Raw genomic sequence first — 121,896 nt, 5'->3', positions numbered from 1 at the left:
AATTTTTATAAGAATATTGGAATTTTCTTTAGAATAAGAGTGTAAAATGAGAAATTAACCAAAGGAAAAAATAATCAATTAATTAATATTTTTATTCGGTGTGTGCATATGTGTATATATCTTTTATCCCTTTATATATTGTTCTTGCCAATATTTTTGTGCACTGTGCTATTCTACATCGTATGTTGATGTGTGTAATTGTTATACACATCAACATCAACTACTACTACTACTACTACTACTAGTAGTAGTAGTAGTACTACTTCTAGTAGTAGTAGTAGTAGTAGTAGTAGTAGTACTACTACTACTACTACTACTACTACTAGTACTAGTAGTAGTAGTAGTAGTTGTAGTAGTAGTAGTAGTTTCTTTTCTTTTTTTCCATATCTTCACTCATCTGCGCTCTGCGTCGTTTCCTGTTTTCGACATTGCCTTCTTTGTGCCTGTCTTCTCAGGTGTATACATTGTACTCCTGGGGAGCAATAATAACATTAAACGGTTTTTTTTTAATGTAAAATATGAAAACGATAAGAAGTATCTATTTTTAAATTTATGTAAAATTTGATACGCGATTGCGTGCAGTTTAAACAATAAAAGAATTTTTTTTACTACTTTTATTATTTTTATTATACTATTCCCCAAATGTAACTTACTAGTAATAATGATTAATGAGTTAGGTAAAGCATTGACAGCAAAAGGTTTATAATATCATTCACCCATCTTGCTTTGGTAATGTAAACTACAAATCCAATCATTGTTGCCATTTTAGCGCATATGAGAAAGTAACGACACAATCAACAGGCAGTACATTCCAAAGACATTCTGTTCCCATCATCTTCTCTAGTAGAAATCGTCTACTAGAGAAGACGATTTCTACAGAGAGAGCAATAGATATCTGTTCATGCATGCATTTCCAGTCTGACCAGCGGGAACGATTTTTTATCGCTGTCAGTTTTATCTCTTCGCTAACGCCTGCGTCTAGTTCTTAGGGGTTTTTTTCTTTTTCTTCTAGCATATCTGCGTTTTCAAAACAACGCCCATTACCAGACCAAATGCTATGGTGGAACAAATGGGGAGCTTCTGCACACGTTAAAGAGACTCTATTTTGTGAATGACATTTCTAGAACAGTGGAAATGTAAAACCGTGTGAAACAGTAGTTGTAGTGAACTGTAAAACTTTAACTTTGAGACAAATAACTTCCGTAAAATTAATGTATGTAGAGAGAGAGAGAAAAGCGAACCTTCCCAACATTGACTGCGCATGATCAAATCGTAATCTTCGTTTGCGTGATTTTAGTTCGGTCCATTTCGCAAACTGAAAACTAAATAGATGGATAGATAAACGCAAAAAATATAAATTGCACAAAACAGCAGAACAGAAATAAACAAAGCAGAAGAAAGAGGAGGAGAGAGCGAAAAGTAAAAAAAAATGAGGGGATAAAAGAAAGATGGATGAGATATGAAAGGAATTAACAGCGCACCTCAATAACAAAAGGCGAGAGCAACAGCGGTGAGAAAACGATCTTATCTACGCATCTTTGCGATACCGTCCGTGTGCAGATGGTCCCCGCAGTCCGTTTGACCAAGCCAAGTTGACTGACCCCTGACTAGGACCCACGTGGGTGCTCACTCATCCGTTACACCATTTAGTCCTCGTTCGGTCGGCCTTTTGCGGGAAAACCGGATATTATTTCGAGAGGCACGTGATCCGCTGTCCTCAGCAGAACCTCTGCGGTGTCTTTCACCTTAAAAAGTCTTCAAGAGACAATCGACGTTGTCGCCACGGAGCGCTGCTGGGATGCCCGCTCTTCTCTTGAGCATCGAGTAAGAGGACTTCTGCCGAAAAGTGCGTGGAGTGCGCAGGCCCAATGAGTGAACTGACGGAACGAGCTCTCCGTCGCGCGGAGTGACAAATCAAACCGGAACTGTTATTCCTAATCTGCTCACGACCGCGGCTCTGTTAACGCCAATATTTACGCGCGCTCCGTGAGGAGTACAGCTCCTGCTACTAGTGTTCACCTTGCTCTACTAGTTGGCCACGCGCATAGAAACGGTGCCGTGGAAAACTGCGAGACTCACTTTACACTTTACGGTACTTGGGAAGGTTACGACATTCAACCTGAGAGCGATTCGGGGAGATTAGCACGGATAAAGGTAAGTGGATGCATTGATTTATTCTTCGATTTTATACATGGTAAGAATCATGCTAGAACTACGCCTAACGCGTGATGATATGAAGTGGAAGATCGCGATATCGAAACTGATATCACACAGAGGACAGAGAGTGAGGAGAGATGCGCAAGATAGAAGAAGCAAAGAAATCTTTAAAATATCTGATAACTTATTACAATCATCTCTACGACACCTTTTCTGCTTTTTTTCCGTTCGTAATATTCTGGTAAATTTCGTGGTTTATTGTTTCCATTACAATTCGAATGAATATTGCCCTGATAACTACATTGGCAACATTCTGTATTTGCTTATCATCGTTTTATGTTGTTATGACAAACATTTATGTTTGTCATAACAACAGACATTTTCTCGAAATTACCTCGTTTGGATGATATAAAAGCAAGCAATGAGACGTTTCTGAAAAGATATTAAGTAAGTAATAAACACCACAAATTGCTTGTTAAAATGCTCACTAAATGGATTATGAATAGATAGATAAGTTGAGGACTTTTAGACGTGACTCGGTTGTAAATTTTAGGAGAGATGCGAAAGATCCCCACTCTGCTCATCGGAGGTGTTAATATCCCGCTCGTGATGCTATTACTAACTGTATTACAGGTGTTAACAACTTTCACATAAAAAATATATATTTGCATAAAAAATGTTTTAAAAAAATGATAAATGGGTATGAGTTGGTTTTTAGGTACAGCTTCTAGATACATGAGGAGAAATATGTACAGAGAATATGAATTTAATATCAGAAGGATCATATTACAGCCAGTAAATCTACATGTTCATTGGTATTGAGAGACATCAGGACAAAGGGCGATTTCTCGCCCTCTTGTCAAGAATATTCGATAGCATTTGTGACATGATCTCGAAAGGGGGGGGGGGATATTTACTTATTGCTAAATATAGATTTTTTTTATTAAAATAAAAATTCCAAGTTGCATTTGAAGCAGTCATAGACACATAGAAAACAGGACAACAACAACAATGAATGAAGTGTTAAAAAGAAAAATGGTTGCTTTAAGAAATATATAAATCCCTTCCCAGCGGTCACTAGAGGTTAGAGTTGATTGGTAGCATGTCAAGGTTAGGTCGAGCGCATGAAATGATTTAACGAATGAGTGACAGACTCATTGTTTTTGTAATTTAAAGCAAATATTGACATTGCTACTAATTGTATTATTTTGTATCAGCTATAGATCGTGTGTCAGTCAATGCATAAATGAGGTCACAAGTTATGTGTTTAAGATTTTAAGCCATTATTATTGGGAATTTTAATTGCGAAAGGAATGCCAATCCAATGTGAAGTCAAACAAACTAGCATACGTATTAGGTTGACACATCTGGCCTCCGAACCAGGGTATTAATATTTTTTCATGATTTTTGTTGTTGTTTTATTATATTTTCCTCTCTTACTTTTTGTATTTCTTTTTTTATAATTTGATTTTTTTCCTCCAAATGTTTATACAAAAGCAAATAGGAAGAGGGGAAATGCCACTAACTGTTCTGTTATCAAATTAACCTTATCAAATCGCATGTTATCAAATGGTATCGATCAGAAACAAAGCAAAAAAAAACATTCCTTTTGTTACATAATTGCTATTTCTGGTATTATTTGTAGTGTGTGCCAACCCATCCCATTAAAAAGATTGATTGGAGTATGAGAGATTTCTGAAAATCGCACCTCTTACTTTTCGTTGCAAATTATGTTTTTATTTTATTTTATTTATAACTGTGCAGCATATATCTCTAACTTAGGTTTCAGAATTATTGTAATATAATCGCACTTTACTGGATCTAGATTTATTGAAAATCAGATCTAGAATCCTGGAAGCTTATATTAAAAATTCTTTTATGATTCATTTTGCATTCGATTGTTTGAGTTCAAAGCAAAAAAAAAAAAAAGTAACGAATATCCAATAGTAAATCAGTATGGAAGTATATACAGAAGAACAATAGTTTTCTTTCTTTGTTTTGCATCGTTGGTTATAATTCGAATCTTCGCTCTTGAGTTATGTTACGAGGGGGGTGCCGAAAAGTTGTGATAATCACCATGAAGGAATTGAGATAGAACCATGTTCTAGGTGTTTATCAGAACTTATTAATACCCCCCCTCCTCGTATGTTTCAGGGATTGATAAGCAAAATTCATGGTATAATAGACAAAAGATCGTTAAGTTATAATTAAAAAAATTAGGACTCAAAATCCTAAAATTAAAGTACGTTTAATTTAGATTTAATTTTAATTTCAACTGTTAGGTTTAGGTTTCTTTTATAGAGAGAGAGAAAAAGAAATCCTGAATTAATTATTTTGGCAATGCACGAACATAGATGCACACAAGAGAGAGTGAGAGAGAGACAGAGAGAGACTGTAATGAACAAATCCTATGAAGATATTTCAATTTTTTACTTTCCATGATATAAGAAAACTAGACAAAATAGATGTTCCGTATAAAAGGCAATAATATAATAGGAAAATTGCGAATCTCGCAGCTTGTATGGCCGCATCTCCCTTCCCCCTCCCCATCAGGTAGACATACCTTGATCTCCAAGGGTTGGAATCTCCAAACATACCTCAAATGGAATATTTGGAGATCCTCTCCAGAAATGATTTAGAAAGATTATATTTTTTATTAAATAATTCAATAGAAAACATTTTAGTTTATATTTGAAAATATGAGTACATTATATTTACGAACATATTTCTACATTACAGGCAAATAATATTTATTGTATTCAATTACATAAAGTTAGGGTTACAAAAGAATTTTACTTGAACTGTATGTAATGAAAATTGTTTAATCGCAAACCAGTCTTATTTAAAAATTGATTAGTTGACAAATATTCTAAACTTTAAACTCATTAATCGATTACATTAACATTAATTTTAAATTACTTTTTTCCATCAAACGTACTTTAGGTTTTAAATTAATTTTAATATTTTTGATTAAGAGTTACGTTTTGGATTACTTTCGATTGTTTTCCGATTAATTTTTTAGAATTTAAAAAATTTTTAAATTAAAAGAAAATTAAACTTCCAAACGCATAACCCTTTCTGATGTCCAGATTACAAGAATATTTTTCTTTTCCACTTCCTATTATTTCTTTGTTGCTTACATAGATTAGGTTTTCTTTCGTAGTATGTGAAGAGATCTACAATCAAATACCGTCATCGAAACTAAAAGTTGTAATATATCGTTTTCAATATTAATACTGTAAGTAATGGAAACTGGGTGTGTGTGTGTGTGTGTGTGTGTGTGTGTGTGTGTGTGTGTGTGTGTGTGTGTGTGTGTGTGTGTGTGTGTGTGTGTGTGTGTGTGTGCGTGCGTGTGCGTGTGCGTGCGTACGTTACGGTTGAAGCAACTGACTAAAGTTGGCGTATTATGTCTGGTGTTAAATGTGTGTATTCTTTTGCCTGTTTTACAGGATGAAAATTTTCAGCTTCCGGGAGAGAAAAACCCTGCAACCTTCGTATGCGCCTGAGTAACTTCACCATGTGTGGATGTGTTGGTGAACAGTGGTGATCAGCAAGAAACCCTTAAGTTATCATGAATGGCGTGTGCGTGCTTTCGCTTTTTTTTTTTTTTGATAGAAAAAAGTTGAAAGAAAAACCATAATGACTTCGCTCTTAATAACAATGGTAGAAGCTAGAGCTGGTTTGGCTTATGTATTGTAAACCGTTTTTTATGGACATTTGTAGCAATACAGTTTTTTGCCATTCAGCAACATTTGTCTAATTTTTCCTCTGCATACAGATTGGGGAAGTGCAAAAAATGAATCCGATAAATACCCATGCGAAATGTACGTAAAATATAAATTTTCTCCAATGAAAAAATCCTTATCCTTTGTTTAAAAAAAGACAAACAAAATCCGTTATCTGCCGGATTTGAATGATACGAGTATAAATGAATTTGTAAGATTCCTAAATCCACTAAACGATCAGTTGCTTTTTCATTTAGACGTTTTACAATCCTCTCCGATCGTCTTACTCATCATTCCTCCACTCTACTCGTAATATTTTGACAGATGTTTCATACAGTCCTGAAGAATTGCAACAGTGGACTTCCCGTAGCAGCTTACTATCGCAGTCTTCCTTGTTAGTAGCGGCTGCCAGATGGCACTGACTGTCATACCCCAGTGGAATGTTAAAAGGTCGTTACCTTTCCACATTTCCAAGTAAACTGACTGCAATATTATTCCTCCCCGACTGCTTTATAGTGCTCGCCCGATGATCACGAAAAACATGATCACATAATTGCTCATATATTGCCTAAACTAGCACGTGTTTGCATGGGTCCTGATAAAATGACCAATCGGGTGTCTAAACTAGGTGGATAAATGTCAGTGTGTTTTGATTAAATTTTATTGCATTAAATGTATTTGTTGTGAAACCTTCTTCCAGCCTTCCACTATAACAGTGAGGTGCTACCCAGAAAAGCGTCCTTTTTATTTACTTCTTATTTTTGTTAATATAGAAGGTGTGGAATTCTTAATGGGCAGGGCCAGGTTCAAGGTAATCTGTTCGTTCACCCTGCGTTTAAAACACAGTTTTTCCCTGGAGGGATGAACACAGCGGGGAAACATTGACGGGGTCACTTCTGTGAACATCCCACTAATGGACTTGGTTGTCACATAAGAAATCAGATTTAAGGGATTCTCCCCAAAACCTGACGGCCTTTGCGGAAACAGCAAAAGATTGCAGTTCTTCTGGTATATCGTAAATGTCATTCACCAAACAGTTTGGCCCCTCATTGCACTTAATCTTAAATTTCATCGCAGTAAAGTTTCCTTGGTGTTCAGAGAGAGAGAGTGGTAAAACGCCAAGAGGCTTCCCAGTGACAACGACCTGGTTTCTCTCTCTCTCTCTCTCTCTCTCTCTCTCTCTCTCTCTCTCTCTCTCTCTCTCTCTGTCTGTCTGTCTGTCTGTCTTGAATCAGGGAATTTCTACCTAACTGAAGTTAAACGAAAGCAGGTCATTCTAATTATCTCATATAGCTCCTAATTAACGCACTTCCCTGTAAAAGTATTCTGATTTCATCTATAAATAGTATCTTACCACAGTCAATCCAGAGTTTAATCTTATTAACACTTCCATCTCCCCTAAATGAAGTTCTTAAAATTGAGACATCTTCGATGGGTGCCCCATTTTTTTTTTTTTTTACCAGAACATAGTAATCAAATGTTCGCCATCGTCTTTGACGAATGATAATAATCAGGATAAATCTTTAACAGGATTCCTATTTATAAACATGTCGAAGTTGCAGATTTATGAACCATCTATTGATCCCATTAGTAAGTCCAACGTTCTGCCACGCTACATCGGGTTCTTCCGAGAAGTAGCCGAAAAAATATTCATATATTTCTCTTTCATTCATAACTTGAGTCTCGCATCAAACATAAACTAAATTATAGATCTAAAAGTAACAAACGTTTGTTTAAATAATTGAAAAACAAAAACTATCACTGGTTATATTGTTATAATTCATAGATATGCTTTCGAGTTGTTCAAACACAAGCAAAAGATGAGAGCGAGGATAAGAAACAAAAATCCATATTTTCAGTGTAGGACTATTAACCATCTGAGAAATACCCATTTTATAGTGAAAAGGTAAAAATCATAAAACAGTAGTTGTAGTAATATAAATGTTTGACTTTACGTAAATCAAGTCCTAACATGATTTGCTCATAGCTAATTCAATTTGATGCTCTAATTTTAGTGCGTAGTGGCTTAACACCACTGCGGCATACTTCGAAGAGCCTTGCGAATTGTGCATTGATGCCATATAATAAAGTTGAATTGGTCCATATGTTTAAGAGCCTTTTTCGATTGCTGAAAACGTGTGCATGATGTGCTTTGAATATTATGTTTTCTTAATAAAGAGTAAGATGCAGTCTAAAATGCTACGTCAAATATTAAAGTGATGATTGCTTAATTTACACCTCTGGTTTTTAAAAATAAAAAATTAAAAGATTAACACAGGCAGTGTTGAGATTCGTGAAGTGTTGTCTCGTTAGCTCAGAGGTTCTCAAACAAGTGCAGCGATTCATATGTATTCCCTTAACCCCTCGGAGAAATTCAGTGCCAGAGAAATTATCGTAAAATTATACTAAACCCTGCTTTATTATTGAATATTTAAGATTATTATTGTTTTGAGATCATTGATGAAGACATATTTTATATCAACTCCGCATACGAGAGATGTCACAACCTGTAACACAACAGTACGTTGTATTGTAGATAACTTCGTTTGTTTCCCGAAAAGCTAAAGATTGCAGCTTCTTGATAAAATAGCGAAAAGAAGGCTATTCTGAAAACCAGAGATGGGGTGAAATCATGACATTGCCGAGAAGTGTTGGTTCGTTAGGTTTGAGGAGGGGAAAGAATGGCTTCTGACTAGTAGCTGCTCGTGATCACAGGAAAGCGATGGAATAATCGTGGCCAGTCATTGAAATAGCACCCATGAAAATACCTATAAAATAGGCATATGAAAGAAACTGGACACTTATGAGGAAAGTGATTGAAGTGAGTCTGAGAGAGAGAGAGAGAGAGAGAGTCACCTATTTAGTGCTGTCTTATGGATAGGAGTCCCATAGATAAGTTGGTAAAGAAAATGTCCTTTGGTTTGAAATATTCCCAATCAGATCACGTCTAGGATACGAAGAATCTTCATCAATGCTTTTCAACTGAAGGTGTACATCGGTAATGTTTGCTAAGGCTTCAAACATTAACGATAAACTGGAATAGAAGTGTATTTTTGTATGGATTTTGTTTTTATGGTGTATTTTGGACTGAAACTTCTTCAGAGAGAATTTTTCTTATTCACAATGTCACGTTACTTAATGGTGTTCTCATGATGTGCAAAAGTTGAAATGCAGAACAAGATCATGCAGTGTCTCTCACATAAGTTGCATCCACTCTATCTCCATGTGCGGCCTTGTGTCCTCTGTATATATTCGGGCTTCTTTTAGAAAAATAATCTGGCGGAATAAATGAGCATGAATGTTTGCTGGTTGATTGAAAAGCATCGTGATGCATTACGATCAGATTCGTTCCATGCACTATCTGGTTTATTACAGTGTGTGGCATGGTCAGGAAGAATATCATCCGTACTCCATGTAAGAAGAGCAAGAAAAAGAAAAACCTGAGTCCGAGATCAAACAAGTCAACTATCACTTCATGCCTTCAAATATATTTCACCTGCCATGAAAGTGTATACACCACTTATACTATGCTTTACTTGGCATTTCTTCCAACTAGGGTTGCTCTAAAAATGGCAATGTCACCAAGAAAACAGGTTATACAGCGGGAAGCTTGGGGAGAAGCTATATTTGCTATCATCAATCCATTACTGGGCCAAAGATATCTCTAAATATTTCAGTTTTGGTTTATATCGGATCGTTTGAGCAAAATAAATCCTCCATTTTGGTTGGAAAGATTTTAATGAAACTGGTATTCGGGACCTGCTAAATTTACAAAATAAATAAATAAATAATAAATAAAATAATGAAGACTGCATTCATATATATACACATAATAATAAATACATGAACTTTGTCAAGTTCATGTATTCTTCGGCTCGTGTGTCTATTTGTGAGAGAATAACTCTTTCATTTACCTTCTGTTGAAAAGTATTCATAATTGTAAAATTGAGCAAAGGTCTTTTCAACCAAAGAGTAGAATAAGTGGATGGGATCCAAAGTCACACCTCTAAGTCTTCTCTCACTTGTGTCAGTTTAATAAATGCATGTTTCAAAGTGACACGCATACAAAATAACACATCACATAGCTGCTGCGCCTCTGTGCTTTAGTCATTTTCATAATTATAACTCGCAACCTCCAAAATAAAATGTTCAAGAAAACCCATTATGACAATAACAACGTGAGATCACTAATACAGATATGACTCCGGGTATTTTGCCATCCTACTATGCAGTAACCCTGTAGCCTACATCGTCAAAAATCAGAGTAAGGGAACTGAATAACAATGGTAACAAATTAAAAGCCATAATCAGTGACCTGGAAAGAAAGAAAGAAAGAAAAAGCGAAAGAGGGGAGAAAAACTCCACTTTCACAGTTGACCATTCGTGACGTTCGTTAATGTGTGATATGTGATGTAGATCACGACATACCGTAGCATTCACGCTTACAAGACTGCTCCATATATAGAGTTGCTACCTACAGCTGTAGGATCTGTCACAAAAAATTATGAAGATTGGCTAAAATGTCGTGATTACAGACCTGCTAAATACGTAGGCGTCCGCAATATCGGCCCCATTTCGTGCTGTTGATGTCCTTTGCTGCCGGACATAAACAAGAACCTAACTTAAGAAAAATTATAAAGGTCATTAAGAGACATATGATTGTGCAAGAAGTTAAATCCTTTACATTATACACTAATTAAATAAATTAGTATGCTGGATGACTGCAGTGCCCTCTGCACAAGAAATAGATACATTATAGCAACACAGTCCGAAATATTATTGCTTAATTATCACATGTCTAGAATATTAAAAAAGGTTATCTTGGCATTCTAAAAATAGTTGTCGGAGGGGGTTTTAATACAGCAGAAAATAACCCTTCTTGAAATAGAGATACAACACTTAATAGACGAACGGAACATACTAAAATCTCTACTTCCTCCAGTATATCTCCCATTTCTTTTCACGGATGGAGGCACAACAAACAAAAACGGCCCACTGAGTTTCTTAATACGTCTCGTTTCATTGCCCTTTTCAGGGTAAAATTATGGTTCATCACTTTTACCTTCTAAATCTCTAGTGCACATTTTCCAGTCTAGGATTCTATTCCCAAATGTATCAGAAGAGCAGACATATATAAACAAAACTACATTAGCAATGGATGAATATATGTTAATTGAATACCTTTTTTTCTGTTGTTTGTCTTCATGTAGTTCATTAAACTTGAATATAATCGCCCACATCTGAATGTCGTGGCTAATAGGAAATTCCAAATGCAAGGTGATGCATCTGTAAGGAAGCTCCCTGTAGTTTTGAAACTTTTCGGCTGTATACTTTAGTATGTATTTTTAATATCTTTAATTTTAAAAAAACATGAAACGGTGAAAATTTATGTCTGCTTAACATAACGACATCAACGGTGTGTTTTGTTTTCTAACTTAAATTATTTTTTAATCGATTAGAATTAAAAATCTATTAAGATTTTTAATCCTAAATAAGCTATTACGTTTTTGCATGTTTCATTTCGCAAATAAAACTATAAATACATAAAATAAAATAACAAAAAAAGTAATCGTTATAAAATTTAGATTAAACTTGAATTCATAGATTTTTGTGACTACTTTTGACATTTGACGTGTTCATTAAACTGTGTCTATATTATATGTATGTATTAGTAGAAAAATTCCACCATTTTTTAACTCGAAAAGACAAAGACATATATATATATATATATATATATATATATATATATATATATATATATATATATATATATATATATATTAAAACAATGTAGAGTTTACAAATAAATGAGCACTGAAATTAGATAAAATAAGTAGTGAGATAAATAGGAAAAACAAGTCTTAAAAGGAAAGCCGTAGAAAATAAAAGGAAAATCCATTTTTGTTTTCGCTGTTTTTCTAACTAATGTTTTTTTTTTTTTTTTTTTTACTAAAGGGAGGTCATTGGCCACTTAAGGAAATCTACTCGTCCCTCTGGGAAGGTTTACTGTTATTACACAATCTCTGTTAATACATTCCGTCCCATTAAAGCGAAGACTCCATCCGTCTTTCGGTGGCAATAGTCACGTGGTTATGGCATGCCTGTAGTAAGTTCATTAGCGTTTTCTACTTAGCCCGCTTGACAACCGCTGAAATACGGAGTGGCATATTAATGACCTGCAACCTTTCAAAGTTCATCGTCGAGGGAAAGATGGAGAATTCATAGTAGAGTCCTAACCACACGGGATAGACTATAAGATGAGGGAAGAATAGTGGGGGACCATCACTCTGGCTGAAAGTCTAGCGAGATGCATACTTGGATGAAGAGGGGAGATGGGGGAAGTCTGTGTCAGGTTGGAGTCAATGACTGATGATAAGCTTAACGAGAAGGGGGGGGGGGAATAGATGAGATAAGACATTTGAAAGATATAACCAAGGTGAATCACTTGACCTTGGCTTGAATTAAAACGTTGGATTAGCAAATGACAATCTAACAGACTACTTAGTTACTTGCAGAGGAACTTGAACTCCGAATGGTGTATAGAAACTAATCCCTTGCGTTCAGAATATAGAAAGAGACAATGATTGAGGAAGTAGTGGCTAAAGTCTCAAGGAATACTCATAAAAAAGTCATTATTTCACTGTATATCAAAAATGTTTTTCGCATTAATAAGATGCCGGTAGGTGGCAACACAATCACTAATGGTTGACATCGCATCTCTTCGAGCTATTTACAAATTTCTGTTCAAGGTTTTATTTCTCATGTGTATTGACCATTAGCACAGCACCCTATTGACACAGATCGAACAACAACAATAAACTGTTGTAATGGTCGTGGCAACATACCAAGGATAAGATAGGACAAGACAAGGAAACACTGAACAAATAATAAATCATAAAAAACAGGTATTCAAGGATAGGAAAACACCGAATAAATAGCAGCATAAAAGCTACGCATTCGTCACTAAAATAAACACTGGACAAATAGTTATGTATGGAATGCAACTAGACAAGAATATCTCTAGCTGAAGCACAGCCTTTTGACGCTAGTCAAGTAACGTTTAACTCGTTTTTGAAAAAGAAATCCCTGGTTCCCACTAGCAGACAGTTTTCTTATGTTTATCTTTGAAACCCAACAATAACAACAACAAAAATAAGTATAAAGCTGCCCAATATACTGACTGACCATTTTATTATCTGCAGATTCTTATAAGAACTTGAGAAGAAACACATTCTTCAAGTCTTCGTTGAATTCTTGAACTTCCTTTTCGTTTATATAAACACAGCATGGGGTTACAAATTAACAGACATAATTTTTCCATTCCTATATTTTAATATAATGTCCACGTAGTGTTTCACTTAGTATCCATTTATGCATGAAAATTCAGGATATTCATAATGCATGATTTTTAATTAATTGTGAAAAATTTTATGTGCGTTAATCCAAGAGTGAGTACTGTTTGGTAGTCTACAAAGAGAAGATACGACCAGATATCTGGACATATACAGATTGTGTAATTCCATTCATTTCTTCCGAATTCCATTCTAGTTTGATTTGTGAAGATGTGAACTATAATACCGAAAGAAATACTACTTTACCTCTTCATTGTCTCCTTGTTTGATTTCCATGAAGCAGGGCCTGAGATAGAAGATCATCGGAACCATTTAAAATTTGGATCCTGTAAATCCGAGATCCGTAGGGTCCATAATTTATTTTTCTTTGTAAAAATATTTTCGTAGAAAATTATTTAAATGTTTGGAGGCGGCTAAACATTTCTAATAACTTTGGACCGCCTCATTTCTCTCAGGCTTTGGAAAGAAGTATTGATTGAATATTATTTTTTTTATCTCTTGAATTGCTTTGTTATTTATTCATGCAGTGATCCGCCTCGATAGAACCTCCATAGCTTAATCGTATAAAAGCCGCATTTTGGTTGGGAGAATTCTGCTTTCGAATACTTTCTTGGATGTGGGGTTTCTTGAAGGGCTTTTCAACTGAAGGTGAGTTAGTGGTGTCATATGGAAAGAGCAAGGTTTTCCTCCAAGAAAGTGAGATTTCTTTCCGGAAAATATGCTCACTGGTCAGAAGAACAGACGCAATTTACTGACATAATACAATGGTCTCATTACATAACCTTAGTTGCTTCTTCCGTAATCTCGAATAAGAACACTAACATCAGCCCCCCCCCCAGCACACCTTTAAATTCTTAACAAATTTTTCACACTCTGCTTCTTTGCATTCAGTTTATTTTCTTTGCCTTGTCTTAATTTTCAAAATATCTGATTTTTTTCTTATGTTATAGTCTTTAGGGGTGTTTCCAATAACTGTAATTAAATTATCAAATCTTTATACAAATTCAGTTCTATAGAAGAAGAGAAAATAATCACTTTTCTCTGGTTATGATTCCTTTTCCTAGTCTAGCTGACAATTATATCATCGATAGTCTCCGCTAACTAAAGCTGAAGCCTCCGTAGCTGAGTAACAACGATGCCCTTTGGTTAGAAAGGCCTGCATGCCACCTTTTAATAGCGTCACCTTTTATAATGAAAAAGTTCGAATTGCCACCTCATCCCCCCCCCTCGGTCCTTCATAAAATAATCAACTAAAATATGTATCGTAATGCGTACTTTATAGTAGATGGCATGAGAAATGTTTTAAAAAAATCGACACATTTCAATCAATTTCTCCTGTTGTACTGATATGATTTTTCAAGTTAAATTCATCTAACGCATTTTTAGATATTTACTTTTTTTAGTAAATTATTATTTAAAACTTGCTTTTGGCCTCTCTTAAGAAGTTCTCACTCCCCTAAGGGGGAAACACCCCACAGTTGGGGGAAAAAAATAAGCTTTATAAGGGCTTTTTTTAAAAAAAACAACTGAAGATTAGTCAGTCTCGTTGAAAGAAACAGCAGGATTGTCATCTCCCCCCCCCCATACACACACCCAAAAAAAAAAAAAAAAAAAGACAAACCATCCAGGCGAACACTGGCAAGTAACAAACGTAATACATTGCCTTCTAACCTTGATTACTTCTGCCTTAGTTCCAAACCACAATCCAACGGCTTTAAAATACTGCAGGAATAAATTCTTAATGTTTGGAAGATCTTAGTTTTTAGTTCATTTCCCCCTTCTTCATTTGATAACTTGGCGGCGAATCTAAAAGAATTAAACAATTTTTTTTTTTAATTTCGATCACAGAATTTTTGACTTAATTTTCTTTGTGCAACAAATTCAGTGTTATAAGTGTCGTTCTCCAAACCAGAGTCATATGTATATTCTTTAATAAACTTTGTGCGTTTTCATTCTTGTATAAACCCTCTTTCTTGAAAATGCATAGCTCTCATAGAGAAAACCAATTTTAAAATCCCAATTTTAATTAGGAAAACCAATTTTAAAATCCCAATTTTAATTAGGAAAACCAATTTTAAAATACGAATTACAATGAAAATTATTTATTTTTATTTTTATTTATTTGTAAGAATACCAATTTTAAAATACGAAGTACAATAAAAATTAGGGAAAAAAAAAACAGCTCAGTTCTAAAAAATGTGAATATATTTACTATCTGTTTTTCTATCTCTCTCTCTCTCTCTCTCACACACACACACACACACACACACACACACACACACACACTCATGCATGCAGACTGACAGACGCGACTGTTTAATCTTTATCCGGGCGTTCACAATAAGCTAATAGCAGACGACTTTTCCGGATCCGTCCTTTTTGAAGTCACAAGGTGGACATAATAAGACCACTCCCGCGCCTTCAGACTTCCCTGAAGCCGAGGTCGACGTTACAGGCTAAGGGGTGTGGTGGGGAAAGTTATTAGTCACTCCCAGACATCAGGAAAGTGCTGTGATGGGAGAGGCTGAGGGTGGATAACGACCCGATGGACGAACTCTTGACAACAACTCTCTCTCTCTCTCTCTCTCTCTCTCTCTCTCTCTCTCTCTCTCTCTCTCTCTCGAATGCAGGTGTTTCAGGTTACGGCCATTATCTTGGTGGAGGTTAAGAGGCTGGGTTGTGGGAGGGAGAGCCAATGGCATCTGGACCTTGAAAAGGTAACGGAGATAAAATCTGCTCACATAGAACGAGTTCAAATGAATGATTTGGCTTACAGAATATGGCAATCTAGAGCTTCTGTAATAGAGCTGAATTTTTGAACCTCTCTCTCTCTCTCTCTCTCTCTCTTTTCTCTCTCTCCTCTTGCTTTTATTTCTTCTTCTTCCACTTTATCTCCTTCCGTATATCTTACGTGACCAGAGCATATAGTCTTCAGTATTACTTGTGTCCAAATATTATCTAATTATAAATAGTGGCTCGTTCAAAAAGCAATTTGATTGATTAACATCGTTGTCAACCTATAATTTCCCTAAATTATTTTGGTGACACAAATAACTTTGATTATACGTAACAAAACAATCGCCGCTAAAACTTTCGTAAGGCGAAGGCTTGTTAAAAACTTAATCCTTTCCATTGTCGAATGAAATAAATGAAAAAAAAAAGTGCACCTAAGTTAATCTCTGGTTAAAACTTTTTTTTTTTTTTTGTAGCAACAAGACCTGGAACAACATAACACATTATTTGGATAATTAATGAGTATCTGTTGAAGTAGTTACAATAGCGTCAATACCATTAATGACAATGTATATCTGGCTCGAGTAGTTCAGAGAATTTTGCGTGCCACAGTCCAATGGTAATGCGATTACAACAATGGCGCTTATACACTATCTCGTGTAGCTCGAGGAGATCTCTACAAGTTGTCTGGCACTCTGCGTGTAGCAGTTCAGTGTTGATGCTATTACATCATCACGTGCCGTGCTAAGAACGTGTAAGAGGTCTTAGCATGTCAAGTGTTCTGATGATTATTGTTTTTTTGATAAATAAATATAATTAATATGGATGATATTAAAGGACAACAATTAAGCGGGAAAGCCCGAAGCTCTAAACCTGAAGGAACTGATTACAAAAAAAAAAAAACTCAATATTATACCACACACAAGCAAAAGTTCACAAAAAACTTCGCCGACTGGAATAAGTTTTCTTTTTTCGTGAAGGTAAACCTTCAAACTGGTTTCCAAGTGTCATTGAGTCAAGAAAGATTGTCAAGAAGCATTAGGAAAATACATAAGCCGTGACTGTATTTGTATTTGTAATTATAATGTAATTAATAAAAAAAGTAATTAATTTATAATGCCAAATTTTTGGAATCTAAAGAAAGCGTGTCTACACTATGAGAAAAGTAACTGTAGCCTTTAGCCTTATTAATGCTAATAACAAGTTCGACTACCCCTTTACAACCTACAGTTTGTTCACCGCAAGACTTAATGCTGTTTTTAATTATTCTATGCATTGTCAAGATGCTTCAAATGCCAGAAATCTATAAACATATCCCAGATCCCCAAATGGGGAATTTATGTCAGGAGGATCTTGTTTTTAGAAAATTTCTGCCCTCAAACCAATTTAACTAGTAAGAAATGGATTCGGTTTATTAAGTTATATATTTTATTATTTCAGGAATATTTTATTAAATCATGTCATTGATTTCCTTAATTTATATATATTTATAGAAATTGATAATTATAATAATTAAGTTAATTGATTACTAAAGCTACTAAATATTCAGTTTATTAAATATCATTTATTTTATAAAAAACGTAAACAAGAACAAAAGAGGAATAAAGAAGGTACTACAACAGATAGTCGCGATCTCTTTTAGAACATCGGCCGAATTCCCCGTCCACTCATAAGCCATTATTCTTCAAGGCATCATAGAAATGCTCAAGTGAATTATTTTGTGTAGTAAAATAGAATGTTATTGCTAAAATTCTTTACAGTCTAATGCACTTTCCAATGTTTGAATCTGCGAACATATTTGGCAACTGTCTGAGAACAAGTATGATCAAGCATCATCCCAAGGAAGCCAGTTGCGCAAAACACTCCCCACATTATCCTTAACAGGACACAAGGCAGTCAAATTCTCTGCGCGCTAAACCCACTCACAGCCATCGTTACGATACCTGGTGATGCAACTTTCATCAAATAATAGGACCAGTCAATGGCCCGATCACGTCTCTCCATGTGCCAGGATAGACACGGCAATAAATTTGATCAATGATTCGAGTCTTGTTTATCTTACGACGTACTGCTATATAATGATCCTTATATGTTTGACTACTCGTAAGTTTGTATAATTTCTGATTATTGGAATTAGTAAAAATTTCTCGCACTCAAAATAGAATTTTTAAAAGTATCGAAGATCTAAACCAGAGAAATATGGAGGATATATAAATACTTGTTTGACAATGTAGATAGTTACAAGAAAGCACAACTAAATTAATTTTTTTTTCACTTTCTTTATGAAAATTTAATTCAACAAATGCCGTAACTATTGCTGAAACAGTTAGGTAGTGCATTTATGAAACAGGTGTTATGCCATGGCCTGTCATTGTTCGAACTGCATATATTTACATTCCCTAACATTTCTGCCAGCAGCATTTAGAAGAAAAAAAGAAGAAGAAGAAAAAAAAAAACTTGATGAAAGAAAAAAATGCAGATAAGAAACCCTTCGTGTGTGTTTGTGTGTGAACTGCATAAACGAATGGGTTTTGTTCCTGAAGGTCAATAAACTTGTTGTGGGATGAAATTGGGACCTGGCTTATAAGGAGTGGTCCTCTCACCCTGTATTTTACTTACGTGCTATGTCAGATATAAGGGAAGGGTGCTTTGTGCACTTCAGCAAGTAAGAAAAAGAAAAAAAATCTAACTTTGAAAGCGCCATATTCTTTACGGGTGGTATGTCTGCTGCCAACATATTGCCAATGACCTTTTCCAGTTCAAGTTTTAAGAACCAGCACACCATTCAATTCCAAAGTCCCGATATCTATCTGCATATACTACCCTCCAAAAAAGTAGTGGGAATCCTTTAGGGAAAAAAATGCGACTGTCTACTTGACTCTCCATTTTATTAGGATCTGTTCTTCCATTCCATGTATTTTCTTTTTTGCAAATTAAGTTAGCATTTTATGACACAACTAGCGCTATATACAACATTCCGAATGATTGTTGTAGTCTCTGTGAATCTTGCAGTTGGAAAAGCAAATATGAAACACCTGTCAAACAAAGAACAAAAAATACAAAATATATAGTCTAATAGTCACATTTTTTTATTGCTGAAAGGGACGTATGTAAATAAAATCTGTAAGTTCACCTTCATATGCCTCTGGTCACAATCAATTAGCAGTCGCACTATACAAGGGATAGTTATCCAAAAAAAAAAAAAAAAAATTACTCTGCCATCTGGAACATAAAAGTCGGATAATAAGAAAGGTCATATGATTCGAAGCGTGCTACCTCTAGTTTTTTTTTTTTTTTTTGCTATAAATACGATGAGCTGAATTTTGGAGGAAATCAAAGCTATTTAGAAAATCTACCTATTTAGAAAATCCCGAGTTTATGGAGGAAAACGCCACCATCACATTGTAAGCTAACTCACCTTCAATTGAAAAGCCTTCATAATGGTTCTTCATATCCTAGTCGATATTTCAACTTAGGTTTTTCCGACTGCGTCGAAATCGACTGAACTACGAAGACTCATACTGTATAGCAGCGTTTCCCAAATTTTTCCTACGACGGAACACTTCACAAATCCTGAAATTTTAACGGAACACCTTGGTTAGCGTCGAGCATCATCGGCCTCGTATTAAATGTAAAGCTAAGCGCACGCTATCGCTGTGCTATTAAGGCCAGCGGGCGCTGGCCTTAATAGCACAATCCACACGCAAAATGAGGAGCGCCTTATTTTCAAGTATGTTTGAACTTGTCGCAGCATTTAAAACCATTCCAGGCTCATATTAATTTTGATAATTTTTGACGGAACACTTATTCACTTTCCGCGGAACATAATTTGGGAAACCCTGTTGTATAGTATGTCATGCGTAATTTGGAAAACAACCGAAGTGTCCCTAGCATGGAAATGACACGGGAAAAGTACCCAATTACAATAATTGTGCTTTAACAACAATAATAATCATCCAGTTTTTTTTCCCTGTATACACAAACTTAAACAAATCGACTACTTCTGTGAAGACTATAAAGTAAAATAGGTCTCTCTCTCTCTCTCTCTCTCTGCAGTATTAAATGATAAAGCTGATCTTTTGGGAGCAAAGGGATGTCAACTTTATCTGCACTGCAATGACAGCATATGACATATTAACAGCTAAATATCTATGCAACATAGCAGCTATGCTAAAGCATTACTTTGATGCTAACTGTAGTATAACTAGAACCACTGCATTTTGTATTGAATATTTGGAGCGAACATAAAATGTAATAATAATATTTATTATTATTATTATTAATATTATGTGACACCTCCAGGGAGTCTAAAGACTAATCGAGGGAGAGTATGCCAACAGCATCGAACGGTTGATATCCTTCCAACTACTCACCGCGCTCAAACTTGCTTAACTTTTTGCGTGAGCCATTAGTAGCAGAGACTTTACCAATCGACCAACCTTATTATATATATTTGTAAAAATTATATTATACAAAAATTAAATATTTGTAAATACTCTACATATATGATGATGATAATAAACTTTATCATTGGTTAACAATTATTATTATTATTATGAATGCATAATATCACGATATAAGAACACAACTGCGAAAGGCTCTATATTATGATCTTTTTTTGATTATTTCCATACTTGTTTGTTAAAATATTGTAGTTGTCATATCTTATTTGCAAACTCATAAATTTACAGGAATAAAAAAAAATAGTGATGCAACGTCTGAGTGACAGTTCTTTAGACTACCGGCAGGTTAAATTTGCGTACATAGATGACCCTAATGATCTTGTAATGAGTGGGAGGAAAACAAGAAATTAATACTTGTTCTGAATCCCATGCCTTTTCAATTAGGTCATGCAGACACCTTCCCCAACTGTCGTCTTATTTGTATGTTTGTGAAAACTAGTTATTCCACAGGTAGTCTGACTGTCTCCTGCCTACTTCACATGTCAAATTAACGAGGTCTTTTACTATACTAATAGCAAATGTAACGTAGAAGTCATTCACATTGAATAATCTGCAGACACCTTATGCATCTATTTATACTGACACACACACACATATCTCTGTGTGTCAGTATAAATAAAATAAACCTAAATAAAAATGAATATAGTTAAAGAATCAAATAAATGTAATTTTAAAACAAAATATAGAACAGCATAATAAAAGAGAAAAGAAATTTATTTGGATTTGAAGGATTTGGATTCAATGAAATTGTTTAGTATATAATTTTTTTTCGGAGCTTTGGTAGGTCAGTTACTGTTACCTATAGCCTTTGATTTGAGACGTGTTTGAATCCATCTAGGACACGAGGGATATTTATAAGAACCTTTTCAAGAAGGATGGGTTAACTTGCTTTATACAGTACTGGAATGGCTCTTGATCCGCAAAACAGGCAAACAACCAGAAATCTTCTGCAATCCTATCAGACCCATTAATTAGGCACATATAAAACCAAGTTTGTGAAACGCTACTGAGCCTAACGCGTTAAAGTGAAAATCGTCTCATCTTACACTGAAAACCCCAAAAGTGGACAAAATGTTCAAATATATGCCGAAATATGGTTTAGGACAAGGATCTTCAAATAGTGGACGACGGTGTCCACATCCTGACCAGTGAATTCAAATCAAATATAACTTATTCTCTCTATAATGCAAAATCATAAGAGGTACTGTCATAAACCTAAGAAGTATCATCTACTGGTCAGCAGCGAATTATCATCTAATCATTAGCTACTTCTGTTTATATATGAATACAAAAACATAAATCGGCATCTAAATCATCATACATCTTTGCTTGCATGAGTTAAGCTAGGTAGGTGCACGAGTAAGTGGCAGAAAAAAAGAAATCATATAAATAATGATGACCGTGGCCCTACGTTATCATGCTATCACCATATTTCGTTTACTAATAAAACATTAAAATAAATTTGAGACTTTTATATTCTTAGTGAACAAGCAAAAAAAAAAAAAAAATACCGTTAATTATTACTGCTGATGATTTGAGCCTGCGTATGAGACCTGTAGGAGGCATCAGAAGTTTGGTTTGATCCGTCAGAGAGCTTAGCTTTTCAAATATGATGGGTGCAGCGTTTAGGTGAAGACAGTGCGTATTTAACAGTTCAGAATATATTTGCAAAAGTAGTAAGACGCTCGTGAATCAAGACTGATTTCTGTCGAAATCTATTCGGTCCTATCAGAACAGAAAAGCTGAAGAAACGGTGTTGATGTCATTATAACTACCATCATCGTTTAACCAGATTGACAAACTCAGTCAAAAATAAAATCACTGCAAAATAATGAAAATGAATATTGGCATGTATGTGAATATAGTTTATCTTTCAATGTTGCAAAGCTCATTATTGCATCCACATTCAGCACCACCCTCGATCGAAAATAGAGACATTTGTTGGACACTTAAGCTCTTTGGGTCACCTGGCAATACACAAAGCTATAGCAAAATCTTTCGGCAGACCTCTAAAATTTAAGAAATTGGAAAAACTAATGCTAAAATCGGAACTTGTTGTCATGGAAACGCTGTTGCTTCTATCTGGAGCATAAATGTCAGAGTTGCGTTCAACAACGGCTGAAAGGTCATTTTAATATCTCTTAATTACGCGTATTCTCTGACCGATTTGTCTGTTTTGCGAGAGTTAAAACCAAAATTTCCGACAGAAAAACTCTGCCACCACTTATCGTTTTTTTCTAATAGTTTTATAATAGTTGCTCAGGTCTGCTTTCTACTTGTATTCACATTTCCGCATATCGTTAATGTTTACTTTTTTTCTCTGTCGTTTGTTGGTCAATCTTGTCACATGCTTTCATGCTACCGGGACGCATTAGTCTGAATGTGATTTAACTATTCTAGATTAATAAATTCAGGAGATCTGACTGACCAAAGATAAGCAGATCTCGAATAATACAGTTAGGAGTGACGGTTTTCCTTTTATCAAAACTTGTCGAAACATCACAGCGGAGCTCCATTAGGGTGGAAATAAAGCAACACATTCATAAAAGAACATTCTACTCATTCAACCCCTTTTCAAAACAAAGATTTTGTTTTGAAAATTTTTCTTTATTAAAATAAAAAAAAGTTCTAATTTGTTCAGTCAGCTACTCGCCATCTGGCAAAATCTACTCCACGGGCGAGTGGGCGAGCTTATTTTCGAGCCCTGTGTATGTTCCTATTAACTAATTCTTCACAAGTTCACATCATGTTTTACCGGGAAATTCGTTTCAACTCTTTCAGTATGATTTTCGTTAATCATGAATGTTTATTATGAAAATTTTTGCTCCATTTGGAGTAAATATCAATGGACGGTAGATGACTATATGGACAAGAAATTGTTCATATAGTCATCTATATGAACAATTTCTTGTCCATAGACATTCAATATTCTTGAATTCGTTGCTTGCCTTGATAAAAATCATAAATAAAGTGAAGATCGGTGTACTTTTTTCGAAAAGTTAGTCTGCACCTTTACCGACTGATTTTTGTTAAAACAAAATATAAAATCACGCAGTTCAGCATTGTCAACCCATGACATGCAACTGAATACTGCTTACAAACCTCTAAGAATTTTCATAGACTTATTATTCATGACAACATTTAAGTTGCTAGCTGTGCGAATATATATATATATTATACCATTTTATATCATATCATACCATTATATATATATATATATATATATATATATAATTTAACTGACTAGCACCCGAGAAAGTATAACAAAAAACTTTAATAAATCACGACTAGTTTCATCGGTGTTCCGGCTTCTTCATATGAGTAAGAAATAACATAAGACTTATAAAAATAACAAGGTAAAAAACATGGACTTTCCAGCTTAATAAAAAGAAGCAGAATAGTAACAGTCATATTTGAATAGGTGACCGCGTGCTACTGTTGGCATGAGTTGAATATTTGTGACAGCTAATTTTAGAGCGCCAGTATTGGATTACTGCGCTATGGGAATCAGGCAAATTGTAGCTTAGATTGTTGTTCAAGTGTGAAGGGTCCAGAACTATTTCTTTTCATTCTATAATTCGTCTTTCAAATTCATCCTTGCATATATATAAATTGGTTGTGCGGTCCCAATCAACTTGGTGTGGCCGTTCTTCGAGGTTAGAGTTTGCGGAGAAGAGAACAAGGAAAGGGCGCTCGCTCGTGTTGTACTGTAGGAGATGTCACGTCTATGTGCCTCAAGACGAAGTGAAATAGATTTATCTGTCTGGCCAAAATAAGGTCGACCACAGTCGCACAAAGCTTTATAAACACAAGGAAAATGCAGTTGGTTGTGTTTTGGTTTTGGTCGACTCAGAAAAGAACGAAGTTTTGGCAGAGTAGTATAGTCGGTCTTTGTGTTGAATTTCTTCATAATCCTAGATAGTTTTGGGGTAAGAGAGCTGATAAATGGTAACTGTATATGAGTGATAGGGTTGGATTCATCTTCTTGTCGAGGTTAGACTTTGCGAGGTTGTTGGCGTGGTCTCAAACGATTAGTGATGTTACGAGATGAATATCCATTATTTAAGAAGGTGTTTTTCAGGAAGTTAAGTTCTGTTTGAAGGTCTTCTTCTGTGGAAGTGAGACAACTTGCTCGATGGGCAAGGGTGGAGATGATGCCCAGTTTCTGAGGAGGGAAGTGATGAGAAGAGCCATGCAAATATCTATCAGTGTGGGTGGTTTTTCGAAATGAAAATTTAAGACAGTCAGGTAATCTACTGATCTTTAGATCCAAGAAGGGGAGAACGCCGTTAATCTCTAGTTCTGGTGTGAATTTAATGTTCTGATGTTGATTATTTAAATGGTTTAGGAAGTTTTGAAGTTTTTAAAGTTTTTTGTTATACTTTCTCGGGTTCTAGTCAGTTAAATTTTAATTTTATAAATGTATACATCCCGAGTCACTCCTAATTACAACAATATATATATATATATATCCCGTTCTTCTGTCTTGACGTAGTATGCGCTATTATGAGGAATAAGCAGCCACCCTATTAATTTATTGGGGTCATTTGTTTCGGTTGTGTTTCCCCGAAGATAACATAAATCTTGACTATCTGTGAAAAATGAATCCAGGTCACAGACGATTATGGTAATGCCTGCATTTTAAAACAGCTCCTAGTAGCAATTTTAGCAATTTTTGAGACAAATCTGCCTCATGTCTGTTATTCAGTTAAATGCCATATTATGAATACTCTCATAGATGCTCAGAAACTAAAAATGGGTGCGGGGGGGGGGCATTGAGGCTTACTTTTGACTTTACAGGTAAAAAAATAGCTTTTTTTACCTTAAATCCTCAACCATACATCAGGTGTTAGCTAGTTTTAAAAGAGTGCAAACCATTTTTAACTGATAGCAGTTTGGCATTGGCGTAATAAGATATCGTGAAATTTGGTACTTAAGATCTCTGATAACATATGTTGGGTTGGTTTAATTTTACTTTCGGTTGGACTCTTTGTAGTGGCATAATTAGGAAACAAAATTATATGTCTTCAGTACATGCATGACGGTTCGATATTTCTTGGATTTACATAAACACGTAACATAGTTTATTAACGTAATAGACCAGTAGACCCACACCTTACCGTCAGGTATTGAACCAAATCTGACGAAATGGGTTGATTTGTCCTTATTCCCCAAGTGTCCTCTGTCTGTATATTGCGTGTGTTCTTCCGGCCGGTTTGTTTGTTTTAAGGGATGAAAATCCCGAGTTTCCGTGAGAAAAAAAAAAAAACTCTCCACCTCCGTATGAACAACCGGCTAACTCACCATCTGATTGAAAAGACCTGATAAAAATTCCTCACATGATAAACGGGATTCGAACGGGTCTTTCCAACCAAACGGCTCGTCTAAACAAATTGAGCTACGGAGGCTCCTCTCTAGCTAGTTAACTAGTTGTAATTTAATGAATTTTCAAACATTTAGAGTCGTTTGAAGTTAGTTTTCAATCCGACCATTTCAGTGGCAAACTTAGGCCATCCAAATTTATATTCACAGTACATTTATTATGATAATGAATGGTGTCACTCTATAATAAAAAACCACTACTTACTTATGGATAGCTACAAACCTCCATGCCTCAGCAGGATCCCAACTCACTGCCTGTCGATAGCAAAACGCAAGTGTTATCTACTTTTTACCAACTGGTAGGACTTATATTTTTATTGAGCATATGCATTTTTTTTTTAAATTCTTGGAGACCCTTTATAAACTATCATTTAAAATCACGCCCTAAACACTAGGTGAAGTCATAAACTAAAATTCCTTATTTTATTATCATCTAGCAAATTATGATAAGAAGCAATTGCTCTCAGGAGTACGTAGTTCCGCGGGTGGATCCATGAAAAAATTCCTAATGCAGTTTCAACTGGAAATAAGCTGTCGTATTGAATATACATGCGGATAGAGAAGTTTTTTTGCGAGTAAAACATGTTCCATAGTGGAAATTCACTCTGAGGACGGGGGCTAAGTAATAGCACTACTACTTACTGTTTCTATGTTACAGCTCCATATGATGGTTTTTTTTTTTTTTTTTTGATAGGAGAGGCTTTGTTGTAATTACAGCCTGTACAACTAAAAACAAGAGGGCATGATGACACACATTATATCTGTTAACCGCGCGTGTTCTCCGGTCGAGTTACCTAATTTGCGGAATAAAAAACCCTTCCATCTCCTTATGAGACCGATTAATTCACATTTAGGTGAAAGCCCTTCTAAAAAGATTCTGCGCTTCCTCTTTGACAATTAGAACCCATCTTTGCACTGAGGGGAAAATATCATGGTATCCTTTTGACTGCGATATTTGTTTAATTAGAATAATACAAAAATAATGCATAATCTACGACTTCCTTTCTTATACTCCTTATTTTATATACTCCTTATTAAAACTGTATTTTCCTATTCATTAGATAACTGTAACCATTTTTCTAACCAATAAGGAGAAAAACTTCTCGTTAATGAATTCATTTGAGTCTATTTAGGCTTAGCTAATCACAGCATTCTGAATACTTAATTAATCTGACGTACATAAACGAAGCATGAAACGTAGCCATTACAAGATAGATAGGTGATCATCCTCAATATCCTTTCCGTTTTGCTTCTTCTTTTTCTACTTTTTTCTTTGCGTGCCCATGCACGCACGCACATACTTGCACAAATAAATGACTGTCAGATGTCCAGTATTCGTGACCTTCCATCGACCCAGTAATGCAAGAAAGGTAGGAGAGTGTCATCAACTGTACACGAAATAGTACTGAAGATGAAACGTATCGGAAGTCATCATCTCATTACCCAAAGGGGAGGGCAGCGGTTTACCTACGTCGCTGTGACCCTACGGCTATTCATTTCACAGTCGAATGGTTCGGAAACCTAGCTCAGGTGGTTTTTCCCTCTCTGTACAAAACGAATGCCGTCTTTCGTTGGCAGGTAATTCATGGATGCACGTCTAAAGACCTTCAAGTAAAATTGCCATAAAAATCGAACTAGCTTTAGGCTATAATAATTAACTGATCCTTAGATTAGAAAGATTCCTCTTACAGCTACTTATTTATATATGTTATGTTGTAGGTCTTTTAAATAAACAGGACATGGCATGGATACATTAACTCAAAACGATGTATTGAACTACGATAAATATGGAAATTAAAACAATAAGTTCTAAACTTTAGATCAACAATTCCAGTTTTTCTGCTTTTAAATATAAAATAGCTCCAAATTCCAAATCATGTCGGACCTCTCCCTCCTCCCACAAATTTGAAAAAATAAAAAAAAGGAGCGAGTATTCGAAATGTAAGAAATTGTGAAGTTTCATATCTTAGTACCTAGGCTATTGAAGCTGAGGCAGCATTCAAAAGTTATGTAAATAAAATGAAATATTTATGTAATAGCTCACAGATCATTAACATGATCTGTGAGCTATTACATAAATATTACCATACGCTACAGTCATTCGAACATTGAAAAGCAATGTGCCACCAGTGACCTATATAAATTTGATTAGTATAGAAAATTCCGAGAAAATTTTGTGAATGCAATGGTGATAAATACGTCAAAAGAAAAGGGAACGATGGACTGAAAGAGGAAGAGATGCTTCCGTGATAACACAGACCTACTAATCAAAACTTGTCGAATGGGGTCTGCTTTGAAATAACTTACCGTTCTTAAGTTTGTCATTTTACAGTTTATGATAATTTATTTAGGAGACAAAGAGAGTAGTTAACAAATCCAAAAATATATAACACGCGTTTCTTTGTTTTGTTTTGTTTTCTTCTTTTTTTTTTTATTTGACTCCTTAATATTACTTTATTTTGAATTTTAAAATATTAAAGAATATTATATAAAAGTATATATTTATTCGAAACCCTTTATAGTTTTGGTTTGAATAGACATTTTTCTGGTCTTTTCCTTATGTGATACATCAACAGGTTCCCTTTTTTAAACTCCTCTGTAATGCAAAACATCCTGACAAACTACTGCTGTCAGCCTACTGCTTCTGCTGTACTGATTCAAATGCCTGCTCTTCGTGAATCATAATTTTTTCTTGCCGGCATGAAGGCATCCATTCCCCATTCCAATCCATTCCCCACTCAAATGTTGTGCTTCCAAGCCTTGGTTCAACAAAAGGTGTACCAAAGTGGTTCATTGAAAAAATAAACAAAAAAAACGCAGCTTACCGCAAGGTGGTCTGCATCAAGAACGCCAGCTGCACACTCAACCTATGTAAAGGTTACTTGACGCAGTTTCTGCTTGCTTGCACATCCACCCTCTCTCTCTCTCTCTCTCTCTCTCCCTCAACCAGATGACACCACTGTTGCAGCAAAGAAAAAGGATAACTTCGCTGTTTTCCAACTTCTGCTTCCAAGCCAGAAACTGAGCGGTATATGCCTCCAGTGGGTTTTTTGCAAAGACACATCAGAAGAATACTAAACAACTTAGACACTAAAGAGGCTTTTGGTCCCGATTGTATCTCTCCAGTTATACTCTCGAATGTTGTGCTGCAGAGCTAACTAACACCTGTTTCTTATTCAACTTATCCAAAAAAAGGAGAAACAAGTTTTATCGTCCTAATGCTCTCTATCAATCTCCTCAATCCTCTCTAAAATAATGAAAAAAAATCATCAACAGTGAACCTCTCCATCACCTCGAGGCCCACCAGTAATCAACGACCACCTGCATTGATTCTGCCAATCAAGATACATAATTGACTTCTTAGCCTACATCCTTCGCTGGACTCGTGCTATGGAAAAGTTTGAAGAAACATGTGCCGCCGCTCTTAACATTTCCAGAGCATTTAATCGTATGTAGCATCGATTCTTGCATTGCTGAAGAAGCTTGAACAGAAGGAACTATCCACTATGACAAGCAGTGAACTACCAGGGAAAAGGCTTGCTACCCAAAAAGAAGGAATGCCTCGGGATCCTGTTTTATCATCTACTCTCTTTCTCTTATATATAAATAATTTACTATCAACACCACTAATCCTACTCTTTGCCAACGACAAATGGAGTATATTCCATTCGTCCTGCTCATTCGACAAAACATGCAGGGTTCAGACATCCCAGTCTTCAAGATCATATGCATCTGCCTTAAACTGATCTCCATACCATCATTCAGTGGGGTGAGGATAACTTGATGCATCACATCAATAGCTTCCTCAGCCTCTAAATAATTAGGAAATTCTTTTCCACTCAAAACGCTACTTTTCACCTATCCAACTATACACAAATCCCAAACCCGTCCATCCTTAGAATACTATTCACATGTCTGGGGTGATGGACTCAAAACCTCCCTAAAACTTCTCGATGCTGTTCCGAGGAAAGCGATTCGGCTGATAGATGATCCTTCCCTCCTCCTTTCACAGACTCGCTTCATCCTCTGCCTCATAGATATACTGTTTCATATATATATATATATATATATATTCTAGATATAATTAATCAACATATGCTTATTATATACCCAAATGTTCCCGCTCTTATCGAATGATAAATGCTGCATAACCTAAAATATTTGTAATTTGCTTGACAATAACGCCATTTTAGCACTTTTAGCCCATAACGATAACAAAAGTAAATGCAATTTTTAATCCATTTACTGCTTGTTTAATTTCAAAGAAGTTATTTTTTTATTAGTTAAGCTTCATATAAAAAGAACCGGTTTTTTTTTTTAGTGAAATGCACGATCTTGTAAATGTCTGTTTGACATCAGCTTTTGTGGGCTTGTTAGTCAAAATGCACGATTTTGTTATTCCATGCGACCACCACCAGTTTTACCCGGGCACAGTAGAGGGCTACCGCGTGATGTATTCTTTATGGCCAACGATACGACTACCAGAAAAACGTGGCTTTGACCACACACGGTTCTAATTTGCCAGAGAGTTTGTTGGCACCACTAGCAGTAAATAATTTGTCAGATACAGGTTTGAATATAACATTCTTTCCCCCACAGATAATGATTCATGTGTCATATATTCGGTAGGATACCTAATTATCTTAGCTTTATTTAACTCTGTCTTATTCTTATCTAATTTTAATCTAATCATTCTGAAAAGTAGGAAGCTACCTTAGATAAATCTTGTTTCATTTCGGATGCACCATGCTACCAGTTTATGTATTCTCTTTCCATACATCTGCTTATATTTTATCTACCCCCCCCCCATGTAAAAAAAAAACAAAGAATTACGATCTCTAAATTAAGGCATTCATCTATTCACCAGTTAGTATTATTTATTAAAGTTGAATATCGCTTTATTATATAACATTTGTGTTTTTTTTAAAGGCCTTTTCAGCATGAAAGTATTAAGCATGCGTAAAAAAAAATACGCACATGCGTAGTGGGGGAAAGGTGTGTTATAAATTTCTGTGTTAATCAACTCTTGATTTTACATGGTTTTGAAGTTAAAAATATTATACATATTATGTGTAATATGTTGAAAAATATAAATTTCAAATCTTTGAAATGAATTACATTTCCTTTTAGGTGATCATATAACGTCATGTTAGCCGAAGATGAGAAACGGCAGAAAAACATTCCATGTTCTGGAAGAGATTGTAGCAAAAAGGTATTTTATTATTTATTATATTTTTATGAAATGTTGGATAAATACAGTGCAAGAAAGTGTAAAAAGAAAAAGTTATTTATCGTAGGTAAGCTAACCATAAATCTCGTTGTGAAAATCCTCGGCCTAGCAATAGATTGTTAGTAGATAAGTACAAAGCAAAGGAGAATGGAGATACCCACCCGGGGATTTCTTAGTATTTAAACTGCCGCTTCCTTGACCCGACACTAGAGCCATCTGCTGGGGACAAAAGTGTGATAAGAACGAAACAGGATATTTGTGTACTGTCTCGATTCTACACGACCTTGTAATGCTTTACATGTGAACTCCCTTAACCACCTGCTTGCCCCGCCCAGGGCAAAGCGACCCCTGTAGGAGAAAAATATAATTACAAATACGATCGTACGCACGATAAGAACGAAGATATCGAGGTGCAAAACACATCGTCGAAGGGCTCTCCACACTAGTTGTCGATGAGTAGATTCTCCTCACGCTGTCTGACGAGTGTCAAGCGAGTTAGTCAGTTAAGGTCTTACACATCAATCGGTGGATGCAGCACTACACCTGCCGTTTTGTTTGAACGACGCTCGTCGGGGCGCTTTTTGGTCGTAGAACAACGATTGCCCAGAGGGTATACACACAGGTCATTTGGGGTGAGAAATGATAAACATTTACATCCTGGTATGATGCAGCGTTTGAAGTTTTAAAAAAAAATGAATAACGTCTTGGCGTGTGTAATATAGAGAGGGTGTTTACAAATAGATTTAGGAAAGTTGTGTATGCTTTTTTGTTGGTTTTAGAACGTAAGTGAGATTAACGTGACTCAGCTATGCTCTGTGTGTGTGTGTGTGTGTGTGTGTGTGTGTGTGTGTGTGTGTGTGTGTGTGTGTGTGTGTGTGTGTGTGTGTGTGTGTGTGTGTGTGTGTGTGTGTGTGTGTGTGTGTGTGTGTGTGTGTGTGTGTGTGGTCTTAGTGACTCCTAATCCAAGTACTCTAGCAATGTCACGTGATCTCACTGACTTTCTATCAGCGAGATCTTTCTGCTTTCTGAGTTATACAAGATGGTAGGTCGGCCCAAATGATTATTGTAATAAGAGCAATCAGTGATTCTGGTTCTAAATTGAATATGATTGGCCCTGGACTTTTATTCAACAGAGGCATCCAACAAGACACGACTTGCTATGTTTGAAGCGTTGTAAATATTATTGAAAGAACCAGAACTTTGAAAAGAGCCAAAAAAATGCCTTTTTCTTTTGTTTCTTCTTCTCCTCCTCCTACGCAAATACTTTACAGGTTGCATCGTTCAACCAGTTTTTGACCAAATTTGGAGTTTTTTCTTATGTTGCTTAATGTTATCTGGAAAATTCAGTCCAACTCGACTGAAATGAAGAAGAAAATAAAATTTGCAAGCCCTGATATAAGTCTCATGAAATATATCACTTGTTTTTTAAAAGCTACTACTTGGCTGACATTATTGTTTTAATTTTTTCAAAATGCAGATTCTCTAAAATTCGAACAATACTCTGACAGCAGATAGCAATACCACTAATTATTAAAAAAAATTCAATAAAATAGCCGCTTCAAAATTTCAGCTAATCTTCTGTTTCCTCATACTTGGCTCACTTTTTTTTTTTTTTTTCGTATGAGATTTTTAATATTATTCCACATGTTCAAAAGGCTGCTCAAGAATTTATGGTAAGCGCTGACACACAAATGCTTACTACGTGTATTATCAAATAAGTTATTTGTTTATATTTCAAAAGTTACGTCATATATGATACAATTGGAATTTAACTGTTTTACAATAAATTTCATCAAAAAACTTATAATGCAGTACAGTACTTGTTTGAAAGTATCTTTCTAATCTATCTACTCTTCTATCTACTCTAATACATATACCCTAGCTGCCACATCACGTTTTTCTGAAAATTTATTATTCATTTTATTGTCCCCGATTTCAGCTCTGAAATATGACTGCATTTTAACACAGAGAGAGAGATCAGAACATTTCTCGTTCTAGGTGAATTTTAAAAGCCTTTTAATAAAGATTTTGAAATGTAAATTTAAAAATGTTTCAAATTGCATTTTGCTCCATACGCTAGACGCTAAGCACCGAATTTTCTTCCATATGCTTTAATACTAGCTTGTATTTAATCTGACAATGATTAAGCTAATGTTTAAATGATTTATAGGGTAGATTTTGATGCCACTTTTGTAGCAATAATACTTTTTAGATCTTTAAGTGAGAATAGTGGGCAGGAGTTTTGGTTTCTCCATAATAAACATTTATGGGCACTTTGAACACGTTCATAAAGGCCTTGAACTTTCACCCGAACTCATATCAAGGAGTGTTGCGACGCACTAGATACAGCGCTGGTAACAGCTGGTCCTAATCCCAGATACCATATTCTAATACATCTCAGAGATTTTCAGTCACATGGAGAGTTTGGAATTGGGATAGTCAAAGTAGATGACTTATTAAAAATATGTATGTATTAATATCACATCGTCAACAATCACATTTTTACGAGTTTGTAGAAAAGCGATGTAAATGACGGAAACCAGTTCAGTAGAACAACACCCGTCAAAATACTATGGAAAAGCAGAGGGCAGAAGCAGAACTTCTAATAGAGCTCACCTAAGCTAGTTTGAGTTATTCTCTGAAAAATTACCTCTCATGTGATTTGAATCGAGTTGATATTTCTTCGAATGCACGTTGCAACATTCCCATGGCGTCTTACCCTGTTTTGTTTATTTTTTATTTAAAATGTCAGCACAAATAAGCCAGAAGATATCCATGATGTTTTGTCTATTTCTTTTTTCCTTCGAATCCATAGAACAGTGCTTCCCAAACTGTGGGCCATATGTTTTGTTGACAGGGGGGCCGTAAAATAATGAAAACAAATTTAAAATGTTTTAAGACTAAGTAGATATTTTTTTATCTTAAAAGAAACGTATTTCTTTTTTGTTATTTTTTTATATTTTAATGGGAAAAAATCACACATTGGTGCGGGTTCACAAATTTTGCCTTCCTGCCTATTTCGGCGTTTAATGAATGTTAGTAAATATCTGCTTATTCATATAAGTTTCATTTCAAAGCAGAAATCTAAGAATTGCAGTTTCAAATATTTCACCTGATATTGAGTTTTTGTGCAGCAGTATTGAAACACATCCATCACATTAAATTGTTATTAAACTTCTTTTATGTTTTTCATTCTTTCTTTATTACTAATCGTTTTACGTTTCATGTGCTTGTACTGCAAAGGTACAATAACAATATTGTATCTATCTATATTAAAATATGAGATATTGTGCCAGGTCAAATCTGTATGCTAAAAATGTAATATTTGCATTTGATTTTTGCAATATTCGCTGTGTATGTTTTGTATTGCATATAAATACAATAAATATTATAATAATATATGTCTATATTACGATTTTTTTTCGAGGGGGGGCCGTGAAATATTTTAATTTTTCCAAAGGGGGCCCTGACATCCAGAAGTTTGGGAAGCACTGCCATAGAAGAATAAGTTTTTCATGGTTTAAAGCATAAGACACAATTGCTATTTAAATAATGTCTTTAATCTTTACTCACTAGTTTTTTGTTGAACTATTGCGTGAACACGTTCACTGATTATATGAACCGAAAATGGGAAACTTGTAGTGATTCGTGTTTTGTAAGTTTAGTTGCAAGCGCAAAATTTAATTGAATGAAGCCATGGTTTATCGAAGTGAAGCATATATGAGTAGATTCACAGGTTCACAAAAAAGTCCGAGGAAGAAGAAAAAAGAGACACGCAGTCAGGTTCCTTCGCATCAACGACTGATGAGAGTGTTGATAACAATGACTGATGACCTTAGTATCGACAGTATGAAGGTGGTTGGTAATATACGAGAGTGAGAAAGCCAGCCATTTCTTAAATATAGTCCTCAGGCTTCCCAGAAGGTCTAGATCTACTTGTTGCTTAGGCATCCTCTAAATCCAGATTCCTGCTTAATTAGTCGCTAATTTGTTTCGCCTTTTTCAGTACCCCCTCCACAAATCTAGATCGATTGCGGCTCCTCAAAATTAGTCCCTTGTATTCATGCAAATTGACGGATCTTTTGTGCTGTGTTCTCAACTTGGTTTGTTGGTTTGATAGATTAAACTGAATGAGACTAGTATAATATTATATCTGTTAAATGTCTGTTTTTCTGGAAAAAAAATCGAAGTTTCTAGAAGGAAAATCCCTGAGACCTCCATATGAGACCACCTAACCGGCCTTTAACCCAAAACTCTTACTAATAAAATTTCATCATTGTAGATGGAATCTGGCCCCAATCTTTCCATCCGAACGTATGCTGCTGTACAGAGGGGGGAGACGTTTAAATACAAAAGACTTCTTTCAGAATATATCTATATTGCTGAATGAAAAGCTCATCCCTTTACTGGAAGCCAAACTATGGAAACACTGGTTTCAGTTCCAATAATATATTACAGAGTAATTTTGTCTAGACATTGTTCATCAGACTTTTTTGTTTGCGATATTCAAAAGCTCTTTAAAAGGCCGTTGATTGCTAGTGATTAAAAGGTAGAACAGAACGGTACATATGTGGCTTGTAGAACTGCAGACTTTTTTTTTCCCTTTAAGTATACAAAGGCTTGTACGCCACTGAAAGAGGTGCATTCAAATTGTACCATTTATCGATCCTGTATTGAAAAGTTATACCATTGTATGTTTTACATTGTTATTTTTCTAATTTTAATAAATCTATTTCAGATATCGATTGAATTATCCTCGTATAAATAAAACATTTAAATTGCCTACTGATCGAAAATAAAATTTGCGAAAATATAATAAAATTTCGTTATGGAGCAGTGGATCACAGTTTGGAAACCACGATAGAACTTTTGTAAAATGAATGGAAATCCCATTATATAAATAAAAATAATCTGGGAAGACTTTTTAAGCATACGAAAATTTTATATGACGTCTACTCTTCGTCAATTTAAATATTTAATTTTTTTAAAGAATGAACATGTATTTATCATTTACAATTCCAGATATTCTTCAGTCAAAATGAATCTCTCCCTGAATGGTAGTGTATACTTCCGGCAGCCATTTTTTCTTCTAGTGAAAATCTATTTTTTTATCTAGGTAATTCTTGTTTTTTCTTTTTTATTGTGCCGAAATTAAAGGGATGTCTAGATGTGCAAGAAGAGCCAAATAATTCAAAGTAGAAATAGTATTTATGTGATAATAATGTAGTGGAAAACCTGATTTGGTATGTAGAAATAAATGATACTGAAAAAAAAAAAAAACCTCACAGAAAGAGACAGTCCTCAATTGAACAATAATGGAATATATGCCTTAAGGGTCTGGGAAATGAGGTGATAAAGAGTTTCCTAGGGCGGAGTGTCGCTAAAAAATACAAATAGAAATGGCATCATTCAGAGGTGAATGCTCTTCCTCAGATCAAAGGACCATTCACGTAATTTGAACTGAAATCACAACTTGGATAGCAGCTGTTCAAATCGAATGTATGGTTAAATTGCATAGTCATTGTTCACATCGCAATTTCTGATATTTCAACCGGACACGATTTTATTTGTTTAATATACATATAAAAAAAGTAGTTGTACCTTGAAGGTACCAAAAGATGTTTCGTTAGGTTAAAAAAAATAATCATAATAATAAACTTAATAGTTTCATCGAAGTCAATACCTTCCAGTTAAATGTCACTCTATGAGAAGCGAAATGAAAGAAGAGTTGAGAATAACTGCAGTTCATAAAATGCTGCTATTAATAGCATTAATCCTTAAGAGCATATTAGATTTATGTAAGATAGTTAAAAAACTACCAAGCTTTGATTTTTACTTTTTTTTTCAGCCATTTCTAAGTGCTACCAACTATGTCACTTATCTCCGACGCCAAGATCGTACCAAGACCACCTGCACGGACGATAACTCCGAGACAGAACTAATTGACTTTAATGGGATGCTCGTTGAGATTCCGAAATTTTCCGAACTGCTCCGGCGATTAAGTGAAGATCTCCGATCGGCAATTCCCAGGTAAACCTCAGGTCTGGAGTGTTAAAGGTCTATAATTACAAGATAAGGCACCTTACAATAATTAGCATGTATTAAAATGATTAATTGCAGGCAAATTATAGCTATTTTGTATCTTTCTTGTACTTTAAATCGATGGTAAGGTTACCTGTTGCAGTACCTCGCTTATTAGAACAGGGTCACTGAAAAGCGGCGAAATCAAATTAGAAAAACAAGTCCAAGAATTGCAAATTCAGAAATTTTTCATTATTATGATGTCAGTTGCTCCAAATTAGCTTATTTCCATTAAAGATAAGCCTTTACACTATTTTTTTTCTCATTTATCGTTTTTTCATAGTCTTTTTTTATTCAAAGAAGAGAACCTAGGCGAATTTGAAAAAATATAATATAAAAATAGGTAAATATTCGTTCTAGTAACGAAAATAGGGAATTCTACCAGCATTCGGATATAAAAAAGGACTGTAAAATTTTCCCCACTTATTTATACCCATAGAAACATACTCGGAGAAGTCCACTTTATGCCACATTACACTCGGTGTAATTCATCCCCCACAGCTGCATTAAAATGCGCTAGGAAGTCCCCTGTTCGTGGACAATATAAGTATCCTAATGCAAGTCCTTCTGTCAGTGATAAATTCATGGGCGAACAAGGGCGTACAAACCCATAAGCAAATATTAATGCTCCTGAATAGTGGTGCTATGCCTGCAATACCTGGACACTGGAGGAGTGATAACGTATTGTTTGGAGCAATAAATCATTCATCGTGATTTTGCGATGGAAGCATCTCTAGATCCTGAAACAGCCCGAACGAGTACATCTGATAAGATTGTATTTTTCTAATTCTAAAACATGTTAGTGGAAGTGGATTAATATAGTTCATTGTTAGGTTAGATTTCTCCATCAGCGAACATATACCTTACATGTGTTCTCTGACTGTTCTACAGCTTACACTTGAAAAAAAATTGGAATGAAAAATCCTACCATATAAGACCGACTGAGCAGATTTCGTTCAAATTCATTCTTTTCAACCATTGAGTTTCATCGCTACCAAGTATACTAAAGAGGTGCTAGGTTAAAATGGACTGACCTCACCAAAATCCCTCTCTAAACCTGATTCATGTTTTTTCTAAGATTTCTTGAAGATCTGTCGTGTGAGAAATCTCATATGGAACCCTTATTACTGGCAACGATGACTCAGAATATTCTTTAAAGATATTATACGCGAGAAACGACTGAATATTTCCGATGAAATATGTCTCACTGGGTAGAAAACATGCCAACATTGCAGTACTAGATTTAACGTGCCATTTTTCTGTCTCTTCCCATTCTTTCGTAAACGTGTATATGCTTGCATATAAGTGTTGGGGGGGGTTGATTGTTCTACTGACTGTACATCTCTGTTTTAATTATATTTCACCTTTTTTTGTCATTCTGTAGTTTCTTAGAAGAATTCACCTCTGACCATAACGATGGCATTGCGACATTGTTAGAAATTTTAAAAGATTGTCAAAATCGTCAGTCTAGCAAAGAAGTAAACGGTTCCCTTTTCAATCGCTGCCATCAAAAAGTGCTAAAGAAGGCCTTGGTATGTTTGTAATTTGATGTTTTGATAAGATTTTATTTTAAACTTAAAATTAAATCAATAGAATAATATTAACATTTGCTTCTTTTACTGTCAGATTGTCACCATACCATTCTTGAAAACAGTTCCCTTCTTTTCCTTTATAATATCATCTGCGATATTCCACCGAACATTTTTTCCATTCCTTTTAGCATTCTCATTTCTGCTCTTCCTTGTTGCCTATCTGTTCTTCGGTCTTAGTTGATTGGATTATCGCCAAGACAACAGCCATAAGATTCTGTGTACACCGTACTTATTAATCGCATGCGCTTTCGAAGGGTTTGCGAGGGGAAGATCTGAAACTTCCGGTGAAATCAACCTTTAATCTTCATCCGAGAACTAACTCAAACTTGATAAAAGCCAAGAATAGTTTCCTCGTGCTGTGCGGAATTCGAATTAGAACTTCTTGTTGATAGATGTGCTTCCTATCTCTTGTGCCACCATCAACGTGTCTCTCTCTCTCTCTCTCTCCCTCTCTTTCTCTTTGTGGTGAAACGGGTTAGTCGATACTCAATTCTTTTCGCATCAGAGTAGATTCTTTAATTTTCCTTCGCGTAGTAATAACTAAGACACTGACACTAGAAAGAAACAATTTAATTATATAAGTACAAAACCACATCTAATAGCCATAAAATTTAATCACTGTTTGTCAATTTAAAATAATTCAAATGATAATAATTTAATGCAAACTTAAGTTATTATGTGAATAAAAATTCGTTTTATTTTGCTTTGTACCACATGTCATGCGTGTTTTTTTTTTTTAATGAGAAATTAGCCCTTATTATTCCTTCTAGACTGTTTTTGTCTACTGCCGAAGGTCAGTGATTGCTATATTATCGAGTTGACCCGCACTTAAACTGTTAAAAATAGAACCTCTAATGTTATTGGCAAGTGATTTTCTCATTTCTAGCATCCATAATAATTTAAGTAATATTATTTATGACTACCAATCACATCAGCACTCCATCTGTATCTACATGCCCACGAGGTGTATAATTCGTTTGACGAACTTCGGGTGGTGCTGGAAAAGCCATCTGTTTAACATGCTGTTTGCATCCCAGACCTGTTAGCGTTTTTGCAACTGCCACTATCATTAGTAATCTATGAGGTAAACATGAGCTTAATGTTTATGTACTCTCTTGTCGCAGGCGTTCGTTCAACAAACTTTTAATTGTTGTTGCTACGTCATAGCCTACAAAATCATACACATGTGGTTTCGTGTAAAGAAAGATTATGCAAATTTTTGAACCAAAAAAAATAATAGTAGCACAATTTCTAGTAAAAATTTACTTGTTGTATATTCCTCTGTCGTATTAGTGGGCTGGATCTCGAGGCCATACGTTCTGTATAGAAGGAGTTTATAGAAACCTGCCTGAGAAAGATTACGATCGAGTCACTGGAAATGTTGAGCTGTGAATTCCATTGAGCTATCAGATAGTGGCAGTCTCGTTTGAATAGTTCTTTAGGCTGCTAAATAGAGTAATTCCCAAGTCCCTCGTTCACTGAAGTTTCCGGACCTCTCCGAATACTGCCGTGAACCAGGCAAATGAATAAGGAAGTGTTCGAATCATCCTCGATGCAGTCCAGACCGCTTCCTTTACAACGTTGACATCTTAATTTCATTATCACCTCTGAAGCAAAAGCAATTCGAAGGGCACTATTTCCAGTTACACGCAGAATTCTGTTGCTGTTTAAGATTGCTCGGAGGCAACTTAAGTTATAAGACGGGCGTGTTATGTCTGTTTGGTATCAGGCTGTTTTGCGAAGGGTGTAAACAGGAATTTTCTGGAGGAAAATCTCTGTCTGTTCTACTTGAACGTTGTGATTTTCAACGCTGAATTAGAACAGGCGGCAAATGCCACGAGTCCAGTTCTTCCAGTCAGTCATTCGCCACCTGTCAAATCAATGGGGTGCATGTCTCGATGCTGATGACAACTTAATGCAAATGTACTCCATACCCAACACAGTTCCGGTGATCACTCTCGGGCAAGTTTCTTGAACCACTCTTGTAGTTAACAGTAATTATTTCAAAAGTTAACTCGAACTGAAAATAAACTGTAAGACAATGGGAGCTGTATAAGAGTGTAAGATCCATAATGTGTTCGGATGAAATACAATGCTACAAATCTTGATATTTCAATATAGAACAGAGGCAGGTGTTGGCGACTAAAACGTTACTCATGTAATGGTATAATAAGGAATTAAATGCGGTACAAGGAAATGATTTAGCAAATAGGGAAGCAAGCAAATCTAAAGCGAACGTTCACGGTAAGCAAAAGACAAATATAAACATACCATAACAGCTGTGTGTAAGTTAGTTACAAGGAGGAAAGTCATTGAGAAGTTATGCCTAAAGGAAGGCAAATAGACTTCATGTCAACTTAGCTCGTAGACAATAGAGAACGTGTTTACAAAGCCGACACTGAGAATGTGTGTGTGTGTGTGTGTGTGTGTGTGTGTGTGTGTGTGTGTGTGTGTGTGTGTGTGTGTGTGTGTGTGTGTGTGTGTGTGTGTGTGTGTGTGTGTGTGTGTGTGTGTGTGTGAGAGAGAGAGAGAGAGAGAGAGAGAGAGAGGAGGAATGAATGTTTAGAAAGAAAATAAAGAAATAAAGAACTTTAAGATGGAGAAATGAATAAGGCACGAAACAATGGATACAGAAGTAAAGAGAGAGAAATATAAATATGACAGTTACATGGAACGATTAAAAGAGAAAGAATAATGATAAAATAAGATGGATTTGGAATTCAAAAAAAAAAAAAGACATAAAAGACAAACGGAAAAGACATAATAAAGACATGCAATAAAAACAAGCAAAGACACCAAGCATTGAACAAAGTATATGAGGGGAGTGGGGTGGATTTAATGAAAGATAAAAAGAAGAAGAAGACTGACAGAGAGTAAAAAAAAAAAAGATGAAGATGGTGGAGAGAATCATAGAATCATTGAAAGATTTAGTGAAGTGTAGAGGAATAGCTGGTACTTGTCGAAATCATAGATGCGCCACATGAATCAGAGTGACCAGAGGATGGAAAACAATCTATTGGCAAAACAAAGTGCTTCGAATACTGAAAATTGGGTATAATTGTGTCATCGTGTTCTTCGCGCGTAATTGCTTACAACAGGGAAAAAACAGGAAGAGAACCGAGAAAAGAGTTCCTCCGACTGAGCACTTAATTTGACTCATAGTACGTTTCTTAATTGCGTCATGCTCCAGATCCGAGGATTACTATCACCATCTGACCGTGACTCTCTGAGTAGTTTCCTGTTGGGTTAAAAGCTGCCCTTGTTTGTCTCTCTTTCCGCTTAGCTCTCAATAAAGTCCGTAAATCTCTGCGGAAAATAACACAAAGAGAAAGCATTGTGGTTTGAAGTACGAAAGAATTCTTTACAGACGTGAAAAATAAAAGGTGTCACACCATTGTATTCGCAATTAGCATCATTGAGAATCTCGGAGGAGAAAATAGGCTACGGATGAAACTAGTTAGGAACGTGAAATCACGTGACCAACATTCATTCATTCGTCTGTGAACAAAACACTTTTTTGAAAAGCCCCTTTCTAAAAACCACTCTTATAACATTTAACACTTTCAATTAAACGTTATATAGAGGAAAGATAACTGTATCTTTACGAATTTAAGATCTGCCTATGTGAGATTCCTCTAAGGGCGCTAACCAACACGTTTCACTTGCAAATAAAGCCAGCCACGCACACATACACGCACACACATTCAGACACCTGTGTTTGTCATCAACACTTCCTTATGGCATCAAAGTCCAATTTGTACAATCCACAGTTCAGGAGACCTTTAAAATGACAGCATAGCGTCCCTGGTTAACGACCATTTCCCCCCATTCTCGTCCCTCGAGTGAATGTCCTCGCAAAACCTCTGTAAAGTACACATGTAAAAGTAATAATGTTGTCAGAAAGCACAATAAAACTTGAACGAAGCACTTGGAAAATGTGTCATTCATGAGCGTGACATTCTCTGAACCCTCTCCCCATGAACTTGTCCTTCCACTTAGTGAATGTTTAGCGACAAATGTCTCCCTCGTTGTTGTTTTTTTTTTAATTTATTTATTTCGTTTTCTTATATATTCTCCTCCCCTCCACTTGGGGATGCTGCACTTCCATCAACCACCTTAAAGGATTTCCGCAACTTTCACTTTTGTTTTCTGTATACAGCGATGTCGCTAACACCGCGGGGTGCTGTCGTATTCGTCGATGGCAGGCAGGCAGTTTTGTATAATTACCGCTGCGAAAAAGAGTGGCAGCGAGACGCGCGTGAAAAGAAAAGAGCATCCGGAGCTCCTGCCAAGAGGAACGACCCTAGCTGCAGAGGTAAACGAACGCATTCTTCGTCTCCCGGTACGAAAAATCCCCGGCTCAAGTGTACGGAGAGCAAAATGAACCGTGACTGTGGGATGTCAAAGGGAGAGTCTTAACGAAGCCCTTATCATCTTCAGGACTAGCACGAGGGGTTGGTAATTAACAAAGTGGGGAGAAGGGATGTAATTAAACATTTTTTTTTTTTGTCTGTTACTAGCTCCTAGTACTGACAGGTAGTGAGGAAAGAACTACGGTGATTTTAATTGTTTTTTTTTAATTTTTTTTTAAATTTCTCCCCTCGCTTCCTCGCTTTATTTCCCATTATATGGCGACAATTAAAAAATCTTTGTATAGCGGAGTCAGCCATTCCGTTGTTTTCCCATAGAGATTCTTTGCCTCCATTTTGTTGTTGTGTTTTGTTTTGCTTCTGTAGGCATGTTAGTTGAAATGGCATCGAAAAATACTTTTAGAACATCTTTGTTACTCCCGTTCACAGTGAAAGCCTAGAGGATTCTGAAATTTCAACTTCAAGTTTTCATTGAGATCTAGGATTATTTAATTAAATTCTATCAAATCGAGAGATCATTGCAGTTCAAAATTTGCTCAGCCTGTCAAGTATCTGTACATTATAGTTTGTTGTAAGATGCGATTCTTTGGATAATAATACCTTAAAAATGTAACAGTTTTATTCCAGAAATGGTCAGTTGGGTTAGAGAAAATGTATTCCTCATGGTTTCTTTAGTCTTCCTTCATAGTTCCAGAGAAAGAGAACATTCTTATTGCACTATTAAAGAAGGAACATTGACCATGATGAGCTCGTATATTCGCTTTGTATTAGTGCTTTTATCCTAGAGTGAAAAGCCGGAGTTCCCCCGATGGAAATTCTACCCCCCCCCCTTGGTAAACTTTCTTCGAGTCCTAGACGGATTCAAACGCATGCCTTTCGAGATAAAAGGGCATCGCCATTACCGACTGAGTTTGGATACCTAAAGAGGCATGAAAAAGATTGATCTCTGGAGCAAGGTTTTTAGGTTGTCTAATTTTTGTTTCGCTCACGGATAATGTGCTGTAGGTTTACGACTTTACGTAGATAAGCTAAAAGTGGAAACAACTCTCCCGATTAAAATCCAGTGGCATTTATGGGTTATGTAGCGAAATGCTCCGGATAAATGAGAAATTTGGATGCGAGTCAGAAGCCGAACCGTTGCGTTGTTAGTAATGTAAGTTGAAAATAGGTAGGAAAATTAAGTAAGTGAATAAATTAATATATATTCGCTTGAGAATAAACTGAATTGGCGCAGACAGTAGTGGAGTCCTCTAGTTCTTACAATCGCTGATAATGGAAGCGTTCTTTTTTTTCACCCACTGGAAGTATCTGAACACTTTTATAGGAATGTGTATAGAGTACACATATTTTTTCAGAATATTTCTTGTTCACCAAGATAAACGCCCAGTTCCTTTTATAATTTTCCCCTGATAATATTTACTATCGATCTATCTACATTTATTTACCATCGATTTATCACTATTTGCTGCTTCATCCCAGATGTGCGATAAAAGAATAGCCTGTGGGATGATCACTTGGATGAGTCACTGGGGTGCTCAAGAAGTCATGGAGGGTTACGAACATTAATGGCAAATTTCCGGAAGTTATTGAGAAACATTTACACGTAATAGTCACGCGCTGGGACGTGCCCAAGCCAGCAAACCAGTTAATCTTTTAAAATAAAATGAAGGGTTGTTATTTAAAGGGAAATAATTTAAAACATCAGTTCAATGTACCGAGACAATTGTTATCGGTGGGAAAATATATTATCGTAGTCATCAATTTTCGCTTTGCACTTTAGGCTACCAATCCTACTGGGAACTAGCGATCATTATTTTTTATTATTATTATTTATTTAATTTCCGGTCTTTATAATTCTAAGTTGACGATGAAGAATTAAAAGCTCTGGGGAAAGATAGTCTTCCGCTATTCTTTGGTATCCATGGAAACTCTCTCTTTCTCTCTCTCTCTCTCTCTCTCTCTTGTAATCTCAATGAATAAAATCTTCAAATGATTGATTCAGATATCAGACTACATCTGGCAAATGATTTTTTTTTTAATCCTTTTTATTTTCCTTACTGAACCTGTGGTAGATGTAGCAGTATATTACCAGGCGATGCAAATGGAGCGTGACACTTCACCCGTGGCCGTTAATATTCATGACTGTCAGATAATGAGCATCCATATCGAACCGCAACAGAAAGAATTCGAATATTATGTGCTGTAAATAATTGGCATCATTTAATTGCAGGGTGTCTTTCGAATCAGTTCAAATTATGCTATTTTTGTCAAAAACAAATGGTTCAGTGCGCATCGGCAATAAATGAATTACATTTTTATGCCAGAGGAATGGTGATGGTTAACTTCCTCTGTTTTGAACTCACCCTAAAAATCACAAAAACATCAGACCTTTATGGAAAATTTTGCACAGCAATTGTTAAGTGGGTACATGAAATTCATTTATTGTTGTATTGTTAATTAGAATCCAAATCTCTCATGACAATCTTTTTCTCCACATAACGAAGCCTCCTCTTTCATGTAACTTTCGTTATCTAAATGTAATAATCTATCAAATTAAGCCCTCTATGTAATCCTTTTAGTTTAAGTGTCCAGTTCTGGAGTTACGATCCAATTTATGGTTGCAAACCTCTCTGAAGTTTGTTTTTTTTTTCTTATTAGAGTTGTTCAGCAAAACATCACCTTATGTCATCAATGTAGTTATAGTTCTGCAATGTGCTAGTAGATGGCAGTGTATAACAGACCATTGGCTTTCGATAGGGAGAACAGGTTGGCACATGTCAGTGAAAATCATGTCCTGTCAAGCCTAGCAACGAGGGTCGCGTTACATTGACCTGCCACTTCACGTCTTGACTTCGTATCTTTAGCGAATCATTTTGATTTTGATTTTATATAACTGATGTGAAGTGTGAGTTGCTCCCCTCTTGTTGTCTTTAATTGTAAATTTTTCACGGTGTCAATTCAAGCTTCTGTTAATTATGTATCCTTTTTTTAACAAATACGTCTGCTTTTTTGTTCTCTCTTTTCTAAACAGGCCAGTCAGTCAGGTGATGTGTGAAAGTGAGAAGCAGACTGGCAGCCAGAAAACGAGTTGGGAAACACAATGGGGCTTAAATTTAGTCTTACACCTGTTGAAGCGAAAAATGAACAAAGACCCCTCTGTTTTATGTTGTGTCAGGTGTGGTATTCCCCCAAGAACATAAAACGCAATAAAATAAAATATCATTTGGAAACGCACTTAAAGAAGCATATCGAGAAAGCCGACGTCATTTTTCCTAACGTCAAAAAAAATTATTCAAGACAAAACTTACATTAAAAGAAAAAAAAAAAACTTGTCGGTATCTGAGGAAGCCCCGAGGGCTTCCTTCAAAGTGCACTATAGCATTACTACATACAAGAACCACATACTATTGGAGAAACTCTGGTTTTACCACCTGCTTTACACATAGTTAGGGTGTGTGTATGGAAATCCTGAGGCCAATAAACTGAAAAGTATTTCTATTTTAAACGACACGCTTAATGAAACGATTGATGCGATTGCTTCTGATGAAGAAACAAATCTGGTCGAGCTTCGATGACATTGACATACTGCGAGTCAATCTGCTCATTGAAGATGAATCGCAATTCTTAGTTTTGACCAAATGTACGACTCAAACATTGTTGAAAGTCCGTTACTGTTATTCCCTGCAACACAAATCAGCAAAAGGAACGTCCATGGGCTTTGAGGTGTGTAAAAGAAGCACTCATATGAACTCCGAATTATTTATACGTTGAAAAGTTTACATATTCGTGATTAAGTTATTGTATAAAAATTATAATAAAATATGTTTATTTCCAACAAAGTATGTAAACTGATACTGCACTACACACACACACTATATATATATATATATATATATATATATATATATATATATATATATATATATATATATATATATATATATATATATATATATATATATATATATATATATCTCCACTCTTCGCTTCGGATTCTTTGGAGATCGTATTATCTCTAATCAATGCTATACCAAATCTATTCATATCGAAGGTCATGTAATTTCAAAGTAACTAGCAGTTACTTTGAAATTTTTTTTTTGAAGTTATTTTAGAGAAAGCATTTGAGTGACTATATCATCATTCTGAAATTAAGAACAATTTCTCTGAAATATTAGCATAATGTGGTCAAAGTATCCGAAATTTTATATTCACTAAAGTTTTGCAGGAGAAACAGAAATTCTGTAAGACACTGCGAAAATTTGTTGTTTTTTCCTCATTTTGATTGGAAGAAGTTTTGACTTCTTTCTCCTCAAAACTGTGCTCTCTGTGTCTCAAAGATTGATCCATTTCAAATTTTTCTTGGAGATGTAAAAATTATCTGAAGAAGAAGAAGCCGAGAAATTCACTGAATACTGATATCATCTGGCTTTGTTTTCCTATTTGCCGATAGCGAGAATGTTTCTGTTGCTAAACATAGCTGCTAATTTCTGTACCATCCGAACAGAATTCAAGGGATGCTGTTTAGAAATACAGTGTACACTATCCTTGAAGAAGAAGAAGAAGAAGCAATCTTCTCTGATCAGCTATGTTTCGGAAAAAACAAATAACAGATTAAATAAATTTCAGCTAATAAACGAAAATGACGCTTTTCTTTGCGCTTTTTGAGTGTAGAGGTGCACGTCATACTTTGAAGACTGGAGGAGACTAGCGACCAGGAACATGTTTTAGGAGCCGTTCCCAAAAATGGCACTGTCCATTGTACCAATTTTTATTACTGAATTTGCCTTTTAAAGACATTCTTACCATACAGTTTGATGGAAAATTAAAAACTGCAAGATGCATATTTCTGTAAACTGCTTCCTCTTGCAAGACATAAAATCATTCGTAAAATACATTTCAAAATGCAAGGTATTAGTCACCGATCAGCGTGTTTTGAGGAAACCATACAGACTTTTATCCCGCTGTTGGATTCATTGCATACTCAAAGTCATTACACCCATTTTCTAGGTCGCTGAAGAGGTCATGCTTGTGGATCACTGGTAACTAGGCGCTTCCAACAGACTGCTGCTATGAAAATTAATTAGGAAACTGCTTTGGTCAAGGACAAGAAATGCTGGAATCTAATGCGGGACGTTGTTTCAGAGATATTGATTTATAATGGGCACCGTCAGTTTCAAACGCCGTCTCTATTCATCATTTCTGTTCGTCAGTATTATTTACAAAATAGAATTACATCTTTTTAACCCTCCGTCATATATATAACTGTCAACAGCGTACTGGACGCATTTAAGTAGACTCGGTTTTATTTTACTATCTAGACTCTTCTGTGACTCCGAACTTGATTTGTGAATTACCAGTGTGGAGAGAGAGAGAGAGAGAGAGAGAGACAAAGATCAATCTTCATTGTCAGCAAGCGTGCAGGTGAAATCTTCATTCCCCCACCCCCAATGAAGTCATCGACATCTTTATCAGGCCGCTATGCGTTTGACCACCAATCAGTCATTATATATTAAGGAGGTGGACTCCTTAAGGTCGTCCGATACCTGCCTGTCGGACACGTGCACAGCAAACAGGCCCACGCGTTTTCTTCCGCTTGCTGGCTGATTGTAGAAGGTCATTATCTCCGACTCAACTCGGCCGATATGTGCTTTGTTTTTGTTTCTGGCTGCATGCCTTTATTCGCTTCGTATCGCGACTCTATTGTTACTGTCGATTAAAGGCCGTGGATTTGACAGAGTAACGTTACTTCACTGACTAAGGCATTCATCTTGCTCTCCAAGAGGTCTTCTTCTTTTCCTCGTTGTTGTCAGTCCCCCTCCTCTTACTGATTAGAATCTGATAATGAAGATTGAGAATTTCTTTCACTCTCTCCGAGTTTAGATACTTTTTCCCCCCATGGCAGAGCAATTTTCGTAATGTCAACTTTCCCCTTGTTCTTATTCACACGGCTCGATGAGTTGAAGCATCCATTACTTTTCTTTTTGTTTTGTAACCATCGACGCATATTAACTCTTAAATTGATACCACATAGAAACTTTGTTACTAATCTGAACAAAAGCGTCACCCCAATCTAGAAATGTAAATAATCAGAAAATAATGGGGGACTTGTAGATTACTGCTTCACAGACTTTTAATATCAACTAATCTTTTAGAAGAGGCAATTTTCGTATTTAATTATTTCTGTTTCATAACATTAAAGATCTCCTTATATATTTATTATAATTAGCCATTGTACCATTCGTTCTTTTCAGACAAATGAATACGAATGCCTTCTCTGTTTGCACGCTGCCACCGTTAGCTCTGTAAGTATCTTCTGATTTTATCTGAGAAATTTTATATGGATGTTTATTCCTTAATTCATAGTTATTTCTGTTGATAATTTACGAGCATATGAGCGATTAGAAATGATAATTAGTAATCGTATAGCAATCCAATTCCTAAACTTCCACTGTGTGTTCACATATGAAAATTAATACAAGCCTTTCATTTCTACTATACGATCAAAGTCAGATAAACAATGAAGATTTTCTTAATACAGACCAATGAATACTTGAAATGCGTTTCAAGCCTCGTAAAACTAATTCAGAAGCATGAAATGCAAAGATCGGATCTTATTACTCTTGAACGTGTTCTCGTAATACCTTCATTTTGAAAGCATTTAATATGATTCAAGTTAAAGGAAATTTTAGAGTTGGAAAATCACATTCTTCAGGAGTGTGATGTGTGGTCGTCAGTTTACTATAGAGAAAGTACAAGTACGAATATTCAGGATATCAGAGAAGACCATTCTTAATTGTAACAGTTGATTATTCACTTTTTTGTCAGAATTCCGTTTTGTTGATTTTATATCCTTTTTTAAAATTCCATTTTTGTTTTTAAAAAAAGGATGTTGGTGTAATGAAAAACAACAGTAACAAAAAATCTAGTTGTACATTATTTTGTAAACTGACTGGTGTGTGTGTGTGCCCGTTTCGGACGGACACACACCAGAATAATAATTTAAATATTGATTTAATAATAAACGTTACGGTAGAATATTTATAAATCCACAACAGAACTTTTAAAAGAAATAATTTCTAATTACTTTTTATAGGAAATCAAATTTAAATGAATAAATTTATCTTTGTACTCGCTTACTACCTTGCAACTGAAAAGTAGCATAAAATGTTAATGAAATTCTTCTATGAATATGTATTTCATCCTCATCAATGTCTCATATGTACTCTCAAGGCATGTCCAGGATACTATGATGGTACTACATAAAAAGTTGACATTGTTACTAATTTCCTATCGACACTTTTCCTCCTGATTACTCTGTTGTCAGATTTTATATTTTATCTTCGAAGGTACTTCAGACTGCATCAGTTCACCTTGATCTAGGTCTTCCTCTGGATATTTTTCCTGACATCAAACATCATCATCATCATCTGGGATTCTAACAGGTTGTCAAGCACCTACAACCTTCCAAGTATCCTTAGATTTTGTAATCATTCAAGAATAAGGTAGCCCTAAGCTTATAAGTATACTTTGTATGTAAAGTTGTATTCTCCTGGTTGAGGAATGAAAAATTCTGCTACCTCCGCTTAAGACTGAATAACTCATAGTCAATGGAAAAAACCTTCATAAGGTTCTTCGTATCCCAAGCGGAATTAGAACCCCTGTCTTTCCAAGATAAGATATCATCTAAACAGACTGAGCTACTGAGTGCCTGGAATCAAATACCTTTTTCCTCTCGGGATTCTGTTCGAGTGACCATAAGGCTGAGATTGCTCTGCTCACACATTCCTGAATGTGCAACCAGATTCCATATTTATGTCATTGATGGCATATGTTAACGTCCTTAATTTTTCTCAGATCTATGGTCTTTTGGTCTTGTCTTGTTTATCAATGATCAGGACTGAGGACTACACATATTTTTATTTCTTACCTGGCTTTGAGATCAATGATTTAAAATCGGAATAAGTCAAATCTAGATTTGACTTATTCTCTCTTATTTCATATAAATTTATTCAGCTTACTCCCATTGTACTCTTTGCCAATTCCTTTGTCTGTTTCCATATTTAATTTACCATCTTAACTAAAAATTGCTCTAAAATAGATGAAATTTTCAAAAACTGTGAAAATGAAAACTATTTTCACTTTTTTTTTTCTCTTGCTGATTTTTATACCAGATTTGTTACAGTAGTGATACCGTTTAGTTAAAGAATCCTGAAGACACTTATACTGGATTTATTCAAGAGTATAATATCATCTGCATAAAGTAAAGATCTGAGATTAACATCGGCAATTTTGATGTCACTTAGTAATCCATGTACGAGAGATGATGAATCAGAGATGTAGAATAGTAGTGGAGATGGTGTTCTTCCTTGTCTTGCACCTGATTTTACATCAAACCATCTTCCTATGTTTCCTTCCTTCAATTCTAACTGCGACTTACAACTTAAATACAAAGTACATATTACTGTTTATAATGTCCTGATGAGCCTCCGTAGATCAGTCTTGAGGAACCTTTATCTGGTCTTTTTCGACTAAAAATGAGTTAGCTGGTGTCATACAGAGGTAGGGGGGGGGGGATTTCACGCTGAAATTCCGGTTTTTCATCCCTCAGAACAGGTAAACCGCCCCACCGTGAACACACACACACGCTGATTCACAGCTATGAATACTTACAACAATATGTGGAAGAGATAGAGTCCTCACCATATGTCATAAGGTCCTGCAGTTAACCACGAGTCACATCATGGCAATCAACTTCCTGGATAGGAGACGACACATGAATGGGATGGTATAATGTTCTGTTTACGCCATATAATTGTATCGTTTAGAATAGCATTTCTCTTGACACTTTATCGATCCTTGTTACAATCCCATGATTTCTCAACCTTCTATCTTAAAGCGAAAATCTGATCTTGACCTCGCCACGTTTCTCTTTCACAATTTTTCTGGTCTTTCCTCAAGTATGATTGCGTAAATCTTACATGGAACACACAGTAGAAAAATTCCTCTATAATTCTGATACCAGGTTTATTGAATTATCGCAGACGCTTTTGGAATTATGCAGTGCAGCTACTGAGAACTTTTATACCTCCATCTTTCAGAATTCTGTTCGAATATCATCTACTCTACCTGCCTTTTCACATTTCAGGTTTTTGATTACTTTTTCTAACTCAAGTATTTGATATTTACTCTGAATGTGCAATTTCTTTTATTTCATATGTTTTAAACATTATGCTTGTATTGCATGGATAAAACGGTTCTTGACGAAGGAGTCATGGCCTATTAAAACCACTGTTCGCCTTCTCCATAAAAAATCTTCTACTCACTAGAGAGCATCATTCATGATTTATTTTTTAAGTCTTGTTATCCGTCTTGTATGAAGGTAAGAGAGAGAGAGAGAGATTGGGGTAACACATGTTTCTCATTTGGACAGTAGCCATATCCTTTGGATTCATCCTCGATGAAGTTAAAAATGTTTATAGGCATTTTAACTTTGCACTGAACATAATTAGAAATATAAAATGTGATTCGAAATATATTCCCATAATGCACATGTTATGGCATTCAAAAATGGGAAATCCGTAGTGCTATGGTAATTTTTTTTTTCTTTCAAAAGACATACTCAATAAAAAATGCGCTAACCATCGTAGGCGCTTTTAGAACTCGTCCCCATTCTTTAATCAGAAAGTTCTGTGAATGGATGGACCTTTAATTTGCATCTTGAAGGACGAATCCTCAATATTTGTACTGAAGTGGCATCTTCGTATCCTCTTTGGATAAATGCTATTGATGTAGAAACTTTTGTCGTTAAGAAACATATTATTTTTTCTCTCAGAAATCTGGCATTCCCTGTTAATATTCATTTCTTTGTGTGAGTTGAATGAACTCCTATATTTGGTGTTTTTTTTTTTTTTGAACTTTTGTGTATAATGCCATTGTGAGGAAATGAAAATGAAACGTTTCTCCCACATCTCCCATGAATTGCATCATAATTATTACAGTTAAAGTGCTAAAACCGAATCTCACTTAATAAAAATACGTTTCTTCAATGGAAACTGCAAATGTATTAAATCAGGCGGTTTGTCAAGAAAATATTCGCTTTTACCGATTGTTTCGTATCACGTTTTTGCAAATGCATTATATATGATAATATATCATGTAATTAGTGTATTTATCAAACAAATGCGAGCTTTTTATCTGCATTCTAAATTGTCTTGATATTTGTGTAAATATTCTGCTGACACTGTTCTCTTTAAAATCCACTTTCCTCGTGAATTCATTTTGCTGAATCTTTATTGTCCTTCCCATTATGTTTTAGCCTTAGAGCCATTCAGTTCAAGAAACCAGATATGAAAGAAATGTGATGTTTCCTAGCCACAAAATCCTTCTAAATGGAAGAATTTGGATTAAAAAAAAATTGGGTAAACGAATTAGTAACTTTGTTTTCGCAGTCCTATATGTTGAGTTAGCATCTCATTCTCCTTATATTAAATGCACTTTAGGAAACTAGGGTATTTAATATAAAATTTAACGTCTTTACCAGTTCCCGAGTTAGTCGATCTCTGGCACGGACAAGCGAGTTTTTTCCTCCCGGAATCTTGAGGTTTTCGTTCTGTAAAACTCAAGAAAATCAATCGTAGAACCCACACTATTTCAGATATTAAATATATTGTGTTAGGGTTAAAGACCACGAGATGGCGGCACTTGTTGAGCCGTCTCTTCACTGCGTGTGCCGCTTAATTAGTGATAGCCTTGGGCCAACTATCTCTGCTTGGCTACTAGTGGAGATTGAACTCCACACTCAGTCTCCAAAAGTTAGATAGGACTAAAACAGCCTCGCCTTACAACTACTGAAAGAAAAGACAAGCGACCGAGTGAGATGTAGAGCCTTTGCTCACGAGATCGCCAAGAGTTGAAAATGACTGGATGGCACATAACAACAGCAAACGTTCGTCCGAATAACTCAGATTATCACTTTTCCCTACTACGGTAGTCATTAGGCCTTTACATTAAAACGGACTGGTACATGACACGAAAATAACGGCAAAAGAAATGAATTTGAATGACATCTGCTAGTCCGTTTTAGTGTAACAGACTCTTATGGCTACTGTAGGAGGGAAAGGTAATCTGAGTTGTTCACACGAAAGTTTAAATGCTATAATCCCAATCATTCTGCGGATGTTCATCGAAAACACTAATATGGCGATACGACTGGACGCTATAAATCTGTCAGATGACTGAAATTTCCGTAATAACCGCTTCTAAGGCTCTGTAAATCAAGCCCTTACCAAAAGTGGTTGAGAAATAATAACCATTATTTTGCGCTGTCACCAGTAATTGTGCATAATTACCGATTTTAGAATATTACAATAACATATACAAGTATTTGCTGTACTCTCTAAGTTCGAAGCCAAACCAAAGGAAAGAATCCATTTATTGTCATCTATAAACGTTTCAGATGCTCATATAGATAAGCAGACTGGTGTTTAAAGGATATACACTATTGCGCATATGATTCTACAGTGATACAAAATGAATATCATTACCGAAGCCTACATTTGCGTGCACATCTGTGTACCCTATTACAATGGGCATCTCGTTTTTTATGTTTTTATTTCCTTAGGCCGGTCCATTAAACTCGATTTTCCGCTCAACTGATTATCTGACAAATTACTAAGTAAGGTATTACGGTGAGGGACGATAGTAATAGCAAAATAAGTAAACACAAGTTCTCCTGATGAGTTAGCCAGTAATTACAATCCCAATAGATTTATCTCCCGTATTTTATGTGCAGTATCGCACAATATGTAGGGAGGGTATTGTCCTTTTTCCTTCTCATGAAGACACACATGGGTAGATACAAATAATGTCATGGTCAGTGGGGTAGAACGACGTAAAAGTGAAGTCTAAATTTGTCTAACGGACCAGGAAAGTTAAATCCCCTTCAACTTCCTGTAGGCCTTTTTATTTAGAAACACTGTTACAATGCATTTGCAGCTGTATTAGCTCAGTAATAACGACGCCATCTTCTTTATGACTTTATTTGAGGGCGTTTAGGTTGGTCTTAGTTACTAACTATCAACGCAGAACTATCTCTTCCCTGAGAAAAAACCTTGATTGCTACTTTCAACATCTGTCTTTATTTTAGCAAACTTTCCGTATTTAATATTTGATGCAATCTAATAGTTTATCTTAAATAATAAATATATTGAAAAAACATGACGAATCAACTTTTATCTTTAATTGTGAGATCTTTATTCAATGAGAATAGCTTCACTAAAATTCTACACCTTTTGCAGAAAGCCATAACCAAACTTATAGATCATGCTAGTGGCCTGTCTACAATAGCCGTCTGCATCATGAGTAGTTTTAGTAAATCCCGTTTAGTGGCGCTGGAAGTAAGTATTCAAGAATTTTAGTAATTATTCCAATTTATCTCATTTATTTGTAAATGTATTAGTAGTTTCTAAGAACGTTCACTCATTATTATTTATGATTTCTTGAAGTTGTTAATATCCAACAAGTATGGTAAATCATCTAAATGATAATTTTTTTTCTTATTTAAGAAAATGTTTATGATTAAAATTAATTGAGAATGAACTATCTGATTAAATAAAATAATTCTTTTGTGTAGTTACTAACGAAGACGTGTAAAGCTGGACCAACAGGACATCGCAAAGTGTTGGAGGCTATGTCATCGGTGAGGATGATTTTTGGAGAATCAGTGAGGTTTAAATTCTTAGTGTCCATTCTGCTTAGTAACAGCACAGTTCCGGCAGGATTCGAGGTAAGTATTTGATAGGAAGGGGTGAGGATGGAAGTGGTTTCAAAATACCGATTGTTACTATATTTACTCAAAGTTCATTGACGGCATCGGGAATTAACACATTAAACACAGCTGCGGCGGCTAATTGAAATCTGTAAATGCTAACGTGGTGAAGTATGACTGTACTCTGAACACACCCGTAGAGTGTGTACACAGCTGATTTGCATCGAGAACGAACAGCTGAATATCATTACAAATGTAACTCCAAATGTATATTAGAATCATTTACAAAGAAAACTTCGCAATATTCATTCCTATTATCTTTGCTTTCAGTCGTTCACTTTTATATTCATTAAAACAAAACAGACACAGATTAATGAAATAAAGAGCAGTTAGGAATACACGGAATAATCCACCTTACTGTAAAAATACAAAAAGAAGAAATGACTTGCTAATACGAAAATTGGCCTTTGCTATTACAAATGGAGCATGCGTTTTAAGAAGATCAGACATAAGAGAAGTGCAAATTAAAGGTCAAATTACATTTTAAATATAGGTTGGTCAAATCCTTGGGCTACTAGCATGAGTGTTTTGTATATAGTATTTAGTGCTGTTCCAAATTTCGGAGATTTAACTTCCGCTGGACCTCCGCCCTCCCTTTCACGAAAATTTCCTAGTTGTGATTCTGATAGAGTTGACATCTTGCTAGAACTTTATAGCAGAGCCGGTTTCAGACTAAATGGCGCCTCCAGCAGAAGCAACTCAAGTGTCTCGTCTGTTGCTCAAGATTGTTTTATTATCCTCAAGCGATTTTTTTTATTCATGAACAACCCAATTTTTTTTAGGTCAATAAGTCAAATTATATGTTTTTAAATGGTGATGTCTATCAAGATAGGAGGCGCATTAGGCGATCGTCTGATGCTGAAGAAGCCAACAATGTTTTGAACATTAATCCCCGGAAAAAAAAAAAAAAAACTAAGGTTGCTTGTTTACAAGCGATCGTTATGAATGAAATAATTTTCCTTTCCATTGACCATTAAAATACTTTTAGCAATGAAAATTTAATCTTTCCAATACATTTCCCTTTGGCATTAATTCGAATGATTTATCGTCTTTTTTTAACTAAATGATTGAGATCTCATCTAATGGACCATCATCAGCGTTCAACCTACCTTTATCATGCAGTTGCATCATTTCGAAACAGAACAGGTAATTGTATCGAAAAACGATTCAAATTTAAGATTGAAAGGTTGGGAAAGTGTGATAGCTTAACAGTGAGTTGGAAGAAATTATATCCAGAATGATATGTTACGAAACTGGAAACAATTTATCATTCTCTTAGAAATTTATGAATTCTTCATAGCACAACGTTTCGAATCTTTTTGACCAATATTCCTTCATCAAACAATGAACCTGCGGCCAATTTACTGTGCCTTAGAGCACCAACGTGACTAAATGCACCTCATACTATATAGTACTGTTGGGTTATTTACATACGTTGCAGTTTAAAATAGTTCTGTTGACTTTCAGTATTGTCCATTGTTTTCGTGAGAACTATCATGATATCCGTGACAAATGTGTTATTCAGCTATCAAATGTCGGTACTTTGTTAAATAAAGAAAGAAAGAACGATTACAACAAGTTACAGCGCGTTTATGAGACGTCATCTCGTAGTTTGATTCGTTTCGGTTTGACAAGAATGATCCCAGGAGGTCATCTTTATCTTTAGGTGATGTTGTAATACTGTCATCTGGTGATTGTGAAGCGGGAGCGCAAATGAATAGAAATTGTGCCCAACAGCTTTTGCAAACGACCAGAACGCACGACTATCATCGTTATGAGAGGCTTTTTTTTTTCATTATAATTCTGTTTTATTAGTAAAGCTATTTGAAAATATAATAATTTCTCATTAGTTTGACAGAATTTAATGAAACTGGATATTTAGGGTCGCCTATTAAATAAAACCATTTGGGTTGGACTGCTTTAATGCAAAATTAGACGAGACAAAATTATTTCCACAGTGCATTGAAAATTAACTCCACTTTCGATTATTGTAAACAGTATCCAAGCAAAGAATTTTATTTCAACACGCACCATTTTATTATTGAACAGAATTATTGCAATGTATTGCGTTAGCTTTAGCTAACCATGTTTTCAAAATGCTCCTCAAAAAATGGCCAAATACAAACAGAACGAATGAAGCTGCAAAAATACAAATGACCATTTTTTTCTGGAAATTTTAAATGCAAAAAGGTTTTTTTTATCCAATTTCTTCGATTTTTAACTTCATATACAGTAGGAGATTTTGAGACCCTGTGATTCTTCAATTTTATGAACAGAGAGAGAGAATCCAAAAGTTCTGAACAAATGTGTAACCATTTAAGTACCTCAGTCAGTTCGTCTAAAAAAAAATGCAATGAAATAAGAAAATAACTTGTTAATACCGAATCATTTTCGATGCATAATATTGATCATGCTGGGTGCTTATACGAGATGATCAAAACCGAAGATGACTAATGGGGTTCCTTTCACTGTCATTCATTCAAGAACCACCACTTCCTCTTGTTATTCTCCGACATATAGGCGTGTATATAAATCCTTAAAGAATCGCTTCATTGAATCACAGCTATTCCGAAACCCGGATTTTACCCTTTTGTTTTAATATTCAAATGGCCATGTGTGTGTGTGCTGTAGATCCATACAATACGCTCTTCCCACGCTCTTTTCAATGGCCTTCAAGTTTCTCATTGAAATTATTGCCCCCCCCCCCCAAGGTTCACATTACTCCTTACTTTGTTTTGGGTTTATCTTATTTCTTTTTCTATCTCATGGAGTTGACTTAGGCTTTTTATTAGTATTTTCCTTATATATTCTGATTTAAAACCTTCAATAATAAACTACTCCGAGCAACAACGCCATCTATAGCGCTAGTTGTTCATTCTAGTTTTCTTTTGTTTTTCTATTAAATTCACTCTTATTTCGAATTGAAATCTTTTTTTTTTTTTCATTACAAAACACGCCTTATAATATTTACCTAAGATCTTATTATTGGATAAATGCAAAGTATTTAGCAAACCACTTAATTCGACAAAAGAAGCCTCAGCTAGCCCAATCATGTTGTTTTTATAACATGCAAGTGTGATATACGACAATCTTAGATCTTTCTCTTTTATTGAAATATAACAATTACAGTACTTAAGTTCTTTGTTTTTTCAGAGAATAACTCTAGGTTTTTTGAATACAATAATGGACAGCACGTGTAGGCCTGCAGATCGGATTAGGTTACAATGTGAACTGGAGGAAGCAGGATTGGATATCGCTGTTCTCGCCAAGGTACTCTTTTTTTTTTCTTCTTCTTCTTCTTTTTTGATATAATTATAAATTATGATATATTGCTATGAGAAGCAGATCTTCTTATAACTCTTGTATGCGTCTTCCTATGCGATAAAGTGAACGTATTTTAAATGCAATTTTTTTTTTTTTTTTCATTAGCAACTGAGGGAAAAGAAAGTTCCTTGCGATGACGAAGTATGGCAAGAAATCGAGAGGTGGAAACTGAACTATGTTGATATGGAGTCGGTGTCGGGAATGAAACAACAGCTGCAAACAGAAAACGGTAAACTACAACAAGAGGTTAGTACACACTCTCTCTCTCTCTCTCTCTCTCTTCATAATGACTAATACAAACTCTTATTTTATGTGGGAAACTGCCAAATGTTATTTTTCAACCTTTCTTATGTTATTATTATAATTTACTTCCGTTTTACACTGCTAACATTTCTACTAATACTTATTACTATAATTTAAAATATATAATAGATACATTTCGTTTTTATAGTTAAAATTTTATTTTTGCTTTAATTTTCATACTTTCTAGTTGTTGTTTTTTTTTTAGCTTTTTTTGTAAGATTTCGTTTTTATTTCTCTTTCATCATTAAAGCCAGAAATTTTGATAAAATGTTTGCTAAGGAATGCTTCGTACCACGAATTCTCTTCTCCGTATTGAGCTACATTGGAAAGACACTGTCCTATGGGAAATAGTACAGTTACAGAAAAGTACGCTCACAAACAAATATAATACTTCAGAACAGGATCATTCACGTATGATCAAAATCGGTTTACAAATTGCAAAAATATTTTATAAACGTCAGTTAGTGAGCCCTCTTGATTTCCGGTATATTTTAATAGCACGCGTTATGTAACGATTAACTTAGCTTTATCTATTCTTCCTTTCGCATATAACAGAGTTCTGTTGGAGCAGGTTTTGATGAGGTTAATATTTATCCCCATATCAATTTCCATTTAAATTCGAAATTTTTATTACTTAAATGAAATAAAAGAATAAATCAGTCACTAATGCCATTTAATGCCCCACAAGAAGTAGGCAACACTTTTTTTAGCGTCTGAACTTTTGGAAATCGGTAGGAAGCTTGTCATATCTGTTTTATGTCTCAAATGACAGAAAATGATATGAAATCGTAATACACAAAGAAACGCGTTGATAGATGGTAGATCATTCCTTGCTAACTCGTCTTCAGTTCCCTGAGAGTACAGTTTTTAATGTATATTGCAGCTTTTCCCCACGTAAGCATTAAAGGAAAAATTGATTATCCTAATGACAAGAGTGTACGCATTCAGATATTCTTGTAGATATTACTTGAAGTTTTAAGGACTGCTTCTTGCGGGCTACTATTTTTTCAAAAAAAACTTAAATAGAGGGTATTTCAAGAAGCAGCTATGTAAGTACAACAGTAAAGTACTGTTAGATATTCATTATTATGATCTATTTTAGAACTAGTTTATGATATCAATAATGCCAATTTAAAATGATTCAGTGAGTGACTAGTACATCTCCCTGCTTATTGGAGACCCGAAGTGGCTTGAAAAATAGTTCCAGGTTCGGTCTCTAGAGAGTGTTTCAGGCATTCACATTTTTAAAAATGAATAAATGAAATAAATTTGGGTGCTTCGCCTTCTCCAAGGGCCAGCGAAACCAATTCTCGTAGTGAGCGACCAGTTGCTCGCAGACAATGTCATGAGGAAACCTATGAGATCAGCTACCTAATCTTTAGTCAAAAGCCATTTTAAATATTTCTCATATCCTAAATGGAAGTCGAACCCAGGTCTTTTCAAGTGAAGGACGCATGTCATTCGGACTACTGTATAGTGGCCAGAAGAATCCACCACTATGTTCTGTTACTATCACTGCTGTTTAGAGCATCCGTAGCTCAGTCGGTATAGACGAAGCCCTTTGGTCGGAGAGACCTGGGTTCTATTCCCGTCTATGACATGAGGAGACTTTATAGTCTCCTTTCGACTAAAGGTGATTCAGCCGGTCTCATACGGGGGTAGAGAGTTTTTCGTCCCTCAGAACAGGCAAACCGGCCACGTCTACACACATGTATTTAGTCATAAAATATATATCTTATCCTCATTAGAAGAACACAACCCGCCCCCTCCAAAGGGACGGGGGTGAAAGGGGAAACCCCATACGAAAAAATAAATAAATCACTACTATTGCTATAGTTAATACTGTAGTATTATTATAGTTATTATTGTTAGTGCTATTACTATAAGGGCCCAGCGTAATTTAAAGCATAATAATGTCCAGTATAATGATCACAATTGATTATGATGAGTGTGTGTGTGTGTGTGTGTGTGTGTGTGTGTGTGTGTGTGTGTGTGTGTGTGTGTGTGTGTGTGTGTGTGTGTGTGTGTGCAATGCTTTCTCAAAACTATTGTTTTGTTCTTGCAGGTGGAACTCCTTCGTCGGGCCTTGAAAGTAAGTTCTTGTCGAATAATTTTATAAAATATCGGCTACTTCCATACCCCTTCCCCTTTTATATGCGTGGCTTATATTGGATAATGCAATCATTCAGCCACATTCTATGTAATTCTCGCATTTTAACGTTAACAAATTTTCCTAAAGTGAAACGAATAGAATTTTAAAACAAGTTGTACAAAAAAAAAATGTAATAAGTTCTTCTGAATATATCCTTCACTACAAAGCAAAGAACTCAATATTCTTTGCTTTTATGTGTAAAACTTCGTTGTATTACATGTGTAGAGTACGCTTTTTTTCCTTCTAAATCATACACGAAACATAATTACGGCGTTTCGTCCAGTGTTAGCAAATGATATATTCTCGTGCATTACATAAGTATGTGCACGTATAAGTTTCACAACTCACTCTTTTATTGTTTGATGTGGTGTATGCAAGACGTGTATCTGAGTGAGAATTATTTTACTGTATAAATCCAATAAACGTTTAATAATTTTAATATGAAAAAAATCTTTAAAATAAATATTCTGTTGATAGCAAAGCGGATAAACCACATTCACTTGATCAGTCAAGCCAGCGATTGTGATCTATGTTAAGTGAGCCGATATGCTGATATTCAATCGTTTGTGGACGAGGCTAAGATTTAAATAAAAATTATAATAATCCCCCTTCCTTTGTTTTCATTATCACATTTATGGTGATAATTTTTTCTCCTATAAATTCTTACTAGTACCTCCTTGGCGCAAGAAGACCGACAGAAACTCTTGGGTCGAAAAACACGGATTAAAATTGAAGAACAGGAGAAACACTCTTCCCCTTGAAACTTGTTTTTCCACCCGCGAAACAGCCCGTCCAGCACGAGAACATGCAAATGACAGACTGACATAATACGCTGATGTCTGATGACCTTAGATTCCTTGTGCTAATTTCGATATATAGAAAACATCCTCGAGGCCGGAGGACACAAAGATACAATATAATTATAGAAGATATAAATTGGACGAGAACTGGTTTGTTTTTAGACTTCTTTCAGTGGTCAACTAGATATCTGAATGTCTCAATTTATTTGGTGTCTCAGCAGATTATTTAGTGTTCAATGTGGAGTTGCTCTAACTTGCTTACATTTTCTTTGTTTTTTGCAAAGAAAATATATATAAACAAGAACAACCGAAGGAAATTTTATTGAACAATTTTTTTTTCAAAATAACAAATAACAATAATCGCTTACTATTTGAGCCCATCTATTGGGGAAGAACTTAGCCTCTATAAATCAATTGATTAAATATGCATATAAATTAAACAGACTGATCATTGGTTATACTTTTAAAGGTTACATATTTTATATTATGTTTCCATTTTCAGAAACTCGAAGAGGATAAAATCAACCTGATGCACATCGAAATGGAGGTAATTATTACAGTAGTACATCATTTGTTTAAAATTTAACTGTTGCCAGTCTCCAGAAATCGAGTTTCTTGAGACTGGCTTTCTCATTCAGTTAAAAATTCTTTATAAAGGTTCCTCGAGTCACGCGAAAGACAGCGCAGCACGTTATTAGAAGAGTGGTCATAATTTAGTGTTATGTCAGTGTGTGTCCAGAATGATTATATAGATCATGGTTCGCTCTACCACTTCTGCTGTTTTCCTTACTCAATACAATCCCCAGCATCGAAATTACATTTTTTTTTCCTGTTTTCTTTCAGCTGAAAGAAAAATGTGAAAATCTGAACGAAGAAGTAACTTCGTTGAAGGGGGAACTCGAAGTGTCAAAGGTAAGACTGAAAATACCAGCGTTTTTTTATTATTATTATTATTTATTTGTTCTTTTTCTTTGTGTTGGGAAAGTAGCTATTATTAGCTTTAAAAAAATAATAAGGATTCCGGATATGTAGTTCACAGTTTTAATTTTTTTTTTAGTGCTTCACTTTCACAACTTTTGAACACGAGTATGTGCATGAGAGAGAGAGAGAAAACCGTGCATATAAGAGTACCAAACTTAAAGCTTGAAAGGAGCGAAAAATGCAACTATCCAACTTTCTGAACCATACAGTATTGTTGGTATTGGCTATGACTTTATAAAATTTTAATCTTGTTTTGCTTTTTGTTGTTCGTCTCATTGTTTTCATTGCTTGAAAACAATGCGACTTACGATCTACATCATTATTAATATCAAATGTTATATCCCATCCTGAATATTGAAAATGTATTATTTGTTCTCGAGTTTGGCTTTCAATTACTATTTTAGTTCGTATGGGATACTCATCCCAGGAAGCCATAGTTTTACTTTTCTCTAATAAAATTCGTAAATTGTATTCACTAGTTAGTTTGTCGTAAATGGTGTAAATGGTAAGCGGATCTCTGAAGGTCCTTTTCTCATTTTGATACGATTACTTAATCATCTGCAAAAAGCATTGTGTTGGATATTGATTGATGTTTATTAAGGTGGGAGAAAGGCTACAATCTTGGCGACTCCCTGATTCGTTTCTATTTCTTCTGCTATGTATTCATTAATATTTTTATTGTAATTGTATTGTTATATAAGCTCATGATTGTATTTCCGAACTGTTTTGGATAACCTCGGTCTTCTATTATATTCATCATTTTTGTTACTTAACTCGGTCCAAGGTTTTATCATAATCTATGAAAGCCAGGTGAGCCGTAAATTAAATTCTCATCTTTTTTTCTGGCGATTAGTTTTAGTGCAAATACTTCAGTAAATAAAATGTTTAGACTGCAGAACAAGGTCCCCAACTTATAGAATCATCGGCTCGTTCATGGTATTATTATCTTCTATAATTCAGTTAGGAAACGAAAACTTGATACTAATGTATTTTTTATCGATCGATTTTTTACTTTATATATATTAAGAGCCTTATTTATGATGTACTTATTTATGTGCCGTGATGAAATATTAATGATATTCGATCCGTTATTTAGATATCGGGTATAAATTTATCGCGTTAAATTTATACTATATAAATAGTTACTACTGTAAAAAAAAAAAAAAAAAAAAAAAAAAAAAAAAAAAAAATCAGATCTTTTCAAGTGGATTTAAAGCCAAGAATAAGCTTTTGATTTTCGATCCGGGGAACCTCCAACTAGATAATCACTTTTAATTATCATATTCTGTTTCGCTTGCTTGACTACTTTTAGATAATTCGAATAAAACCCGAGCATTTATTCTAGTGAGAACTAATTAGGGAACTTAGTCATGAAACCCGATAGTAATGTTTAGATAAGACCTAGGAGTGCAACTACCTTTCTGGATACAACTCTTTGGAATCGGAGGGGGGGGGGACTTTTAATCAGAACTTACGAAATTCTTAAATGAATCGAATAACGTAATATTTAAGTCTCTAACTGCGACATCGTAATATTCAAATGCCTCTGCAGAGTAAAAATAAATAAATCAGTTACTTCAATATTTCTGTTTGTTAGATATCAAATAATCACCGGTCCAGTGCCAGTTCTTGGGGGAGAGGTGGAGGAATTACCTGAATATTATATGATTTAAGTTTAACAACATACGCATACACACGTAGAAAATGCTTATGCAGGCTCGTTGCCCTAATAGATATCAGATACCGGTATTTATTGGTACAGAAAACCACGCTATCCAGTTATACGTGATTCAGCGCAAAAAAACATTTTGAAAACTAAAGTTTGGAAAACACTATATTACACAAAATACATCAGATTTTTGGGAGAGAAAAAAGTATACTTTTGTCCAATAATGATGGAAGTAGCAGTAGCTCGGGAAATATATCATAATAAAAGCGTTTTATTATCGGTCGGGCATGCACATTGCTCTTAAAAGATGCAGTGCAAATACGTTTGCTACGCAAGCAGTTTTCCCACGGATATCGGGCACCTCCTTAACGAAATCGGAAGAACGGTACGTGCCTTTCGGTTGCACAGACCAGGCTTCGAATATCGCCTCTACTGACTAAATCGACCAGTGATCGCACTTTGTAGACGGTCAATAACACACTCGCCTCATGACTTTAGCATTCTCGGCATTTTTTTTTAAATACCCCAGGCCAGTTCCTCCACGTCTTATTCAAAGGCGCAACGATCAGTGAATAGTTTTGTTGCTTGTTCTTCAGTATCTGCGTCGCAAAAGGAAATGTTTTTCTTACACCTGAGCCCTTTAGGTTGGATGATAATGCATGAAGTTAGAAATTAAGAAATTAAACCTCAGTCATCTTCATTACTGATATGAAGTAATTTTTCATTCTCAGTCTTCAATGTGTGTGAGAGAGAGAGAGAGAGAAAGAGAGAATGTAAAAAAGGTGATCCTTCTAAACTGGGGGCAACAGCGGAAGCCAAATGGCCAGCATGACTACCTATCACTGAAGTCCTTTCCCATCTTACATTCCATCACACTCCAGAAGAGAAACTTTGAGGTTTGGAGTGTATAATAGAAAATACTATTAATGGCATATACAGTAGCTTATAACTTAAACAAACAGCTACAACTAAAGGGAGAGAAGGCACATTATTAGCACTGAATACGGAAGATCGAAAGGTCATATGGAGTGTTGACTCCCGGTTCCAGTTATTTCGTGCTTAGCCATAACAATGCAAAATGATTCCGTGGAAATGATAACGTTTTTCTTGCACCCCTTGGATCCTTTGGTACCAGTGAATCTAGGATCGAATAGTGAGATCTACTTGAACATTGCTGTCGACACCAATACAATCACTCATGGTAACCATTTACTCTGCTTGATATCAGAGGACGTGTCATCTGTGAATGGTTACAGAAACATGTCTTTAACTACACTGAGTGCCTTCTTTTACTTAATGATGTGCATCTTTAAAATGTGATGAGAATATGTCGGTGACAGGATCCGTTACCAAGCAAATCTGATGGAACTGCAGGAATTCATCATGTCCTCGTGGGTAAGATTCTTATGGAATGTTTCCCATGACGACATGAGGAATTCGTGGTGAAGGATGGCAGTGGTACAACATATAGATGGGTAGCTCTAATAAAATGACTACGCGGTGTATAAAGCAAGTAGTGGGTTAAAGAAAGACAAAGAACTCATTAACAGGAAGCAATGTTTGGAATCGTCCTAATTTAGCAAGTTATGTTTATGAATAAATATAATTGACTTGTGAAAATAAATAGAAAAGGGAAAAATATCGATTTGTATTCTCAGTAATGAACAATTGCTGAAGTCTGAATCAAGTGTACTTAAAAATTAGGTTTTAAATGATTAAATAAAAATTACTTAAACACTATACAACTATCAGCACACAAAATGCTATTGAAACCAATTTTAACTTTCTTAGATCTGGATTAGAAGCAAAAAAAAATCGATCAAAGCAGGCAGTTAATTGATGCCAGAGTTTTAAGGCTAATTAGGGGACTTAGCCGATGGGATCAGTAGGGGGGGGGAAATCATATTAAGAATAAAGATTAGAAACGAACTCGGAATCATTAATATTCAGGGATGTGTCAGCACACCTAATCTGATCAAGAATATGTCAGCAAACGTGATCATTTAAACAGAGTAGGAGACGAAAGATTAGCAAAACTGGTCTTTGAAGGAAAAATGGGAGGGAAAGGAGCGAGATGAAGACTAAGTTAGGGATCGATTGATGTTCCTTGGAAGGTAGAAAAAAGTGCGGATTCATCAAATTAGAGATCGAACAAATAATGGAACTATTTGGAAGGAGATTGCGGATTAAAAAAACGCAGTAATGAATTCTTAATCGTATTGGACCAGCATAGTTTTCTGCACATCTCTTGAGGGCACATTCCAGGAAATGATGATGGGGATGATAACGATTTTCCAGGCTTGCTGAAACATTTGGCGATCATCTTTCTTCTTTTGTGTTTTACAGCTTCATCAGTTACACGTTTCCCCCCTACAGCTAATCTTCTTTTAACATGAGATGATGGATTGAATGTAGTTTGTAGAGAAACCCATTAATAAACATCAATCGATAATAGATGAATACCTGATCTTTCCCTCTTTTTTTTTCTGCAGTCTTGGCGAGATTAGTTCAGCAAAACAAAAAATCACAAACTTGATAGACTCGTCACAATTCCCAAAGTAATTTCTCTCAGTAAACGATTATTAAATTCCTCTTGAACAACAACAACAAAAAAAAATTCTGCACATGCGCTCGAGGTGGATGAGAATGGTGTTCGTGTTAACATTTTTTGTCTCAAATGACTCCCAGGTTTTTTCTTTTTTTTTTTTGTATGAAATATGAAGGTTGTAAACGCATTTGCTTCCGCAATTATTTGATTATTTTCATTCTTCGAATTTTTCGTTAAACTGTACATTAAAACGAACATTGCTTTTAAAATTAGTTGTAAATTTATGGGAACCTTCATATATATCTCAGTGGATAACCACTGTGCTCTTTGGTTAAAAGAATTGGATTGGATTTCTGTCTAAAATGAGACAAAATTTGAATCTGAGTTCCGTACTTATAAATTATTCTCTTTATTCTCATATAGCATATGTTTTTCTTATACTGTTTATTAAAAAAACTTCAATTTATTTGAAATAATGAAGCTTATTTGAAATTGAGCGTTAGTTAGCAGGTCTCGTGCGCAAGTGATGGTTTTTTCCCCTTCCGGAAACGCAGGTTTTTTTTTTGTCTCTACAGGCAAATCGACCCATGAATACCTATATCTACTGACATAGCATATTATTAGGCAAGGAAGGCAACGGGAAACCATCTTGTTCTTTAATAATGCCCTAGTAAAGTAGCATCTACCCCCACCGACCATTCGGTTGAAGGGAAAACACACACACGCATTTGAGCATATATCAATACATAGATGGCAGTACTCTTGTTGGATTGTTTTGAATTACAGATGAAGCATCTAGGACTATGAGGCCAGTGTATTCTTCGGCTGGTTTGCCTTCTGGAAAAATTCGGATTTAGGAGAAAAAAAAAACCAGCCAGCTCCATCTGAGACCGGATAACTCCTCTTCAGTTCAGAACTCTTATAAAAGTACTTTGCGTCGTAGAATGAATTCAAACTCAAATACCTGTTGGACATTAAGAGTATAAAGGTGCATAAGTATTGTATATTATTAGCGTATTATCCTATGACCGATCACAAAATGACAGGAAGAAATTTTTGTGTTTGTTAAATAGCACGTGTCTTTTGCCTGCTTCTCGAGTGTAATCACTTTTCGTGTATAAATAACCCGATTTACCTTTATTTCAAAAAGCGTCTTAAGCATGAGGTGAGTCGCTTTTTTTTTGAAACTGAGTGGAAACACAACAAAATGAAAAATCTGCATTTAGTTGAAGTCAATATGACACGAATAGGGGTATTACGTGCTAGAAGGTAAAATATGCACTAGCGTCCTCTTAGATGACTGACACGTAGATCTGTAGAGATGTCTGCGTGTCAGTCTCTTTTGATACTTTCCTCTACACTCATATTGTAGAGGAAAGTATCAAATATAAAATATGAATGAACTTGTAATGGGGAAAAGAATAAGCTTCAGTCTTGATTAACCTCTGTATTTGCAAAACAAATTGACAACACTGTTTTGAACCAACGATTAGATAGACTAGAAGCCAAGCAGTGACTCGATTTGTGTTAATGGTTGTTAGAAAGATGAAAAAAAATTACGTTAAATTTTGCTTTAACGTAATTTTTTTGCTTTAACACTCCCACAAAATCTTTTCCGCTGCCTCTCGCTTACAGGAGTAATTTATAAATAATCGATTATCCGAAATATTTGTATGAAAAAGGCCAAATATTTATTTAACGAGAGTAAATCATACGTGGTGCTTTTCCTCCTAATATTCTAAGCCTCCGTAACTGAGTCGATAATAATACCGTTTTGAAAGGTCTAGGTTCAAGTCCTTTATAAGGTCTTTTCAACTGAAAGTAAATTCTTATACAATAGTGGCAAGACAGAAACTCGAAGTTTTCATCCCACAAAACAGAAAATAAGTGAAATAATGAATTTGTAAATTCCGTGTCAAATTAAGTAGCTTTTTTAAATAAAGGGTCACATATTAAAACTATTTGCCTACAATATAATAAATGAGTATAACAGAACAGAGCAAAAGCTATCACCATTGAAATAAAATGACGCAGATGGACACGTATTTAAAAGAAGGGCATTCTTATTTGCAATGACATGGGGGGGGGGGAATTCATCGCACATCCATGTTTTTATAATAAGACAGATATTTCTAAAAGAAAAGAACAAACTTAGGTTCACTCCAATTTAGCATTTGTGGAAAAAATTAGAACTTGTGCCCAGTTTGATTCCTCATTGAACAGGACCGATGTCTGAACGGTAAACACTTCTAACAGCCACAGCATCACCAACTTCATACATGAGTTTTTTCTCTTGTGATCAACTTCCTTCTCTTGTAACGTACTTCTTCGTTGCGCATCATTCTAGCTATTTAATCATTATTTCTGAATGCATTGTTCATAAATGTATGTTCATTTGAACCTGAATTTCCATTACTTTGTAATAATCACATATCAATATCCTTCCTCGCAGGCTTTCCGTCAGGTCCCTCCTGAAGAGAGGAAAAGTATTGACCTACTGTTATCCGAGTCCGAAAAGTTCAGTCGTCTGGTGGACAACATTTTTCTTCAAGACGAGAGCGACCAGGCTGAGTGCGAAGAGGTCATGATTGACATCCCAACCATCCGTCCACCAATCGGATTCCGCACAGGAAGTGACGATTATCTTCCACAGGAAGACAAAAATCCCTCCCACCACGGTTCCGAAAAACAACACAACTCCGACAAAGACGTGGATTCAGCTCTCAGCGAATCCGACTCAGACGGTGGTATCAACTGGAATTATCCCGATATTACACCCAGTACCTCCAGGGGGCGCTCCGAAAGAACGAAAGGACAACATTCTCAACTTCCGTCGGCTTCCTTCAGGAAAATCGTACGAAGCCATTCGGCCGACAGGAAAAACACGAAGAGTTCGTTGGAGATGATCGATGTAAATATTCACGGTTCTTCCACTTTTTTCCGACAATCCAGAAAACAACCTTTGACTGCCGACCCTGTTTATCGATGTCCCTCCTTATCGTCCACCGGAGGACTTAAAATAAACACTCCCACAAAATCTTTTCCGCTGCCTCTCGCTTACAGGAGTAATTTTTTTCTTCGTGGACGGAGTGTGTGCGATCTGTATTCAGGTATCACAAACCAAGAAGTGCACATTCCTCCTCCCGACTACAAAGACGCTCCCCATCCAGGAACCATCAGTGCCCTAGTCCACAAAGAAATCACAAAAGCAGTTCAACAAATAAGCGGCTGGCTATAAGGAATTCTTTTATAGTTAACTGGTTTTTAAGTAGACAACTGCCATGCGTGCAAGGAAAAAAAAAATCTGTTCGTTCTGTGCTGCCATCTCTCGGAAATGTTTAGAAGTATTATTTAAAGATCAAAATTTTTATTCGCGCTTTAATATATTTTTTCTGGTACAATTATATGTGAATATATACAAATGTAACATATTGACTGTTGCAAAACAAAATGGCTTTTCTGTCATCACTGATCATGTGGTTCATGTCTCTGCGAGTATGCATCATAATTTCATTATTATATAATTCATATGTGGTTTCACTGAACATTACAAAAGTGGGGGGGAGTGATTTTAACGATACTTTCAGAAAGCCACTTTTGTATAATTGAATGTATTTGTAAACGATTAAAATAAATAAAAAAATAATATTTATTAAGAATCCATTCTTTGATATAAGTTACACTCAAAGAATATTTGGCTGTAAAAGAATTGACACCCAAATTAGGAAAGCAGGGATTTCAATGATTGGATGATATCATATTATTTCGCGGTCAGATATTACTGGAAATTTCCTTTTTTTTTTTTTTTTGTTTAAATTATTACATTTGTCATGTACAAGTGCTTTCATTCAATTAAAAAAAATTAAAAATCAACCCAGACTTTGTTCATAAAAAATACACTATAAAAACAAACACGTAAAAATATAACACGGCAAATGTTTATGCGCGCCATCTATCAGCAGTAGAGACAACTAAACTATATCCTAAATAGCACTTCAACTTTGATTCCTTTTTTGTTGTGAGATTGCGAATTAAAGAAGTCACAAAAACTGACCTATAGGCAAACACATTTGCTCTTTCATTAATTATAAATTGAAGATATGATCTTTAAACACCATATGAAATATGTTACGAGAAAAGATAATTCTCCGAAGATAATTGACGAGATGACCAATGATAAATAACAGTCCTGTTAACCCTGTGGGAAATTGGAAACTGTCTTTCACGACAGAAAAATGACACCCGTCATGGAACTTCATTCCCTGTGAATACTTTAGTCCCATTTCGATGTCCTTCTCGATATGGCAAATCATTATTGGAAGCAGAATGCAGACATCAATATCATTGGTTTCCACTCGTCGAAGTGTAGCAACTTGGGACGTTTTCTGGCCAATCACAAACACTCTCTTCGATATTGAATACGAGATTTTGAGGACATGGCATGTGATGACGTCTCTTTCCCTCACACATGTAATATTTGGTGCAGTCTTTTTTATCGGTACGATAAGTTATCTGTCCATCGGCTTCGTCGCAAATCACTTCATCTTTATCTGAAAGTAGAAAGAAAGAAAGTTGAAATATTCATTTCAATGGAAGTTTAATAAGTGAATCAGGTAATGCAAGTTATGGAGCTTCAGTTATTTCGAGAGAAAGGGAGAATGGGTATTAATGCACAATAATACGTGTCCTAATAATGAATTGTCATTTCTGGATATGCATGAATATGAATAAAGAGAAATTATAAAGACATTTTAGAAGTTATCCTTAATTATAATATAATTGGAAGAGGACAGCAAAAAATGCCACTGTAGATGAATCTATATCAACAAGAATATCACAAAAATGTTCAAGTATTTTTTGAAATAAATTGATTTTTTTAGATTATAACCACGGTTTCATAAAGAGTTTTATTAATTCCTAAAAAAATCTTGAAAGACTCTAGAATAGAAAAATCTAATTATTGATTTATATGTCAATCTGCGGATGGCCAAAATACCGATATTATTTATTTCTTCTTATAGCAACTTTTCCTTCAATAGTTAGCGCAGTGCTAAGTACCTGTATCATCATCATATCTACTCGTCCATCCTATCCTAGGACGGGTTGTGTCCCCCCCCCCCCCCCACCGAGAAGGCTTACAGCTAGTTAATGCGACCGAGTCGGCATTCCTTGCTGTTTGCCTGTTCTGAGGAACGAAAAACTCGAGTTTCAGGGTGAAAAAAAACCATACCACCGTATGAGACCGGCTAACTCATCTTTAGTCGAAAGAGACCAGATAAAGGTTCGTTCCTCACGTCACTGACAGGAATCGTCTATACTGACTGAGCTACGGAGGCAAAGTTCCAGTATGCCCGTCGATTAAAGACATCCGGGTTTAAATTCCTTATATGCAAGCGAGTGAAAAATTCAGGATTTTATCCAAGTTAAAGAGACAAACCAGTCACGGAACACACATAGTTGACAAACAATGCAAATAATTTATAATTAAATTATCGGATACTTGTTCTTCAAATTAATAGCATTTTCATAAAGCACATCTAAACTTTCACATAAATAGTAATTCCATTGTTAATTGAGAGAGAGAGAGAGAGAGAGAGAGATTGTTTGCATTGAAAAAACCACAATGGACCAAAAGTAAGTTAGTAACATGATCTTGTTACTAATTGATTTAAGAAAATTACCTACCAGATTACTGCATCTGGAAATAAAATGTACCTTCATATATAATTATTTAAAGCCAAAGAATATATTAATTTAAAGCAAAAATAAAATAAAATACTCGTTTATCGATTTTGCTTCTTTGATGACCACGATGAGTGAAACACCTACCAATCAGCTGTCCGTAAGCGTTATTTATATTGCTACTCTCCGCCTCGATGTTAGCTACGGTGTAACCTTTAAGCTCTTCTTTGATGGCATTAATGAGAGGGTAGGGTTGTCCCATACATGTCCCTCGGAAATCGTCCATATCAACTGACCAAATCATCACTCCTCCGTAACCAGCCTGCTTTAGCCACTGAGTCTGAGGGGTAAAAAAATTAAAAATGAATAAGCAATATAACATAGTAGTAATAAATAGATGATAAATAAACAAATTGCAAGTACTAATACTACTACCACTGATCATAATGAGGATAAAGGCTCATATAGATCTAAGATCCATGGAAATTACGTTTCCATCCATAGCGCTAGGTTTGCCAAAGAAGGATCGTTCTAAGTTCGATTCTAGTCGCCAACTAGAGGAACCTTTTCTAACTTTTTTTTTTTTTTTTTGATTGGTTTCCGAGTTAGTCGATTGCTGACGCGGCCAAGCTGTTTTTTTTTTTAATTCGGAAACAAATTCAGGAAAGTTAGTTTGTCCTAAATGGTCTCGCTTATTCTCTTTGGGGATTAAAAGGTGTTCTTTACCCAAAAAATCTTATTCTTATGATCTAGAATATTTAAAAAAAAAGAAAAAGAAAGTTTGCAATATTGACTTACTTTTAGCTTCAGACTGCGTTGATCATCAAAGCCAACCCATTGATCGTCTTTGTACGCATATGGCACCATCTGTTCGTTGTCCCACACCAGCGTAGCTCCAGATTTTAACATGTCACAAATCTGAAAAAATAAAAAAAACGAGGAAGTGTTCAGTAAAAATCACACTTCTCTTTCACATATAATAGCCTCATTTCTCCGCGAATAACACAATAGTTTCATATAGTTAAACGTCTTACTTCGAAAAAGGCCAAAAACCCGGATTCCCTCGTATATTTTCCTGGTTTTCCACCATCTTTGGCTGGAGCTCCGATGTCAGTAAGCGAAGTATTGCTTAAGGTAAATGTGCGTCCATAAGTGGGCATCCCAATTAATAGTTTTTCTGCAGAAGCCCCTCTCTTCACCCACTCACCAGCACTGTAATCCTGCAAAGAAAATATTAATTATTTTTTTCTGATTGCTCTGTAGTTCTTCGTGTAATAATACTATAAAACTAGTTTGAAAGCCACAACTGAGTATGTGCTTGGCATAATACTACTGATGGTGGTCGATAGATGGCGTTGTATGTTGATGGCAGAGTGTCATTGAGCGTAGAGGAGACAGTCAGTTGTGTGTAGTGGAGTAGTGCGCTCTCCCGCGATTAGTCCAAGAACTTCATGGACTAAGTGAGGTGTCACGTAATAATAATAATAATAATAATAATAATAATAATAATAATAATAATAATAATAATAATAATAATAATAAAGCGATCTATTAATAAGTGATTTATTACAATATGCGCATGCTCACTTGTAGTCTTCAAATTGGCGATTAACTGGCAGTCGTCTGTCAATGTAATTCCTAAAAGTGGTATTAAATAAATCGAAAAAACAATAAAAGCGTTTTATAATCTTAGTTTGTTCATTACTATCTATTAAATGTATTATATTTTAATGCATTTTTATTGTTTCTTTTATAAATCATGAAAATTTTGTAGAAACACCAATGATAATATTCAATAAAAATTAAATAATATGCATTTCAAAGAAGCAATTGTGATAGCGAAGTGTGGTCAATCGACCGTCAGATGCGGTGATGATTGATTCATTCAATCCAATAATACCCTTGGAGGGTAATGGATGGCAATGCTGTAGCCAATGAAGTTTTAACTGAGGCTCGGCTATTGCTGTTACCCTCCTGCCATGATCAGAGCTTTAATTGCTCAATAACACCTTATCCCTACACTGTCCTCTACAGATAACGGGGAAGATGAAAAGCATTCTTGCTTCGCCCCTTTAAGCCAGTCCTTATAAGGATAAAAAATTGTGATAGCGATTCTAGGTGTTGAGGGTAATGGCGGTTGCCAAGTGTTTATATATATATATATATATGTGATCAGTGATTTAAATAGTTGTTATGAATAATTCGGAGTGTTGATTCAGATTTTTGATATAAGCGGAAAGCGAAGGTAATCAAGCAGCTGATGATTGTGTTGTTAATTAGTGATTGCGGTCTCGCGATAGTCCTTTAGTGTGTTATATTTTGTGTTTATACGCTATACGGAAATCCTTGAGATCCAGCTCAGGGAAGCATATAAGCATATATTTGAATATTTCAAACATGACCAGTTTAAGTCCCGATGACTTTATCCAATCGTTGGATAAGAAGATAGCGCTCGACCTCCTCAAAAAACTGTTGAAGAAATTTGAGGTAGAGTGGCCAGGGTTTCTAAACCTATATTCAGCGACAGACGACTCCACAGAAGGGGACAACTCAACATCAGGGGAAGAAGGGAAGATGAACCTGATAATCTCTGCTTCCACTCCAAAACATGATAGAGAAACCCATGCACGGAAAAAACGTAAAACAGCGGAGACTCAGATAAAAGGGGATGGAAGAAGATGCCCCAACACTGACCTCCCCACGCCCAACAACGAAAAAGTTCCCCCAATTGTTCTACGGGAAAAAGAACGAAGGACGGCCCTCAGGCCTATTATGCAAAGCCACCAAATTGCCTATTCATGGGCAAAAAACGTAGACGACGGAGTTAAAATCCAGCCTACCACAGTAAGCGACTACAAACTCCTCACAAAAAACATGGACGAGTCAAATATTAAATATCATACTTACTCACTGAAGTCGGAGAAAAACCTAAATGTTGTACTCAGGGGAGTAACAGAAAACATCTGCACAGATGAAATTACTGAAGACCTGCCTCCACGATCTCCCACCTGTCAAGGTTAGCAGAATACTACGGGCTGACAAGAGTCCAATGCCCCTAGTACTCGTTGAGATACCTAACACACACAAGAACATATACAACTTAACAACGATCTGTGGCCTGAAAATCACAACAGAACCACTAAGAAAAAGAGCATCGTCAGGCTAGTGCTACAGATGTCAGAAGTACGGACACGCACAAAAACTCTGCAGAGCAAACTACAAATGCCTCAAATGTGGGCAAAACCACCCCACAGCAACCTGCTCAAAACCCAGGACAGGACCTCACCAGCCAAATGCGCGAACTGCGGGGGCCCCCACCCGGAAAACTACAGAGGCTGCAGTCACTACCCTAAGAATAAAACAGACAACAAAAGGAAACAGATCTCTGAACCCTGCCCACAGGCGCCTGAATTGACTGCCCCCCAGTTGCCTGACACGCAACAAAAGACAACAAAATACCAGCTCTCACAAGTGGAAAATACCAACAGTCTGGAAAGCCACCGTCGAAGTAGGACATATGCCGAAGTAGCCCGCTCATCCAAATATATCCAGCAGGACCAAATTCTTCCAAACATGACAACAGTCATCACAGCCTCATTGTGAAACATGCTTCAAGACTTCAGTAAGTCAAACCCTTCACCAAACTCCACAAAAAGATTTCTAAAAGAAACTCAAACCATATTATCAATGCTTGTTAATGAATAAAACTAGATTAATGCCAGACTCACTACAGATCGCCGCTTGGAACGCCAATGGCCTAAAAAACAAGACTCTGGAACTTCAAGAATTCTCTCACAGATACAACCCTGACGTCATCCTAATTAATGAAACTCATCTAAGACCTGCAGACAATCCAAAACTGAGAGGCTACACACTATACAGAAACGACCGAATGGTCTACAGAGGTGGTGGTACAGCCATATTTATCAGGAACTGCATCAGGCACAATGGAATACTCACCCCCCCCCCAACCTCCAACCTAGAACTCACCAGTGTCGAAGTCCACACAAATTCACCTTCAAGACTTAAAATCTACGCCGCCTACAACTCCCCTGCTAAGACCCTGCTATTTTCTGACTTGGATGCTGTACTAGGCACAAATGAATCCATCATCGTCGCTGGGGGCTTAAACTCCAAACATCCCTCCTGGAACAGCAGAACCACAAATAAAAATGGCCGTATCCTCTTCAGCTACACAGGATTAAACAACGCTGTCGTAACAGGACTCAGTGAACCAACCCACCACAGCCCAACTGGCACAGCCGACATCCTAGACATCGCCATTCTACACAACATCAAATACCAGCACAGCATTCAAGCACTGAACGAATTATCATCAGACCACAACCCAATCCTACTTCACTTAGGGAACAAAGATCAGTCACCTCCCCACCAAACCTCCATCATCTGGGAGAAACTCAAGAAAGTGCTACCAGAACACATTGGTCCGGTTCCCCATATAAAAGCCAAGGAAGAAATAGACACGGCAATAAAGAACTCACCACTCAAATCAATAAAGCCATAACAGCAGCCACAGTATCCACAATTACCCACAAACAAAATCGTCTCCCGGAAGAAATCATGGACTTAATAAGGGAAAAAAACAGACAAAGAAAAAGATATCACAACACTCGTGCTCCCCAGGACAAAACAACCCTCAACAGATTAAACAAATCTGTCCGAGAAGCTCTTCAGAACCACAGGAACCAACAATGGGACAACAAGCTCACCTCCATCTCCACAGCAGATCATTCTATATGGAAATTCCTAAACAACCTCAGGATCAAGCGCAAATCCCTCCCCCCTCTGCAAGCAGAACAGCACCTTGCATACACAGATGATGACAAAGCCGAAGCCATAGCAAGAAACCTAGAGAAACAATGCAGTCCTGCATATGATAACCTAAACATCAGCCACGTATACAAGATCCATCGTAAAGTCAGGTTCACAGTAAATCGTCCCGATGTCAATCCAAGTCCTATAATGCCTACCTCACCTACCGAAATAATCGGCATCATCAACCATCTCAAGATCAAAAAAGCCCCAGGTCCGGATGGCATCACTAACCAAGTCATCAAGGCACTACCACGCAAAGCCATAGCACATCTGGCAAACATCATAAACTCCATCCTCAAATGGCAGCACTTCCCCCAGTCATGGAAAATAGCTGACATCATCCCAATTCACAAACCAGGCAAAGACCCACACCTACCTGAAAATTACCGTCCCATGAGCCTGCTATCCAATTTAGGGAAAATAGCTGAGAAAATCATCCTCATCAGACTCCAAGATCATGTCAACCAATTATATATCATTCCAGAAGAACAATTCGGCTTCCGTCAAAATCACAGCACTACCCAACAGATCCATAGACTGGTAGAATACATCACCACAGGATTCAATTGGAATCAACACACTGGAGCTGTCTTCCTAGACATCTCAAAGGCCTTCGATAAGATCTGGCACCAAGGCCTCCTCTACAAACTTATCATCGCTAACCTTCCACTAAACATGATACACCTGATCAAATCATACCTCTCCAACAGGAGGATGCAAGTCAAAATCAATGAAACAGTCTCAACCCAACGGAAAATCCTCGCTGGAGTTCCTCAAGGATCACTGCTAGCCCCGATCCTGTTCAACATCAATATGGCAGACATCACTCAAAATCCTCTCACATCCACCATCGCCCTTTATGCTGATGACACGGCTATTCTAGCCAGATCTCGTCAACCACTTCTCGTCACCAAAAAACTACAAGACACCATCCTAAATCTAGAAAAATGGTTTAAAGACTGGCGACTACAATTAAACCCCCAGAAAAGTACAACGATACTCTTCACAAGAAGACGAGCATCCCCCAAAGGAGACATCACCCTGTTCAACTCTAAAATTCCCTGGAAAACTGAAGCAAAATACCTAGGAATACTTCTCGATAAGCGATTATGCTTCAACAGCCACATCAAGAGCATATGCACCAAAGCTTCAAAAGTTATCGCCCAGCTATACCCCTTGATCAACAGACACAGCAAACTAAGCTCAACAAATAAAATACTACTGTACAAGACAGTGATCCGTCCCACAGTCATATACGCCTCCCCAGCCTGGAGCCATACCTCCAAGACAAACATCCTCAAGCTACAAAGACTACAGAACAAATGCATGCGAATGATTCTGGACGCCCCGTGGTTCATCAGGAACGCCCAGATCCACCGGGACATAAATATCCCCTACATCTCTCCACTACTACGCTCCCTAGCAGAAAAATTCTTTATGAAGACATCTATCCATCCAAACCAACTGATACAACAAGCCGGAAACTATGACGGTAATGACCACTGGAAACATAAAAGATCGAAAGCCATCCTAACACTCAATGGCGTGTAACCACTTCTGCCCACTCAGGGCGAGCTAAAATAGCTCACAAATCTCTCCCATCACTGCTCCCGAAACAGACAACAGGGAATATGAAAAGCGTCAAGCTTCACCCTCTGCGCCATATATGTCCTGCGTCCTGCAATTGTGATAGCAAATATTCAATTTGCTGCAATGTGTTTCTTGTAATGACTTCCGTCTGAATGTGGTGAATGAAATTGTTTTTTATCTTCTTTATTATTATCAGTATTATTGATTATTGAATTACTTAAAGAATTCGCAACGCTGGAATATAAATTAAAATAAACTTTAATATATACTTCCTATATTTCGGAAACGTCACGTTGCCATCTTCATGGGAACTTAAGATACTTAACACGTGCTTGCAGCATCTAGAACAGCAAATGATGTCGAAGAAAGGAGACTACTGTTATTCCTAAAGTCCTGATGGTATCCCCTAGCGGGCTATATTAGGTATTCCTGGCCGTTTGGCTGAAGTTCTCATGAAGTACGTTTTCCAAATTTGTTGAGGTTGGGCATTTTTTAGGGCTGAGATTTGAAAGACTGATTCTATGAATAGTCTTTCAAATGTATACTTGCTGAAGTGTATTATTGTGGCTTTCTTCCAAGGTATTCTGTGGCGAGTATCCAGAGCATGGTCTGCAAGCCCAGAGTGGCTGTAATGGTGAAACCGGATGTAGTCCTTGTGTTGTGATATTCGCTGTCCTGCCTGTTTGGCCAAAATAGGAGAGTTTACAGCTACAAGGGACCTGGTAAACACCGGGTAGGTCTAGGAGAAGTGGTCGGTCTTTAGTGGAACGGATAAGGGATGCTAATGTTCTATATGACTTGTAACAAGAGGTCAGGTCATATTTTTTAAGGATTTTGGTTATTTTTTCTGAGGTTTCCCGGATGTAGGGGATAGTGATTGATTTAGAGTAATCTTTATTGTGTAAGGGGAGAGGGGGATTGTGGTTTACTGGTTTTAGTATTTTGGGGGGGGTTGTAGCCATTGGCTGAGAAAGTGTTGAGAATGTGGTTTAGTTCAGTGGTTTCGGCCTTGTCATTTAAACAGATTAGTTTAGCCCTGTTATGTAGTGTCTTAATAACGCCATATTGTTGCGAGGGTGGGATTGTTGGTGAATGTACCTGCCTGTATGGGTGGGTTTTCTATAAACCGAGAAAATGAAGGTTCCATCAGGCTGGCGGGTGATTAGTGTGTCTAGGGAAAGGAGGCTGCTGTTTTCCAAGGTGAACTTGATTCTGGGGTGTTGGTTGTTTAAGTGTGTTAAGAAGGAGAGTCAATGCCATCCACTACATCCCATAGTGGATGGCATTGACTCCCCCACGTATAAATTAGCCAAACATTTAGCCAAAGAGCTCATACACTATACTGGCAACACACCATCACACATAAAAAAACTCAGCCTTCAAAGCCAGCATAGAAAACCTCTCACTCCAACATACTGACATGATGGTCGGTTTTGACGTCTCCTCCTTATTCACAAATGTCCCCCCTCAAAGAAACCTTAGAGCTAATCCGAGCTAAATTTACTCCCAATATTACAGCCCTATTTCAGTTCACAATGAAACTCAGGCTATTTTGTTTGGCAAGGAAAATTCTACAAACAGATAGAGGGGACAGCCATGGGTTAGCCACTTTCCCCACCCTTGGCCAACTTTTTTATGGAGACTTTTGAAGAGAAAGCCTTAAGCTCTGCCCCACAAAAACCAACCATTTGGCTTCGCTATGTTGATGATGTGTTCGCTATTTGGCCACATGGCTCTGAAACACTTCTCTCCTTCTTAACACACTTAAACAACCAACACCCCAGAATCAATTTCACCTTGGAAAAAGAGGAAAACAACAGCCTCCTTTTCCTAAATCCTAAATCCTCCTTTTCCTAAATCACACCCGCCAGCCTGATGGAACCTTGGTTTTCTCAGTTTAGAGAAACCCCACCCATACAGGCAGATACATTCACCAACAATCCCCCCCCTCACAACAATATGGGGTTATAAAAGCACTATATAACAGGGCAAAATTAATCTGTTCAGATGACAATGCCCTAACCACTGAACTAAATCACATCCGTAACACTTTCTCAGCCAATGGCTACAACCCCCCAAAAAATATTAAAACCAGTAAACCACAGTCCCCCCTTCACAAAAAAGATTACTTTAAATCCATCACCATTCCCTACATCCAGGGCGCCTCGGACAAAATCATCAAAATCCTGAATAAACATGAGACCTCTTGTTACAGACCATATAGAAAATTGGCATCCCTTATCTGCTCCACTAAAGACCAACCACTTCCCCTAGACCTACCTGGTGTTTACCAGGTCCCTTGCAGATGTAAACTCTCCTATTTTGGCCAAAGAGGCAGGACAGCGAATATCAGAACACAAGGACTACATCCGGTTTCACCATTACAGCCACTCTGGGCTTGCAGACCATGCACCGGTTACTCGCCACAGAATACCTTGGAAGAAAGCCACAATAATACACCGCAGCAAGTATAAATTTGAAAGACTATTCATAGAATCAGTCTTTCAAATCTCAGCCAAAAAACGTGCCCAACCTCAACAAAGTTGGATGCATGAGACTGCCCCAAATTTGGAAAACGTACTTCATGAGAACTTCAGCCCAACGGCCATAAATACCTAATATAACCCGCTAGGGGGAACCATCATACAGTACAAGTAATTGAATTCACACTTTTCCATAGATATTTTAATTCCAGTAGGTGTTATGAATTCCTTATCGGCATTAGATGAAATGTGTGGTTTTCTGAAAACGATCCGAGTTGAATTTAAAAAAATACATTCAGGCTTAAAAAATGAGTGACTCCAGATGCAAGAATATCATTCTATGATTTGGCACATTACAGAGAAATCATTTGTTTACAAGTAGTATAAAAAACGCCAAAGGAATGGTTGTCGTGCACTTATTCCAAAGTTTGTTTTGCCATTATGTTGATAGATTTAAAGCCTTAGCAACTAAGGCTATGGATGTCAGTATATATTATATTAGCTCAGTTAAGGTAATTAAATGAGTGTATTCTCCGGCTGCTTTGTTCTGTTTTTAAAGATGAAAAACCGGACTTTCCCGAAGGTGGAAAGAACTTCCCAAAAAAGTAATGACTTCAAACAGTTTAAAACAATAGCAACACGTCGATTTTTCTAATTGAATCCAGATATCATAATTATATAATCCAGATATCAGTAATTATTCGTGACTTACCACAGTCAGTTTTTTCTGATAGTTACTGGCACTATAAAGAGAGAACAGAGGACTGTTATGCCCCACTTGCCTTTCCCAATCCCCATGGAAGTCATAAGACAACACATTAAACATGTCGACATATCTGAAAAAAAAAAAATGTAAATATTATCAGTGAAGGCTGTTTACTAACCATATTATTATGTTGCTGCACAATAAATCATTTATTATTAATTATTACTTTGTGGAAATACGTACTTGTTAAGTTCCGGTACGTCATATCCGGCTGCAATAGCTTCAAAGCTTGCTGGAACAGCAATAGAAAGTAAAAGTCTTGGTTTACCGGATGACCTTCCTTCACCTTCAAATGCGTCTCTGAATTCCTACGCATTCAAAGAGAACTTTCATAAGATTGGGAGTCGAACCCGGATTAAAGTGAAGAAAATTAATTAAGAAGTTATTTCTCATTCCCATATTACGAGATTTAAAAATGCGTACTGAAATACCAATTTAGGTTATGATTAGGTTAGGTTATAAAGAGACTACAAAAACTCTCCAATAGCTTTATATAAAAAACAGGTCATAATTTAATACCACTTGCATTATTTTTAAATTTATTATTATTATTTAGTTTAATATTCATTGATTTATTTTATTATTTTATATTATTTTTATTATTATTATTATTTTCTTTTATATAATTTTATTGTATATTATTTTTATTTTTTTATTTTATTATTTATGAAATAATAAAATAATTTATTACTTTTTAGTTTACTATGCTTGTGTTATATTGGTCTTGTCTGAAATTGTCATAATATTGCTCTTAACTCAAATATTCTTGATGTGAGAATATTTCGTTAATGCTCTTTTTCCAAAGCCAAATGTAGCAAAGCATCTACATTTGAACTGTTCAAATATGAGAAATCGACCATGTTCTTGGTTTGTGTTTTATTTTACGAATAAAATAATAAAAAAAATCCTCTTTATTCAAGAATTTAATAAGTTATATTATACAGTATATTTATTTAATATCAATTTATTTGTTTTTCGACCTATAAATAATGAGAATCTGATATAGAGATTTAAACACAGTTCAATATAACTTGGGTTGAGAAGGGTGGGGGGGGGAATCCATACCTATAAAGTTCTGGTTGAGTTTATTTACATCGATTTTATTATAATTTATGTTATTTTTCTTAGAAATAATAATGTAACTTATAATTATGATAAATAACTTAAAATTGTTTTTAAAATTTTAAAAGTAATATAAACACCTTTAATTATTTAATATGAAAATATTACAATTGCTTTATGAGAAATGATGTGTGGAATATCGACTGGGGGTTGATTGATTCATTCAATCCATTGCCATCCATTACCTTGGAGGGTAATGGATGGCAATGCTGTAGCTAATGAAGTTCTAACTGAGGCTCGGCCATTGCTGTTACCCCCTGCCATGATCAGAGCTTTAATGGCTCAATAACACTTTATCTCTATACTGTCCTCTATAGATATAGATAACGGGGAAGATGTGGGATTTGCACCCCAATTTGTGGAACAAATTGGGGTGCAAAGCCAAAAATCCTCAAAACTACTTACACTACACTAATAAGGCCAATAATGGAATATGCAGCACCTATCTGGTCACCTTCGGCTTCATCGGTAAAGAAAAACCTAGGCAAAATACAAGCAAAAGCATCCAAGATTATCATTGGTGCAGTCTCATCCACTAACAACATCAGAGCCCAACAGGAATGTGGGCTTGACCTGCTGGAGGACAGACGAAAATTTGCCACCATAAAATTCATAAATAATATCAGAAGCTACCAAAGTGATCATGTCTCCCTAAAAACCTATGAACATTGGAACCAAATTTGCAGACTTCACAGATCATCGACTTTACAATATGATGACACTATCAGGAAAGAAATAGGTCTTGATCAGCTAAATGTCCACATAAACAAAGAACCTCTATTTTCCAGTCCTTTACCTTCAAATACCTTCATAAATCTAAACCTTACCAAACTCTGTACAAAAAAAGAACCAAAAGAAATGCTTAAAGAAAAAGGCCTAAATACCATCAACCTTCTTTCATCCTCCAAACAGGTTATTTGTTATACCGATGGATCATCAGACACCAATATGATTAATGGAGGCGCTGGTGTTCTCCTTCTACTCCCGAAAGGTGAAAAACTTTCAATAAAAGTTGGATCTGGGAGAATCGCTTCCAATTTTACCAGCGAACTCTACGCAATAATTAAAGCACTAGAAGCCTACTTAAATCTATCATCATCTCAACAATCTGAAGGAATTATAATTTACAGTGACTCAAGATCAGCTATGGAGGCAATCAAAAATGGCAATACCAAGCTCACACAAGACATCCATAAACTCTTAAATCATCTAAAGTGTTTAGGTAAAAGTTGCATTCTACAATGGATTCCTGCTCATGTAGGCATTGATCACAACGAAGCAGCTGATAAATTAGCAAAAGAGGCCAGAGAACTCAACCAAGAAACTCATATGATAACTCTTGCTGATGCCAATGCACTAGCAAAAGCTAAACTAATTCCATTGAAATCAGTGATACAACATCAAATTCCCGAGATCAATGCTGACAGAAGGACCTCCACTACGATAGCAAGACTACGAACAGGACATTATAGAGGAATGAAGATCAATACAGATGATACGAGAACATATAGAAACTGCAACAACTGCCCCAATACGGAACTGACACCCACTCACATCTTTACCTGTCCAGCAATTACAGCAGCCTTGCAAGAAATAGATCCTAATCCTGAACAACAGCTCTATACAAACAAAATCACAGACATAGCCAAAGCAGTACAAAGAGCGCACGGAAACATCTAAGACTCTTCAAAGGACAAGACAACAACAACAACGGGGAAGATGGAAAGCATTCTTGCTTCGCCCCTTTAAGCCAGTCCTTATAAGGATAATGTGTGGAATAGATTTTTCATTTCTAGCAAAAAATCTGTTTTGTGCTGCTTTATTTCTAATTTCTTGAAAGTTATTGAGAACTAACTAGTGTTAACACTCGAGAGGAATTTTGCAGCGTGGGACGCGGTATATCTGAGAGATAATATTCATTACTAGTATGTGCTAAAATGCAAAAAAATAAATAAATAAAATAAAGACCAAACACTACAAATATAATTCACGATGGTAGAAATTAAGTGAATATTGAATCCAATATTATTTCATAGCCTAATATAGAAACTAAAAGTTTCGGCGGATGCAAGCATAAGTAGTGCCATACTGGGCAACTCGGAGTAAAGGTGGGGAAAGCTACAGACCTCTTTCCTTAGTATTTTCCATAAATGTAAAGCACATCTCCTAGAGGATATGTATGATAAATGTTAAATTCAATATTATTTCAAGGGTTTCATGCCGAAAATATAGAAACTAAAAGTTTCAGCGGACGCAAGCATAAGCTTGCGTCCGCTGAAACTTTACTCCGAGTTGCCCAGTATGGGCAACTCGGAGTAAAGGTGGGCAAAGCTCAAGCGCCCTCAGTATTTTCCATAAATGTAAAGCATATCTTCTAGAGGATATGTATGGTAAAAACAAGCCTTTGACTCTCTATTTCAGTAATACATGATGGTTCATTTATTTTCAGTTACAATCTAGAATTATTGAACAAAGAATAAAAAAATAAAAACTAAACTATACTATACTGACATCGGAGGTCGCGGCATCTCTCAGATACAATTTACTGTCAAACATCATGAACCTTTACATAACATGCGTTAAACCAAACTGACAGCAAAAAAAAAAAAAAAACAGTGCGGAATATCACTCGTAGCATATGAATGCACCGCTACTCATGACCTTCAACCTATACAAATAGATAGGTTAAAGAATATTCATGTTAACAATTAACATTTATCTGTCAGATCAGATGCGACCTCCCGAGTGTTAACTGAAAGTGGTAGGTGTTCAAGAGATAGCCTGAACCTGTAAAAATGAAAAAAAAAATGCTGAATACATCCCGTGAAAAGGTGTAAAGCTAGGGCTAAGCTTAAATAATCCGAAACCTTGTTCTTCCAAACCTGAAACCTGTTTCTATCCATAAAGCCTTCAATAAATAAGGGGAGGGTTTTGCACTAAGGGAATGAAATTCATTTACCATCTAAAAGTGGGAAACAATAATAAGCCGGCCATTCAAGTTTAGATAAGTGGGGGGGGGGGGATATAAGCATACTGTGCTTGTGTGGGGAATTCTTCGATGCTCTGCGCAGACAAGTAGGTGTTTTTTCTCCCCAAAACTTTTTTTTAACCTCAAAACTCAGAAAAATATACCGTAGAACTCACGTTATTTCAGATAATAATATAAAGTATTAAAGTTAGAGGCCACCAGGTGGCGGCACTTGTTAGCTGTACTCTCTGTCCAAAGCCATCAAAATCATCGATAGTCATGAACTCAAGTCCATTGATGACTAAGGTTGGAGCACAGCTACTCTACCGCCGATTTCCAATAGTTAGGATCCAAAGAGATCTCTGGTCTCCCTTTGGAGAAATAAAAAATACTTTAGAAGATTTATTTCTTTGTTTATTATAAACAATAACCGGAAATTAGCGAATACGACAAAGACTCGCATACAAAGAAATATTACCTTTATCAGCGCAGCAAATTTCTGTTTGTCATCTGCTCCTCTTGGAAATTCCCAATCAACATCCAAACCATCAAACTCTCGTTCCCGGAGATAATCAATGACATTGAAGATGAAAGACATCATTCTGGAAAGACCACAAAAGAAACACAATTACATGCATGTGTGTATGTGTGTGTGTGTGTATATATATATATATATATATAATAAGATTATGGCAAACCAAAAAGGGGTCAAGGGATGAACGTTTATGAAAGTCTTCGCACTTCGATCCCCCTTCCCAAAAGAATAAATTAGGTTTACCACGAGGAGTTACCTTCTTAAAAAGTATTTTCAGTGGTAAGGGGGAGAGTAGTTTGCGCAGAGTTCATTGTTCGGTGACAACTTCCTGTCACTTCTTCGAGGGATTTCCGTCACTGACTTTCCCCGAGCAGGACGTGTTCGATGAGTGCCCATTAATTAGCGCCAACCATCCCCGTCACTACCTTGACCCAATTCGTTTGGAGCAGCTGTGAATCTTCTCCGAATCTTGTTTTTGATGAATGAGTTCCGTGCTCACCGCTACATAATGGATGGCCGATCGCTGTTGTGACCTGTGACCTCGGCATCACTCACGACAGGCGATCTGTCTACAACACACGCCAAACATTGAATGGAGTCTGAAAGACAGCGCTGCTCTCGAAGCGACACTAATTATTCCCGAACAGGAAGGGTTAATTCCTGAAATTCTCCTGATTATGTATTCTGGTATTGCGTGTGCTGTTTCCGTCTATTGTAGGAACATCCAGAAACAGAAATTTACCCCCGAACTACAGATGTATCGTGCATGCCAAGGTTGCTTTAGTAGGACGTACGACGAAACCTCGCAGTAGTGACACTAGATGGCAGCACTGTCGAATGTTTGATAAAACGGAAACAACTCTCTAGACATCTCTCAAAATGTTTTATAAGATCTTTTTAATACCTATCCGTATCATAACGTTTAAAGTGTGTTGTGTTTCATTAGGATTGCTGATTAAGAAATAAATATAAAATAATGTAAAGGAAATAGATAATGAAGAAATAAAATGAAAATTAATAAAGCAATGAATTCACTTAAAGCAAGAAATACATTCGACCAATAACTATAATTTTAAAATATACAAGTTCAAAGAATTCCGGAGAAATATTGTTGTTAAACATAATAATAACATTAACAACAACAACAACAATACGCATTAAACAGTGGGAAATAAAAAGCTTAATTTTTTGAACTTAAAAAATACACTTAAATGGAAAAACAACAACTGAATAAACACTATCTATACGAAGGAATTTACTATAATGTCAGCGCCATCTATGGATGAAGGAGCATTATAATAATACAATTAGAGCAATATAAGTGGAGCCTTTCCAAAAGATATGACTAGAATCAGCGTGCACTTTTTTAAATTTTGTTTAATTACAGTCATTTTTGAAATCAAGCAAGCATTAGTTTTTTTGTTCCAAGATAGCTCAGTTCTCCATCTCCAGTTACACTGCATATCGAAGCCGTCTTATTTGAAGAGCGTTCTGTCTTGCCTTTCTTTGCTGATCACTCAGACCAAGATAGTGGTAGTTCCATGATGATGATAACAACCCTGAAGTACAAGGTCCGAATATTGTCGCACCTGTTACTTGATCACTCTTGGAAGTCGACTCAACATCAGCGCGTCTGCTGTATCAAACCTGAATCGTCATATGAAGCTGCATAATAATAATAATAATCTTATAGGCCCGCAACCTGCCCAGGATGGCTTTAGTAGCCATAAATTAAGATAATCCTAAATATATATTCTTGTGTGTTCCCCTGCTCGGTTTTCTTGGTTTCGGGATGAAGAACCCGACTTTTTTTTTCTGGAGAAAAATCCCCTTCCTTGTGAGAAGGCCTAACTCACTGATAGGCATTCACTTCCTAAGTGGAATTCGAACAGATCTTTCCACTCGAAACTGACCGAGTTAAGGGGTCTCCGAAACTGCGTAAGGATGAAATAGAAGTCCTTAATTTAACTTGTCAGGATATTTCTTCTGACAATTTGCACTTCAACACAACTCTTTCGGTGTTGAAATTGCCCTGGTTTAGACTCTGTACAGTTGGGAAAACGTTCTATAAATGCCCTACAAGGAATCATTTGTAGGGCAATTATAGAACCATTTCGACCCAGCACACACTATTAATTTGATTGTAGTCGTTATAAACAGCTTCATCTAATTTTGTACCCAGGTAGAGTTGTCCTAAACAAATCCAACAGAGAAAATCAACATCAAGGCTGTCCCACAACTCGTTTTAGGTCGGATCACCCGGCCAGGTCACCCCAATTGGTTTCCTTGTTTTATTGTTTATGTCCTTTTTTTTTATTGGTTTTTGCTAGCTTTTATTCTAAGTGGTGCTGGTATTTTTATACAGTTTTTAATGTTCACTTTTATTTTTATTATTTTAGTATATTATTTTCGGTACTTTTCCTTTAAAGAGATAAAAATTCAAACGACCGCAGTACCCGTTGGGTCAACAGCTCAAACGCGTTAACGGAGATCGCTTTCTCTTCCCTTTTCTATCTCATTCTGTCTATTTTTCTTCACCTTCCGGTTTAATTCTGGTAATAAAAGATAGGATGTGCTTTATGTTTGGCACTGCACCCGATGTGAAGACGCCACTTTCAGCTGAACTGACGGATTTCAACTTGGGATGGTGGTTGAATGTTACATCAGTCCACCGAAATCCACCGTTGATTGCCTTTCGTAAATGGAAAGTTGATGGTGCTGCCGCAGCAGGAAAACGCCCTAGAAGGCAATCGACCCTCTCTGATCGCAATCGACGAGCTCTGTCTCGGAATGTCCGAGCGGACCTCGCAGTCAACCTGGAAAATGCTCCAGGGACATCTGTCAGCACTAGAACTATCTGCAGAGCTTCACGCCATGGCAGAACTGATGCGAACAAGCCAAACATCAGCCTCCCCCCCCTCTCCACAACGCTAAACGACGTCTGGACTGGTATCTTTCACACCCTTCCAGGGTCATAGATGATTGGAAAAATGGTTGTGTGAAGAGATGAATCATGCTTCCAAATGTTTCATTTTGATCTGGAGATTACCGGCAGAACTGCATCATTCCAACTGTCAAGTTTGGTACATTCAAATTTGGTGGATAATAGTATGGGGGTTTTTCAGCTGGATGGGGCTTAGTCCATTGGTGGACGTGCTCAAAACTATGACTCCTGAAGGCTACCTTAATATCCCGAACAACTTCATGCTTCCGACGCTGTGGAAGTACTTGGGCAGCGAACAAGTACTTCCACAGCGTCGGAACCAAGCATTTCAGCAAGACAATTCTCCCTGTCTTACGGCACTGGGTGTCCGAGATTGGTTTCCACAAAACAACGTTAAAGTGTTGAAAACTGGCTGGCTCATAGTCCATACCTCAGTCCCATCGAACATCTTTGGGACGAATTAGAACGCTGAATTCGATCCAGATCCGTCATCAGCATCAACAACAGGGGTTGGTGTCCAAATAGTTTTGTCAACATAGTGTGTGTATATATTTATATATATATATATATTATATATTTAATTATTTATAAATATAAATCTTTAAATAAGTTGGGAAAAAGCTCTATTATTCTCTCTTTTTGATTATTCAGTGCTTATTTCTCTTTTGAATAGAAACACAAAAATTGTCAGATATTATTGATTGATAACTTTTTTGTTAATTAGTAAACAGTCGGTACTTCGCCAACTGGTTCATAGATGGCAGAAGGATCGTAACAGATCAATGTGCCATTTTCTTTCTGACTAAAGTATGGCTTAAATATAGACAAACATTATTACTACAGTGATAAATAACTATCACTAATTTATTCCTACCTGTACGATGTTTCCGTGATTTCTCTAAACGGTCCAGATCCCACCATCCATCCTCCAATGGACAGCATAATCTTCAGTGTTGGATTCTTGGACTTCAAAGCCAGAACTCGGTCATACAATCCTTTGGTGACCCCATCCGAATCGTCCGCTTTTTCTGTAGGCGAAACTTTGTGATCCTTAATGCCACCAAAAGCAAAAATGATATGAGTACAGAGAAAGGGATCGATGAACTCGGGCTCAAACCTGCCATCTACCGGCCTTTTCTGGGACCAATTAGTGTAATAGCATACGACACGAGCGTTGGTTTCTAAGGGAAAATGTAAAAATTATAACAACATTAACAATGAATTACTATTTTGCATAGCGATTATTAATAGTAATCAGTAATTTAAAATATAAATATTAATAATTTTACCTGGATCAGGTATTTGGATGTCGTTTAACTTTTCAATAACTGAGTTCCTCTCTGGGACTATCACCGACTTTGTTGAAACCCTACGAGATTTTTGTTCAATGACCTGAACTGGTTTCGTCCGAGGTCTACTTGGCTTTTTCGATAATTCTTCACCTATAGCTCCAATTAGTGGGTATGTTTTGCTTCCACAGATTCCCTTAAAATCATCCATATCCACTGTCCATACCATAGCACCACCATAGTCATTCTCCAGAAGCCATTTCATCTGGAAGAAAAACGAATTGATACTTCATTATATATATATATATGTTATTTATATTAGATTCATGTTAAATTAGGTTTACTGTATTTTAAGTTAGGCTTTTTATTTTCAATTTATTGCCTTTTTATTTTTTTTTCATTCATTTATATTTATATTTATTTTATATTCATCTTATTTATATATGCTATTTTATACTTATACGTGTTATTTTAGATACGTTCTAAATACAGTTCGACAAAATGTAAAACAATAAATATTAGGGTTAGGATGGTCGCTTCTTATTTAGCATGCCGTGGGAATGCACTCGATCTCAGCAATGGTGAAAGACGGAAACCAGAAGCCTACCAATTTACAAAAAAAGGTTAGCTATAAGATTGCCTCTTGACCCTTTAAAATGGGCTTGAAAAAAGTTATAACTGCATTTTACAATTGATTATTTTTATTTCGTATACCAAAATTATTAAATTAAGGAAAAATTTAAAGAATTTATCGTTAATTATTTATTCAAATATATGAAATCGATTCACATTTTGTATTTATAGTAGTTGTTGAATTTTTAAAATTAATAATGGAGTTTAACAAATAAAATATTACTGCATGTGAGATCGAGGAATCAATGGATGGATAATAAAGTTTGTATTTGTTATAATTTATAATTCTTGCAGTATTTACTGAATTTAAAAAGTTTTATTATTTTATTTAATAATAATAATAATAATAATAATAAAAGTACCTTATTCCTGATGCTTCTTTCATCATCAAATCCAACCCATTGATCTCCTTCGTACGCGTATGGTACTTGTTGTTCTTCATCCCACCGATAGGTAGCGCCATTCTTCAGCCATTCACATATCTAAAAATTAAGAGTAATATATAAAAAAAAATATTAACATTGCACAAAAAAATTAATAAATAGTATACTAAAGTAGTTAATTTAAAAATACACAAGATTGCTTCAGTATTACTTTAATAAAGAAAAAGGGATTTCCATGAGGTAAATAAAATAAAAAAATATATAGTTTGTAGTCTTCCATTATATAATATAATATAATATAATATAATATAATATAATATAATATAATATAATATAATATAATATAATAATAATATCGTTATTACTTTATTCACATAATTGATACACAGTCAAAACAAGATATCATTTAAACAACAATTTGACTGGAGATAACGAACAATTCAGATTCTACCCAAGAATCTAAGAAAAGTCCGTCAGGTAGCGTCGTAAAATCTGGACTGTTCCAAGTAATGCTGTTTTTTGTAGATCCTATGGGGATCACTTCGTTGATGTTTAATTGCTGTAAATAGTTGGATAGCTTCTTTGAAATTGTGCCAAGTGCACCGATAACTATTGGGATAACTTTAATGTGTTTAAGCCATAGTCTGTCAACTTCGTTTGCCAGATCTCGATATTTAGTAATTTTTTCCAGTTCTTCGTTGTTAATGTTGTGATCACTGGGTACAGCGATGTCAATAATCGAAAACCTGTCGATGTTCGATAATTGTGATGTCGGGTCTGTTGTGTTCCAAATGCCGATGAGTTTGTATTCTTAAGTCCCAGAGAATTTTTACTGTTTCGTTTTTACAATACTGTCTCTATTTTATGCTGCCACCAGTTATCAGAAGTAGGAAAGCCATATTTTTTGCATACATGCCAATGTATGCAAAAAATATGCTTTTTGGCCACTTGATCATAGCGGTATTTATAGTCAATAGAGATTATGTTATTTCATTAATAATTATTTGTAAATCATTTGTTAATAATTGGTTGTAAACATTTAAATTGAAAAATATAGATGACCATTGGCTAAAGTAATTTTAGATAACAAGTAGACATTTTTCTCTCAGAAATTCAGACAACAATATAACATGCGCTGGCTGCATTCTCATCAATGCCTTAAAAGGATGAAGCAAGTCTCCATCTACAAGGATTGAAACTGGCATCCTACAGAATTTAAAAAGTTACTTAGAGGTATAAAAGAGATCCCTCAACTTTACTGATGTTCTGCTATTGAGTAAAAACCTATGTTTATGGTATGCTATTATCCTTGAACTACATGCATTCTCTGGCGTCTGTGAAGACGAAAAACCCGAGTTTCCAAAAGGAAAATGCTTCCGTTCTGCATACGACCAACTAACCCACCTTCATTGGAAAAGCCTCTAAAGATTTCTTTCTTCCTAGACGGGAATCGGACCCAAGTGTTTTCAAATAAACAGAAAATATCACGATGTCCTGGCGAGTGAGCTATGAAGATGCTTAAAAATAAATAAATAGAAAAAAATATTGGTATAAATCACGCTGGATATGGATATGTATAATGTTATGCATTAAGAGAAGGGCCACTATCCAGACTAGTTTCAACCTTTATTGAGTCTCTTCAGTGGGAGCCAGGTAAAAAATAAACTTTCAACATCTTTCTCTAAATCCAGAGTAATTTAATAAAAAAAAAGGTGGCAAACCTTTTGGCAACTCCTATAGGTAGAGATGACCTGCTATTGCTTCTGCATAGTATCTCCACCTCTGGGCCTGGCTCCCACTGAAGAGACCTCAATAAAGGTCGAAACCAGTCTGGGTAGTGGCCCTTCCCTTAATGCATAACATTAGACATATCCGCAAGGGGATGTGTTTTGCATTATGGGAGATACTGGGATAGGAGTGATGTTAGCTTGGTCCACCTTTGCTACGAGTTGCCCTGGTGTTGTACCACCTTACCCCAGTCCTGAAGATACTTTCAGGCGCAAACTTTGTTTGCTCACACTTCGATAAAGGATTAAACTAAACTTATTATAGTCTAACCAAGTGAAAAATAAACTTTCAAATCACGCTGGAGTTATAAGAAATGGGCATGCGTATTTATTTATTCCTTAAAAATGGAAAAAAAAAAAAAAGATTTATTTTTCTTGGAATATCTTGGAGAACAGATAGATGATTCAAAGAGATGACCATCTCGGATAGCCAATCCTTGATATTTGACAAATAATTATGAAATACTATCAAGTCGAATAAATACCAGGTTGAATGGTTTACCAATAGAATTTCATAAAAAATAGTTCTGGCTTTCATATTAACATATTTTTCTATGGAGGCCAAACTGAGTTTTCTTTTTCTCTTACTGCGATATATTTGCAGTTTGTAAATGATGTCGTTGTAATCACATCAGACAAAAACTCGGGATGAAAAATGTTTCGCACATTGAGTTCGTCAGAAGCTTCGGGCGCTTGTATAACCGGAAATAAAACGGTAGGCTGGATTTGGGCTACTGGATTTGGGCATAAACCGCCCATGAGAACTTTAGGTGTTCTTTTCAAATAATTCTGTTGTTTGAGTGATCAATAACAATTCTGTTGATCACTTAAAGGCGACTAGTACGTAGATTAAATGATTTGTTTTTATGTTGGCAGGACGGTGAATACTGATTATGAAGGCGCAGCACAAGTATGGAGACAATTTACGATGCTTCAAGGACTAGTGTCATTATTCCCTTTCTACCAGATAACAAGCTTCATACATACCTTACGAAACAAAGCTTAACACGTTCGTAGAAGTTAGATTTAAATTACCAAAACGACAAAACTTAGCGCAGGCCGTAATCTAAGAAAGTGGTAGAAACATTTAGCATTTCATAACTGAGGATGCTTTTTTTTATTAGACTGAAGAAGCAGCCGATGTGAGGTGTTTATGCTGGGAAAGACTAGAGGTAAATGCCAGTGCAAAAAAAAGATTTGTTTAGTGATTTGTACATTATTAAGGAATAATGGAAGGTGAAGTGAGATCTTTTTGAGTGAAAAAAAGGAGAACAGGAGTGTGTGTTGGTATACCACTGAAGATGACTACATTATCTTCAATTTCGATCATTGAAGATACTTATCCAAATTGAAGAAGGGTGTAAAAATGCTTTTCTTTCTTCTGGAATTCTTCCATTTTAATGTTTTTTTTTTATACAATAATCAAGGTGAGTTAAGTTCTAAATTGTTTGGGAGAGGTAAGTTTAGGCGTGCGCCCACAAAGAAGTTTTAACTCTGAATCAACATATAAGAGGGATGTTTAATATGTGAAATACTTCCTCATTTTTTATTTATAAAGTATTTAAATTTATCCTCTTTTTTTTCAATTAAATTAAACACCAGTTTAGTAGTTAGATAAGTCTTAATAACGTACCTTAAAAATCCATTCAAGTCAAATGATAAGATATATACATACATCCCACATAAATATAAATAATTACCTGCATATTTTAAATAAAATAAATTTAAAAAAAAAGACACGGTGTAACTTTAAGAATATAACACAAAATAAGTAAGTAGCAATAATATATGACTACTTTAGCACAGCCTCGTGCTTTAAAAAATCGAATTATAATCGACTTAAGCAAAGATGGACTTAAACGCTTCCTAAGAGCTATCCTGGTTATTAATAATAATAGATGACAATGCTAATGAAATTCTAAAAACATACACATGAAAAAATAAAGTAATAAAAATCATAAAATAGGGATTGATTTTAAATTAATAAAATATATTCAAATACATTTTCAAAAATACCTCATAATAGGAAAGAAAGCCAGCTTCTCTGGTGTATGTTCCTGGTGTGCCCCCTTCTTTAGCGGGAGCATTAAATCCGTTTATTTTGGAATTAGCCAACGTAAAGCTTCGTCCGTAAGTTGCCATTCCGACAATAATTTTGTCTTTTGGTGTTCCAAGTCTTTCCCACATCTTAACTCCAAAATCCTGTAAAAGCAATTAACAAGAATGAACAAAAAAGAATATTAAGCAATAATATATGACTACTTTAGCACAGCCTCGTGCTTTAAAAAAATTTATTTAAACATATTTTTAATATAAGTTAAAGAAAAAAATAAAATTAAGTAATTTAAGAAAGTTTTTAATTTTTTTTTTAAAATTTACGTTGTGTAAAATTTAAAATGGGTTTCAATTTACGTTTAATGCTTAATCGGATTTCAAAAATGTACGACATTACCATACATAGCTGTTTCTTCCATGTGGTTTCGTTAGCTGGTGCATACAGAGGACTGTTGTGTCCAGTTTGACTTTCCCATTTGCCATGGAAATCATACGACATGATATTAAGGAAATCGACATAACTGCAAAATAACAACACAAGATGGCGCTTCTGACAATCTGTATAATAATTCAGGGCATGACAGATTTTCTTATTAAAATTGACAAACTCTAATTGACAATACAATAAAAAATAAATAAATAAAAACGGAAATACCTACGCTGCCACAGCTGGTACGTCATATCCTGTTCTCACTGCTTCCGATCCAGCAGACACAGCCACTGTCAGTAAAAGTCGAGATTGTTTTTTATCTTTGGCTTCTTCTTCAAATGCCTCTCGAGTTTCCTATGACAACCAAATATCATTAAAAATTGTGCAAAATCGAAATAAACATTTGCTTGTTATTTCAAAATAAACTATAAAATCATAGATATTTAAATCTTCATTTCAAGAAAATTAGTTACTCAAAATGTACCTTCAGGAGGGCCACAAAACTTCGTTTGTCCTCTGGACCCCGAGGGTATTCCCAGTCGATGTCCAACCCATCGAAGGATCGTTCTCTTAAAAAGTCAATAGCGCTGAAGATGAATAATTGTCTGTTATATCGAGTGGAAGCCATGTCTTTAAACCTTTCTGTTCCAAACGACCAACCACCTAATAACAATAGCAGAGAAGGAATTAATAAAGCACATCGCGCGTGAAACTACGAGATTGTGCTTCCATTAATAGCCAGTAATGAATGATATGCCATGGGGAGGGGGGATTGATTCTCTGTGTTTTTTAATAAAAAAAAAGTGAAGGTATCTTTTTTAAAAAAAAATAAAATTTTAAATTTTAAGTGAAATATTTAAATTCAAAATATTAAAATATAATTCAAAAATACTTAAATAAATAAATATCATTTATTTTATTTATTTATTTACAAAAGGTCAAAGCTTTTTTTTTTTTTTTTTGCCCTTCTGTGTGTCGCCGCTCTTTGGATTACAGGTAACCTTCGTATAACGCAGTTTCGATATACGACGGTCTACAAACTGTAGTAACCCTTTATCTTTTCATATATTTTTCACCGCGCGACTTAAAAATCAAATTTTATCTTCGTTAAATTTGTGTCTGCCCGTATCCCACATGTAATTATAAGTAGCGAATTTATATTAGGGGAAATACCCCTTAGCATGCATGTGCGTCAATTGCTTACTGCATAAAGTGTTTATTGTTGAAAATTGTCTTCGTTTTCTGCCAGGAAATTGCATTAAAAATCATAAGTGTGTTCATCTCATGCTGAGCACTTTATTTTCTGGTGAGTTACATACAACACGTAATGCTTTTTTTATGTAAAAAAATATATATATATATTTATAGTAATGGCCACTTAGAGCGCTTTTGCGATATACCCGTTTGTTAATGGGGGTAAACCCACCCACTGTAAACTGCCAAGGTAACAATTGAATAAGACTGAAGATGCATTCGGTTTCGATCAGCACATGAGACTCACCTTCTTCATAAGTGCTCCAATCTCTTCAATAGTGAATTAATTGGTGGGGAAATTGATTTAAATGAGAAGGAACTGGTACAATTAATGCATTCCGTCGAACCAAATAGCGGAGAAAGTTCTGCCCAAGATTCTGATTGTGATGAATCCGTTAAAGAATTCAGTTTAAAGAAATTAGCAATAAGACTGGACTTGGCAAGAAAATTATTTTATAGATAATGATCTCTCAATGGAGCGCTCCTGAAAATTCACGAGACAATTGGATATTTGTTTAGCTCCGTATTATGAACTTCATAAAAAATTGCAGCATAGTGGTAAGCAAGGTCTTATTACTGACTTCTTGGTAACTAAACCAGCCGAAGTATGCAATGAGAATTATACAAATGATGTCCAAGAGATTTCAAGTGATGATGACGTCTGGACACTCGTAAATAAAGAACATCTACGAAATGTTAGTTTCGAAGAGAGTGATGACGATTAAAATAAGCACTTTATTTTATTTTGCCTAAAACATTTATGTATTATGTGCAATGAAGTTTACGTGCAATTTATAATTTTATGCTATGTATTTGTTTCGTTGTTTATGTTTTCTTAACTTACATGAATTACCTGAATTAAATAAAAAATATATTTTTGTTGGATATGTCATTGTTTACATAATCTTAAAAAAAAAAAAAAAACGATTTCGGAACCTAACCCTACTTTTTCTGTGATCTGAGTCTCGCATAACGCGATTTATATAACGCGGCATTTCTATGGAACCTAACATCCGCGTTATACGAGGGTTACCGTATATTGTACAAAAAAAAAAGATAGTTATCGAAAACTAACGCCATCTATTAGTGATTATTGAAAAGAATCAAAATGCAATTATTTTCATTTCCTTTACAATGTGTTCTTAAAATTACATTTACATTTTACAGAATGAAACTCGGCGTTTACTTCCTACATAGAACAAAATATAAAAATCTTTCTGATGGAAGCTAAACGTTTTTATGTGAAAATACTCTTAATCCTTACAGAACTGTTAAAAAGATATATGGTTTCCCTAAAAATAATACAATATAAGAAATAACACAAAAAATATATCATAGGGTCTCTTCAATCATGAGTGCGTTTTTACCTACCTACTGCCAACAGGACTTTCAATTTCGGATTTTTCTTTCTTAAATCTGTAACCCTCTCATATATCCCTTTCTTTCCATCCTTACTTTCGTCCAACGTATCAAATGCCGAGAGTCTATGTTTCTTCATCCATGCAAAGGCGAAAATAATGTGCGTACAATGATGTGGATCGATATCTTCAGGGTAAAATTTCCCTGTTTTGGGTCTATATTGGGACCAATTAGTATAGTAGCAAACAATCTTCTTGGTACCGCCACTAGAAGAGCCTGAAATTTATAAAAACAGAATAATAATCTATGTAGTAGATAAAATGAGAGAAATTTAACTATTCTGCCTCAATAATAATAATAATAAAAATTGCGTCAGTTATCAGTTATGTTTAATTTAATCACCAGATGGCGTAAAAATTTGCGTGCAAAGACACCTTTTAAAAAAAATACGAAATTCACATCAAATAACAATTACGCTTAATTTCCTCACTAGGTGGCGTAGTGCTTTATGCTCAAAGAAGTCCGAAGAAGACTAGTTTTGTGTAAGATATTTCATTGTTTACTGTGTTGGAGCTTCCAGAGAATCATCTTTAGGCTGGCATTTTTTTCGTTAACTCAAAGCGCGTGTTTGAGAAGCTTTTAACAGTGTCCCAGTGACCTATAGCACCTCTTCTATATGTTGGGCTCAGCAAAAGCTACTGTATCATGGTAGGTTTTAAACGCAGGAAATATTTACGTAGGATAACCCACAACATAACAGGTTTCAGAAATAAAGGGGAAAAAAAATTTAAATTGAGGACGATCACAATTTATTATTATTGAGTTTAAAAATAAAATTATTAATAATAATATTTAAAAAAAAGCACTTTTCAAATTTGGAAGATATATTTAAGTTGACAGATTGATTAGAGTTGAGATAACCTCATTTTCAGATAATATTAAATCCTCTCCGAAGATTTATAGTTTATTACAGTAATTATACAAAGTATGTGTTGCGCCATCTACCGACAAAAAACAAAAATATGTGCTACCAGCTAAAAAAAAAAAACTATTAAATTCTTTCTTGATTACTAAGCAATGAAAAAAATGGATTTTAAATTGCATCGCTGAACTACTCCATTATCTGGATAGCATATTTAATAAGCTATCATCCATTGGCATTTTTCTGGCTGGGTGTGGCTCGCTAAACAAAATTGACTTCATTGTTTTTTTTTTTTTTTTTTGGAATTAATATTAATGGTTTTGGGAAGCGATTGAAAGGTAGAGAGTTTAAGGGCCTACAGATGTGTGCTAATTTCGATATCAACGTTCTACAACCACGAGATAATCAAACATTATTGTTTACGATGCAAGATTTGCGCAGAATGCAAATTAACAATCATTAAAGTGTATATGCCATTTGTTTTTCATAAACTAATTAGCCTGTTGACCATTTTTACAATCTCCCATACTTTTTCTTATTTACATAAGTGAACGTTCTCGTACACGTTGTTGTATCCTAAGGGCTATCTTACTTGTCCGAAGCAAAACCAGTGATTACTGATAATCGTGTTACGCCATCTCGTGACCAAAAGTGAAACTATAAGATTATTTTTTCCCTCTTTTCTTTATAATCTGTCTAGGACGGTATCTGACCTGGGTTAATTATTACACGCAGCTGGACAAGTTGAGGTTTTTATCATCTTCTCTAATAAACAACCATTATGTTCGTCATGCCCCCATTATCAGAACACTTTCACTGCATCCTAGCTTCCGTGACTGAGGAAAATTAGACTTAAGAGTTATAGTCTCGCAACCGGTGTCCACATAAGTCTCCGGCTTTCACACTCGTCGGCACAAAGATTACGGCGTGTGACAAAGCGAGCATGTGATACGATTTTCGATGAAAGTTGTTCATTGGTTTGAAGAGAAATACCAGGGGGGAAAGTGCAGCGACACCTAGGGACAGATATGTGACCTAATTTCCTTAGTAGATGTGCCTACAAGATACAGATTAAGGAAATGTTGTGTATTCTTATTCTATCAAGATGTATATCGTTGAGGTGGAGTTGGGAGGGTATTCAGGATTGCCTTATGTGGTGGATAAGTTGTATAGCGGCCCTGGATCTCTGATTTTAAGGAATCACAAAATAGAGCGAGAGTCAATACTCTGGTGACTTTTGCCATGTTTTCAATATTACTAGCGTGTGTATGTCCAAATGCTTTTACGATTTTGTGGGTGTCAGGGGGTGGGGAAGACTTGGGTGTATTTCTTTAGTACTTCTGATTTTCGGTTATTTGAAAATTAATTTTAAAACAGGGTAATTTCTAAATTACACGTTATTAATATTTTCGTATGAAGTTAGATTTTGTTTACAGATGTAATACGTTTTGTAAAGAAAAAAATAATAAATTCTTTTAATACGGTGTTTTTTTTTGTTTTGTTTTTTTCAAAGAAAGTAGGTGGAATTCTTTTACCCTAACTTTTTAGATTCAAGTATCAATGTATTTTCGCTAAAAAAAAACAGTAAGTAAATAAGTGGTCTATTTCTCTCCAAGTTTGCTTTAAAACAACTCTGACATTGTAGACGTCTGTTATCGTGCGAACTGCAAGTACGGTAGCTCCACCTGGAATATTAAAATAACAACACATATCCAAAATGATTATATTACCTAAACAATGATGTAAAAGTCTTCAGTGTATTTTTTCTTAGAGAACAGAAAAAAACAATAAAAATATCCCTTACCATGATTTGAAATGGATATATTTCAGTATGAAACAAACTTATTCGTTCATATATGGGTGGGTCCGTGAGGAATGTGGGATGCACTTCTTATGATTCTTTAAATGATGAATTTTTCTTAATGTAATCTTTTTTTTTTTATTTTTTATTTTTTTATTTTTTAGTATAATGACCTTTGGTTCGATAAAGGTTCCCGATCCTTGCTGTTTAACACCCCTGTAGTGTGCTAATTATTCTTCGTTCAGTGTTCCTTTTAGGCGAATTTTCCTTCTCCCATTAACTGCCAAAAGCAATGGAGACAGAGAAAGAGTCCAATGGTCACATGACCAATCGAGCAAAAGTAAACGTGCCATCAGAAGTAAAAAAAAAAAAAAAAAAAATCTGTATTAATCAGGATCGTGCAGAAAGGTCAATTTCCGGGTCAAAGACCTTACACAAAGAACCTTTCATCACTCAGAGCTGATGGCAACACTATCGATTTTTTTTCATCTGTTATTGGTTCCCATACATCAATCAAATCAGCTACTTAAAGAATCGTAAGGGATGCATTCCCCCCCCCCCACACACACACACACACGCGCACTCACTTCCTCTCTAAATAAAATCGACACAATGTGAACAAGCATGACCTGCTATTCGGCTGCCGTCGGACGGGCCACCCAATGCAGACACCGTTACTCCGACAAATTAACGCGGAAATAGATGAAGTCGTCTCTTCCCACCTGCAGTTAATTGCAGCGCGAGCCAGAGGAGCCTCCCTTCCCTGTTTTCTATCGAACCCTCCTGTCTCATTAGGAAATATCGCCTGCAATTGACTTGCAGGAAGTTAATGAATTATAAAGCGGCGTTCGTTTATTCAGTAGAAAGTAAGAAGCGAGAAAATTAACCTCATTGTAGGTTCGATTACATTTATAACATGCTATCTGAAGCTGTCTAAACTTTTCATTGTATGGCTGCTAATGAAATGGTCGGCACGTGCTCTTCTCAATTGTACTTTTCACTTTTGGCATAATGCCAGCAGAAACAATGGTGAAAAAAAAAAAAAAAACTGTACTCTAATTGCAAAAAAATCCTCAACAATTCACTTTTTTTTTTTAATTTAAATTTGACTATTCGCAGATGCAAAGCATTTCGAAACAATACCAAATAATTTACTTCTGTTATTGGATGAGAGAATTTTATGAAACTGGTTAATTTAGAAAGCCTTTTTTTTTTTATCATTTATTGAGTCTTTCAATTCTGGTTTTAATCAGACCATTTTTAGTGGCAAAATTGTCTGCAGTACATACGCAACATAATTCCTGCTTTGTGCAGCGTATGACGTCAAAAATGGCTTTTATGATGTCACCACACAAGAATGAGATTAGGAAACACGCCTTTTTATGACTGTAATCCCATAAGTGTTATTATTATGATTTGCATTATTTTTATGGTCTAATGAAATAATAATAATATGTGAATATGCAGAAGTTAACATTTATTTAAAATATTTAAGGCACGTCAGAAGGAAGGGAAAAAAAAAAAAAAAAACTTACTTGCTTGTGGTCTCTGAGTGCAGATGGGATAGATACAAGAAATGAGAATCAATAGGAAACAACAGGTACCCTATAAGATAAATACATCAAAATCAATAGACAACACATCACAAACAATAATAATATTAAAGATATTAAAAATGTAATGTGTGTGTGTGTGTGTGTGTAGTTTTGTCTGAAATATATGATGTCAGTAGCGCACTCAGGATTTAATCTTGGGGAGGGGGGGGTCGCGAGTTGAGTACAGTAGACGATGTGAGAATATCGTCTACTGTACGCATCGCATACGATGCGTACAGTAGACGATCGCATACACTACGCATCGCATACGACCTATGACTGAGCATTTGCAATGCTCGCTAATTCATAAAAATAGAAGACACAACATAAATAAAAAAAAAGAATTTTAATTAGAAAAAGATTTTTGGGAAATTTTCTAGTGTTTTTTTTTTTTTTCCTTTTTACTTGGGGGTGGTCAGGCTCCCCCTCTGGGTGCGCCACTGTATGACGTTACAGTTGGTTGGCCGAGTGGTTAGCACGTCCGCTCTCCAGTCAAATGGCCGCGGGTTCGAATCCCACTAGGAGCATGGATGTTTGTGATTGTCTGTGAAAATACTAATAGTTGTTGCGGTATGCGGTAGATGGCGTTGGTGTAGATGCGGTTAGTTGTAGATGGAGACAGAGAGTTATAGAGCAGATGCCCTCCCTCGATGAGTCCATAGACTCCCTGGAGGAGTCTATGGACTCATCGAGGGAGGTCGACAATGCAGGCGGGCGCCATTTTTTCTCTCTTTATTTTTTGTTTGTTATATTTTAAAAATTCCGTACGTGGAAAACTTAAACCTTCAGATAAAATGGAGTGTTCACGAACTTCCTTGATCTACTAATTAAGCAAGTTCGGTACGAGTTAGTGCTTCAGCAAACAACCCTGTGAGAAAATTGCGAACGCTTCTCCGTGACCTAATAATGCCTTCGTCACTTGTCAAATGCGGGCGTAATTTGAAGGTGGTGAAATTCAATTCTCGGCGATTGGGGCATCTTCGCTACACCTCCAGCAGTGTTGTCACCGTCTTAAACTATTAAGTGATTGCATCTTCTTCGAGTCCATTTTGAACATCGTGATCGCAACCGGAAACACCAGTGGGTCGGTTTTTTACATTCCCCTGTTCTTTCCCTCTCGCATCGAGCAAGTTTTCTAGCAAGATCGTGCTGAAGATAAGGAAAGAAAGTATGTATTGTTTAGGGCTAACCCCTTAAAAAAGGGGGAGAAAAAAAAAACTAGTTTTTCGGAGTGATTTATTCTCCACTGGGCACCCTTGAAGATGTAATTTCCTGCTTTAGTGTTCCCCCCCCCCCCCCCGAAGGAAGAAAAGACTCGAATACTGTCAAGAGATCAATTCCATGGGTGGTATAATAGCCTTCACGGATTAAGAAATGAGCGGAGGTCAACCTCTCGTGCTAAAGATGAGAACGGATGGTGGAATCGTGGGAAGGAATCTCAATTCGATAGCACTCAATAAATAATTCAAAAACGGGCATTTTGAGAATGCAAACAGAGCTATTATGATATCAGAGAGAGAGAGAGAGAGAGAAACAGAGCTGGCACTTCGGATGACTCGTCGAATTGTAGGTCAGCACAAGCATGCAGGTGCGTTTACTGTTATTGTTTCAGTTATCAAGTCATTTTCTTCACAATTAAATAAATTCAGTTCCCAATAATAATAATAATAATAATAATACAATAGAAAACTCTAATTAAATGGAATAATTTTTATTTTAAAAAATGTTAACTTCCAAAATAAAAATAATTAAAAAAAGGCATATTTAAATATGATTTCTGAAAATCTATTTAAAATCACCTTTTCTTATTTAGTTATTTTTTATTTTATTTTTTTTTTCATTTTTTCGTTATGTGTAAAAAACAGACCAGCATCATCACAGAAAAAGAAACAGAAAATCATAATTCACTTTCTGCAGCTCTGTACTTTAATAATAAAGATAAAACTCAAAATTATAACATAGGATTTTATGGATCCATTCATATTTTATAGCTAAATTTGGAAAGATACATTAAAAGCTTTTGAAATTTTCCAATAAGCTTGTGACTATTGGCATCGGAATTGCCTTGGTATGCACTACTTAAAAGATAGAAGCCCGTATGTTCGCTTTTTATTAGTATTCCAATTTGGTTTTATGCCAAAACTTACATTCTCATACACTATTTGCTAAATTTTGAAATATTTTTAATTTTCTCAATATTTTCTATAAAATATAAATGCATCCATAATATTATCAATTTTTGTTCTTTTATAATAAATTAAAATCATTTAACTATTTAAATTAGTTTAATTATTTATTAAGCTAAATGAATTTAATGTAAATAATATATAAATTTAATTTAGTTTATAATAATCGATTGTTTTTTATTTTGCATTGCAATGAAAAATAGGGTCTTTCATGTCGTTCGTAGTATTCGTAGTATAAAATATAAAAAAATATATAAAATAAAATATAAAAAATATATATATATATAATAAAATATTGCCCTTTGCGAGCAGAAGTTTAGAGGGAGAAGATCTCCCCTGATATTCGCTTTAAACTGCTGGAATGTGCTATCCTTAGGGAATATTGATGAGGAACACTGTTCCAGAGATTAGAGATAAGATGGAATGAAAGAGAAAGAAGAAAATCTGGTTTGACGAATTTACAAATGGACTGCGAATGGATGTAAGCTGTCAATGTTCGTGTTATTACAGACCTCGGAAAGCTGACGAATGGTGGACTCAAAGCGAATGGAATAGCGCCCTAGAAAAAGGAAAAACCATAAAGAAGAAATGGGCTATCTGTAAGACAGCAGATGAAATGAGAGAGAGAGAATAATGTATTAGCAGAAGTGTTTTTTCTGGTTAGCATCAAGAATTCAGAGGTGGATTTTTGATATTTCAAACGTGAGAACAGTTTTATAAACCTGATGAATTTGGAATTTATATTGCTAATAGCTGTTCTGGTGAGACGCTGCCTTGAACCACAAATTTGTTGGAGGCTGTAGATGTGATGGGCTTGTGCCAGGAAAGACTACAGGGGTGAAAGTCAACTTCAAGAATTCAAATGTAATATTCAAATGTAAATGTAATAGTCTGGAGAACTAAACTCAAACAAGTACAGCAATGAAGGGGAAAGACACATAAAAGGATGAGTTTTGTGCCAGCGTTCTTATATAGTGATGACGTCATTGATTTTACAATGGTAATTGTTGACTTATTCAATGTGAACAGTTTATTATGAGTTTGTAATAATAAGGGAACATTTTCCACTCGTGGTCCCTTTCCTATTGCATGATAACATTTACGCAAGCACACGATCGTACAGGAAAATGTGATTTATTTGTTTATTTCATGCTTGCTTTTTTTTTTTTTTTTTTGCAAATTTCATAGCAGCATCAACCGTATTCTTCTGTATAATCTCTCTCTGTATGTGAAAAAAAAAAAAAAAAGACAATCTTCTAACAAAACTACTTCATCCATGAATCATAGAAGAAACTATCGCAATTTCCAACCTAATGAATTCGATTTTTTTTTTTTAATTTCTCTTAAATAAAACGCCATCTGTGAATCAGATAACAAGCTAGTATACGCTTGCCTACTTATAGAAATGTTACAAATACAATATTCTTACCGAAATGTATTCATCTATGAATTTAGATCAGAATTATCACGCATTTAAAAATAAATAAATAGATAAACAAATAAATCGTATAATATGCAGAAATGTAGAGTTATAATTACCTGCAAATACGTGGGAAACATTCCGTAGTGTGAATTAAATCAGAATTAGAATGTAGTCGGATACGAAAGATGTTGCATTAAATGCTATGAAGGAACAAAGAAAACAGAAAGAGAGGAATCCCGTGAGATTCATCGCGATGACTGGCGAATAAGAGAATTGCGCCAATGAACCAGGAAGTCGGCATTTAAGATCTCCAAGATAAATCGCTCTGATTTTTCTTTTCTTTCCTTTCTTTTTTATTACACCTTCTTAAACAGTCATCACGATCACACACCTGAAACACTACCTCTTCCTGGTGATGCACTGGCCTCATCCCTTTCATATTCCTTCATCCAGTTTTTCCTTCTTAAAGTTGCAGTTCAGACGAAATGGCCTACTTCTACACACACACACACACACACACACACGCACAGGTAAAGCAAGTAGAACGAATCGCCGTTTGTTTTTATTTCGTAGGAAAGTGTACTTAGCTTGTAATGTTTATTTATTCATTGTTTTCTTTACCTTGTACTCACTTCAAATAAACAGAATTTTTCTTGCATTATAAAGTTATATTAGTAATGCGAGATTAGCTTTCCGATATATATGTTTAAGATCATATGTTGAGTTATTAAAAAAAGAAAAGGAGACTGATAATTGAAAAAACAAAGCGAGAAAGAATCAAAATAAATAAATACTACTCATAAAGTCATTGAAGCTTAAACGTATTTGATTCAGATATCAAATTTCAAGCAGAAGGACACAAAAACCACAATTATTGTATTTACTTATCCGTATAACAACAATAGCTTGCAATTGGTTGTGGTGAATTACACAAGCTAGTTTTGTTATAGTCTTGCGATATTTATGCACTGTTGTTGTTTTATTTCCTATTGCCAAGCGATGACTGGATAACAACAATTACTGAACACCACGACAGATAAATACCGGAATGTCTTTTGCAACAATTAAATCTTAACAATGAACAATCAACTTCTGTATGAAATCTAAAACAATATTTATTTATTTTTAGATATCACTAAAATTCAATGAATTAATTTTAACATACTATATTAGTTAAATTTTAAATTCCTTATAAAACCTGGAATATTTCTAATTACACGAATTGTGATAATATGAAACAAGGCTGTCTGTCTATGGCTCGCTGGCTATTTTAATCTATACCTTCAAGTCAGTGGAGAAATCTACTTAAAAAGATATCTGTTAAAATTGAAAACATCAAAAATTTGACCTCACATAGCTACTAATTTCATTTATTACTAAAAGATTAAAAGTACGTGGAGAATACCATACCCTTTTTTGTAATTTGTAATGTTAGGCCTAACGTCATAACTAGGAACGTCTTTTATGGGAAGTTGCATGTCATTTTTCTGCAACTCAAATTAGGTTAATTACTGTTTCATTAAGTTGCTCAATTTCGTAACAGTCTACCCGGAAAAATGTAATTCAATAGGCGAGATAAACCAATCCATCATACTTCTTACAATAACAATGATATCGTCATTCCGTAAAAGCCGTTTTAATTGTCACTGAAATGGTAAATGGCAAAGTTACCGTCATGAGCTTTTCCTGATTAATCCTCTATTAAGCGAATGCTTCTTATTTTATCTTTTCTCAATCCTCGTGTTGTTATGACAAGTATTCATCTTACCCGCCTTCTTAGCTGGCTAACATTGTGAAAGTATATTCACCGTAAAAAAAAAAAAAAAAAAAAAAAATCAGCTAACGCCTTTTTTTTTTTATTCCCGTATAGAGGGAATAGGCGAGGCCATTAGCCCATTCACCGTCTTGGATAGTAATTTCCTAGGAGAAAAACCTTTCTGTATGAGACCAGTTAACTTATCTTTAATTAAACAGCCCTTATAAAGATACCCACGATGTTCTAGAATCGAACCCAGGTTTTTTTTTTTTTTTTTTTTTTTTTTCCCCACCCAAAGAGCATCATCTCTAACGATTGAAATAGAGAATGCTTGACATCTTTGAACGAGTAACTCCCTTCGGAACTTCCCTCATATCTGATTGTCCTTCATTCACTCTAATTTCATTAATTGTATTATTTAAGATAGTTTTTTTTTTTGTTGTTGTTGTTATTCATAAGCAAATGTTTCTCATGAGCATATAAATATCTGAAATATCAGCTAAAGATGAACTCAGTGAAATGATACCCGGAAAACGTGTAAGATTAAGCAAGTCTAATCAGTATTGCAGACAATTTTGTTAGTTTTAGTTAATTGATTACTTGGAATTAGCCAAAGCATCTATGAAGTCAGTATCTTATGTTCATTAATTGTGTGTGTTTTTTCAGATAGGTTTGCTTCTTTTGAGGGATGAAAAATATCAGTTTCTGGAGGGAAATCTTCTCCTCTTCCGTCTGAAATCGCTTACGCGCTCAAAACAAAAATCTTATAAATGTTCTTCACGTCACTTCCTAGATGGAATTGAAACTTTCATATAACCCTAACATACATCTGAGTATTAAGCAAAAGCATTAACCAATAATAATAATAATAAAAAAGCTGCTCATTGACAATTGACAATTGACATTTATGTCTTTAGGGGTGAAGCAAGATGCTTTTCATATTCCCCGCTATCTGTTGTGGTTGCAGTGAAGGTAAAATTTATGAGCAGAATGCTCGCCCTGATTGAGCATGGAGATTATGCATCACTAAAGGAGGCCAATATAGCTTTTGGTCTTCTGTATTTGAATATGTCCGTTGGATCGTATGCTGTAGCTTGTTGAACCAAATCGTTGGGATGTGTGGACGTCTTTAGGAAAAACTTGGTGGCTAAGGATCGTAGAAAAGAGAAGATATAGGGAATATTTGTGTCTCTGTGGAGTTGAGTGTTTCTAACATACCACGGGGCATTCAAAATCATTCTCAGGCACTTGTTCTGCACTCGCTGTATTTTGATGATGTTAGCATTAGAGGTGTGGCTCCAGGCCGGAGAGGCATAGGTGATTATAGGACGAATCGTCAACTGGTATAGCTGCAATTTGATTCTGTTGCTGAGCTTGCTATTTCTATTAATTAGCGGATAGATCTGTGCTATGGAAAGCTGCTCATTTTCATTGAAACATAAATTAAAATAAATGTATTATAAAAATAAAATGGTGTTTAGAAATTTATCTTTGTTTTTAAAATTCTCTGAAAAATAATTGAAAATATCTTAAAAATTTAAATATATATTAAAAAATAAAATTTATTTTATATAAAAATATCGTATTTATTTTGTATTATTTATAATCATGATTTGTTAATTATATTATATAAGAAATCGTTTCCAAGTCCTACCTACAGCTCTATTAAAAGAAACAAAAATAGACAATACAAAATGGCCACCTTCTTACAAACTTACTCTTTCTTAATTTTATAAATTCAGTTATTGCTTAGTACGTTAACCTTAACTACGTCATCATGGACTTTTATGAAATAAATATTTAAAAAGTTTTTATTATAAATGTATATTCATTTATTTATAACAAACTTTATATTGGATTACCGTAGTATTATTTCTAATACTATTTTAATGAGTATTAGAAAGAAGTATTTAAATTAGTATTGTTATTTTATAAAAGATACTATTTAAAATATTTAAATAATATTTTTATTTAAATCTTTAAAATAAATTAAAATATTAAATATTTTACATTTTACTATATCGTCGTATCTATTTTAGCGTATTTTAAAAGATGTTTCAGTGGTTATCTGGTGTAATTATTTCAATTATGCTAACTATAACATTGGCAGTAGATGGAGCCGACTCTGGTACGTGGTGTGCTTCAGAGTTATAAAATGCGCCCAATTCTTCCGCAAAAACGCAAGCTGGGAGTGTCACTCACTAAACATTCCGATGCGGAGATAACAATATCATGAAGTTGATATGCGATTATCGATGGCTCGTTCACACTTGACTTTCTAGCATGGGAACGAGTTCTTTTTTCGATGTCTGTCACGTCCGAGTGTTCCCACAGTGTAACTTCGCAACACTTGTAACCGCACAAAACAAAAGGAGATAAATATCGATGCCTAACTACCAGTTTCGATAAGGAACAAAGAACTATTAACTGATGACAAACTGTTGATGATCTTTTGTACATGTATCTAGCAATTGTTACTGCCTTTTTTATTTCTTTTTTTCTGGATTATGTGTCATTCATTTTCCAAAATGATATCTTAATCACTAAAAATCACAAACCAATATTATATCGGTTTTCAAAGGATGTTTACAAGTAATTTTTTTTTTTTTTTCGTATTGTTCAAAGCATTCTCCTGAGAATAAAACCCGCTAATATCCGACCTTATAAGATCTACTTTCCATTGCATTATCCCTCTGTAAATCCTCAACGTATGCACTTTTTCAGAGTTTGATATTTCTGGAATTCCAAGTTGTGTATGAATAGAATTTCAGGCTTGAACTGCAGTGGAAAATAACAAAAAAAAAAAAAAAAAAGTCTAACAATGAAAATTAATCTAACAATGAAAATGCGATAAAAACAAGCAAACTTAACTGTTATTTTTAAAGAATTCAAAACTTATTAGCGGGAGAGGAAATTGATAAATACAGAACACTACTTGATTCTTTACCTCTCTCTCTCTCTCTCTCTCTCTAAACATTTCTGAATGGTAGTCATGACAACAATGGAATTAACATGTTATGTCGGTTTCTTTGGTTGTATGCAATTAGAGGTCATTGTTATGTTGCCATGGTGATTCACTAGCCACAGATAGAACTTACATGACAATTATATATATATATATATATTTTTTTTTTTCTTTACTAATGCTATAATTTTTTTTTTTTTTCAGGAATGGACACGTGTGACATTGCATTTTGTAACGGTAATTGTGTTAACATAACTTCATCAGAATGATATAAAACGAAAAGAAAAAATTAAAAAAAAAAAAAAAAAAGAGCTGTAAACAAGATCTTTAACGATAAAAATGTCGTACTAAACAAAGGAATATAGAAAAATAAAATGTCTCTAAAAATAACTCACCTACCTGTTAAGCAACTAGAAAAACAAATTTAAAATATTTATGTCAAACAGCACGCCTCTAACTGACAAAGTTCGTCACTTCTTAGCTATTTCTTTCAAAGTCAATGGGAGAAAAAAGAAAAAAAAAATAGAAATAGAACTTCGCTTTTTTGGGGGGGGGGGGTTCAGTGTACTTGTGACTGTACCAATCTACTAACGATATCTGTATATTAGAAACTCGTTTACAGTCAAAGCACAAGAAAAAAATAATAAATATCGGTGTCCAGAAGTAGTATTGAATTTAAAAATGGAAATTCGGAGTGGGGAGGAGTTAAGATTATTAATGACGGGTGCTGAAGACGAAAAGCATATATTTCAAAAAGTTTTTTCGTTTGTTAAAACCGGAAATGGCTGTTTATCTTCGACCTCTGACTATTTTTCAGGTCAAATTCGCATAACTTTTATCTCCTACGGGTATTCTAATTGTTAGCAATTATGAGAACCCTAAAGCTTGTGTTAGGTCGAGTTTCTTTAACTCGGTCGACCTTACGTGCCAGAAAGTGAAACTGCGACACGCATTTCCGTTCATGCTAACTACAAATATTGGACTGCTAATGAGAAGCGGTATTCCCAACGTTTTCTTTTCTTTCTTTTTTTTTTTTCTTTTTCACGTCCGTCTGCGGTTTTACTAACAATGGCATGGTACCGCTCTTCTCCTCCCGCCACTGTGTCACTAATACGCATTGGAAATGTTGACAACAAAATCACTGTTAACGTCTTAAATGTGTACGAAGTCAAATGAACCATTTAATGATGCATTACAGCAGTCTGAAGACGTTGATATGGTTGAAAGAAGCCTTCAAGTTAATATAACTACCTAAAAGACAATTCTACTGCTAGTTAATGCTGCAATTTTATATAATAAACAATAAATCAAAAAATGACGGTTGATTTCTATTAAAACATTCAGCTAACTTTTTTTGATTAAGTTCTCTTATCAATGACGTAACAATACACTTATTTTTAATTCATCAGTTAACAGCATAAAATCAATGTCAATTTCTCTTTTGTTCCGTATAGCACATGATGACGTCATAAGCTACAGTTAATTTTGATTCACGAGAAAAACAATAAAACAAAAAAAGTGTGAATTTCTTGTAACAATTTTTTTCGAAAAGTTTTTGAAACCGTACATGACAACACAGCGAATTCTTTCAGTCCTGTTTTTTAACTTGAAATTCGTGTGATTACAAAATGAGGCCATTTCTGTTATATATCTGATTACAAATGACACAAGCCTATTTATTGATTGTGAGTAACACATACCTCATTAAAGTGTACAGAATTGTTTTCCTGTATGATAAAATGTAGTTATTGTAAACAATAGCATGAGGTCACCGTTTCGAAGGTGACACACCTAAGGACTTCATAAAATTTCTTCATCCTATACAAAAACTCTTCTGACTGGACGAATTTTCTTTAAAAGTTTCATTTTTATGTGTTCGTTATTACATTATCGCTCATATTGCATATTATTCTTAGGTTCATGTTTATTTGAGTCGCTTAATTAATTTTTATTAATATTTTTCAAGGAATTCCAGTTTTTTTTATTTAAACTGTTGTTTGATATCAACTTAAATCGGAAAACTTTCATACGTAAATTATTGAAAATAAGATGAAACAAGGAAAGTTAAATCACCTATAGCCTTAGATTTCTTAGAACAAACAGTCCTTAAAAAAAGTACAGAACTCTTGTAGTTCTAACTAACCTTCTGAAACGTAGCAAGTAGCCGAGTCTTACATCTTAGGGGAAAGCCGCTAACTGATCTCATGGCTATCGACGATTTCACAGTATTGGAAAAACACGGCTTACAACTGCTGCCATCTTGTGATCCTAAACCCTAATAGTCGTATTGTAGTTGAAAGAGTGCGAGCTCTACTGTGAATTTTCTGAGATTTGGAGTTAAAGGGGTTTTAACGAGTTTATGGGTTTTAACTGAACAACTGCCTTTCCTCTGGTAGTGTAAGAATATGATGCAAGAAATGTTGTCACAAGGCTACATAAACCTCCTCAGAAAAAAATGTTTATGTTTATATTAGCGTTAAACAGCCTATAAAGTCGAAAAAACATGTTAAGTTCATTTGCTTTAAAGTTCAGGCATATTTTCTACACATCTCATGTGCTTGGTTTAAATTTTCCAACATGGACATTTTGCGTGACCTTAATTATTTATCTTGAACAATAGTTTTGAACTAAAAACATGTCCAGTTTCTTTTCTTTTTCATTTTATTTTTATTATGAAATAATTTACATTTCACGGGATCTTGTAGTTTTTTCACCCCAATCACTCTTTTAAGTTTCTCTCGGACTCAAAATTCGATTGGTATATTTGTTGCACGAGATGGATTAGAATGTGAAAACATGAGAAGTAATGGGGCATGTCTATTACTGATAAGCTCAGCTCATCTATTTCGTTCTTGACTACGTTCCAAACGTAATTAAGTGGGACCTGTTATTCTCATAAAACACTGTTTCATATTCGTCTTAGTTCACATAAAAAATTAATAAAAAAAATAAACGATTTAATTATATTATTTTTATTAAATGCATTTTAATATTATATTTCCTATATTACTTTTTTTATGATTCATGAAAAAAAGTAATTTAGGTGATATAATATTTTCTTCTTCCCTTAAATAAATAAAATATGTATCTTTTCGTCTCCATCCCTTCAAAATTTTATTTTCAGATCTTCTAGCTTTGATCCAACCGCTAGATGTCATGATACCAGTACTTAGCAGTTGGAACACGGCTAAATAATCAAGAGAACTAGTTATTGGTGGTTATAAAAAAAAAAAAAAAAGAAGGAAAATAAAGTCTGGATGGATGGTAGAGTTTGTAAAATTAAAACATGTAAGTCGGTCTACACGAGATATATTTCAACTCCTACGACATTATCTACAAATTCACATAAAAGAAAATAAACATGTATTATAATCAATCATTGAAGGCACTAAGATTTTTTTTTAATAATCGTGTATGTATAAAAAGGACATTTCAGTTTTATCCGAAATGTTTATTTCTAAGCAAATATTCGCCCTTGTGGATGCACGAGCGGTGACACCAATGAAATGTACATATCGATATTCGTTCATTTTACTTGTTACAATTTAACGCACACAGTTGCTTTAAAAAACGTATGTTGGGGGGGGGGGGATAGCAACAATATTAGATTTCGTTATTGTTGCTTTCAAACTTTTAATTGTTGCGTATTCAAATAGCCATTTAAAATATAGTGGAACTTTTGCCCTTTAACGATTTTACCTTATCATTACAGTTTTTAATTTTATCTTTCTTTAGTATCATACGCACCGCTCGACAAGAAGCCAGAAAATTGAGAGACTTCAAATAACCTGAAGTAGATAATTAATTTATATATCAGTCACTGGTTTAACCACTTTCCTTCATCTCCAAATCCTGCTGGACCTGTCTACCTTCACTAACAATCATTCACACAAGGAAAAGCTTCTAGAAAATCAAATACTTAACAGTGTTACATATATTGAGAGTCCTCTCTGGTACAACACTTTTTTATTTCTTTTTCCCCGTATGTTCGTGTAATACTCATTACCGAAGGATCCGTGGAACACGAAACTAGAAAATAAGGTCAAGCAATTGAATTTAAGATACAAACACAATTTTGTCACCGATAAAATTGTAGAAGAAAACTTATAAAAATGTTTATTTTTGAAGTGAAAAGAAATTATGACCTATTTATTGTGATTACGCATTCACCTCTAGTAATGAAAAAAAAAAAAAAAAATGGGTCATTCACACCTAAGTATAATTATCCTGTAGAAACTGAAGCTCATTTATTGTTCGTACCGTGTAATTTTCAAATACGCTGTATAAATAATCCAAGAAAATTGAGATTTATTTGTTTTTTAAACCGTTTTCATTTTACCATTTCTTATTGCGTAATAGATGTCGCCACATACTACCTTACTGGTTACCGTGGTTACAAAGTTTTTAGTTGTCAGTTTCATACGCTCTGCAAATAATCAAAGAACAACTGAGATTTAATTTTTAACCGTTTTTATTTTCCATTTTTCGTTGAGTAATAGATGTCGCCACATACTACCCTGGTTACAACGTTTTTAGTTGTCATTTTCATACGCTGAAAATTTATTTTTTAATTTTTTTAAAATCGTTTACCGATTTTTGATTACGTAATAGATGTCGCCACATACTATCTTGCTGGTTACCGTGGTTACAGAGTTTTCAATTGTTAGTTCATAGCCTAATAGTTGAGTAGAGATGAAATAATAATAATAATAATAGTAATAAAATAAAATTCTGCATTCCTAAACTAATTGTAAACTTTTATTTCGTAAGAAATAATCGAAATTACAATTTATTTTCGTAATAAATCATGAAAATAGCCATAAAATACTTTGTCTTGAGACATCTGAACCATTAAAGAGTTAATGTGTGCATGCGATAGCTGATGAATTCTTAACTTCACCTTATTTTGCAGGAATGAGATTGTCAAGCGTAACGAACATACGACAATCACCTACTTTTATTTTAAAAAAAAAAAAATTAATGTAACGAAACGAACAGTTTATGGTTTGATGGTGGAAGTTGAGCAATCCCAACTTTTTCGCGTGTTGTGTTCCAATGATTTATTTATTTAAATTATTTCGTCGATTTCAAATGAATTGTACTATTGGAAAATTTATTAAAAGCTTTTTTTTTTCATCTTAGATATTTTTCTTATGCCTACCTTGGGAGTTTTTTTAAGGGGGGGGGGGGGAGTTCAAACATGGTGATATCACACCTCTTCGTAAAAAAAAAAAAAAAAAAAAAAAAGCACAGATTTCTGCATTGCCATTTTAAATCACACTTGACATATCAAGTCAAAAGCGTGCGCTTCATTTTAGTTGTCAATTTCATACCAATCAAATAAGTCGTTTATTTATTATAAAATCATTGCGAGTGTAATTAGATTTGTCTGAATACAGATATCATATTTCCCGTAAAACAAAAATTTTTAAAGAAAAGTCTGTTTATTTATTATGCAGATTCAGGCTATTGGCACTGAAGGTATTTGTTATTTATAAGACTAATAGAAAAACATATCTAATACATCTAATCGATGAAGACACCTTTCTGTACACGTGACCTCCACAAACACTAATACAGTGTAAGATATTTCAGTGCTATTAAGAGGCACTCCGACGTGTTGCTGGTTAGCCGTGATCGTCTAGTGGTTAGGACATTGCGTTGTGGCCGCAATAACCCAGGTTCGAATCCTGGTCACGGCAGTTTTTTTTTTTTTTTTCATTCCATTCTTTCTCATTTTTTTCCCTCCATATTTCATAGCTTGCAGGTATACTAATCAGACTTTTACAATCCATCAAATTAATTTACTTTCATTTACAGACTGAAATACTTTAATCGCAAATGATTGCGTGGCGAGGAAATTATTTTGATTAAAAAAAATAATAATAAACCTTTTTATTATTAAGTTTTGCTAACTCGGCAAGACAAATGTTTTTGTCTACGTAAACATAAAAATAAATTTAAAGTTGTCATCCATAAATAAAAAATTAACATCACCTTAAGTACAGAAAAAAATACCATCGGACATCAAAATAAAATGTATTTATTTCATATATATAACTATATATATATAGTTACAAATTATAAATTTTCAAAAACTGATAGACAGCAGTGACCGAACAGAATCACTTGGTCGGATGAACGTGAATCTCGGAGAGTAATTTAGAAATCTGGGTTAGCCTCTTCAACATATTTAAAGTCGCTTAGTTCCACTGCATAATAAATTCCATTGATGAGAAGTACCTCATTTAAATTGTCGCAAGCGATTGCATTATTATTATTATTATTTCTGTCAGAAGACCGGTAAATTATTAATTCTGCGCCTGCTAATCCCGCATTGGCTATAAATGGCGCGAATGAGTCCTGCCTGTGGCCATAACTACCAAAATGTTTATCGGACATGCGCAGTAACTATAAATATGATTTCAGAGGATAGTACTGTAGCAGAAGATTTTTTCATTTTATTTAAATCGAATTATGTTAATTTAATAAAAAAATAAGCTGAAATTTAAAATTATTTATTAAATTTAATAAGTGACTTTAAATGAATTAAGAGGTTTTTTTTAATAAAATAAATAAAGTTTTTTTTCCCTTCTGTTTCTCCGTTCATGATGATGACCTAGATGCTTTTGACAGTCAGTGAATTGGCTGAAACCGCACGCTTTGTGCTTTCAGCCGCGTAAGAGCAAAAATTTGTAACCAATTTCACGTTTCTGATTGTAACCTACTTCTGGTCCATATTTATAATCAGGAATATCAAGTGATGAAAGCACTTTTACCTGCATTAATTAAAAGATTACACTCGACAGATATTTTCCTTGATATGACTCTCCCTACTTAATACGCACTTTTGTGACCTATCTTGAAGAAGCGCTAAGCACATATCTTAGAGAAATAGTATTTAGTGGCTTATAAATAAAATACCCGTTTTTTTTTTTTTTTGTTTTTTTTGGTGTCAGGTGTCAGTGTGAATATGATTGCTTGGATTTATTTTTCTATGATTTTTTTTTTATTTTCTAGAATTTTTTTATTATTTTTTTAATCTGTAATTTTTATTTTTTTAAATTTTTTAGGATTTCTTTTTAAAATTGCGAGAAAACAATGCATTGTTTACAAGTGATTTAGTTGGTAATTCCAATACAAATAAATTTGTTAATACAATAACAATCGAATCAAATCGCTTGCTTCGTCACAAATGAGGTCGGTGCTGTTGTAAAAGGATTCCATTAATTAAAATTAGCTTTAAAGTTCAAATCAGCGACTTCGGCTTGTAGTTTTTTTGTACAGCGATTCGAAAAGCAGTTCCTCCGAAGTATGGAAGGAAAACAGTCTCTGTTTTCTACATGTGCCTTTGAATGTAGTGGATTCTCTCTACATACAACTCATAAATTGCTTTACGATGACCATTAAGGATGAATTAATAATATAAGATGTATAGTTCTTCCTACTTTTTTTTACTGTTGTCCCTTAAGTCTAAGATACAAAATGATAATGGTTACATTTGTTAAGCATGGAAGAAATTATGGGATTCTAATTTAAAGATGCCAAGAAATTATCTTGTTGGTTTCATCCTTTATCCAAGTGTTAGACTTAAATCTAAAACCTCTAACATATACAAAACTACGCGTGGATAAAGGATTAAATCAACAATATAATTTCTTGGCATCTTTAATTTACAGTATAACCCAGTGAAAAAGACTTTCAACAAAATTATGAGATTAAGGAAGGTGAATATCTTAACCATTGTCTTATTCTCACGCATTTCATCTATAAACCGCTACTTTTATTGGTTTCGCAAAAGGTGAGATATTCCGCGTGTTTAATCAGTAGAAAAATAACCCACATTGCTTTTCTATGAATCGTAACTGTGGTCCTAAGAGAGTCTGTCAGAAACCAGATTGGCGGCGTCTGAGAAGACTTGTGCAGACGAACAGAACTTCCTGTGTGCAGCAATTGACCGAAGCATTTAATGAAGGCAGTTCCCGACCCATATCTCACCGAACTATGCGCAGGGAATTTATGAGGATTGGTATTGGCAGTGCATTCCTATACAGAAACCACTGATTTCTCCAAAGTTTCTAATTCAGTGGCCGGCATGTTTATTAAAGTTATTCGTTCTCGTGAATCCCTTAATGGGAATCAATGATTCATTTTGCACGATTGACACGTCGTGTAGTACTTCAAACCTCACTTATTCTACTAATGATCAAAAAGTAACGTGAGACATCTCATGTTACTTTTTGTTGCAAACATTATTTGCAACAAAATTTGAAACTTGCATTTTCCATAATTTATTGTTTGTGAGTTTTTAGCGTAGACGAGTACAGCTACTACCTTCTTTGCATTTTGTAAATTTAGTATCTTCATCCCGATGAAGCGAGTAGAATAGGAATGCATTAGCATTGGGGCAATTACCAAGGTCATCGGTATCAGAAGGGCGCCAGCGATTTTACCAATTATCGAAATTATCACGCTATACGAATTTGTCAAGGACGCTAAAAAAAAAACCCTGGCTACGCTGCTACTATCAGGTAGGCACCGACCTCACTTATTCTACTAATGACCTGAAAGTAACGCGAGATAGCTCAAGGAAAACATAATGGTTGCAACACGAGATTTGCATTTTCCATATTGGTTATTTCTTTTTAGTTAATATTTATTAAGACACTAAACCCAGTTATTGGTATGAAAACAATATTTACTTTCTAGAAGATTCTTAATGAGTTCGTATTATTTACAAGTTTTCTTGGGGTTCATACTGCAATAGCAAAGATTTTTGTGGGAAAAAATGGAAATCATTTTTTTTTTTTTTTTTAATTATCTAACTTCCACCCAGGTCACCACAGTGGACAATGAGATTCATCTCCTACCTAAAGTTGTTCATTTGTTTGAATTCCCTTAGTTGAACTTAAACATAACATTCATTGTTGCTATAGCAAGCAACGTACCAAAAATTTACCATTTACTAAATCAGGGATTCTCAACCTATGGTACGCGTACCACTGGTGGTACGTGAGCCATTGCCTTACTGGTACATCTAACATCTTGAATTAAATATAGTGGTACGCCACTGGAAAAGGTTGAGAACCCCTGTACCAAATGATATCGAATACAGATAATCTCGTCAGGGGATAACAAGTGTAGAGAGGGGAAAAAATTTTTTTCTTTAAAAAAATTCTAAAAATAATGCAACCGGAAACGAAATGCTCTTGATAGCTTGAAGGTCCAATAAACAGGACGGGTGAGTTTTTCTTACGCCCACTTACGGATATTAAAGTGCACTTAAACTTCTGTGATGCCATTTCCATTAGCTATCTGTACCAAAAGCAACGTGTCTTTCGACAGAACAGGTTTGACAAAAGCAGTTCATTGGATCATCACCACCACATGCAACGAAATCCATCGACAGACCGAAGAATGAAGACCAGACAAGACGAGAAGAAG

The 121,896-nt window shown here is 35.3% G+C and overlaps 2 protein-coding genes and 1 non-coding gene across 3 annotated transcripts; 2 read left to right on the top strand and 1 right to left on the bottom strand.

The window, feature by feature from the left end:
• Nucleotides 1-2,034: 2,034 nt before the first annotated feature.
• mwh (multiple wing hairs) lies at nucleotides 2,035-71,251 on the top strand. Its single transcript, XM_090407375.1, has 13 exons — nucleotides 2,035-2,154; nucleotides 30,943-31,024; nucleotides 36,891-37,072; nucleotides 38,508-38,655; nucleotides 49,337-49,387; nucleotides 55,382-55,480; nucleotides 55,717-55,869; nucleotides 59,065-59,181; nucleotides 59,341-59,481; nucleotides 61,604-61,630; nucleotides 62,993-63,037; nucleotides 63,334-63,402; nucleotides 70,141-71,251. Exons 2-13 carry the CDS (start codon nucleotides 30,959-30,961, stop codon nucleotides 70,924-70,926), a joined length of 1,884 nt encoding a protein of 627 aa, XP_090263501.1. The 5' UTR covers nucleotides 2,035-2,154; nucleotides 30,943-30,958; the 3' UTR covers nucleotides 70,927-71,251.
• Nucleotides 71,252-71,687: 436 nt separating this feature from the next.
• Nucleotides 71,688-107,969, bottom strand: LOC150097357 (putative chitinase 10). Its single transcript, XM_090407148.1, has 17 exons — nucleotides 107,848-107,969; nucleotides 104,063-104,132; nucleotides 99,817-100,080; nucleotides 97,676-97,854; nucleotides 97,421-97,545; nucleotides 97,159-97,282; nucleotides 96,723-96,908; nucleotides 92,899-93,018; nucleotides 91,904-92,168; nucleotides 91,489-91,795; nucleotides 87,614-87,737; nucleotides 83,229-83,353; nucleotides 82,992-83,115; nucleotides 74,405-74,590; nucleotides 74,169-74,288; nucleotides 73,518-73,710; nucleotides 71,688-72,238 (listed from the first exon to the last, which is right to left on the bottom strand). Exons 1-17 carry the CDS (start codon nucleotides 107,866-107,868, stop codon nucleotides 72,030-72,032), a joined length of 2,742 nt encoding a protein of 913 aa, XP_090263274.1. The 5' UTR covers nucleotides 107,869-107,969; the 3' UTR covers nucleotides 71,688-72,029.
• Nucleotides 107,970-118,082: 10,113 nt separating this feature from the next.
• Nucleotides 118,083-118,154, top strand: TRNAH-GUG (transfer RNA histidin (anticodon GUG)). Its single transcript has one exon. It is a non-coding gene; the product is annotated as a tRNA-His (tRNA).
• Nucleotides 118,155-121,896: the final 3,742 nt, after the last annotated feature.

This window comes from Typopeltis vanoorti, chromosome 17 (genome assembly GCF_054136105.1).
Source record: "Typopeltis vanoorti isolate ZY-2024b chromosome 17, IOZ_Tvanoo_1.0, whole genome shotgun sequence".
Classification (NCBI taxonomy): Eukaryota; Metazoa; Arthropoda; class Arachnida; order Uropygi; family Thelyphonidae; genus Typopeltis; species Typopeltis vanoorti.
This window is presented reverse-complemented; position numbering and strand designations above follow the sequence as displayed.

Excerpts from the sequence above, each read along its gene's own strand:
- mwh (XM_090407375.1), top strand. The coding sequence starts at position 30,959 with ATGTTAGCCGAAGATGAGAAACGGCAGAAAAACATTCCATGTTCTGGA. Across the intron at positions 63,038-63,333 it reads TGATGCACATCGAAATGGAG|CTGAAAGAAAAATGTGAAAA; the intron begins GTAATTATTACA and ends GTTTTCTTTCAG. Across the intron at positions 63,403-70,140 it reads GGGAACTCGAAGTGTCAAAG|GCTTTCCGTCAGGTCCCTCC; the intron begins GTAAGACTGAAA and ends CCTTCCTCGCAG.
- LOC150097357 (XM_090407148.1), bottom strand. The coding sequence starts at position 107,868 with ATGTTTCCCACGTATTTGCAG. Across the intron at positions 96,909-97,158 it reads GGAAGAAACAGCTATGTATG|GATTTTGGAGTTAAGATGTG; the intron begins GTAATGTCGTAC and ends TTGCTTTTACAG. Across the intron at positions 91,796-91,903 it reads CATCCAAATACCTGATCCAG|AAACCAACGCTCGTGTCGTA; the intron begins GTAAAATTATTA and ends ATTTTCCCTTAG.